Raw genomic sequence first — 137,413 nt, forward strand, 5'->3', positions numbered from 1 at the left:
TATCAGTGCTGTCAATTTCCACCATTGAATTAGTGATTAGTGTTTAGACTACTCACTACATTTAATGGAAGTATCAATATGGTCGGGTTTAAATCTACCATCTTGCTATTTTTCCCTCCTGTTCTTTGTAATCTTTTTCCTCGTTGCCTTATTTTGGATTGACCATTTTTTTATTATTCCATTTATACCTATAATTGTCTTATTAATGATTCCTCTTTATTTTTAGTGATTTTCCTAGGGTTATACCACACTACTTCACACATAATGTAAGACCCTTACAACATACATTTCCATTTCCACCTTCTACTCTTATATATACTACTGTGTTACTTTAAATATGTTACAAATAAACTCACAATACATTATTGTTATTTTTGCTTTAAAGAGTCAATTACCATTTTCGTAAATTGAGAAATAATTATATTTTCCACATTTTAAACATTTGTGTTCTTTCTTTTGCATAGATCCATATCTTTGTTTGGCATCATTTTCCTTCTGTCCCAAAGAATATCCTTGAACATTTTTCTTAATGTAGGTCTACTGCTCATAAATTCTCTCAGCTTTTATTTGTCTGAAAATATGTATTTTGCCTTCATTTTTTAAATACATTGTTTCTGGATATAGAATGATAGGGGTTTATTTTGTTTTGGTACTTTAAAAATATTATTCCATTGTCTTCTGGTATGAATTATTTATGCTAAAAATCTTAGTCATTCTTAATATTTAACTATCATTTTAGATTAGTTTCACCTGTAGTTGAACATCACATCAATAGAATCATACTTTGTACAATCTTTTGTATTTGGCGTATTATGTTCAACACAATAATGTGTCTGTGTAATTCATCCATTTTGTTTGGTGTATTAATAATTTGTTATTTTTCATTGCTGCATAGTATTCCATTGTGTGAATATGTCACAAGTTACTTATCAATTTCTGTTGATGGACATTTGGGTTATTTTGGATTTTTAACTAACATAAATACAACTACTTTGAATATTCTTGTCCAAATATTTGATGGATATATTAATGCATTCTTGTTAGGAACAGTACTGGAAATGCTGGGTCATAGGATATGCATATGTTAGCTTTAAGAAACAGCCAGGTGGGTTTCTAATTTAGCTGTGTAGTTTTACAATTCTACCTGAAGTATAAAAAAGGAGAGTTCAACAGTTGATGTCATCAGTCTTTCTAATTTTAGCCATTCTCATAGGGGTACAGAGATATATCACATTGTGGTTTAAATTTGTATTTTCCTGATGACTGAGATGGAGCATATAACCGTTGTATATATCCACTGACCATTTGGATGTCTTCTTTTGTGAAACGCACGTTTGTTTTTTGCCATGTTTTAAGTAGGTTTTTCTTTTCTTCATGATTTGTAGGCATTTTTGTCTTGTTCTGCTTTGTTTTCTGCTTGTTGAACCATATTATGGCAATAAGTTCTTTGTCAAATATATGTATTGCAAATGGCTTATCCCAGTTTGTGGCTTGCTTTTTTACTCTCTTAGTGGTGTATCTGGAGGGCAAGCACCGCAGGTATCTCATTCACTGCTGGTGTCCAGGGACCGCTACCATGCCTGGCACACAGAGCAGGTTCTCCAATAAATGTGGAAGGAATGACTGCTTGGGACTCCTAGCTCTGAGCCATGGTTATCCTTTTCCGGCTTATATCACACGATTTTGTGAGACTTGCAAGAGACGCGGAAACGGTTCTCTGCAGCGTAGGTTTTAAGGTTCTCAAGCAGCGTCAGCTTTTAGAATCAGAAAGGCGGAGCTGGATTCTTCTCCAGGAACTTGCGGAAGAAGCTCCACGTGGGCACCCCGCCCACAGCAGGCCCCGCCCACTTCTGTCACTTAACTGAGGGGCGGACTGGGAGGTTTCTCTTAGGGGGGCATGGTTAGAACCGGAACGAGGAAGTGGGTGGAGCTCCTGAGGACACTGACCAATGAGAGGGAAGAGACCTGAGAAGGAGTGGGCGGGGCCATATGGGCGCAGAGAGGGTTGTCTGAGTTTCCATTGGGCGGCCTGGCGTCGTCAGGGAAATGTGATGTCCGGAGTTAGGGGGCGGGTCTTAGTGTGAGGCGGGGCTTCCGGGAGGGCCGGCCGCCGCGGCACCGGCGGTCAGCTGACCGGCCGCCATCTTGTCCGCCATTTGCAAGCGCGGCGGAGCGTGAGGGGAGGGCAGTGCGGCCTGCCTGGCGGGTTCCGCCCGCCGCCTCTTCCTCCTCCTCCTCCTCCTCCTCCTCGTCGCGGACCGCCGCGGGCCTGGCCTGGGATCCCGTCCCGCCGCGGCGGCGAGCACTCCGCGGGCGGCAGGCGCAGCCCCCAGACCCCCGCACGGCACCCACCCGCGAGCCTCCCGGGGCTCGAGCCTGCCGGCGGCCGCCGCGATGGCCCTCAAGATGGTCAAGGGCAGCATCGACCGCATGTTCGACAAGAACCTGCAGGACCTGGTGCGCGGCATCCGCAACCACAAGGAGGACGAGGTGAGCCCGGAGCGCCGCGCGGGGCCGGCCCGGCTCTGCTCGCGACCCGACCCTCCATCCTGGCCTGCAGCCCGCCCTGCAGGTCCCGCCCGCGGCCCGGGTCCCAGTGTACCCCTGAGGGGCCCAAGGCGCCCCAGAGCAGACCCCGAAGGGCCTGCAAGCGCGCTTCTCGGGCCCCCGTGCGTCTGCGCGCCTGCGGGAGCCTGCCGCGGGGGGCTCTCGCCTGCAGTCTCAGTTTACCCCTCGGCAGTGGGGGCCGCTTCCACCTCCTTCCACCTCCCGCCGGTGACGCCGGAAGAGACCTCGCAGGTCCCCTCGAGCGGCGGCCTCGCAGCTCGGGTTTTGGGGTCACCTGTTGAAGACATAGCGTCCCCGGCCCGCCCTGAGTCCCTGGACTCCTGCTCGGGGACCTTCCCGTCCGCAGGCCGCCCCCGGAGGAACCCCTCGCGGGCTTAGTGCGCGTCCGCGTCGCTCCCTGCGGCCCCGCCCGGGACTGGTCCTCGCGTCGTGGGCACGTGTCCTGGGGAAGCTGGGGCCGCCCCTGCTAGGGAGAGGGGGCTGGGAGTGTCGCTGGCCGACGTGAGGAGGCCCCGAGCGCTCCCGCAATGGGGAAGCCGACTTTAACCCAAAAGCCGGCAGGAGGGAACGGTTTCCAGAAGCAAAATTGTAACCGTGGGCACTATTTCCTTCCTTTTTCTCCTCTCCCCAACCTGTGACCCAGATTTGGGAGGAATGGGGACAGTTAGTGGCCACCAGACCTTTGGCTTCATGCACGAGGCCCACGCCCTCCCTCACGCACTGGGACGTTCAAGAGTCTCGGCTGCACAGGCTGCACAGAGAGCGCTGCCCGGGGGAGAGCAGCTGTTGGGTGCTGTGCAGGGCCCACTGCCTGAGGCTCATGCCCTCCCCGCAGTGCAGTGGCACCCAGGGAAGTGAGCCTTACAGAATGGAAGGTGCCGAGGAAGCTGGGTTTGCTGGGAGGCATCGGCACCCTCAGCCCAGGCCCCTTTGCTGGGAGCCTGAGTTCCGGCCTCTGTAGCACTTTTTCCGAATAGGTGTGACTTCACTGAAAAGTAATTAGGTTATTTTTTCATTGCCATCACCTTTCCCTTCCCTGGGTTTTGCCTTATGTGGAAGCTCTGCCTAATGGCAAGTGTTACAATGTGCAGCTAACTCTTGTCCTGATCTTCAGTTTCTTTCTGAGATAAAAGAGTAGCTGGTTGGCCTTATTACCGAGCAGTGGCTGAGCAAACTTGGTCATACCCATAGGTTTCTTTGTTTGCACTGCTCTCCTCCCTGATTTCCCTCACCAGCAGCCTGTTCCAGGTTCTGAGGACAGGCCACTGGGTCTTTCCTGCGGAGAAACACACTCCAGTTAGGGCTCCTGGGTTTTTAGGAGGGTGTGTCCATCATCACTGGGCAGTACCCCGACTCTTGGTTTCTTCATTTGGAATTGGTGGAAATTGATAACGTCTTTCCCACAGACTTGGGGCCCATTCAACGGGTGTATTGATGGTGGAAGCATTTTTTAAATAGCACAGTGCCAGGCTGGTGCTGGAAGTCCTCAAAAGTCAGGTTTCTGCATGGACCCTGCCCTTGGCCTATTGGCGATTACCAGCAGAATGTGGCACAGACACCCCTGATCTTTTGTATTCAGGTTGTCATGGTCTCCAGGGTCATTACTGAGGTGTCACTTCTGACTTCACTTTCATCTCTGTCCCTGTGCAGTGCAGGCAAGGATTGCTGAATTGCTCTGCTAGTTCCCCCACTCTCTAAAATAGGCTCTCCCCTCCCACCCCGTCACAACCCTTTAAGAGACTTCTGACAATATCCTTTTTCTGTACCAGTACAATCCCCCCTCCCCCCCACAAAGTTTACTTTTTATGGTAGATTTTAGCTTACAACATTCGTGTGGCATCATAGAAATGAGGCTTAGCAGTACTCTGAAAGCCGTGTGGAAAGGCTGGGTGATTTAGTGGAAGTTATATTGTATGACGTTTAGGAGGCCTGAGTCCAACTTCTTGGACCTGTTTAACTGTGTGACCTTGGGAGAGCCCCTGACTGGTTTCCTCACCTATAAAGTGCGGGCGACAGCGGCCTCCCTTCCTCACAGAGTGCTTATGAGGGTGCAGTAAGTGACTGTAATGCAGGCTTCTCTTGAGTGCCAGAGCACCCCAAGAAGTTGTCTGCCTTGCTATTTCCAAATTTCATCCTCTGACCCCATAGTGGGTTATGAATTCAATTTAATGGGTTATGTGAAAAAGAAAAACGAAAATCCCAGACCGCAAGCAGCATGTAAGGTAACTTTTGTTTCTTGATAAACTTTTACTTCGGCTTAAAATACTAAGTGTACTGTATGTGTGTATTGGGTTAGCATGGAAAGCATATTTCTTGAAATGAATCTTCAAAGTTTGAAAAATAGTGGCCTAATTCACACATTTATTAATGCTTGAATTTATTGTCCTTGAGATTAATGCTTGAATTTATTGTCCTTAAGATACAGCAAGGATGATGTTGGCACGTGGGGGGAATCCACTGGGGAATGCTGTTGCTTCTAAAAGTTGGATACGACTAGGAGAAGTCCCTGTTGCGTCCCGACGAGGGTTGTGGGGAGCGAGGAGGCACAGGGTTAGGAAAAGACAGTAGCCATGAATAGAGTTTAAGTAGGGCCAAGGGACCTGCAGCCTCAAGGTCCGGCCTTCGCATAGCTTTTATTAGTTAGGTGGGGAAGTAAAGGAGATAAAGCTTGTCAATCTCAAGATCTGTGAATTCCATACACCATAATAGGAAACTGATTCAAGCCAATCACCCTTGCCTGCAGGCAGCTGGACCGTAAGTCTCAGGATGTCTATCTGTACTTCCCCAAGGGACAAAACTTATATGTATATGACTAGATGGAGAGCACATCATTGAATCACTTCCCCTGCAGCTGTGGGAAGGAATGCAGACACAGAGGCAGAGGCTCTCCTTAGCCTGGGGACGGTGGGGGCTGTGCCCACCTCTGCCAACCCCGTGGGTTCTCCTGTTGGTCCCCACTGGACTGCGCCCGGCTTGAGTTGTCCCCCCCCCCCAGGGGAATCTTACTCGTCATTGGCTGACCCGCCATCCTCTGGGGGCAAACGGAGACACAAGGTGCAAGCACAAAGGTGAAGCAAAGTCCCTGAAAGGATCCGTCTCACAGACTCTCATTTTTTGGGGGGCATGTTCGAGGGGACAGACGGGTAGGCTGCTGCGTGGCAGCAACCCCAAGTAACTCAATATTTCATTCTCACGGGTACTTTCTATATTTCAGGGGAAGCTTTTAATCTAACTATACCTGTAACTTTTTGTAATAAGCTTATTGTTCATTAAGTTGAAAAGGACAATACCTCTCCCTGTGAATCAGTTTGGTGTCTATACTTCGAGATTGTTGTCTGTTAGTAGAAATCACTGGTGATTCTGAGTGTAGGTTTAGACTGTTGGGATTTGCCATGAGTGTCGTCTCACTGCCAGCTTTGCATGTGAGCGTAGCCAGTCCCCCTCGGATGGGTATTAAGTGCTTCCTGTTGTTTGCTGTCTGGGGCCACAGTTCACTTCACTGGGCACAAACTCTGCACACACCTGTTGGTGTTGAGGTTCTGGGAAGCGTTGTAAGTGTGGGCATCTGCTGCCCCTGCCTGGTGCTCAGTACCCAGTGGCTGCACACCATCCCTTGCCTTTGCTTTCATACTCGGTTTAGACCCCGCTCCTGGAAGCTCCCTGCGCTTCCTGAGGCTGTGGAGGCCTCCCTCTGTGCCTCCAGGTGAGCCCCGAAGCTGGCGTCTCTAGGGGCCCGGCCGCAGGGCTCTGCGGTCCATCACCTTGTGCTCCAAAAGCCACGCCGCCACTGCCCACTCCCAGCTGGTGACTGCACAGAGCCACCTAGGCAGGTGACTGGCCTTGCTAACCTTTCCTTAGCCACTTCCATCCAGTGTTTCCTCCCTGGCCCTTCACTGAGGGCTAGACCCGCAGGGCTGTCTCCCAGCTCCCTCCCGTTTCCTCTTGTAGGAGTTATCCCCGACAATGTCCGGGTACATTTAACCCCATCCTGGGGTCAGCTACCACTGGGAGGCCCTGGATTGAGTTGTTAACCTCACTCCCTGTCACCAGTCTCCAAAGCCCATGCCGACACTGCATCCTCCCCTTTTGTCCCCCAGGGCTGATGTTGCCTGTTGTCCAGGGCCCCGGGTTGGGACTGCCACTTTGGACGCAGCTGGTCCTCTGGATGGGCTGCTCGTACCCTTGAGGGCAAGGGTGGGGCTCGCCTCTTTGCTATGGTCTGGGGCTGTGGCCTCCTCCCTCCTGGTCTCAGTCCCCGGCCCCTGGGTGATCTGACTGCTCAGCTAAATAATGGCACCAGGGATGTCCCCATCCTAGTCCCCGTGACCTGTGACTGTGTCACCTCATGTGGCCGAGGCACTCTGCAGGTGGGATTAAGTCAAGGTCCCCGAGATGGGGGTGACCCTGGATACCAGGGGGCCCAGTGTCATCACCGGGTCCTCATAAGAGGGAGGTGGGAGGCTCAGAGTCAGAGATGGAACACGCTGCCCTGCTGGCTGTGACGATGGAGGAGGGGCCACGAGCCAGGGACGCGGTGCCTCTAGAAGCTGGAAAAGGCCGGAAACAGTTCTCTCGGGGCCTCCGGAAGGACCAGCCCTGCCCTCACGGACCCCGAGAGGCCCATGTGGGACTCCTGACCCCAGGATTGTCAGAGAATCAATGTGTGTGGTTTTAATCTATAAAATGTGTGGTGACTTAATTACAGCAGCTGCAGGAGACTCACACTGACCAGCCTGCTGGCCTTTGGGTCTCACCTCCTTTCCCGTCAGCTCCCACAGCCACTGCTTCCCGCCCGAAGCCCCTCAGGTCACCCAGTGCAACCACACCCCTTCATCCCTCATCAGCCTGGCCCAGCTGCCTTCCTACCACCATCTCGCTTGCCATCTACCTTGCACACACGACACCAGCCCTGGGTTGGCCTACCGTGCGCCCTGTCCCCACTTGTGCTGGAAAGTCCTCAAACTACCCACCCCCTCTCACAGATGTGCTTTCCCGGTTTCCCGAGAGCATAGAAGCCACTCAGGGCCCTTCTCATTGCTGCTGTTGCCACCAAACCTGCTGGTTCCCATGTCCTTCCACTGCGTATCCTGGTTCTCTGGCAGTGGCTCTCCCTGGGCACTTCTGCCCCTGAGGACACTGGGCTATGTCAGGGACTTGGTCTTGGAATCAACTGCAGGACTTTGTAAAAACAGACTCAGGGCCTCACCCCTAGAGATCCTGCCTCCACTCATCCAGGAAATCTGCTGGGCAGCCAGGGTTGAAACGGCTGTTTTATTATAGCCTGAGGGGCACAGCTGTGAAGGGTGTTTGTAGCCCCTTCCAGACGGAATTCTGTGGCAGTGCACATGACGCTGATACGGGCTTCTGACGGCTTTGCTCTGTGGCGAAGTGTGGATGGGCCTGGGACCTTGGTCACGCTGCACCGCTAGCTTTTCCTTCTAAAAACATGCCAGTGACACGTAGCCATTCATACTTTGTACCTTAAAATATTTTCTAATTTGTGTTTGTAATATAATTTTCTCGATCTAGATCATGTCTGCATACCCTAACCATTTTTTTTCCTTCTTGTAAAAGGGGGAGTGAATATTCTACTTTCCCTTCGCAGTGTTATGTGGAAATAAAAGATTAATATCTTCCTTCCCACATTCCTCACTTTAACTTCATATAACTCTGTTTTAGATCACTGTTTAGCACTCCCAAGATTCTTTTCCATTTTTTATAACCCTTTCCTCCCTTTTCCAGTTTGGAGAAACCGTGAGCTTATGTAGCTATTTTATACCTAAAACTAAGGTTCAGGCAGGGTCTTTTTGAAGGTCAGCCATTCTCTGTGGGTCTCATTTGTCCTGCCCTGAGAGCTGTGGTGGGCAGGGATGGATGTCAGCAGGCTCTGGTTCTGCCGTCGCTCCTCAGGGATGTGTTCTTGGCTGGACAGATCTGGGCCGGCAGTGTTGTCCAGCGTCTCGTGCCGCCAGTGTTTCTGACAACACGCTGGCAGCTGTTCCAGTCCTTGCTCTTCTGTATGCGACATGTCTTTTTCCTCTGGCTGCTTTGAAGATTTTCTCTTTATTTTCAGTTTTCAGCGATTTGGCCATGATCTGTCCTGGTGTGGTTTTCTGTTTCTTATTTGGGATGCAGAGCTTCTGGAACCTGTACATTTAGGTCTTTTTCCCAATTTGGGAAAGTTTCAGCCATTGTTTTTTTCAAATATTTTTCTCTGTCCCATCCTTTTCTTCCCTGGGCCCCCAATTAAATGTGTGTTACACCTTTTGTCATTGTTGCACAGTCCCTGAGGCTCTGGTCATCTTCAAACTTCTCTCCTTCAGATGGGATGATTTCAGTGGTTCCGCCTTTAAATTTGCCCACTCTTTCTGTTTTCATCTCCAATTTGCTGTCTAGTCTGTTAGATGAATGTTTTGTTTCGGAAATTATCTTTCAGTTCTAGAGTTTCCATTTGGTTGTTTTCTGTCACTTTCTCTGCTGAGATTTCCTCTCTATTCATTATGAGCATGTTTTCTTTTTGTTCCATGAGAACATGGTTACAGTTGCTAAATTGATATGTTTGTATGTTAATTCCGACATCTGGGTTCTCTCAGGGCTAGTCCTCATTGGCTGTCCTTTTCTTGTTGAGTGTAGATTATGTTTGCCTGTTTTTCATTTTGAGTATTTTTGGATTATGCCCTAGAAACTGGATGGGATGTTTTTGGAGACTGGATTCTGTTGTGTTCTCTGGCAGGGTGTTGATTCCGTGGGAGGGGACTTGGTGGACTGTTAACTCATCTGGGCTGAGACTCCAGCTCCGCCCCTCTTGCAGGGGCACAAGGCCTGTGACATAGGTTTATTTTTTTACCTTTAACTGGGCTGTGTGGAATGTGCCTGTTCATGCATACCCTGTTTCCCCAAAAATAAGACCTAGCCAGACCATCAGCTCTAACGCGTCTTTTGGAGCAAAAATTAATATAAGACCGGTATTATATTATATTACATTATGTTATATTATATTATATAAGACTCAGTCTTATAGTGAAGATAAGACCCGGTCTTACTGTAAGACCGGGTCTTATAGTAAAATAAGACCGGGTCTTATACTAATGTTTGCTCCAAAAGACGCATTGGAGCTGATGGTCCGGCTAGGTCTTACTTTCGGGGAAACACGGTAGTTCTCGGTGGCCGGAGATTTGGGCTGAGTTTAAATGCAGCATGCCGCAGCACCCCCATGTGTCTCGTCTCTGGGATTTCCCTCCTCACTTTCCAGCGGCTCTGTTACAGCAAGCTCTGCTCTGGTTCTCGAAGCCAGTTGGACGCGAGTCTCCTCTCTGTCTCAGCTGCTCTGCACAGCGCACGAGATAAAAGCCACGATAAACAGGACACTCCACCGTGCTTTTGCTTGTCTCCAGTGGCTCCAGAGAGTTGTTAAAACAGGACTTGTGGGGGAACTTGGTCTGATGGGAGCTGCTCAGACATTCCTGAAACTGGACGCTGACACAGGGAGGGGGATGGACCACATTGTGTTTGTCCATCATCAGCCAGGGACCGTTTGGGTTGTTTCTGCTCTGGGGTTGTCACTTACTGTACATTCAGGTGCCAGTGTGTGTTTGAGCACCTGTTACCTGTTGTCAGCGGTCTCGGGGGGGCCACCTGGCAGTGGGAGCTGTGTTACCCTTTTGAAGAGCTGCAGCTGTCCTCCACAGCTGCTGCCCCGGTCACCTCCACCTGCTGTGTGTGGGGCCGTTTCTCCAGCACTTGTTATTGTCTTCTTGTTCTTTCCCTTTTAAATCATTAACAGTCTTGATCCAGGAGGCAGGCAGGGTCATTCGTGCACAGGGCCAGGAGCTGAGGTCCCCTGAGCGGGATTTAGTGATCTGAAGTCCATGGGAAGGATACGGTGACACTTGTTCCATTGTACCAGCTCTTGATCATAAAACATTCATAAAACATTCTGTGGCCGAGAGAGCACTTGAACAGCTCTTTTCCAAGGGTCTTGGGGTAGTCCAAGTGACATGCGATGGCGGGAGCCGCCGGGGCCACCCTCACAGAGCAGGAGCCTGCATCTGCACTTGCTTTGCATGCTTGCCACCCTGGTCTCTGGGAGGCAGATTGTCTGCATGGCTCATGGGCGGAAAACTGGGAATATGGAAACCTGCCACCAGCTGGACGCTGTTGTTTCTGTGGGTCACATAACTGAGAGGCTTCCTTGTGCCTCATGGAGCACCGGACGGATTCGTTCTGAATCCCGAGGCTACCGGCGCTTACCGTGCAACAGGTTTCGGTGCCCTTTGCAGCTGACATGGCACGTCCCCCCAGGAGATGATAGGAGCCTGGCACCCTGCTGCTCCCGGAGGGGGCACATCAGTCACTCTGGACCTTGTGGATTAGTACTGCTTCAGGTCAAACCTTTTTGAATGGTGTTGGGGGAGAAGTGTTGATTCAGCAAGGAAAACATGTTTACACCTGTACACAAATGTCCACAGCAGCACAAGTCACAAGAGCCAAAAAGTAGAAAAGCTCCAAGTGTCCACAGGGAAGTGGGTAGACAGCGTGGTCCGCGTCACACGGTGGAACAGGAGCCAAGGGCTGATGCTGCGGGTTGGATGAGCCTTGAGCTGCCCAGAAAGAGGTGGGGAGCCACAGACAGAGATACCTAATTAAACTTACTGCTGTTGTGGGAGAGGCTGCCCGGGTGACAGGCTCTGCGAAGGGACTGGGGAGCCAGTGGGCTGCAGGTTCAAGGAGCATGCCCATTGGGTGGTGGGCCCAGTGGACAGCCAAGCGGATATGGCTGGAGCCCTGGAAGCAACCGGATACCTGGGGGGCCAAGGACAAAAGGGACACAGCCGATCTTCCCCTGGCCCTGTCCTCGTCTGTGTCCCCACACCGGTCGCAGCCCTCAGCACCAACACGATCTGGCTTGCCTGTGCGTTGTGTGTCTTGATGCTTTTCCTGGATGGCCACAGGAAACTGGCGCTGCCTCTCCCTTCACCCAGCACTCTTTTCCATCCCCACTCCCACGGCCCTCACTGCCCTCAGGATTGTAAAGGAATCACAGAGATCTTACGGCGTTGAAATCGTTTCTTTAACAACAGTTGTATTAGATGTGCAGTTCAGTGGGCTTTTAGTATATTTGGTCGTGTGACTATCACCGCAATCAGTTTTGGAACCTTCTATCACTCCAAAAAGCAACCCCTTCCCCATTAGTGGTCATCCCCCTACCCCTCCCCAGTCCCTGGCAACCATGAATCCACTTTCTGGACTCGTCTGTTCTGGACATTTCACATAAATGGAATCTAATGCTATGTGACCTTTTGTTTTGAGTCTGGCTTCTTTCTGAAATAATTATTGTTAACTGTTTTCGTCAGGCACTCCTAATTTCTCAATTTCTTTTTCCTTTAGGCAAAGTATATCTCTCAGTGCATTGATGAAATCAAACAAGAACTGAAGCAAGACAACATCGCAGTAAAAGCGAATGCGGTCTGTAAGCTGACGTATGTAAGTGCCATGGGCTGTTTGCTCAGGCCGCGCTTCTGAGCCGTGCCCACGTCCTGCACCTCTCGTGCTGTCAGGCCGTTGTCAGCTGCAGCGCCCCTCTGTCCCTCCACCCATTGGCCCATCGATTTGTCCATCCATCCATTGGTCCATTGTTCATCTGTCCATCTGCCAAAAATTGATTAATGCCATCAGCTCTAGGAGCTGGACTTGAGGCTCACAGGGCTAATTCTTAAGAGTCAAGAGAGAGATGTGCCATGATTATCAAGTATCACTGGGCATTTGGAGCCCTTAGCAAATGGAGGCCAGCAGGAATGCCCTCAGCTCTCCTGAGGACTGCGCTGGGAAGCCTAGTGGGTGGAGCTCTGACTTGCCCTGGGTGGCTTCTCTACAGGGTTCCCTGCCTGGCTGCGGTCCTGATTGGAGTGTGAGCCTAGGCTGGGCTAGGTACCCCCTCCTGGCCTCTTTCTTGGTCAGAGAGGGGAGACTTGGGGTTTGTGGGTTGGGTATCCCATCACATTATAGGTTTTATGAGTATCATTGTAGGGACTTTTAACCAGACATGGGCCACTAGGATTTCGCGCAGACATTCATCCTCCTGTGGTGTTTGTCGCTAACCTGTCCTCATAGTCTCCAGTGTGAAAATAACTGGTCAGAGGACATGAAATGCCCAGGGCTGTGTGTTGAGTGAAGCCTGAGTGCTCAGACTGCGAATGACCTGTGTCCTTTGCGAGTCGAGACGCGCTGCTGGATGTTAGGGCTTAAGCTTTATCCAGTGAGTGAGTCACTGTGTGTCCCTTCTCAACAGTTACAGATGTTGGGATACGACATCAGCTGGGCCGCCTTCAACATCATAGAAGTGATGAGCGCCTGCAAGTTCACGTTCAAGGTGAGCTTCCCCGGGGCCTGCACCCCATGGTGATGGGACTGGGGGGGTCCCCTGGGTGCCCCTGCACGTGACCTATAGCCACAGGCTGTGCTGTGAAAAAACCAAAACCACGAGCTATTTCAGTCCAACTACAGCCACCCAAACATCACACTTTCATGATGTTGGTCAAATTATTTATTAACTGTATTTATGTAACACTTTTAATTTTAAGTAATGTCAGTGAAATTATGGGTTTGTGGGATTGGTTGTGTGTTTTTTATACAAATTAAATTCATAACTCTTCAAAAATGAAAAAAGAAAACCCAACCAAACGCTGATCATTTCACCCAGAGGCCACCATTGTTCGTCACCCTGTCCTGTAGCCTCTTGGTCATCGTCTGAGGGATGCCACTCGTGAGCAATTTGGGACACTGCTTTCTTCTCGCTTGATATTACAAGTGTGTCTCTTGTTTTAGTAAATATTCTGAAAAGCCGTTTTTGGCACCCTGGCTCATTTGTGGTTGCTCTGTCATTTTCCTGGGTGGGGTTGGTTTTCTGTGAAAAGGCACGGCGGCCAGGTGGCGGAGGCTGTTTCCAGCCCCGAGCGCCGGCCTATGGGTCCCTGCTGGTTACGCTTGAAGAAACGAATTGGCACACTTGCCAAAACCGGGGCGGTGCCTGCACGTGTGCTAAAGCATGATATATACACGTGCGAGTGTGGCCAGGTAGCCACGTCAGCTTGTCCTAGACAGCCCTGTACTCAGGCTGACTGACTTACTACGTGACGTCATAAAAGCAGTTCCTGACTGAAGGGGAAAATGCAGCATTACTAATTGGACTCCATGGTTTGGCAAATCTTAAAGGAACATGGTATTTCAAAGACCGCACACTTAGGCTCCTGGAGATTGATAGACCCCCGGCTTGGTTCTCGAATGACTTCCCTGTGCCCGCCCACCTGTGGCCTGCGGCTGCTTGGGGCCCATCTCGAGAAGGGCTGGGAGCTTCCTGGAAGGGCGCTGTTGTCCCCTAGTCTCCCCCCTGACACCTTCATTTGTTCAACTCGACAGCGCATTGGCTACCTCGCTGCTTCCCAGTGCTTTCACGAAGGCACTGATGTCATCATGCTGACAACAAACCAGATCCGCAAGGTAGGCCGGCCCTGCCGCACGCCTGTTGCCTCCTCGCCCCGGCCGGGCTCATTTGGGCCCCCGTGTGAGTGTCTGCTGCATGCTGGTTTCCCTGTCACTTACGTGTGAGTAGAAAGTGCTGCGGTCAGCAAGATCTCACTGTTAGCATTCCCTCAGCAAGCAGTCTGCCACCTGCAGCCTCGTCGTCCCCAAGACACACCCAGACATGGTGCAGCTGTGTGCCCTTCCACCCAGCGGGTGGGAGAGGTGGCAGGTCACTGGACTGCCCTCTTTTTCTTTTCACTTCTTGGTGTTGGAAGGCTGTCTCCGCGGCCGTACTCCTCCTCTTTGGTCCTCTCCCTCTGGCCTGAGTGACTGCTAAGGTTACGCACCCCCACCCTCCACCCCAAGTGTGGGGGTTTCCTGCCCAATGGCTGTACTTTAGTCACATGTTTTGAAATGGGCTTTGAATACCAGAGTAATGAATTTCCTCTTTGGTCCCAGGACATGCAGTGTCTTTTGTTTACTGCCTCATGGCTGAGTGGTCAGAGACGGTGTCAGCGAGAATCAGAGACCCACCCTTTCCCAGCCCCAGACCACAAGTCGGAGGCCATAGCCTGTAGCCGCAGGCTCTCAGCGGCCGAGGGCCAGGGACAGATTCCTGTGAGCTCTGGTCACCCCACACAGTGACCCAGAGAACCGGGAATGGGCTCCCGGGCAGATGCTGTGGGCAGGCAGGCTGGCTGTACGGGTACTGGTGCCCAGTGCTGGGGGTCATAGATGCCATGGGGCGATGAGGTGTGAGCTTGGTCTGGAGTGGCTCTGGATGGGTGGAAAGGAGGGCCGAGCAAGCGCTCTGGGTGTGAGGTGCTGGGACAGTAAATGGGAGGGTGGCAGGAGAGAGGAGGGCGGAGGGGCTCTAGCCGCCTAGGTACCCAGACGCCAGCCAGCCAGCCCGCTCGCTGAGGCCCATCTTTGGTTTTTCTGCTGCTCATCTTGGCACAGTCTTGCTCCCTGCCTGCCCCTTTGTAACAGCCTTGATTCAGACACAGATTTGTCATCACTTCACATTGAGATGTGTTAGAGGCAGGTCACCATGAGATGTCCTCATAATTGAGGAAACAATACATCCTGTTAGAGTAAGATCTGGGCAGGTGACCTTGACCCTTGCCGCTGTTCCCTCTGTCTGTCGCTGTCTCAGTCTCGCACAAAGGAGCGAGACTTTAAGCAGCCACAGCCACAGCCTGCCACTGCCATGCCACTCCATTCACGTCGCCAGTGTTGGCTGTCCCTGTGTGTACGTGCCATTGTAAATGAACCTAAGATTTCTGAGCACAGCTGCCACAGACCTGCCCGTCAGGGCTGGGCTTTCTCCCGCTTGACAATGACTGAGTCCTCGGTACAAAGCCCATTGCCAAGGAGCCCCGTGGCAGCTCCCCCTGGCATCTGCCGCTCTGCTCTGCCCGTCGTGAACCACGCACAGACGCACAGTTAGGCCCATCAGGCCGAATTCTGTACCACGGCTTCTGAGGTGCTTTCTCTCCTCAGCCTGGGCTAGAGGAGTGTGAGAAACCCGTGTTTTCAAATCCTTACCACAGTCTAAAAGCTTAACTCTTTAAACTGCGTCTCAGTGTGTTTTTACCCCACATGCGTGTGTAAGAAGTTTTGGGGAGTCCCTTAGGAAATGTCTCGGCAAGAGCAAGTGTGTGGTGAGAACACTTCCCTAGCGCTGAGACGCAGCGCTCGTGCTGTCAGTCTTAGTGAGAACTAGAAATGGAGGCCGGCTGCGGTGAGACGTCAGAGGAGGGCAGGGCAGATACGTGCTCCTCCTCCTCACCCGGAGGATAATGGGGCACAGGCCCAAGCTTCTGCTTTGGCTGTTGTAAGGGAGACACCCCAATGGAAGCAGGGCTGCCCGGGCTCCCCGCCCTATGCCCGATGGGTGGCTAGGGCCAGTGGGCCTTGCCGTCTCCTTAGCCCTGTGTTCTTAGGCAGGGAGTCTCCTCAGGAACCCAGCCCTGGTCGCACCCCTGGGACACGGGCTGTGTGGGGAGCCAGGGGCAGCCCTCTTACCCCCGTGCCGCTCTTCTCAGTGACAGTGAGGAATTGGCTGCTCCACGTTACTCCTCGGGCTGGCGGGGGCAGCGGGGAACCCAGCGGTGCTCTGTCGGCGCCCGCCCCTAACCCCTCTCCCTCCCTTTCCAGGACCTGAGCAGCCCCAGCCAGTATGACACTGGTGTGGCACTGACTGGCCTGTCCTGTTTTGTTACCCCAGATCTTGCCAGAGACTTGGCCAATGACATCATGACACTGGTGAGTTTGTCAGTGTGTTGTCACCCCTGAGCGTTTGCTCCGTGAGGAGATTGGGAACACACGGGTACCTGGAAAACCGAGGCTAAAAAGGCACACCAAAGTGCTCGCTTCGGCAGCACATACACTAAAACGTCACACCAAGAACACAGGCAGGCTCAAATGGGCTGGGGACCCCAGGATGAGAGGGGAAACTGAGTCACTGTCTTCCCCTCCAACACTTGGTGGGGCCGGCCCGGGGCCACTGTCATTGCATTATTTCATCTCCTTTGAAATAGTCTTGCTTGGGGGAGGAGTGGGTGCTGCTGGCGGGTCAGGTCTGGCCAAGGGCCGTCAGGCACGTGACCCAGTTACTCTCTCACTGAGGCCTGCGACGGTAGCAGTTGGCCCAACAGGCAGCGTGCTCAGGGAGACACTGCCTGCGCCAGATGTCCAGCTCCTTGCGGCGGGCGGGGGGCTTCTTTCCTCTGGGGGTCACGTTAAATAGAGCCTCGTGGAGGCTCTGCCCTTAGCAGTCAGCCCGTCTGCTGTGCGGTGGGCAGGCGTCGGCTCACGGTCTATCTCTCAGTGCCGCCAGCTTCTAGATCAGGGCAGCACATGGCAGCCACCTGTTAGGAATCATTTTATCCAAACACGGCCCCGCCCATTCGTTCGCACCTCCTGGCAGCTTCCACGCTCAAAGGCAGAGCCGAGTAGTTGGACAGACCTGGCCCACCAAAGCCCCAGATAGTGACCATCAGGTGATTTCAGAAAACGTGCTGACCTAGTCTAGGTGACAGTGGTTTGAACCCATAGGGGTGTTAGTGATTTGCTCACTGTGCGTGTTGGTGCTGGGGGTCTGGGGTGTCGTTCTCGGGGGAAACCTCCCTGGGGCCTTGGCAGGTAAGCTGTGTGCCCACATGGCGGCGAGAGGTCTCCCCGACCTGAGCTGGGTCCCAGCAGGACAGTCCAGGGCAGTGCAGTGTGGAGTCACCGAGCGGACTGAGGCCGGGGAGGGGGCCTGGGACGCCCCTCGGCGCCCTGCTCTGGGGACAGGCCTCGGCAGCTGGAAGAGCTGTATGCCACTGTTGATGGGCAGAGGCTCTCTAGTGTGACCTTCAATTTGCCTGCTCCCTATGCCTCAGTGGTCCCCAGGGAGTTTAGGAGGAGGGGTTCAGCCTGCGGGCAACATGCCGTGGGTCATGGACACCGGGAGGCAGGTTCACTTGTGCCCAGGACACCATTGTGTGGTCCTTGGACTTCGTGGGGCTGCAGAGCAGGTGTGTATGTGGGGCTCAGAGGCTGGAGCTGGAGAGGGCTTTCCTCCGAGGAACGGAGGTGAGACACTGGCAGGTGTAGGAGGTGAGCGGGGCAGGGTGGGAGGTGAGCACACGGGTGTGCGTGGCAGAGTGGGAGGCAAGCACATAGGAGCGGACAGGGTGGGAGGTGAGCACGCGGGTGTGCGGGGCAGGGTGGGAGGTGAGCACATAGGAGCGGACAGGGTGGGAGGTGAGCATGCGGGTGTGCGCGGCAGGGTGGGAGGTGAGCACACAGGTGAGCACGCGGGTGCACAGGGCAGTACCAGGGGAGCCTGATGGTCGTCCGCCCCTGCAGATGTCACACACCAAGCCGTACATCCGGAAGAAGGCCGTGCTAATCATGTACAAGGTGTTCCTGAAGTACCCTGAATCCCTGCGCCCTGCCTTCCCCCGCCTCAAAGAGAAGTTGGAGGACCCTGACCCGGGTTTGTTGGTTTGAGTTCAGTTGGGGATGTGAGGAAGCTGTAGGGGGCGCTGGTCCGGGACCTCTGCTCCCCACCAGACACACCGCCACGAAGTTTCTGGTGCCACAAGTGGAGGGTTGGGCCCTGGAATCCGCTGTCTCTCCATGCAGCCCTGCTCCCATTTATTGGTGTAAGTTCTAAACACCAAGATGGAGGTGCTGGGTGTGCCCATGCTGCTGCGGTGTTGCTCCTCTAGGCGCACCGGGGGTCTGCCCGGGCGGCTGTCCACACAGTGGCCGTCAGGAGCTTCCTCCAATGCCTCTGCCCCCTCGCCTCCTCCCCCAGCCCACCACGTGGGGCTCCTTGCAGCCTGCCCTCTGCTCATCCTTTTCTGTTACTCCTCCTCTGGGGAGACCCTGGGCTGAACAGCTGTAAGGTAGCTTCTCTAAAGCTGCTGTGGGTTCCCATGTGTCTCGGGGATCTGTGCCACATCACGGGGAATTATAGGTGTGGAAAGTTTTGCTGGGCATGGCAGGCTAGGGGCGAAAGTGGTGGTCGCCCCAGGTGGAGGGGAACACAGTCACTTCGAGTAGTGGGCGTCCCGCTGCTGGAGTCACTTTGGTCTTGCCAGGCCCAGCCCTGCAGCCTCGGGCACCCTTCTCTGGGGGGTGGTGGTTGTCAGGGCTCTAAGGGGTGGGGTTTGAGCTGTGCCCACAAGTGATGGGTGCAGCGCCAGGCACAGCAGGGGCCCTGCACACAGAATGGCCAGCCTGTTGAGGACCACCCTTTATTGATGGAGACGTCCCTTGCCTCACAGGGGTCCAGTCGGCGGCCGTCAATGTCATCTGCGAGCTGGCCAGGCGCAATCCCAAAAACTACCTTTCCCTGGCCCCACTGTTCTTCAAACTGATGACCTCCTCCACCAACAACTGGGTCCTCATCAAAATCATCAAACTGGCACGTGTCCCTGACCTTCCCTCTTCTCGTGTGTGGAAAGGCCATGGGGGTGTCCTGGGAGCTCAGTGTGGGAGGGTAGGGGGCGGGGTTGGTCAATGTGGTTGTGTGGAATCCCAGACGCGCAGCCCTGCTGCTGCTGCCTGTGACCCACTGGCTTCTCGCCCCCTAGTTTGGTGCTCTGACCCCTTTGGAGCCAAGGTTGGGCAAGAAGCTGATCGAGCCTCTCACCAACCTGATCCACAGGTGAGCCTGGGCCCCTCCTCAGCCTTGCCTGCCTCAGGCATGCCTAAGGGGGGTCTCAGGATTGAGAAGCAGGCACACAGGGTGACTGCTCCAGATGAGTTTTGAGGACCTGGGCCTTGGCACCCGCCGGCCCTCCTGGGACGTGGGCTGGGCTGGCTTTCCCTCTCAGTCAACTTGAAACAGCAAAAACAAGGAAGAAAGGTGCCCCGCTCGCTGGTCACAGTGGACCTCGGTGGTCTTAGGCAAGAGCCTTAGATGACTGTCGCTGGCCAGTTCTGGAATGTTCTAAGGGTTTCAACACCACCTTGGGTGCCTGTGGTTGAATTATGGGGAGCGAGCAGCAGGTGGCTCAGTAGATCTGCTTCCAGGGTCCCAATAGCAAGCAGCTGTGGGAGGCAGGAGGAACCGGGGCCATCAGTCCCCTGGGCCACATGCTCCGAGTAAGGCCCGGCCTTGGCTAAGTCTGCCATCCCCTGGGCTTCAGTCTCCTGGCTCATAAACCAATCAGATGTTAAAAGATAATTAGACGCAACAGGTATCAGGGCTTGGGACATTTGGGGTTTTAAATGAATAACCAGTCACGGAGTTCATAGCCATGGTTTTCAGAGAGGATTAACAAGAGGCCATTGGTCACGTGAACGAGGATGTGGCCTAGCTCCGACGGCCTGTGCTCTGGGACATGCTGGTGATGAGGCTCGAGAGCGTCACCCACGAGAATATCAGTGGAGTAGACCCACTGGGTGCCCGCCTCGGTCGTCGGTCTGGGCTGTGCTCCCTGTGTCGCCTAGGTGCCCTGGGGTTGTGTTGGGGCAGCACAGTGTTCTGCCTGCCTGTGTGTGGCTGTGTCCGATTGCCTCTCAGCCTCCCCCGTTGGAGTAGGGATAGGCAGTGGCGTTCTGGGCTGCTGCAATCGTCTCCATGCTGACAGAGAGTACGGGGAATTTGTCTTTTCTTCATGGGTGTCACACAGTTGGAAGGTTAGGGGAATAGGCACCTCCGGCTGCCTGTGGTGACTAGAAGGGGGATGCTTTTATCCTTTGGAGCGTTCTGATGACTCAGGTGAGAGCGGCCCCTGGGCCGTGTTGACCGGACAGAGGTGCCAAGGGCATGGACAGCAGCCAGGACCCACCACAGTCTCGCCTTGGAGAAAGGGAGAGGTGAGGGGTCTGAGCCAAAGGGCGGTGCCGTCCCCAGGGTGGCTTCCAGGCAGTAGGTGTCAGGGCCCCGTTGCCGTTATGACTGCACTTTCCCAGGCACGGTGCGGAGCGACCAGCACAGTCCTCACGTCTCTCGTTTCCCTTCTCCAGCACGTCTGCCATGTCCCTTCTCTACGAGTGTGTGAACACCGTCATTGCAGGTGAGAACTGGTACCTGGTTCTGGAATGGGTACTCAGGCAGGGAGAGGAGGGTACCGGTCCTGGTGGTGGGGCCTGTGACAGGCCCGTCCCTGATGGCCGTCCCCAGGCCCTACCAGTGTGGTGCAAGCGTACCTGGAGTCGCAGGTTCCTATCTGCCCTCAGTGCATGGTGCTTTCTGCCGATGCTGAGCTGTGCGCACCCCCATTTAGAACCCCTGGGAAGTGTCGCAGCCAGAGCCCACTGCCCTCTCCCAGTCCCCCGTGTCAAACCCTGCCACTCTTGGTCCACCTATCACACTGCCTCCACAGGCCCTTGTTTTTCTGTTGAGAGCATACCTCCGACGTCCTCTATTTCCCCTTCGGGTACTTAGGTGTCGGAGTCCACAGCAGGCAGTGAGTGAGGTGCAGTCACATGTACTTCTCAGGTCTCCTGAGAGGCCATGTGTTGCCTTCAGGACCCGGCCCAGGGCCGCACAGTGTGCTACAAACGTGTGTCCGCACCTTTGAGTTACAGGCCCCTCTACCCCGTATCTGTTGGGACCCAAGTGGTTGCTCCCGGGCCCCGCTGGCCGTCTGGGTCCCGTGTTCTGCAGCCCCGAGCCTTGTAGACCAGCAGTGGGAGCTGCTGGCTTGGGGAGCTTGGCTTCCTTACCTGCCTGTCCCTGCCAGTCCCTTCCCAAAGATGTTGGGAGGCAGCCTCACGGTCCTGTGGGCAGCCTTACATGCAGTGGTGCCTAAGAGCCTGGCCCAGGGTCTGTGCTCCGTATCTGTAGCTGCGTGGCCTGGGCTGTGAGTGTCCTTGTGGCTTGGTGACAGTAAAGGAGAGCAGGGTGGTTGTGCGGAGCGGGCAGTGGAGCCTGCAGACCCTGGAGAGTGGGCTCTGCGTCTGGAAAGTTAGTGGGGAGGACTGCGCGTGGCAGGATCAGACAGCCCTGGAGATGGGTGGAGCACTTGGGGTGCAGGGCGGGTGGTGGTGGGCCTGAGTGGGCTGTCCAGGGGCTGGTACGTCGTAGGGGCAGCGGGTCTCAGGAGATTCTGCGGAGTTTTGGCCCGAGTATGCAGCCTGAGTGCCACATAACTGCTCTGGGCAGATACAGTGCCCTTAGGGCTTTCACCCGCTCTCTTGGCCATGGACCCAATGCCCAGGGTTCTCACTGGGGGCCCAGCACATATGAGAGCCTGGACTCCAGAAGGAGAGCAGGTGCTCAGCACGAATCATGTGTTTGCACAGACTGTTTAGGGGCAGGGAGCCACTGCCATCAGTGAGGGTGGCGGGTGCCCCCAGAGTTCATTCCCAGATACTGCCTCTGAGGGCCGGCCTTGTAAGCCTGCCTTTCCAGCGCAGGCGTGCGGTCGGACTGCTGTGTTAACCCTTTCCTGCACAAACGTCAACTGGGCCATGCAGTTCCCAGTGTGTTGGTGTTTCCGTCTTGGGTCCCTCCCACTGGACACACGATGGACACGTTGAATGAGCTCCTAACCCAAGGTTGTCTGTTTCAGTCCTCATCTCCCTGTCCTCCGGCATGCCTAACCACAGTGCCAGCATCCAGGTACGTTGCGGGCCAGACACTGCACAGGGTCCCGAGGATCTGCCGTTGCTGGGCCTCTTCTCCCCTCGGTGCCCCCCCTCCCCCCGGGAAGCCCCTGCCCCTGTGGTCTGACAGAAGCCGGCCCAGCCTTGCACGCCACCAGCCTTCATGCCCAGGGCCCTGCACTGGGCCTGGCAGGGAGCGAGCCAGTGGCTGACCGCCCTGGTGACAGTTCCAGCTGAGCTATCTAGCGCCTCCTGGCTCCCCCTTCATCCACTGGCACACATGCCTGTGTCTGTCCCCTCCACCCTTGGTCTCCAGCTTCTTCGTCAGCCCTGTGAATGCTGCATCCGTCCTTGAGTGCAGAGCCCCAGGGGTTCCCTGGGTGGCCTAAGGACAATTGCAGTGGTCGCTCCGTTGTTTTTGGGGGGGTTGGAGTTTATTTCAGTTAACCTAAATTGTAAGTAGGTCCCCATGCCCAGCATTTCCCCAGAAGGCCCCACTGTGCTCGTCTTGTGTCCTCACCCACGCAGGCACCCGTGGCAGCACCAGGTTGTCCCGCGCATGTTTCTGTGGGCGCGTCCCATGTATCCGTGTCGGGACCTGCTGTCTGTCCTCTGCAGTGTCTCCTGTGTGGGGGTCTCCATCCGCAGCGAGGCCCCGATGTCGGCAGGCCTCCTCGTCCACGGGCCGGTGGGGCAGGCCCAGGGTCGCTGCACTCACCATGGCTTCAGGAGATGTGACCAGTGTTATCTCCTCATTTGCAGCTCTGTGTTCAGAAGCTGAGGATATTAATAGAAGACTCCGATCAAAACTGTAAGTCACTGCCCTGCCTCTGTAGAGCTGTGTGTGTTCCCTCTGCGAGGTGTAAGGCTGTCTTGTCATTGGGGCTCCCTGGTGGCTGTCCCAGCTGGCACACAGCAACTCTGCACATGTGTGCTTTTCGTAGACGTGTTCTCTTGAGAGGTTCCAGCCAGTGACACTGCCTGCTGCCTGACTGCACTGCCCAGGGCTTCTGAGGCCCACGTGTGTTGGCCGCTCGTTTTGAGTGCACGTCTGTTTGTTTAGGGCAGGGTCAGCTAGTAACATTGGAGTTTCGCAGCACATGGCCCTTGGTGCTGGAGCCCAGAAGCCACCGTAGTCCTTGTGTGAGTGGCAGCGGGCTGCAATTTGCCATCCCTGGTTTAGATGATCTGTATTGGGGCCACTCGGCAGTGGACTGTGGCCCCTGGTATGTGAGGTCCTCGTGAGGCCCATGGAGCCTGGGATACTTTTGTCAACTCCCCTGGCACAGACCACGCAGGAAGGTGGGTGGCATGTTCATGGCCACACTTGGAAAGCGTTGGTGACCGCTTTGAGTGACAGAAGTGACAGCTAGAGTGCAGGGTAGCCTGCCTGCCTTCTTGGTGACGTGCCCCGAGGCTGGCTCTCCCATCACACCCTCCAGAGCACACCTCGCGTCCACCAGCCATCCAGGACCCCTCGGTGCCAGCTGTGAGCCGCGCCCCAGCGCATCCAGGCTGTCAGGGCCGGGCGGGGGCCGTGCTGCACATTGTCGGCCCGAGGTGCTGCAGTCTGGCGGGGCACACACGGGTTTAACCACGCCTCGCGTCTCCTCAGTGAAGTACCTGGGGCTGTTGGCCATGTCTAAGATCCTGAGAACGCACCCCAAGTCCGTGCAGGCCCACAAGGACCTCGTCCTGCAGTGTCTGGACGACAAGGACGAGTCCATCCGGCTGCGGGCCCTCGACCTCCTGTACGGAATGGTGCGTGCCCCTCCTGGGTGGGCGCTCGCTGCTCCGTGTCCTGGCCTGCCCCGCCCTCACCATGACCCCACCCTCGCAGGTGTCCAAGAAGAACCTGATGGAGATCGTCAAGAAGCTGATGATGCACGTGGACAAGGCAGAGGGCACAACGTACCGGGACGAGCTGCTCACCAAGATCATCGACATCTGCAGCCAGTCCAACTACCAGCATATCACCAACTTCGAGTGGTGCGTGCCCGAGGCCAGAGCGGGGACCTGCCGCTAGCCAGCGCAGCTCACTGGTACCTCCCACCCACAGGTACATCAGCATCTTGGTGGAGCTGACCCGGCTGGAAGGCACCCGCCATGGCCACCTCATCGCCGCGCAGATGCTGGACGTGGCCATCCGCGTGAAGGCCATCCGCAGGTTTGCTGTGTCGCAGATGTCCACGCTGCTCGACAGTGCTCACCTGGTGGCCAGCAGCACCCAGCGCAACGGGCTCTGCGAGGTGCTGTACGCAGCCGCCTGGATCTGCGGGGAGTTCTCCGAGTGAGTGGGCGTGGGGCCCTGGGCCTGTGCCGGCACCTGCTGCGCCAAAGCCTGGTCTGCAGACCAGCTCCCCCATCAGCGCGCTGCAGCCGCTTTCTCCTTGGGAAGTAGTCTGCAAGCCGTGGGACCCAGCTTCCTTCTGCCTGCTGCTGGGTGTCCATCATATATTCATGCCAGTGAACAGGTTTCCTTTCCTTTTTCTCCTCATTCTTCTCCGTTTGGCTACTCCATGATTGTCACATCGTTGCTATAGTTTCCTGTTTCAGATCCCCTTCCTCAGCCCCTGGTAGGGCAGGGTCTGGAGCACAGCCACCCACCCCCTTTAGCAGAGCACCTGGCCCCTTCCCGGCTCCCGGGAATCCCCGTGGCGGGGGCACGTGCTCACCTGGCCTCCCTGCCCTCAGGCACCTGCAGGAGCCCCAGCAGACCCTGGAGGCCATGCTGCGGCCTAAGGTCACCACCCTGCCCGGCCACATCCAGGCTGTGTATGTGCAGAACGTGGTGAAGCTGTACGCGTCCATGCTGCAGCAGACGGAGCGGGGCTCAGACACTGAGGCGGCCCAGGAGCTCACCCGGCTCATGGTGGAGCGGCTGCCGCAGTTTGTGCAGAGCGCAGACCTGGAGGTCCAGGAGAGGGTATGCACCGCCAGCCAGGGCACCTCTGAGGGGGCGAGCGAAGCCTGCCAGGAGCGTGTGGGCAAATGGGACACGATTTCAGGGTGTGTGAGCCGGTGATTCGGCATCACTGGGCCAGACTCGGGTTGATCAGCCAAAGAGGGAAACGTCCAAGGGGATGGCAGGTTTCTGGTGGGTGCTGGGGGTAGGATGCTGTTTCTCACCACAGAGGAGCTGGTTTGGCACGAGCTGTGACCATGGGGTGACAGCTGAGGGTGGCAACGTGGGCATTGATGGCTAGACGTCCTGACGCTTTGCTGACATGGAGTTCTCAGTTTCCGAGACAACACACAGTACTTACTAGTGCTCAGTGGACCCTGCTGTTCTGTGACGTTGAGGGCAGGTGTGTGACGTTAGACGTCCATTGGCCGGAGTCCCTGATTCCTGTGTTAGGCTGAGGCCACAGCCCTGGGAGCTCGGAGTGGGAGCTTCATGACGCTGCTGGGCGCTTTCCTTGCGGTGTGGTGTGGCGCGGAGTCTTGCCGTGGGGCTGCTTCCTTGCTGGGCCAGCCCCCCCACAGCCAGGGGCCACTCATGGAGCCTCCCGGGCGGTGTCATCAGGGCTCCGGCCTTGCTGTAGCCGAGCCGCTCGGCATCTCCTTCCTCGAGCGGCGGGCGCTTCCACATGGCCTGACTGACGTCCTGCAGTTGTCAAGTGGCCTTCAGGGTCCGCTTCTCCGTGACTGACCCATGGTTCCTCTGTGGCCCCCACAGGCTTCCTGCATCTTGCAGCTGGTCAAGCACATCCAGAAGCTTCAGGCCAAGGACGTGCCAGTGGCAGAAGAAGTGAGTGCCCTCTTTGCCGGGGAGCTGAATCCAGTGGCTCCCAAGGCCCAGAAGAAGGTTCCGGTCCCTGAAGGGTGAGTGGGGAGGCCGTCAGAACATAGAGTTGGGGGCAGGGTTTGTGGCCCCAAGCGGAGTGGTGTGGACAAAAGGAAGAAGTGCAGGAGGAATGACCGCCCCCATGCCTGAGCTCCCGGTGGACTGGATGGATCCCCATCACACAGAGCATACTGGGTGTTCACCAGTTCTTGTGGGGCCCTGTTGGTCCCATCCCTGGTGCCATCCCCGGGAATTGGGTCTGCTGACAGCCCTCACCCGCAAACCTCGGGGGTAGTGTGAACCTATGTGGGAGCTCCAGGATGCGGGGAGGGGCGGGAGGGGCAGCCCAGACTCCAGGGTCCCCTGGGCGCTGCCTCATCCACCATGACCCCTGCGGTGAGTGTCCCAGGTTGGGCACAGAAGCCAGAGGCACTGTGTGATCTCGCTGTGCCCTGCAGCCTGGACCTGGACACCTGGATCAATGAGCCGCCCTCAGACAGTGAGTCTGAGGATGAGATGCCCAAGGCCATCTTCCACGACGACGAGACACGGCAGGCCAAGCAGCAGCCACCCGGGGCTGATGAGGAAGAGCTGGCCCGGGTGAGCGCAGCGCTGCGCCCGCCCTTGCAGCATCAGTCGGGTTCTGCTGAAATGAGAAGCTCCCTTTCACTTGGCCCCAGAACTCCGTAGAGACCCTCAGGGCCAGACCTAGCTCCCGTCTTAGCTCTGCCGCCATCCTTGAACCAGATAGTCATCACCTCTCCTGGGGTTATTGTCACCTGCCGCCTGTCCCCACACCTGCCCCTTCCCACCGCCGACCTCAGTCTCCCTGTCAGTCAAAGAGCCATAGTGAAAGTATCGAGGGACCCGGCCCCCCACCTGGGACATGGAGTGACGAAGTGGCCCACACTTGGGAGGGAACAAGGGTGCGAATTCCATGTGTTCACTGACCTTGAATCCTGTCTCCACAGCGTCGAGAAGCCCGGAAGCAGGAGCAGGCCAACAACCCATTCTACATCAAAAGTTCCCCGTCCCCCCAAAAGGTGAGACCAAGCCATCCTCCAGGGCTGTCCCCCTGGCCCTAAGGGCCATTCTCGGGTGGACACCAAGAGCTCCCATCAGCAATGGGGGCAGCAATGGGCTCTCCCGATAGAGCCATGTGGCAAGACTCTGAGGGGGTCCTGAGCACGGTGCCCACGTTCAGGCTGCTCTGACCACTGGACACTGAAAGGCTACAGAGGTGGTGCCTGGGAGGGCAGGGTGTCCCGCCTGGCCAAACATTCTAGATCTTGGTCTGGGGTGGCACCTGCTGCCTTCATCAGCACCTTCCACACAGTGCACCCCCATTGAGGGTGCGAAGCGCTCCCCGCAGGGAACAGCTCTATGTGGCGGGTACACGGGTGTGTCCCCTCGGGATTGCTGGGTCCCCTGGTGACCACTCAGCCTCCTGAGGGGCCTGCAGGCCCTTCTCCACCCACCGTGTACAAGGGCTGCGTTTCCACACCCGCCGGTAGCTGTGTCATCTGGCTGCTTGATCCTGCCGTCCAGGGGACATCTGCTGTCTCACCAAGATGTCGAGTCTGCTTTGCTTGTCTAACTTGGACAAAAAGGATTCAGAGTGAAAAATTGATGGATATACTTTTTCATGCTACAGACTGCTCCCCCTGGCGTCTGTGCGCCTCCCGCTGGGTGGCGACTTCCCCCTCCCACCCCCCACCTCAGGCCACCATCGACTGTCCCACCCAGTGACACCTGTGTTCCCTCTGCAGCGGTACCAGGATGCACCAGGTGTGGAGCACATACCTGTGGTGCAGATCGACCTCTCAGTGCCCCTGAAGGTGCCAGGCAAGTGTTTGTGCAGACAGTGGGGGACAGCGGGAGGCATGGGGACAGGGAGTACCCTGGCTGCAAGTGTGGCGGGACTCCTGGACACCAGTTCTCGGACGGCATTCAGAAAGCCCTGCCTACATCAAGGTGGCCCGAGGGACAGTATCCCCTTGCTCTCCAGTGCAAATGGGGGCGCTCCTCCTGAGCCCCTGGAGGCCTGCACATGGCTCCCAGCCGCGTGGGGCTGAGCACCATGCCTGCCCGCAGGGCTGCCCACGTCCGAGCAGTACGTGAAGCTGGAGGAGGAGCGGCGGCACCGGCAGAGGTTGGAGAAGGAGCGGCGGAGGAAAAAGCGGAAGGAGAAGAAGGGCAAGCCACGGCGCCACAGCTCACTGCACACAGAGAGCGATGAGGACATCGCCCCCGCACAGCAGGTGGACATTGTCACCGAAGAGATGCCCGAGGTCAGGCTCCCCCCTCTCTGTGGGGCCCAGCTGGCCCGCCCCTCGCCACTCTGTGCCCATGGCTGGGGGTGGGGCAGGCTGGGCTATGACTGGACGTCCCCCCCTGCGCTTCCACTGTGTCCTGCGGCCTGGGGGTGCTGGCCTATCCCAACCTCCCTGCCCGCTCTGAGCACCTGTCCCATGTCAGACGCCCTCATGCATGTGACCTGAGCGGCTGAGAAAGGGGGTGGGATTTCTGTTAGGCTCGAGCTTGGGGTCCGGCGGGGCTGGGTGAACTGGACTCTGAGCCTATCTCTTCCCTCAGAATGCTCTGCCCAGTGACGAGGATGACAAAGACCCCAATGACCCTTACAGGGCCCTGGACATCGACTTGGATAAGTGAGTGGGGGCTGGCTGGGCTTAGGCTTTGCCCGTGTCTGTGTGTCCTTGCTGTCCCCCCCACTCTTCTGCGGTTACACAGCACGTATGGATAGAAGGGCTGGGTGAGGGCTCCCTTTCCTCCAGGCCTCGTCACAGGCCATGCGTGTGCCACGTGGCAGGGGTTGCATGTGGGAGGATGGGCTCGGGGCCTACGGGCAGACAGCCGGCTCTTCCTGTGACTGCCCCCCACCCCCAGGCCCTTAGCTGACAGTGAGAAGCTGCCCATCCAGAAACACAGAAACGCTGAGCCCTCCAAGTCTCCTGAGAAAGAGGACGTGTCTGTCTTGGAGAAGAAGAGCAAGAAACCCAGGAAAAAGGAGAAGAAGCACAGAGAGAAAGACCGGGAGAAAAAGAAGAAGAAGGAGCGGAAGGTGAGGCCCTGAGACTTGTCGCACCGGTCACGGTCGAGGGGTGGCAAGCCCCGCCATCAGTGGAACACCGGATGTTTCCTGTGTTCACATGCGTGTTCATCCCGGGGCCCTGTGGCTGGTGGGGCCTGTCCTGCTGCTTTGGTCAAGGCCTGTCTTTCTGTGGTTTCAGAGTGAGGACTTAGATTTCTGGCTGTCCACCACGCCACCACCTGCCGCTGTCCCCGCCCTGGCCATGGTAAGAGATTAGGGTGCGGGTGCCGTGCTGACCCCACATGGTCCTCCACTGAACGCATGCGCTTTCCAGCCCCTGCATTTCTGCCTCTCCTTCTGGGTGCTGCCTGCAGCGGCCCTCCTCCTCCGTCACCCCTTGGACCTTCCCAGCCACTCAGGCCCGAGGTGGGCAGATGTGGGGGGCCTGACTGGGGCCAGCTCCCATGCCCCAGGGCTTGCCCAGGCACTGGCTGTAGCAGTATGGGGTGGTTGAGTGGCTGGCCCTTAGTGCAGTGCCCACGACCTGGGCAGTAGCCCTGAGCAGTCGCTTTGTGAAAGTAGGTAGGGCCTGGCAGTGACCCCAGTTAGTGCTCGTTTGGCCTCAGGCCAGGCCTTTCCTCTGCCAGCCACTGCATCTCCTGGTGGCCACATACCTGCCTTCTGACAAAGCACCTGACACAGGAGGAGGCCAGGCAGAGGCGGCCCAGGGCTTGTCACTCAGGTGTCCTGGCTGAGGGCGGGTCAGCACAAGGATAGAGGATACCCTCTGAGCCCCACCACTGGGTTTCCTGCAGGAAGAGCCAGGGGTGAACGCCGTTGTCACTGCCCCCGAGGAAGAGCATGAGGAACCCAAGAGACTGGAGCAGGATGACGAGGAGCAGCAGCAGGACCCTGAGAAGGTGAGGGTGCCCACCTGGCCACCTTCACTGGGAGAGCCTAGGCCCGGGGAGGAGGGTGGTCCCCTGCTGCCCAAATCCCTCCACTTGGGCCGTCGGCCTGCTGACAGTGGCCTCCTCTCGCTGTGCTTGGGACGTTTTGGTTTTCATGGCAGCTTATTGAGCTGTAACTCTTACCACAAAGCTCAGCCTTTTTTTGTTTTTAATTTATTGGGGTAACAATTGTTAATAGATTTCAGGTGTACAATTGTGTATTACATCATCTATAAATCGCATTGTGTGTTCACCACCCAGAGTCAGTTCTCCTTCCATCACCATGTGTTTGATCAAAGCTCAGCCTTTTAAAGTGAACCGTTCACTGAGTCATAGCACATTCCTAGAGTGGTGCAACCATCCCCCTAATTCCAGAACATTCCATCACCCAAAATAAAATCTGTATTAGCAGTCACCCCCACCCCCCTCCCCAGCCCCTGACAACCACGAACCCACGTCCTGTCTGTGGACGTGCCTGTTCTGGACATTTCACATAAGTGGACTCACACTGTGTGTCCAGCTTCTCATGAGCCCCGTGTGTTCAAGGTCCATCCACGTTGGTCCATCAGCACCGCCCTCCTTTTCACGGCCGAGTAGTATTCCATTGTGTGGATGGGCCACACTGTGTGTCCATTTATCCGTTTGATGGACATTTTGGTGGTTCCCACTTCTTGGGTGTTGGGACTCTGCTGCTATGGACACGTGTGCAGGTTTCTATGTGGACATAGGTTTTCATCTCTAGTGTGCTTCAAGGAGTTTGGTAGTTGCTAGGCCAGTGTGTTCTTAACCTCAGCCATCTGGGCCTCGTGCATTCCCCGTGGACCCTGGGGGGTTGTTAGCCTGTCCACCTGACATGTGTGCCCCTTACCTGAGCTCACTTGGTTCCTATATCTCGGGCCACAGGATGGGAGGGGAGGGCATTGTCGAAGAAGTTTGGGGCTTTGGACCCTGAGCTCTTCTCCGGCTTCAGAAACCTTCCAAGCATAAGAAGAAGCACAAGAAAGAGAAGGAGGAGAGACCCAAAGAAAAAAAGAAATCCAAGAAGAAGCTACCTTCATGTGACGGGGCAGCGGGGCCCGTGGAGAATGGCGCACTCGAGGAGGAGCCTCTCCCGGTGAGGGCACTTCACTCGCCTCCTGGGGCTCCTGGCCTCCATGTAGGAACCAGGCCAAGTCCAGGAGCTGGCCACGGCGGGCTGGTGGGCCTCAGAGCCTGGCTTTGGGCGTCAGGGGACATCGCTCTTGCCTGGGAGTTTTGCCCTGCTATGCTGGTTTCAGGAGCCCCTGGGCATAAACTCGTCTGGGGGATTCCTTGCCCCCTGAATCTCATGGTCCTGGTATTTCCACCCAGAGCACTTGGTAGCGCACGGCAGGCCTCATTCTGTGGGTGCGTGGGTGCACTCTGAGGCCCCAGTGATCCAAAGCTGAGCTGTTTTCCTTTGTTTCCAGCCTATGTCCAGCTATTGCCTCTTGGCTGAGAACTCATACGTTAAAATGGTGAGTGATGTGGATGGTTCCAGGGTGTGGAGTGCAGATTAGGGGCCCTTTGCACGCACGTGAGGGCAGGTAGCTGTGCCATGGGGGCAAAAGAACCCCATACCACATGTCTGACGGTGTGGGTAGAGCCAGGGGCTGATGGAATGGCAAACTGTTCTTGAAGAAAGGACAAGAACACTTGAAAGTACAGACAAAATGGAGACGTGGTTTTCAGTGAGGACTCGGGAGCATTTCTTGACAACGAGCTTTGCTCGTGCTCCCTTGGGTCCCTGTGCAGGCCTGGAAGGGGCCCCATGGGCTCCCACTGCGCCCGCTGACGTAGGCCTTGCTGTGCAGACATACGACATCCAGGGCAGCCTGCAGAAGCACAGCCAGGTCACCGTGTCCATCGTCCTGGAGAACCAGGGCCACAGCATCCTGAAGAACATGGAGCTCAACGTGTTGGACTCACTCAACACCAAGCTGGCCCGGCCCGAGGGCTCTTCCGTCCACGATGGCGTCCCCGTGCCTTTCCAGCTGCCCCCAGGTGAGCCAGCCGTGACATCCAGGGCTCGGTGGAGGCCCGGTTTACCGAGGGATTGAGCTCCTCGTCACACCGCCTTGCCTCAGTCCCAGGTACCCATTTACCTGCTGCCAGGGAGCTGGCAGCTCCTCCTGGGCCCGTGGCACAACACCTCTCAGGCCCCGCTCTCTGCCCCACCCTCGCCAGGCATCTCCAACGAAGCCCAGTTCGTGTTCACCATTCAGAGCATCGTCATGGCCCAGAAACTCAAGGGGACCCTATCCTTCATCGCCAAGGTACACAGGGCCTGAGGCCATGCGGGGCCTGCAGGACCCTTCACACCACTCCAAGTGCACCCAGTACCCAGGGACGGGTGTCCTGAGGGCACGTGAGGCCCTGGGTGGGAGACCTCCCCAGACCACCTGCATGCGCCCGAGCTCGTCCCCACTCACCCTGCGCCCCTGCTCCCAGCAGAACGAGGAAGGGTCCACCCACGAGAAGCTGGACTTCAAGTTGCACTTCAGTTGCACCTCATACTTGATCACAACGCCATGCTACAGGTGCGCGGGCCCACCCTGTTTTCATGCCGTCGGGTTTCCTGTGCAGTCACTTCAGAAAGTCGTCCGCCCTAAGATGTGAAGGGAAAGGGCACAGTTGTCGGGCGACTGGCGTGTAGTTATAGTTAGTGTAGAAAGTCCAGCTCCTCGGACGTTGGCAGCTCGGGCCGTGTAACAAACAGCACGGGCCCAGCAGCTCCAGCCGCAGACACTGCTTCTCTCCCGGTGCTGACGGCTGCAGTCCCATGCCACGGTGCTGGCAGGGCTGGTCCCTCTGAGGCCGCTCTCCTTGGCGTGTGGACGCCGTCTCCTCCCTGTGTCCCTGTCCCTCTGTGCGTGTCTGTGTCCTGATTGCCTATGAGAAGGACATCAGTCAGATTGGATCAGGGCCCCCCCAGTGACCTCATGTTACCTTGCTCTCCCCTGTAAAGACCCCGTCTCCAAACACAGTCACATCCTGAGGGCCTGGGGGTTTGGGGTTCAGCACATGACGTTTTATAAGACCCTTGGAGACCTCCCAAGTCACAGGCACACAGGAGAGGTCCCACCCCCTGGGGCTGGGGCTTGATCTCCCTTGATGCTGAGGAGCCTGCCTGTTGTCAGCATCCCTGTCCTGCCTGTGTCCTCCCACAGCGATGCCTTTGCCAAGTTGCTAGAGTCTGGGGACCTGAACATGAGTTCAATCAAAGTCGATGGTATTAGTATGTCCTTCCAGAACCTTCTGGCAAAGATCTGTTTTCACCACCATTTTTCTGGTAAGGGATTTGGTGGGGCTGCTTCCCGGCACAGCCTTTGCGCCCGTGTGGATCGGCCTGCGGGGCCGCACAGCCTCACCCCTGCCTGGTCTGTTTCAGTTGTGGAGCGAGTGGACTCCTGCGCCTCCCTGTATAGCCGCTCCATCCAGGGCCACCACGTCTGTCTCCTGGTGAAGAAGGTGAGCCTGTGTGAAGGCGGCCTTCTCGGCCCTCACGCCACATCTGCCCCTTCCTCCCTCGACTCTTCTGTGTAACATGGCTGAGTTCAGTCTGCTGGCTCTGCTGAGGGCTGTGGGCCTGTCTGTGTTTGTGGAGACGATGGGCCTTGAGTTTTCTGTCTGGTTTTGGGATCAGGGCACTTGTGACCTCATGGCAGGAGGTGGGAGCTGTTGTCCCCTCCTGCGTTTCCTAGAAGACATCATGTGTAATTCGTGTATTTCTTCCTTAACACGTTTTGCATAATTCATCAGGGAAACCATCCAGGCCTGAAGGTTTCGTTTTGAGAGGTTTTTACCTACTAGTTCACTTTCTTTAATAGTCATAGGATCCTTGATTTCTCTACTTCTCCTCGGGTGAGTGTTGGTAGGTTGTGGTCCGTTTCACCTAAGTTACAGAATGGATGTGGGCAGTCATTTGTGGTTCTCTTGTCCAAGCTGTGTCCAAGCAGTCAGTAGCTATAGCCTTCCTTCATTCCTGATGCTGGCAGTTTGTGTTCTCTCATTTTTCTTGGTTATCCTAGAGGTTTATTGATACTGACCTTTTCAAATCCTTTTAAAATCCAACTTTTTTTAAAAAAAGGTTTTTAAACAATAAATAAATTTCACTGAGTTCTCTTTGTCTCCTTCCTTCTGCCAGCCTTGAGTTTAGTTTGCTCCTTGATGAGTGTCTTCAGGTAAAAGCTTAGACCTTTCTAAGAGGCCTTTCTTTGCTTGTAAAGCTGTAAATTTCCCTCTAAGCACTGCGTTAGCTGTACCCCGTGTTTTATTTTCATCTCTGTGCACTTCAAAACATTGTCAAGACTTCCTCTTTCACACATGGCTACGAATTCTTAGTTGTTAGTTGTATGGACCACTAGGATCAGGGGTCTTTGTGGCAAAATTGATACATGATGCCCCTCTTTATCCCGGGGAATTTTCTTTGCTCTGAGGTCCATTCTGTCTGATACCAGTATAGCCACTCCCATTTTCTTTTCATTGGTCCTTGGGATGTCTTTTTACTTTGAGCCTCTGTTTATCATCACATTTGAACGAATTTGTTGGAGACGCCATATAGTTTGGGTCATGGTTTCTTATCCATTCTGCCAATCTGTCCTCTAACTGGTGTGTTTAGACTATTTGCATTTAAAGTATTGTTGTTGTGTTTGGATTTCAGTCTCCCATTTTATTTGTTTTCTGTTTGTTCCTTCTATTTTTCATTCCTCTTCTTCCCTTTTGGCTTCTGTGGCTGCTATTTAGTTTCCGGGGTTGTGGATCTGTTGTGTTTTGGACATTGTCTCTATGTTTGTTGTGTGGTGCCCTGCGGATCATACACAGCCTACACACTTAGCCCATGACGGCCACCTTGGAGCTGATATGTCACCTCTTCGGGTGCACCATGGGTACCTCACTGCCTTATCTGTCTCTTGATCCTGTCCTCCTCTGTGAGCAGTTGGCCTGTATTGGATTCGTAGACGTCAAAGCCACCATCACGTCACGTTGAACTTCTGTTTGCCACCCTCAAACAGATTTCAGAGAACTCGAGGAAAGGGGTCTATGTGTTCGCCCACATTTAGCATGTCTGTGGCTCTTTCATTCCTAATGTTCTCCATCCTCCTCCTGGCTCAGTGCCGTCTGTGTGAAGAACTTTCTTCAGCAGTTCTTTTAGGACAGGTCTGCCATCCAGGAGTTCTCTTATTTGTCCTTCACCTGGTTATTCTTCATCTCAACATTCCTCAAGTCTCCTTTCACTGCATCTGCAATTCTGGTCTTTTCTCTCGGTCAGTGCTCCTTGACTTACACTGGGTTACGTCCTGAAAAACCCATCATAAGTTGAAAATACTGTAAGTGAGAAATGTATTTAGTTGACCTAACCTGCAAAACGCCAGAGCTTAGCCCAGCCAACCTTAAAAGTGTGCCGAACACAAGATCCAGAAAACTCTGCAACACAGCTTGCGTCATTCACCCTTGTGATCGCGAGGCCAGGATCAGGCCTCCTGTCGATAGCCCGGAAGAGATCCAAGTATGGTTTCTATGGAATGCTTTCGTACGATCGTAGAGTCAACAAATCCTAAGTCAGAGACCACTTCTGTTTGGCATCCATGGTTTCTGATGGGAAGTCCACACACCTGCACCTTTATTTATTCTTTCTATAGGGAGTGCAGCTTTCTCTCTGACTGTTGTCAGGATTTTTCTTTGTTCCAGTTTTGAGCAGTTTATGATGTGTCTGGGCAGTGGCTTCTTGGGGTTTATCTGTTTGGAGTCTGCTGAAATTCATGAACCTGTGTATGTGTATCTATTGCAAAATTTGGGGAGTCCGGCTGTTACTAACTACTTATTCAGCATTCCATTCTTATCCTCCTTCGGGGGTCTTGTGACGTGAACCCACAGGTTCTGCTGCTGCTCCTCAGGTCTCCGGGCGCTGCCCCCCCACGCCCCACCCTGGTCCCCGTGCTGTCTGCTCAGACTGGATTGTCTGTTAACGGGCTAACAAGTTCACTGACTGCTTTGTCGTATCCGTTCTGTGTTGAGTCCGTCCAGTGAGTTTTTTATTTTGCTTACCACATGTGTGGGTCTAAAATTTGCATTTGGTTCTTTTGTATACTTTCCATTTCTTGGCTGAGATGCTGTTTTCTCTTTGTGTCAAAGAGTGTTGTGATTGCTTGTTGGAGACTCTTGTAACAGCTGCTTGATACCTGTCAGATCAAGCTACCATCCACCTCATCGTGCTGTGGGAGCTTACCGATTGTTTTTTCCAGCGAGCTAAGGTCCCCCTGGTCTTTGTGCTGAGTAATTTAGACTATATCTTGGACGTTTTGACTTAAAACAAGACTCCGGGCCTTGTTTAAAGCCCGTGGGAAATGTCAGTACGTAGGCTCTGCTGCAGGATGTCTCATTCCAACGTCTGTCCGTCTTCATAGGCTTTGTCCCACCCCTGCTCGGTGTTCTCAGTGTCTGGTGCGCTGGCTCGTTAGGGCAAACTCGGTTCATGAACAGCTTTGCACGTCACTTGCCCCAAGCTCCTCCCAGGACCGACCACGGGGCTTGGTCACCCCACTCTGCCAAGCTCTTCACCGCCAACACCAGGTCTGGTCATAGGTGCAGGCTGCCCAGACTACCGCTGTAGGCCTCCATTCAGGCCTCATAGTTCCTTGTGGAAGACGTGCACATGCTTTGCCATTTACCTGGGACCCCTCCTGTTTGATTAGCAAAGCCCCACGTGTAGGACAGCGTGTCGCCATGGGGCTGCAGCATTCCCGGCGGTTTCCCTTTTCAGGGTGAGAAGTCTGTGTCGGTGGATGGCAAGTGTACCGACTCGACGCTGCTCAGCAACCTGCTGGAGGAGGTGAAGGCGACACTGGCCAAGTGCTGAGTGTCATTGGTGAGACTGCGATGGAGAGACACGTTCCAAGTGCTAAGTTTCTCCTGTCGCATGTACTTATCCAGCCCCGCGTTAATCTAAAGCCGCCGTGTCGCCAGTTAGACATTGAGGTCATGTGTTCCTTGATTTCTGCTGTCATCTCTTTTACTTTGCCCCTTCCCACTCTTCGGGGAGAAACCCCTTTTCAGTCCCCAAACCAGCAGTGGCGCCTATAGCTGGGGCTGGCTGATGCCAGCCCCAGGGACTACCCAAGGAGCCAGCGTGACCGCTGGCCAGGCCAGGCCTGGCGGGCTCTGGATCCAGTCCCACAAGTCCCCAAGTCCCTGCCTGATGGCACTTGGGGAGTGAAGAACGGGCCGCCTGCTCACCACGGTGACATTGACATTACCCTTCAACCGTCAGTTGTGAGTCAGGTCCTCTCCCCCAGGACATATGGTGGGAAAAGGGTCGTGCAGGCCACTGTCCATTGCATTCTGTGTCCCACGGTGGTCGTGTGCCGGGAGGAGAATGGCGGGGGACAGCAAGCGTAGGGATCCATGTGGGACCCCTGACAGAACAGGGACTTGACCTTTTTGTCCGTTTCCTGTCAGTAGGACATGTCTCGGTTGGCCTTGTTAGGGGCAGCTGGTAGAATGCTACGATTCCAGGTCCCCTCCTCATCACTGAATGCTCCGCAGGGTTTGTCCCGTATGCCCCCAGTTGCCAGGAGGGCCTAGTCCTCGGCTCCACGGCCCCGGTGGTGAAGCACGTGTGTTCTGGGGAGGCCGGGCCCCTTTAATGCACCTCACAGGCAGGGCAAGGGGACCCTGCCCCCCCAGTAGGGTGGAACTTTCCTCGGAGACGATGGTCCTCAATGACGTTTTAACTTTCCTTTTGATGAAAACTGTCACTTTAGCATGTAATCTATTGCAGAATCCTGTGCAGTGATTCTAGAATCTCAAAATTGTATGATGTGTTATATAAGAATTTATTTGCTGTCAACATTCCCGTGTAAAGGAGAGACAGACATTATCACGCTGCTGTCATGATTTTGTGTCAAGATGATCAATAAACTTGCAAAACATACATTTACCTGTTGGGCCTCACGCCCGTCGCAGTGGGCGCCCCGGTCATCACTCCACAGTGGGGGAGGGGGTGGTTATTGCACAGCTGGCATTTCTGGACAGCCCCTGAGCTGCTTGGGGTCTGAATGGGGGCTGTGGAGCACCCAGGCGGAGGTCAGTGTGCTGGGAAGCCCTGCCCCTGTTGCCTCCTGCACCCCCATCCCCTCAGGAGATGACATGACCCCCATCAGCCATCCAGGCCCCATGGGGTCCACCGACAACACATGGTGGCCATCACCCTCCCTTTGTTTCCTGGGATCCCACTGGTGAGAGGGGGAGCAGTGGGAGCAGATGTTCGGAGGCCCTGCTGGTACTGCATTAATTTGCGTTTCCACGGGCCTTCCTGACGCTGCAGGGACAGGGGTAATTGGAGCTGAGTCAGGCTAGGTAAGTGGACAAGGACCAAAGCAGCCACAGCTTGAATCCCAGAGTGTGGGAGGTCGAGGAGCGAGCACAGAGCGGCCGCACAGTAGACCCCAGCTTGGGGTGCCCTGATGGGGAGAAAGGCCACCTTTTACCAGCGTTCACCAGGAGGTTCTTTCCAGCTGTTCTTTGGGAAAAGGTGTATCCTGCAGTGGCGCCAGCCGCACGGGCTGGAAAAGGCTAAGGCAGTAGGAACAGCAGTGACCATGATTCTGGTCATCTACCAGCCCTGCTCCCGGCACATGGCCCTCAGAAGGGCGCTTGTTCAAGACATCCTGTGACTCTGCCATTGGACAGTCTACCCGAAGTGTCACCGCTGTTTTAACCCCTGCCGAGTTTTCCTAACCTAAACACAAATGCTCCCATGAAAATGATGGCCAGCATTGTCCGTGAAACCTCAGCAGAAAGCCATGCAGGGTCCCCAAGCTCGAGACAGGCTCGCAGACACGTCCGGGCCGTGCTTGTCCGAGCCAGCCTCCCTCCCAAATAGCTGTCCAGCCCCGACCAAGCTCCTCTGGGGAAGCTTCCTTCAGAACCCACATGGAGTGTTTGCAGAAAGCAGCAGTGCAGTGGGGCTTCTTGGGCTGAGGTTCAACCCCACCTGACCTGGTGACCTGAACCCCACAGCACAGGCCAGCCCTGATTGTCATCAGTCCGCACTCTGGTTTTGAGTCTTAGGAAGAGCCCACTCGCTCCCAAACTCATTTCCAGGAGAGCCTGTCCAGATATACTTAGGCAGATCCCCTGGACCCACGGTCTGGCCCCGGCACCCAGGGTGGTTTTCCCCACTCCCACAGGGACTGCTCCACCATGAAAAGTGTCAGGGACATTTAATCATCCATCCAGTAGTTCTGATCCAGCCTGGCATCTGCTGTATACAAACCCATCTCCCTTCCCCTCCTCCCGCCTCTGCTCAGGCTCTGATAGGCTGGGGGAACCCCAGGGAGCGGCAAGCTGCTCCACAGGGTCAGGCTGGGACAGCCCAGCTGAGTCCCGGCCCCACATGGAAGCTGGGGGGCGGGGGCGGTGGGCTCGGCGGCCATCAGTGCTGCGTCAGGCACTCAGAAGCAGTTTCCAGGGTCAGGTTGGCCAGGTGTGGGGGCTCTAGACACGTGAAGCTTGGTGATACCAGGCTGTGAGGAGACAGGCAACTCAGTAGTTCCTCTCCCTTCCCCGCCTTCCCCAACTACTGGGTCTCTGCTGGGGACCTGGGTCTCTCCTCCCAGTGGGGGCATGTAACAAGCTTGCACACAGACCCTCAACGCTGAACTGGGAGGCCTTGCCTGTTTTCTGGTCCCCACCCAGTATTCCCATGACAGACAGGCTGCAAAAGTGTGTGGGTAGAGTCTGCTGTAAACTGGCCTGTGGGTTTTGATCTCTGGCTTAAGCACAACCCCTGTCCCTGGAGCCCCGCCCCGGCCCCGCAAGGTCTCTGCAGCCTCTTCCCTCTGGGTGACTCACAAGGCTGGAGTGGTACTGTGTGTCCAGGGCGAGGAGGAGGACATGTTTATTCATGAAGTGATCACTTGGGTGTTGCACAGTTGATGTCGGGCATGTCCCAGGTGCAGAGAGGCCTGCCTGGCTGTGCCCACCCTGTCCGGCACCCCCGTCCATCGGACCCCACCCCACCCAGGCCAGGGCTTTGCAGAAGACGGGCCAAGGGGGCCTTACCTCATGTTGGTGTCCTGTCTGAAAGACATGATCAGGCCCCGGTCAGCCCCGAGCTTGGGGCTGAGGCTGTGCCTGTGATCCCCAGGCCCCTCCTTAGGGCCCACACATCGTGGGGGGTCCTCCTACGTTCTGACCACAGCCCTGCCACCCCCAGACTTTATGGCGACCCTCTGACCAGGATGATCTACCCTCTTGTGCCAGTTGAGCTCAGAGACCCTTGCGGAAGGAAGGGATTAGGGCCCTGAGCAGTGGGGCCAGGTCCTGCCCCCTGGCGGCCGACCCTGCACATACTCACCCTCCTGCCTCTGATAAAATCACGTTGGGTTTGGGGCGACAGGGAACTTACTTGTGCCAATTATTTCTATAATGACAGTGGGTTTCGAGTCAGGCCTCGGTCGGGGTCCCCTCTCCGAGGGGGGCTGCCCCAACTTACATGTAAAGGAGGAGGTCCTGCACAGCTGTCTCCCATTGCGCCGATGATCTGCAGGGACATGGGGCGTGCAGGTGGTGTGGCCCCAAGGTCACAGGACCAGCCGGGTCCACCCCACCCTACCCAGATGGTGAAAGGCCAGGGAGGAGGCACAGGAGGGTCCCCTTGAGGAGAGGCTCAGACCCCGTGGACAGCATAGCTGTTACGCCTGAGCCCTACTCGCAGTTGTAGCCAAAGCAGACGACATGTGAGTCCGTGCAGTTGATGCATGCGATGGTATCATACTGGAAGATGCCTGCGACACAACGAGAGGTGGCCGCAGGCTGCCCTCATCCTCCAGGGCCCCACACTGCCGCCCTTGCACTGCACAGCCTGGACAAAGGCGCACTCACCACAGTGACGCTGACAGTCGATGCGGCCTGTGGGGGGACAAGAGCACGGTGGGTGCCTCCTAGCAGGCCCAGCCTGTCCCCCGCTCTAGCCCACCTTCTCTGGTCTGCCCAAGGCTCAGGGTTTGTCCATCAGCCCCGTGGGATAGCCCCTAGCCTGGGATGGAGCTACCACGGGGCTGGGCTGCAGCAACACTCACTGGTACCTCCAGGGACAGGCTGGGAGAGGTGGCGGGGAGGGAGGCGTGGGATTTACCCTTCAAGGGGCCTTGCTGGTTGGTGTACATGAGATGAAAGGGTCCCTCCCTAGGGGAGCTGCTCTGCTCCCCGCTTTCTGTGCTGTCCGTGCCAGCTGCAGGCTCTGAGTTCTAACACCCAGCTGCACTGATACCCTGTCCACATCACATCACTCCAGCCCCAGTCACACCCTGGCCCGGCACCCAGCCTCTGTGCGGACTCTGAAATACGCCCGTGGCCCTGAGTCCCCCAGGCCCTGAGCAGCACCCTCTCCCCCCCAGTCCTTATTGGCTCACTTTCAATGATGGCATTCTGGATGAGGTGCACCTGCTCCCGGAAAATGGCTCGAAGCTCACTGGGGAAATACCCTAATGGGAGGAGGCAGGAGGAAGAAAACCGAGCTCAGGTGACGGACAGAGGGGCGTGTCCTGGCCGCTGGTCAGCCCCTTACCCGGGAAATACATCTTCCCCTGGTACAGCTGATCCATCTTCTGGTATACGGCGTTCGCCACTTGGCCCAGCTTCTCCCGGGCTGGGGGCGGGAAGAGGAGGCGGGTGAGCTGCCCGGCCGGTGTCTGGCTGGACCGGGAGCGCTCCGGGGCGGGACAGCCCCCCGCACTCACTGATCTCCGCGGGGATGGCGAGGTGCAGCTCCTTCATCGTGTCCTGGCTCCAGTCGGTGAGCAACGAGCCCGACACGGGGATGTCGCCCACCCACCAGGACTTGAGGTTCACGTGATGGCGGTAGAAGGAGAATTTCTCCGAGAAGTTGCGGTGGCAATGAAGGCAGCCGCGGGCCAGCGCCGCGGTCAGGCCCAGACACAGCAGCAGCGCCATGGCCCGCCCCCGCCCGCCGCGCACCAACCAACGGCGCCCTCCAGATCCTGGCGGGCGCAGGCCCCGCCCCCGCAACGGACAACTGACGAGGCCGGCTCCGCCTCCGTGGCCCGCCCACGAGCCGCCCCTGCAAACCCCGCGTCTCCAACCCTCCCCCCAGCTTGGCCCCGCCCTCAGCGCGCCCCTCGCGTGCGCGCAGACCCGTGCAAACTTCTTCTGGGCGCCTTCCGGAGGCCCCGCCCTTCAGCCCAGCCGCGAGCAGCAGCCAATGGTCTTACGGCCCTCCTTTGACTGTCAGATAACGTAGAGCGCGGTCTAGACGTCCGCCCCCAGCTCCGCTTCCGGGAAAGACTCGGGCTGTGGCGGAAGTAGATCCGGCTGGGCGGGCGTGCCCGAGGCGAGCGCGGTGTTCCTGCGCGGCGGGCTACGCGGCCGGCGCTCACGGGCGGCGCTAACGGGCGGCGAGGCCATCGGCGCAGGGGGCTGAGGGCCGGGGACAGGACGGAGGGACTGCGGCACGGCCGTCGGCGTAAGGCGACAGGTGGGTCCTCGGATGAGCGAATACGGGCAGTGGGAGTTCCAGTCCCTCGGCAGAGGCGAAGGCGGGCGGGGGAGGGAGCAGTGGTGGGCTCTCGGTCCTTCTTGTGGCTACAAATGTCACTTTGGGGTCAACCGTGGGCCGCGACACTAACTATCGCCAGGACCCCGCTTCCTGGCTTGGCTCGAGTCCGCGGGATTTCAGGGCTTCCCCACCACGGGGACTAGGTTTTTACAAGTGCGCTTCTTGCTGCCTTGGCTGCAGCGCCGCTGAGCACTGGGCACGGGCTGCGCGCGAGGCGTGGGCGGCGTGTGCACTGCCCACTGAGGGGACGCGGCCTCGCTCTGCGCTGCCTGCAGCGCTGGCGTTTGTTTTAAATGACCATTTCATAAAATGTCACTGGGAGAGGAAGGGGAGTGGATGGAAAATACAGAAAGGCACCAAGCAGAAAGTGAATCATGGGTGACCTACCACCCGAGAGCCACTGGTTAACTTTGGAGTAAGAGTCTTCCTGTCTTTTTGATTATTATTTTTATAGAGGTTAATGGGCACACGATGAACTGCACATTGTGAAAGCATACTGTCGGGTATATTTTGAACATGATGCCCTTACACTTGGGCATATTTCACAGCCCAGGGGCCTGCCTGCACCATCTGGTTTTGGACCTGCTTCTGTTACACGTGGCCTCCAGGCTACTGCTCCCTCAGTCCTCAGTCCACCTAACATGTAGGGGGCTCTTATCAGCCCATTTTACAGATTCCGTGCTGAGTGATGCCAGGGTCCCGCCTCTGGCCAACGCCTGGTGGAGCGCCAGCACCCCTCCCCACAAGTTGACATCTTAAGGACGGATGTTTTTCCCTTACCTGTTCGCGCTATCCTGTCAGGGTCTGTTATCAGAGCTTATTAAACGAGTGTACTGATTATGGAGTGAGAACACAGCAAGTGGAAGACCTGGCTGCCCTGCCCCTCTGCCTGCAACCCCCAGGGGGGCCCAGCTTCCCTCCTTCCTCTGGGAAAGTCCCCTTTGTTTCTTCTCCCTGGAACCTACTCTGATGTGGTCTCCCCTCCCTGGGGTAGGAATCCAGCACCCACCTCAGACAGCACCTGTCCCATTGGTCTTCCAATAGGTGGTTTCCCCCCCTCTTTTAAAAACCTCTGGTCAGATGGGTAGTAGACTTGTTAGGGTTATCACTTTGTGAGGGGTGTAAATGTCTAATCGTTATGGTGTTTTGTACACCCGGAACTAATAATTAAAAAACAACAACAACCTCTCTGGAGCTGAACTGTCCAGGACAGCAGTCACCGGCCATGCGTGGCTAATGAGTCCTTGAAATATCGCGGGTCTAAATTAGGATATGCTGTGCCTGCCAGCTCGCGGAGGTTGGTATGTTCACAAAAGGCAAAATATCTCCTTAGTATTTGCTCTACTGAGATGGTGTCTTGCTGCTTTTGGGTTAAATGGAATATACCGTTTCCCAAAAAATAAGACCTAGCCAGACAATCAGCTCTAATGTATCTTTTGGAGCAGAAGTTAATATAAGACCCGGTCTTATTTTACTATAAGACCAGGTATAGTATTAAAATATAATAAAATATAATATAACATAATATAATATAATAAATATAATAGACTGGGTCTTAATATTAATTTTTGCTCCAAAAGGCGCATTAGAGCTGAGTGTCCAGCTAAGTCTTATTTTCGGGGAAACACAGCATTAGAATATTAATTTCAGCAGTTTCGTTTCTTACTTTGCAATGTGACTACTGGAAAATTTGAAATTCCACATGGGGCGCACGTTGTATTTCTAGTGCCTTCCATGGTGCTTATTCTTTCCACAAATGTATGTCCATCTCCTGCTTTCATAGGCTTTGTTGTTTTTTGCTTCCTGTTTGTGGCTCTACTAATTTCTTAAATGGGGTGAGCTATTCAAAGGATTTAGCCAAATGCTTGGTGTGTTGTGATGGGTGAATCGGCATTAGCTATAATTTTTTTTAATAGACTACTGTTTAGAGCAGTTTCAGGCTCCTGGCATAGTTGAGGCGAAGATACAGAGATTTTTCCAGTATCCCCTGTCCCCATTTATGCACAGCCTCCCCCACTCTCAACATCCCCCACCAGAGCGGGACGTTTGTTGAAGGATGAACCTACACTGACAAGGTTGACATCACGTTCATTCACTGTTGGTGTTGTACATTCTATGGATGGGGACAAATGTATAATGACCTGTGTCCACCATTAGTGTAATTCCTCTGTGCTCCACCCATTCATCCCTCCTCCCCACCAATCCCCATCCTTTCACTGTCTGCCTCATTCCGCCTTTTCCAGAGTGTCCTAGAGTTGCAATCACAGTGTGTTGCCCTGTCAGACTGGCTTCTTTCCCTTAGTCATCTGTATTTAGTTGTGTCTTTTCATGGCTGATAGCTTACTTTTTATTGGAACCTCCCTGAAGAAGAGACTGTGTCTGTATCATCTTTGCATCTCCCGCAAAGCCAAGTGCAGCGAGAATTCTCCCTGTGCTGCAGTCTTAAGTGGCCTGCCCCCTCTCCCCCTCTCCCCCCACCCCCTCCTTATTTCTTCCCCTCTCTCCCCTTTTCTCCCTCTCTCTTCCCCTTTCTCCCTCTCTCTCCCGCTTTCTCCCCCTTCCCCCCCCACCCCCGTCTTCCCCTCTCTTCCCCTGTCTTTCTCTCTCCCTCTCTCTCCATCTCTCCCCTTTCTCTCTCTCCTTCTCTCTGCCCTCTTCCCCCCCACCGCCCCCGCAGAAGCAAAAGAGGTCATTTCAGTCCCTGAGGGTTTCACAGAAGTGCGAGTTCAGTTCCTGAACTTTTTAGACGATTCATATTCAGACAGGTGTAGGGCGGGCTGTTTCATCTGTGGAAACGCTTTGGCTGTGCTCCTAAGTTCGCGGAAAAGTCAGCCATTAATCATCCTTCGGGAGCTGTTCTCACATCCCCAGAGCCTCAAAAATGGAGGTTTAACAAAATTCCCCAGCAGCGGCTGGGAACTTGGGTGTTTACTGTGGGAAGTTCCAGATGAGCCCCAGCTGGTGAGCCCTGTTCCTGATTTCCTGGAATCCCAAAGTTCAGATTGCTTAAGCAGAAGCGGGGAATCTGGCTTAAGAAACTGCATTCTGGAAAGGACAGGGTAACTCCTGCCTCCCGAGTCCCATGTAAGACATCTGGGCGGGGCCAGGCCATTGCCTGAGGGGCAGTGTCAGGGGCACTGTGGGGGGCTGAGCAGCCTCCCTGGCCCCGCCCACTTGATGCCAGGAGCACCCCCAGTCATGACATCTACAGATAAGCAGACATCACCCAGAGTCCCCTGGGGACATGACCCCCTGGTGAGACCCACAGTTGTAGCTGGCTTGCTGGGAGCTTACAGCACCCAGGAGAGAGTGTGACCCTTGAGTGGAAGGACCTGGCTCGTGGTGGACGGCTCAGAGCTGTGACTCCTTTACCCTTCGTCCTCCTCCTCCGAGATCAGTCAGTCCAGTCCAGGGCCCCAGGATCCTGATGGCAGAGGGAAGCATGGACAGCCAGCGAGGGCAAGTACGTGTGTGTTCAGGGGCGCCATTCCGTGTGTTCTGACACACAGGCTCTGGTCAGTTAGGATGTGGTGGCATCTCCTGAAACCTTGGGCCTTGTCCTCAGAGGTGGACACAAGGACCCATAACCACTCACCTTCTTCTCCTGTCTATTCCCCGGGCAGCATGGTCCTGTCAAACACTGTATCTGTATTTGCCCTGTGGAAAACTGAGGCAGGGGGAGGAGTTCTCTGTCAGGTGCAGTATCCTCACGCTGGTCTGTGCACGCCTCAGGGACGGTTAGGGACCCCAATTCGGGTCCCAGCCTACTTCCTTGTGCTGTGGGCTCTGGATGGGTCCCTCCTGCCTCTCCCGGCTGCTGCTGACTTCCTGGCAGCCCGTGGTGTCCCTGAGCTTGTTGACATCACCACGTCTGCCTCCGTCGTCACAGGACCGGCTTCCCTGTGTATGTGTGTCCAAATCTCCCTCCTTTAAAGATGTGTCATTGCATTAGGGCCACCCCACTCCAGTGTGACCTCACCTTAGCTAGTTATACCTGCAAAGACCTCACTTCCAAACAAGGTCCCGCTGATAGGACTTGAACGTATCTTTTTGGGGGACATGATTCAACCCGTAATGGGATGGGGAGTGACTGCTGATGGGCAGTGTCTTTTGGGATGATGGGAGTGGCCTGGGATTAGAGGGGATGGTTGCACACTCTGATTTTCCTAAAAGCCACCAGCATGTGTACTTTAAAAGGGAGGAATTTAAAGGATGTAAATTATACCTCCATTGGGCTGGAATCTAAGGAACCCCTCAGTAACACCTGGCCTGGAGCGGCCTCCACAAACCTCACTACCTGCCCTCGAACAATACAAGTTGGAGAACTTCACCCAGGAAACCAAGCTCTGAGCTGCAAAACACCAAAATGCAAACATCCTCCCCCTGCCTATGCGGGGATGGGGGGTGGGGCGTGGGGGGAAAGGCTGAGCTGCCTTCTGAGTGCCCCGCAGGGTGGGGCCTGCCCCTCCAGCCCCACCCCCACCAGGCCTGGGGCAGTGTCCTGAGGCGTTGGCAGTGTCAGCGGCCGAGGCAGGATGTGGAGGCACCGGAAGGAAGTGGCGATGGGCTGGGTCGCTATACCTCTCTGGGAGGGTCAGGAGAAGCGTTTGCTCAGAGGAACTGTGCTTTGTTTTGTTTTCAGAAAAAAAAAGGGGTGGGTGTGTGTTGGCTCAGCGGAATTTTGTCATCTTACCTGTGTCACTCCAGAAACTTCTAAGTGCCAGCACAGCTTGTCTGAGTGGAAGCCAAGGAGAGCCCTTAGCATTGAATTTCCAGACGCTGGTCCCACCCTTCCCCACGCTGGTGCCCTTGGAGCTGTTCTAAAAGGAACTGGGAGAAAGGCTCTGCAGAGACGGTAATGGGATGTGGTGGGAGCAATGGGGGTCGGCAGCCAGCCACCCCTGAGCCGCACAGAACTTGTGTGTGTGTGTGTGTGTGTGTGTGTGTGTGTGTGTGTGTGTGTGTGTGTGTTACTGATAGAAAGTTGTTGGCTTTGACGGGAATTGTCCATCCATGAAGGTTTCCAGAAAACCATTGTTTCCACTTAAAAAAAAAAACACCCTCCCACCTTTTAAGAAGAGTCAGAAAGGTGAGTAGCAGTCTTGCAAGCCCCTTCCGCTGCCCTGCCCAGTCTTACAGAACCTTCTAGAACTTTCTGGGTGACAGCCTTAGGTAGATGTGGACAAAGACATGGTGGCCGGCCTAGAGGCTGTGGGGTTCCCTGAGGCTCCTTTCTGCGCAGGTTACTTGTCCCCAGATGACCTTGTCAGAGGTTCAGCTCCCAACTGTCACCCAAGAGGCCCCATAATAAATAGAAGGCAGCAGCCGGTCAGGTGGGTACAGATTTGTCTGTGTTGGGGTTCCCATCAGGTAGCTTTGCTGCAGGGTAAACAGGAACCTGTAATAGAGGCAGTTGTGGGGCCCTATGGCACAGGGCTAGCCCCCCTCAGCCAGTAGACAGTCTAGCACCCCGCTTCATCTCGCCAAGTGGAGCTGCCCTTGCCCACGTGGGGCGGTGTTTGGAGGCTGCAATAAGACCAAGCATGGGAAACTGTGGGCTCTAGGAAGCTCCTAGCTTTTCTGAGCAGCTGTTTGCATAGCCGTCAGCTGAGCAGGTGCGAGGGCTGCTTGGGCAGTTAGCAGTGCCAGGTGGTGCCTCAGTGTCCTTACCGTCAGGTCTGGCACACACACCCATGGCATGGAGGGTCCTGGGCTGCCTCAGCCAGTCTCAGAGATGAGGGTTGGAAGGTGGCCTCTTAATTGGATCTTTCTGGAGGGTGTTGGGCTGGGCCCTGTCTGGCCCTTCCGTGGTAGGAGAGAAGCGGGCAGGTGGGTGTTTATGGCTGCATTTGCCCTTTCCCCCCTTGTGTCCCTTTCCCTTCTTGGAGGCACCACCTTCCACCCTCCAGGTCCGAGGCACCTGGGGCCATGCCCACCCACAAAACCAGAGAGGGCCACTGGTCCGAACTCTGCTGTCATTGCAGAGGTGCCCGGTATGGGAGAGCGCAGCCCAGAGGGCTCCTGGCCCTGGATTTGGGATAAAATGGGTGGAAGCCGGAATGACAGAGAGCTGGTGAGTTAGGGCAGTACGAGGCCCGACAGCAAGAACTGCGGCTCCAGCCCCAGGCCCCAGGCCCCAGGCATCCCGCTCAGTCAGGCTCCTCGTCTGCCAGCTGCACAGCCTGAATCACTGACCTACGGAATCATCGTCAGCTAGGTAGTCCTGAGTTGTTATCCTCTATCCCAGGGGCTCCCACCTAGGGCAGTGATGCCCCCATGGACACTGGGCAATTCTGTGGTTGTCAGCACAGGAGGTGCTCCTGGCATCAAGTGGTGGGGCCAGGGATGCGCTTTGACACCCCACAGTGCCCAGGACGCCCCACAGAGCGTGACCTGGCCCTGATGTCAGCAATGCCGAGGGGAGACCCTATTGGGGCCTCATTTTCCCCATCTGTAAAGTGGGAATAGTGTTTTCCTCTCAGAGTCACTATAAAGTGCCTAGCTGGGTGTTAATCAAGGTGGCAGAGAGTGACAGTGGGGGCCAGGGCCCCAGGGCTGGCTTTGGGGAAGGAAGTAAAGGTATATCTGGTCTGGTGGCCGGCACTGGGTCCTCCGTGCTCCAGAGCACAGCTTGCCTCAGGTGGTGTCACTCGCACTCTGAGCAAATTGTTCACTGTACCTTTGTTTAGTGTAGTTGGGTTGCATTTCACAGCAGACAGCCGTTTTACAGGGCTGCCTGCTTCAGTCTGAGCGAGAGGGAGCATCTTTAGTTCTTCGAGATTCCCGGGGCAGAGGCTCAGCTAACACTTGCTCTGCTTGTCCCCCTACTTTAAAAAATAACAGCTTTATTAGATATCAGTCACGTACCCTACACTCCACCCACTGAAAGTGCCCAGTGCCCTGACATCTGGTACATTCACAGTGCTGTGCAGCCACCACCCGTATCCAGTTCCAGAACAGTCCAACCTAAAGGAAGCCCCATCCCCATCAGCAGTCACCGTCACTCCCTTCCCAGCCCTGACAACTACTAACCCACTTCCTGTCTCTGTGGATTTGTCTGTTTGGGCATTTCCCTTAAATGGAATCACACACTGTGTGGCCTTGTGTGTCCGGCTTCTCTCATGAGCACCGTGTGTTCGGGTCCATCCACATGGTGGCGAATGTCAGCGCCTCCCTCTTTTTCACGGCTGAGTAATATGCCCTAATGTGGATGGGCCACGCTGTGTGTGTCCATCACCTGCTAATGGACACTCGGGCTGACCCCATCCTTCAGCGATGATTATGAATCCTGCTTCTGTGGACATCCATGTACAGGTTTTGTGTGGACACGTGTTGTCATTTCTCTAGGGTAGACGGCTAGGAGTGAGTTGCTGGGTCAGATGGTACCTGTTTGCGTTACTGCCAGACCGTTTCACACAGCACTGTCCCATTTCACATTCCCACCAGCCGGGCACAAGCGTTCTAATTTCTCCCTGTCCTCACCAGCACCACTGATTGTCCATTTTGATCATAGCCATCCTCATGTTTCAGAGGGTTCCTCCCCTTTGCACTGGCGTTTCTCCCATCCTTCTGGCCCTTTTGTCTTTTCTTGGCTCCTCTGTCCCCATGCGCAGCTTTTGGGTTTTACATGGTCCAGGCCACACAGAAGCGCAGCTCTGCCCAATTTCACCAATTGTGTGAAATGACCTAAACCAGGGTCTCTTCCCCACCACCGTTCCCTACTCTCATCCTATGGCACTGAGACACTGGGGCCGGGTCACTCTCTGGGGGCTGGTGGGTACATCCTGGGCACTGGGATGCTGGCCCCACCCTCTTGATGCCAGGAGCACCCCCAGTCTGACAACCCTAGAGGTCCCCAGATACTGCCCAGCATCCCCTGGGGGCAGGCTCACCCAGCTAAGAACCCTGAGGTAGGCGTTTTGTATTGTATATCTAGTCTCTGGGATTAAACCAAAGATTTCCAGAAGACAGAGCTTGGCCTTCCGCTGGAAAGTCTTTGTTAAGCACGCAAAGACTGTGCTGGCAGTTTGCTGTGTCCCCTCTGACCCCAACAATGGGAGAGACTCGCATTGCCTGCAGTTCTAGAGGAATTTCTGGAAGGCCAGGACCTGGGAGTCCTCCACCCTCGTAGATACCCTTCTACCTGCACCCAGCGATGGGAAGGGAACGCTGGGCTCCAGGAGGTGGCAAAGTCACCATTCAATGGCAAAGTCACCACTCAGCTCTCCCTAAACACTGGGTGAAATCATCGGTGCCCTCGGCCCATTTTGTCCTCAGAATTACTCTGCCTTTGCCCCCAGGACGCGGTGTATATGTGCTGGCTCCCTTGGAGTTAGTTGGACAGGAGCCTCTGGGCCCAGGAAGGACTGGACTTGACCTGGGTGTAGGGCCACATTGGGCCCTAGCTGAGCCCAGACAGTTGGATCACTGTCCCTGGGGGCCATCCTGGGTGCTGCGGGTTGAGCAGTGTCCCTACAGAGGTGTGAGGCCCGTTTTAGACACAAGATATCTAGAACTTTCTGAGAATTCAGCTGTTCAAAGCCCCTCAGTGGTTATTTGCTGCAGTGTGCTGGATCTGGAGGGCAGGCTGCAGGTCACAGCAATGAGCTCCCACTGTCGACAAAAGGACGTCCAAACCTGAGAAGAACCTTGTAAGAATTTATAATATAAGAGTTTACTTGAGCAAAACTGAGGGCATGCGCAGAAGCCAGGTCTCAGAGAGCTGCAGAAATAGTCTAGAGAATGGCGGTTTGCAGTTTTGCCTGCTTTTGGACTCAAAGGAGGAACAGGAAGAAATGTTACACGTTAACCTCCCAACCACTGGTGGGAGGTTAACGAGATTAAGGAGAAAACAAAGCAGGAAATTGCTAGAATTGGATAAAAAGGAAAATGCAGAGACACGGGTGGGTGCAGGATAGTTCAGGACAGTTGACATTTAGCATTTACGGCACATAGAGATGGTATGTGGGCGACAGGGTGACTATGAGGGTGTTTACACCTGCAAGGGCTCTGGCGTTTCAAGGTGTGTTATTCTAGGGACACAAGCATTTATTTGGACAGGGCTCCCTTAGGGTACAGGCTGACTTTTGCTGAGGAAGCCTTGGTCGTGGGGCGTGAGTGCCCACCACGACCTGCCCAGGAGGAATTTGTGATCAGACCACCCCGTGTGGTTACTGTCAGTCACTGAGCTTGTCAGGTTTATCCTGTTGCCCCTTCTTTGTTCACACTGAAATTTAAACACAGCAAAAGGGGTCTGGGAACTCACTAGAATGTTGTCAACGGTTATTCCTCCCGCAGGCGCACACAGCAGCTAGCCGGGAGGTGCACCGGCCCTGCTCTCACTTCCTCATTTCTGCACTTCCCCTTCTGCGGCTTCTCCCGGGTGAGCTCCCCAGAGACCCCGACATACACACTCCCAGAGAGCCGGGGGACTGTGGCCGGCCAGCACCACCGCAGCAGCAAAGTGGCTGCTGATGGGGCGGCCATGGTGACTGCCGCCTGAGTGTTTGCTTTCATCATTGGACACAGGGAAGAGCAGAAGCAACAGGAATTTCTTCCCCGCCAGCCCCACTGGAGGGTGTTGGCAGGGCTGGTCCCTTCTGAGCCTCCGGGGAGTATGTGTTCCAGGCCTCTCCCAGCTCCAGTGGTGCCGGCAATCCCTGACGTCCCTTGACCTGTGGACATATTACCCCATCTCTGCCTCCCATCTCATCACATGGCCGTCTCCCTGTGCGTCTGTCTTCTCTTATAAGGACACTTGTCACTGACCTAGAGCCACCCAGACCATCCAGGATAAGCACGGCCCGAGATCCTTAACTTAATCAATCTGCAAAGACCCTTTTTCCAAATAAGGTCCCGTTCTTACTTCCCGGGCATGTGGACATGTCTTCACAGATGCCACCGCTTAGCCCACTGCAGTTACCCTTCGTCGCCGTGCATGTTTCAGCGCTCTTTCCCACTTCACAGAAAGCCTCTGGGCCGGGGCGGAGGACCCTGGATGGTCTGGGTACCAGGGGCCCTGACTCAGCATCTCCTGCTCTGAGGAGTCGGGACACCCACGGGGCAGTTCTGTTCTGTGCCCTGTGGAGCTGGCACCCTTTTAGTGACACTCAAAAGCACAAGTCCTGGTTAGGCATTTATATAATCTATGAAGTGATCCCCCCAATAAGCCCATCTGGCACCCTACATCTTTACGTTATTGATTATGTTCTCCATACCGTATTTCATATCTCTGTGACTATTTTGTGACTAGCAGTTTGTACTTTGTAACCCCCTCACCTCCCCCATCCCCCCACCCCCCTCCCATCTACCTACCATCAGTTTTTTCTCTGTATTTCTGAGTCTACTTCTGTTTCGTTGGCTCATTTATTTTGTGCTTTAGATTCCACATATAAGTGAGATCATATATTTGTCTTTCTCAGTCTGACTTATTTCACTTAGCATTATACACTCTAGGTCCATCCAGGTTGCAGATGGTAAGATTTCATTCTTTTTTATGGCAGAGTAATGTGCTGTGCACCTAAAACTAATACCAAATAATATATATTGAATGTCAACTTAAATATATGTACATATATTATATATATGGTCACAGGATGTAAAGTACAGCATGGGGAATACAATCAATGGTATTGTAACAGCTGTGTACAGTGTCAGATGGGTAGTAGACTTGGGGGGCTGGTTATCACTTTGTGAGGGGTGTAAATGTGTATTTGTTGTTTTGTACAAACTGAAACTAAAAAAAAAAAAAAAAAACACTCAAGTCCTGGGAAACTCCCAAATCCAGCCCACTCATGCTTCCAGAACAGGGTTTCTGGGAACAGGTGACAATTCTGCCTGTTTCTTTATTTCAGATCTCAGGGAAGACCCAGGGCCCCTGAGTTTCCTGTCACCTCTGGGTTGGTGACTGGCACGAGCATCCCTCCAGCAGCACGCAGCGAGGCCGCGTCACGATGTCCAACCCCTTCCTGAAGCAGGTCTTCAACAAGGACAAGACCTTCCGCCCCAAGCGCAAGTTCGAGCCGGGCACGCAGCGGTTCGAGCTGCACAAGAGGGCACAGGCGTCGCTGAACGCGGGGCTGGACCTGAAGCTGGCCGTGCAGCTGCCAGCTGGCGAGGAGCTCAACGACTGGGTGGCCGTGCACGTGGTGGACTTCTTCAACCGCGTCAACCTCATCTACGGCACCATCAGCGACGGCTGCACCGAGCAGTCGTGCCCCATCATGTCGGGGGGCCCCAAGTACGAGTACCGCTGGCAGGATGAGCACAAGTTCCGCAAACCCACAGCGCTGTCTGCCCCGCGGTACATGGACCTGCTGATGGACTGGATCGAGGTGCAGATCAACAACGAGGACGTCTTCCCCACCAGCGTCGGTGAGTTGGGCTGGGGGGCCGGGCCCGCGATCAGCTTTCTGAGAGAAGTCCCAGGCCAGGAAGTCCTCCAGCTTACAGTGCACAGTTCAGTGGCGTTCAGAACATTCCACCCCCCAAAAGAAGCCCCGTCCCCATCAGCAGTCACCCCCTCCTACTCCCCCAGCCCCTGACAACCGTGAACCCACGTCCTGTCTGTGGACGCGCCTGTTTGGACGTTTCCCATAAGTGGAATCACACACCGTGTGGCCTGTGTGTCTGGCTTCTCTCATGAGCCCCGTGTGTTCAGGTCCGTCCTTGTGGGGGTGGCCTGTGACCTCAGTTGGTTAGAGTGTGGTGCTAATAACACCTAGGTTGCCAGTTTGATCCCTGCATGGGCCACTGTGAGCTGTGCCCTTTAAAAAAAAGAAAGAAAGGTCCATCCACGTTATGGTAAGTGTCGGCGCCTCCCTCCTTTCCACGGCCGGGTAACACTCCATGTGTGGGCGGGCCATGGTTTGCTTCAAGTAAAGGCTCTTGAGATGGGGCGATTATTCTGGATTATCCAGGTGGATCCTAAATGTCATCACAAGGATCCTTACAAAGGGGTGGCACATGGAAATGCGACAGATAGAGAAGAAGGTAATGTGACAACAGACGAAAGAAAGGGATCGTGAGCCCAGGAATGCCAGCAGCTTCCAGAAAAGGCAGGGAACAGGTACTTCTGGAACCTCCAGAAGGAAGCAGTGCTGCCCCCACCTTGACCTCAGTCCCGCGAGACCGATGTGGGAGTCGTGGCCTCCAGGACTGTGAGGGAGCAGCTGAGCCGCAGGTAATTTCTTACAGCAGCCCCTGGAGACCAACTCAGGCCCCTCTTGCTTTCACCGTCTCAACACAGCTTCATGGGAAACGGTGAACAGGTCTGGGGCGCACGTCCTTGCGGGTCTCGGGCCCCAGCTCTTGGTTGCTGGTTAAGTTTCTCACCCCTCTGGACCTCACTTGCCATCTGTACAGGAAATGGCCAGATGCTAGCAGAGGGCTTTCAGAGGCCCGTCTGAGAAAAGGCTGGCCCACGATGGACACTTTCTCAAAGGAGGGATTCCTGGGTAGCCGCCAGACAGGTCACCAAGACTGTGTTACAGCCCTGAAGCCTGGTCCGCACGTGTTCCCTGTTCTGACTCGGCCTGCTGACACGGGGCCTCCTCCCAGATCTTAGACCCTGAGCACCTCTTGTCAGCCCCTCGCCTGAGAAAGAGAATGCCAGCAATTTTATCAAAGAGAAAACTGACGAGAAATAGAAATGAACTTGGCAGACCCTACGTGGCTGCCCAGCAGCGGTTCTGAGACCACACCCTGACGTCCAGGCTCTCGTCATGAGATCCCCAGGGGCTGCCTGGCCCAGGCCTCACCTTCCCACCCTATCTGCCAATCCTGGGCCCCTCGGCCTGTTCCGACCCCAGCCAGGAAGGTGGAATGAAACGCTGTGCACATAACAGCAGTACCTGCTTCTTGTCCATGATGCTTCTGAAAACCACAGCCTGCCGTGCACCCCTTGGGGTTGATTTGTGGCAGAGCAAGGGAAGGATGGGCTCCAAGTGCTGTCGATGCCTGTCCACCCACTTAGCCGCCAAGCTACCAGCCCTTGCTCTGTAGTGTTAGACTGAGGCCAGCAGACTTTTCCCAAAGAGGACCAGACAGTAAATCTCTGGCTTTATGAGTCAGATGTTCTGTCTCAGCCTCTCAGATCTGCCATGTAGCCTGAAAGCTGCCATGGACACTATATGAACAAATGGGTAGGCCTGTGTTCCAATAAAACTTTATTTACAGAAGCAGGGGTGGGCTAGATTTTCACCCCCAGCGTGAGTACCATTGCAAGCACAGGCAGCACAGTCCTGAAGATTCCATTTCTAGACCCTTGTCCTAGGCTGGGCTGCTCGACATGGCCCCCTCCCCCAGCACCGCCCTGGAGAGCAGGGAGGGGGTGGGGTCAGCATCAGACCCGATCTCGTGTAGGTCAGGTGCCGAGCCAGGCGCTCTGTTTTGCCTTTCTCTGTTCCATGTTCTCGGATTTCTAACCACTGTTAGAGGCCCTTAGTGCATGGGGTCACCACCCCCTTGAGGGGACCATCGCTCCACGTGGCTTTCAAAGGCCTTCAACGACAGCACTTATTCCTCAGACACCCATGAACATGGGCTCCTCTCTGGAGAGTCAAGCATACCTTCTCTTCAGCCTTTTCTCCCGTCAGGTGGAGAAAACTGAGAAGTCTCACTGATGCTGAAGGAACCTTCCTCAGAGTTAGGTCCCCCACGAGCCACTGTGACACAAGACCGTTCAGACGCTGGGAGCCAAGGGAATCCAATACCATCATCAGTTCCCACACAGGGAGGCTGTCTGCTCCCAGATCCGCAGGAGGGAGCACGCGCAGAGAGCCAGTTCCTCCCCACTTCCTTTTAACTGGACACGTCTCAGACCCTCTCCCATTCTGAGAAGCGCTGTCGGCTCCCCGGTCGGGGCTCCAGGTCTCGGCTTTGCTGCGGACACCACGTCATGAGCCTTCCCACACGCGCCTCAACATCTTTGGGCTGTTACCTAGCCGACCACAGGCCCCGTGAGCACAGTGCTGTCCAGCTGCTGACATCCCGTCTCCGAGGGGCACATGTCTGGTGCACCAGGGCTTCCCCACGGTTAGCGGCCTGTGTGTGTCCCCTGGGCCCTGAGCCCTTGAGGCCCTCTCGTCGAGGATGGGCTGGTCTGTGTTTTCTAGTCCCAGGCGCCCACCGGGCAGCTCTGGTTGGATCTCATGAACACACGCCTTCCGTCTGTCCTGTGGGGCATGAAGTCTTGGTGGACAAGTGGAAAGGAGCCCATGAGGGCACACAGTGCTGTGAGCGTGCCAGGTGCAACCAGCTGTAGCGTAGAATGGTTCTGTTGGGGAATCTCATGGTGGGTATATTTTGCCAGTTTTAACAAATAAAGAAATCAAGTATTAAATTCAGTAACAGGACAAGAAATGACAGCATAGTCTGTGCATTCGGTTAAGCTGTGACGAGTCCATCAAATTTAAGTATTATAATAGTATACTAAGGAGGAGAGAGATAAAGAAAGCAAGTGGAAAATACCAAGTGAAAAATAATATGTTTTTATGGGTTGTCCAATATCTATTAAGAAAAATAAACAGTACTAGAAATACACACACACAGAAGCCCATGGCTGGACCCCGAAGTGGAAACGGCAGACCCGTTTCCACAGCTGGCAGACCTGCAGGCGGGGAACGTTCTGGTTCTGAAAGGACTCGGGGCAAAGGCAGAAGGAATGCGTGGCTCCCAGAGCGTTCCCAGCGAGGCCTCGACACCCGGGGTCTGAGCGGCTGACGTCAGGTGCCCTGAGGATGGGCTTTACCTGTCCCCATCCTGTCCCCTGGACTTGGTTAGGCAGCAGAGTGGTGCTGCACTTCAGAGGGCTCCCTGGGGCTGGCGGCGCAAAGACCAGGATTGGGGGTCCTGGACAAAGGGGCTCCTCCTGGAATGTCACCGGCCGTGGCGGGCTGTGTGACCACAGCAGGCTGTCAGCCCCTCTGAGCCCCAGGTGACCCCTCTTGTGCAGGCACGCCGTTCCCCAAGAACTTCCTGCAGGTGGTGAGGAAGATCCTGTCACGCCTGTTCCGAGTGTTCGTACACGTGTACATCCATCACTTCGACCGCATCGCGCAGATGGGCTCTGAGGCGCACGTCAACACCTGCTACAAGCACTTCTACTACTTCGTCAAGGAGTTCGGCCTCATCGACACCAAGGAGCTGGAGCCACTGGTGAGTGGGCCGGCGGGGCGGCAGGAGGGGGTCACTGCGGCCCCCGATCCTGGGGCCTCAAATGCCCAGAGTCAGCAAGTGAAGCAGACGTTGGCCCTTTAGGTTTTGGCCCACATTTGTGATGGTGACACTGGATGTGGCCACAGCCGGCACAGGTCGCTTGGTTTCCAGAGTCTAGTGCCTGGGGCCCACCCGCTGGGTTTGGTTTTGGTTCTTTCAGCTGCCACCCTGTGGGTGGGTGTCATGGACCCCATGTGACACGAGTCCCCTACAAGCAATGGGTCACCCCCTTTGCTTGGCCCAGAGCGGTCCCGGGAGCTCCTTCCTGCAGCCGCACCCCACTCGCTGTCCCGGTGGGAGAAGCTGAGTCTCCACAGACACTGAACCACATAGAACACGCGCTGAACAAACACAGCGGCCCCCGCGGCCCCATCTCCCCAACCTCTCCTCTCTGCCTGGCCGGACAACAAGGAATACGTTTTGTTTTTCATTGAAGTAAAATTTACATACCTTAACAGTAGCCATTGTGAACTGAATAATTCAGTGGCTTTTAGTGAATTCACGGGGTGTGCGACTGTCACCTCCACTCATTCCAGAGCATTCCATCACCCTGAGAACTACGAATCCACTTCCTCTGTGTGCGGATTTGCCAAATCAGTCAATGTTGACCCCACCCTAGAGAGGGGATGGTTCAGGTAGCAGGAGTGGCTCACCTGGGACCCCTTCCTCATCTCATGAGCTACAGACTTAGTACACATCACCAGGTCCAGCGCAGGGTTCCCCAAATTGCTTTGAGCAGGATCTGCGGTGTCAAAGGGCGGCAGGTGGCTGCTTGCTCAGTGCCCACCAGCCACCACCATTGTTCACAAGGGTCAGGAGCGTCCCTCAGGGGTCTTGGTGGGGCCAGTGTGAGAACGCAGGGCTGGTGCTCAACCCCCAGAGTTGTTATGGAGGTGGGAGCATCTACGTGCCCCTCTTTCAGCACCCCCCCAGCTTGGAAACACTGGGGTGACCCGGGGCTGCCCCGACATCACAACTCTACGTCCCCTTCTCAGGCCCTCGCAGGGCCCCTGGAGTCCATATGGGCGCTTTTTCTGGCATTTCCTTCATTGATTTGGGTCTTTGAAAGGCTATTCTTTTACTACTTTTAAAAATTGCGGGCCGGCCCGGTGGCGCAGGCGGTTAGAGCTCTGTGCTCCTAACTCCGAAGGCTGCGGGTTCGATTCCCACATGTGCCAGTGGGCTCTCAACAAAAAAAAAAAAAAAAAAATTGCTAAAAACATCTTCTCGTCACTTTTTCAGTTTTATATATTCCCTTGCAGGCTTTGGCTATCAGTACACATTTTTCCACAGTTAAAGTTACTAGTACACACACTTAATGGGGAAGGGGCTTTACTCTCGGGGATGGAATGTTCTGGAACAGGGAGGTGAGGCCGCGCACTATCGTGTATGTGAGTGCCGCTGAATCATTCACTTTATAATGGTTCATTTTGTTTTTTATAGTTTTATTTTATTTTATTTTTACATCCCTCACACCGTGAACCCCCCTCCCCCTATCCACCACCACCCCGACCTCACACCGAGCCATCACATTATACACATAAAATTATAGTTGGCATTCATTAATGTCCAGCCTCTGGTGTACAATGCCATGACCAGGCATCCACCGCATCCCTGAGGTGGTCTCCCAAACAGGACACATGTCCATCGGACACCCAACAAAATCCCCAAACACTATTGAATAAGTTCCCCAAAATAATTCTCAAAAAACCCTGAGGCCATCCTGTGGTCACCAGCCGCCCCCCAATCCCTTCACCCTTCCCCCCATCCCCAACCCCCTCCCCCCCGCCCATCTAACAACTCTCGGTTTTTCGTGTCCCCAAAACTGTTTCTGATTATTTCATACACATATTCTTTTCTTTAGATTCCATATATAAGTGAGATCATATGGTACTTGTCTTTCTCTTTCTGACTTATTTCACTTAACATAATGCTCTCTAGATCCATCCATGTTGCTGCAAATGATAAGATTTCTTTCTTCTTTATGGCTGCGCAATACTCCATTGTATAAATGTACCACAGCTTCTTAATGCAGTCATCTACCGATGGGCATTTTGGTTGTTTCCATATCTTGGCTATTGTGTAAAGTGCTGCAATAAACATAGGAGTGCATACAGATTTTTGAATTGGAGTTTTGGATTTCTCCGGGTAGATGCCTAGGAGTGGAATTACTGGATCATAGGGTAGTTCCATTTTCAGATTCCTGAGATACCTCCATACTGTTTTCCATAGTGGCTGCACTAATCTGCAATCCCATATAATGGTTCATTTTATGTGAATCTCTCCTCAACTTGTTATTTACCAAATACTGAACACTGGTGTGCACTTTTGTGATCTGCTTGTGGTTTTTCATAACTTAGTGGCGTAATTTCTCTTGTATAGATGCCTAGAGTTCTCTCTGGAAGCAGCTGGACAATAACTTAATAAGGTTGTGACTTTCCCCATGGTTTTCTGTGAATGACACAGACTGTACGACAATCTGGTCAGCTGTTTTGCAAGATTTTCCAGGTTTTGCGAGCTTGCGTAATGTGGCGGTGGGCGTCCTCACGCCTCCACATCTTGTTTGTCAGTCACCTGTCGAGGACAGATTTCCAAGAGTGGGTTTGCCAGGTGAAAGGTCGTTTTACAGGTATTCGTCTTTATACCCAGGCTGCTTTCCAGAAGGTTCCTTCTGGTGTCTGATGCAGTGTATGAGACAGGGGCCAGTATACTGTGTTTTGTGAATAAAACTTTATTGGCACACGCAGCCACACACTCATTGCTGTGGCTGTTTTCAGCAATAGCACAGAGTTGGGCAGCCAGATGGACAACCAGCTAGTGTCTGTAGACACCAGTAGCTTCTCTGGCTCTTCACAGAGCTTGTCATCGCAGGAGTGCTGCTGTCTGTTCCCTTTTCTGTAAGGTTTGTCTCTAAATGAAGCAATGAAGCCCGTGCTTCCCTAGAGACTGCATCCCCGCTTTTCCGTGTGTGTGAGTGTGTGTGTGTGAGTGATTTCCATTGCCTCTTATGATGATACTTGATGTCCTGCTTGTTCTTAACAGAAAGAAATGACCGCACGGATGTGCCACTGAGGCCTTCTTGGCCCCACTGTTCCCGAGGCAGTGACAGGGCCATCTCCCCGGAACATGGACCGTGTTTTCTGGCCCAGCAACTCAGTGACCTCTGCAGCCATCGGACAGCGTGCTCTGTGCTGCCCAAGCTCCACTGAACACTGGCATTGAGTTGTCTCTCTAATTCCAAGGTGGTAGCAGCCATGGGTCTACGCATGGCAGGGTCCAGCCTCCCCGAGCTCCACTGTGGGGAAGAGTGAACCTGGACTCTGATTCTGTGTGCTGTGAGCAACCGGGAAAGTCCACTTCATCTGTGAAGCACTGCCCAGGGGCAAGCGCAGCCCCCGCCCACCAGACACAGCAGGCCTGGCCCCACATGCCCCTAATGTGCTCAGAGTGGGAGGGGACTGGCTGCGGGCTCCAGGTCAGCGAGACAGGAACCCGCCTCCACCAGGCCCCCCGTAGCCCAGTGTCTGTCACAGAGGTACGATGTACCCTGCTCCCTCCCCTCCTACCTTTCTTCCTCAGTCTCCTCTGTTCCTTCAGTCCCTCCAAAACACTGGGCTCATCTGTCAGGGCTTCCCAGACCCCACACCTGCACCCCAGGTTTCCTGGGGCCTTTCACATATCATGAAAGATTGAGTTTTTATACAGTCTCCCTGACGACCACCTCGAGATATTGGGGAAGTTTTCTACCTGTAAACAGTGAGCCCACTGCCCCTCTAGACAAATGCCCCTGTGTTCTGAATAACGCGATGACGCTGCACGGAGCCGGGCTGCTTTGTGTGGAAACCTTCTGTGGCCCTTCATGGCCTTAGGAACAGAGTCCCAGCACTGTCTCCACAGGAGGTGTGGCCAGGTCTTGTGTGAAGCCGCTCGAAGTGACGGAAGGAAGCCATACATTGCCCCCAGCTCCACCCTCCCTGCCCGCTGGTACCTGCAGTGGCCTTTCCCCTGGCAGCCCTTCCCCTGACCACACTTGCCTCTGGGGACCTCTGATGTCTGGGGTGCTCGCAGAAGAGAAGGACGCTGTCACCCAACACCAAGCAAGTGTGATTATCAAGGCGTTGGCCTGGTCCTCCCAGACACCACGGTGTCCACACGGACCCCGCAGGATGCAGAAAACCGTCTTGTGGAATGTAGCTCCTCTTAAATGTAAAGCCACGCCCAAACGCCATAACCACTGTGCACCCCAGATCACCCACTCTTCCCTTCCGCCCGGTCAGGTCAGGGAAGATGGTGGGGACTGTGGGCAGGGAGGGTCCTCTCCCATGCCTGTGGGTGTTCCCACATGAGCATCCAAATAAATTGTGCCATTTTTGTACTCACGCCTGCTGGCTGTCATTTCTCTTTTCCTGCTGTCAGAAGGGCCTGGCATCCGGACATGCCACTGCCATCACCGAGTGCTCTCAGCCCCTCCAAGGGCAAGGAAATACTAGATGTCACAACAGTTTGTGGTCTGACAAAGTGCCCCAAATACATAAACAGATGCACAGAATGTGGGTGCTATTAGAATGTGATGGGGAGCAGGGTCAGGGGAGATGATAAAAGTGTCAGACACAGGCCGGGGTTCTGCTCTCCCATCATCCTGCCTGAGTTGCTTCCCGCACTTACCAAACATGGTGCTAACTCCTTGCCTTATTGCCATGTGAAAGAAGTTTCCAGAAAATGGACTGAGCACAGAAGAATAGATTGAGGGGACAGATAGAGGGGTGTTTCTATTCCAGCTGTGACTAGCTTTGCGACCTTGGGCACAGGACAAAGTCACCCGCAAAGTTCTCGTGTGTGAAAAATGGGAGTCAATTTCTTACTCGGGCCCCTTTCAAACGTAAAATTTCATGGCTCCAGAGCCAATAGCATTTGGTCTTTTGCAAGGGGGCTGCAGCCTGTGCTCCTCGGGAGGCTGGCAGGTGAGGCAGACGTGGATGCCAGGCAGACGTGGATGCCAGGCCACCGGGTTTGGGCCACCAGGAGGAGCCTGCGAGCTGCTGTGGCTTCTGGCCGCCAGAGGGCGCACTGGCTCCGTGGGAAAGCAGAGAGTTCTCTTCCAAGTGAATTAATTCCACATTATTTGGAAATACCTTGCAAAGAAGCCCTTGTCGCCTTACCCTTTGATTTGCAAGCACAGCATGGCAACTTCCAGGACCGGTTTAAGACTTTAGGAGTTATTACTGTTGTTTTGTATAACGACCCCTAGAGACGTGCCCATCCTAGTCCTGGGACCTGCGGACATGTTGCCTCTCTGTTGCAGAGACATGTCACCTCTAGAAACTGGAAAAGGCCAGAAACGGTTCTCCCCTAGAGCCTGCAGAGGGACCAGCCCTGCCCTCACCTGGGTTTTAGCCCAGTGAGGCCCATTTTGCACTTCTGGCCTTCAGAACTGTCACAGAATACATTTCTAAGAAAGGCCCTAAATCTGTGGTAATTTGACCGACACCAGGGCTGTGTCCATCTCTGCCATCTCAGTCATGTGCAGTTTTGTGCCAGGAGCTGCATTTTGCAGTTGCTGTTTGCATGGCACCTTTGCCAGGGTTTTGATGCCACCGCCCATCACCAGCTGGGGAGGGGGAGGGGCACGTTCCTAGATACTTATTTCTGGAGCCATCTGCCCTTTTTTCCAAACCAAAGACAGCAGAGGAAAAACAAAACCAGCTGTCGCGCTCCGCCCCTCCCTGCCTGGGGCCTCAGTCCCAGGGCGGGAAATCTGCTCCCAGGAATGTCGCCTACCCTGGAAAACAGCCAGAAACAGCTCTGTCCTCTGCGAACAGGAACAGACGAGGGGGACACCAGTCCCGAGCCTGCCAGGCCAGCAGGGTCCCGGTCGCTCTGTTGCCAAGCCTTGGGGATCTGAGCTTTTATCAGACGCCAAGGTTGACCTGAGTTTCACTCCAGCGACACTTGGCTCCCTCCAGCACTTCCTTGGAAAGAGGAGATGGAGTCAGGCATCCTCACTCCTGAACCCCTAGCCCAGGACCCCTGCCCTAATGGACCAAGTTGCTGGAAACTTCTCCCTCTCGCCAGGCCCTAGTCTTGACCTCACAAGGGATGGGCCCTGAGGCTGGCCAGGACCTCACAGCAAGGTCCCTGGTCTATCATGATTCGGAGGTGGCAATGAGCCCAGGGTCCCTGCAGATGCATTGCATGTGTTGGACCCCCTGTCCTTCACCTGCCATGTGGCCCATTTGTATGAGCAGATCTTCCTGCCTGTTCCTCAACTCAGTTCTGGGGGCCGCCATGAGTTCTGACCACTCCATGAGGCCAAGGGAAGAACACACATCCCACTAGGAATCCTCCAGGAAAGGCACAGAGCGGGCAAACTCATCCTACCCTCTATCAAATGACCGTCCTCATCTATCAGTCCAATCCCCCAAAGCTGCTGAGGAGCCATGCCAATCTGTCACAGCAGCAACGGAAGGTCCATGAACCCTCATCCCTTAGAGTGAGGGCATGCTGGTTCCCTGGGGCAGCCATGACAAATTGCCAAAACTTGGTGGCTTAAAACCACACACGTTTATCACCTCACAGTTCTGGAGGCCATATATCCAAAATGAACCTCACAGGACTAATACCCATGTGTGGGCTGTGCTGTTTCTTTCTGGAAATTCCAGGGAAGAATTGTTTCTGGCCATTTCCAGCTTCTAGAGGCACCAAATCTTTGTCTTGTGGCTCCTTCCTCCATCTTCACAGCCTACCCCAGTGGTATCTCCACAGAGCCCGAAGAATCTTGGACACATCGGTGAGTTTCCTAGTAGCCAGGGCCCTCAGAGAAGTGTGGAGACCACAAACAGCCCACAGCCCACCCAGACCAAAGCCAACCTTCTCCACCTGGCCTGTTGGGAAGCTGTGGGAAGCTGGATGGGAAGCTGTGGGAAGCTGGAAAGCTGCTTCTAGAACAGCTGGAGGCCTGTGGCACCTCAGGGGCATGTCCAGCTGTGTGTCCAGTTGTGTGCCTTGGAGGGCTATGCTGCACTAGTGGTGAGCTTTCTTTCTCATTTCACTTAATTTTTTATTTTTTTTTTAAGATTTCATTGGGGAAGGGGAACAGGACTTTATTGGGGAACAGTGTGTACTTCCAGGCCTTTTTTCCAAGTCAAGTTGTTGTCCTTTCAATCTTAGTTGCAGGGGGCGCAGCCCACCATCCCTTGCAGGACTCGAGGAATCAAACTGGCAGCCTTGTGGTTGAGAGCCCACTGGCCCATGTGGGAATCGGACCGGCAGCCTTGGGAGTTAGGAGCATGGAGCTCCAACCGTCTGAGCCTCTCAGTCGGCCCCATTTCACTTTATTTTTAACTAGTTTTAGAATTACAGAAAAGTTGCAAAATTTTGCAAAACAAGTTGCAAAATACTGAGAGTCCCTGGATGCCCCCTACACAGTTTCCCCTAAAACTAACATCTTACATCACCAGGCAACAAGGATCAAAGCAAGTCACCCCAGGTTACTGGTGTCTGAGGATGCTGGGGTGGGGAGTGATGGAGGGACAGGAAGGAGGGCCACCGGGGGAAGCTGAGTTCACATGCCATAGCCTGGCGAGGACCAGAGACCCTACCTAGCTAATTGCCCCCTCATCCCCAAATTTCTGGGCCCTGCCACCCCTATACCTTGAGGCCAGACTTGGCCACTTCTCACCGGCCACGCCCAGGAGGCAGCCCAGGCTTAGGACACGGAGAGTGGAGAAGAGAGCCTGTCCAGAGTGGTGGGACATTGTGATCATGGCCACTGCCCCCTGGGAGTCCACAGGGTCCAGATACTCATTACCACCCAACTTTGCTTTCCGTAGTCAGGAGATAGAGCCCCCGCAACGAGAGTTCCAGGCATTGAGACCTGAGACCTGAGAGAACCAAACTCCCCGCCCCTCCAAGTGATCCAAGGGTTCTTGCAAGGTCTGTTTCCTGGCGCGCTGGAAGAGGGGTGAGGTGGGAGTAGGGACCCAGGCCTGTGGGCAAACCCGGCCCCCCACCTGCCATATGGCTTTCTGGGGTGCGCGCTCGCCATAAAGCCACGGGGCCTGGGTGACCCCCGGAGTAGGGGCGGGCGCTGCACCGGCGCCGCGTAAATGCAGGGGCGTCGTGCAAGGAAGCAACGGGTTCTGGATGCGCCTCCCCCGCGCCCGTGATATGCGCACCTGGAGAAACTGAGGCTCAGGGACAGATGGAACCCGACCGGCGTACCCCCAAACCCAGGCCGCGCCTGGAGCCCTGAACCCTAAGGCAAGAAGAGCTCAGAAAGCTGCCTGCGTTCCCTTTAAACGGGGCACGGTCCTACTCGCGCGTCCCGACAACAACAGTCCTATTGGCTGGAGCGCAGGCTGAGGCCACGCCTCTGACACTCGGTCCCTGGAATCTTATTGGCCCAACGCCAGGGCCACGCCCCCCACCTTCTGGGAGTCCGGGCGCTGAGCCAGGTGCATTGACGCAAGCGCGTTGCCCTGGCAACCACTTGGTTCGTTGGACAGAGGGTACCCAGCGTCCAGCGCCCGATCTAGGGCGCAAGCGCCGCCACCGCGGGTCCCCTGGGCTCTTGGCCCGGATCCGGGAGATCACGGCACCCCTAACCTCCGACCCCCACTGCCCGTCACCCCAGGACAGCCGGCCAGGAGGCCCTGCTGTGTGCATGATGAGGAGGCATCCCGGGGACCGCATGCCTGGTGGGGGTAACGGCGTGAGAATTGGCTGGGCGCCGCGGGCTTTGGGCTGCAGAGGGCAGGGAGGGGTCAGAGGCTCCGGGTCACACGCCCGGCAGCAGATTGGCTCGAGCATTTAGCAGCACAAGTAAACCCAACCCTGGAGGAGTACATTCCTGGAATCTGGTTCCTGCACAGCCTGTGGTTAGAAGGAACCTGGCGCCTCCTGCCACAGCGACCTCCACGGCCCTGGCAGGTGAGCAGGAGCCAGGCCCAGTTGTCCAGGCTTCCAGGCCTCTCCTACCCCCTGGACACATCGCCCCTGTCTCCGGCTCCATCAAGGGACCCTGCCAGGAAGACTGGTTTGCCTCCTCCTGGCCTGACTGGTCTTCTTGCCTTGCTTTGCTCATCTGCAAAATGGGAACTCTGGGATGCTCAGGTATTAGTGCCTGTATGAGCCTCCTAGGGCGGCTGTAACAAATTACCACAGACTTAGGGGCTTTCTTAGAAATTTATTCTGTGAAAGTTCTGAAGGCCAGAAATCCAAAATGGGCCTCACTGGGCTAAAATCCAGGTGTGGGCAGGGCTGGTCCTTCTGGAAGCTCCAGGGAGAACCGTTTCCAGCCTCTTCCAGCTTCTAGAGGCACCGCGTCCCTGGCCCATGGCCCCTCCTCCATCGTCACAGGCAGCAGGGCAGCGTGTTCCACCTCTGACTCTGAGCCTCCCGCCTCCCTCTTATGAGGACCCAGTGATGACATTGAGGGCCCCCAGGAAATCCAGGATCATCCCCATCTCAGGGGCTCTGACTTAATCCCACCTGCAAAGTCTCTATATCTTGTGAGGTCACACATCCACAGGTCCAGGACTGGGAAGGGGATGTGTTTGAGGACCGTTATTCTGCCCACCTCAGGGTGTGACTGACTTTCTACAGCATGGAGCCAGCTCTGCCGTCTGCCTGGTCCTAGGGGAAGTGTCACTAGCACATGCAGAACTCAGTGCTACTCCAGACCTGGGGCCCAGCCAGGCAGGGAGCTGCCCCAAAGAGGTGGCCTCTGAACCAGGCCTGGAGTCAGCCAGCAGAGAGAGGCCCTCGGCTTCATGACAAGAGTTTGGGAGCAGGTGACCTGAGTGCCTGGCCAGGCACAGGGTTTCCTCCCGCATCTGCCTCCCTTTTCCTCCAAGTCCCCAATACCCGTCTAGCCACACCCCACCCCTCCTCTGGCTGTGCCCCTCCCAGGACCTACATATGCTGTGAAATCCCTCCACCCTCTTCAAAACTAGGGATCCTTGTATGTGATGCCCCAGGTCACTGTTGGGGAGCTGGTCAGCTGGGAGCAGGAGACCTGGCTCCTCCAAGAGCCACCTGGGTGTCCAATGCCTTAGACAGGGCGGAGAGGAAGTGATGACAAGCCAAATACCCTGTTCTTGGTCACTGGGGCAGGGAAATGGCCTTTGGCCACCCTTTAGCCCCACCCCCACCTCTTCCTTGGGAACTTTTAGTGACTGACCCCTGGGAAGCAGGATGTGCACAGTGCTACCCTCTGTCATAGCAGGGCAGGGCCCAAGGCTGCCCAGACACCCGAAGCCAGAGCTGGGCAGGGAGCCCGTGGCCACACCCACTCCTGCTTTCCCTTTCCCCGCCTTACCCCCACTCTCAAGGAGGACAGGGGCCCTGGCTCTGTCCCCAGGACTGCTAGAATGAGCCATGAGTCAGCCAGCAGAAAGGGACACTTACAAGCATTTGCATCAGATGTTCCTGCCTCCTGGCCCCAGGGCTGGAGGCCCAAGCCCATGACCCTCACTTATCTGGGGAACCTCTTGGGACCTGGGAGGCCAGACAGGTGGGAACATGCAGAGGGGATGCAGGCACTCCTACTCCACTTGCCTCCCATATCCACAACCATCCCAGATTCTAGTGCTGACCCTGATTCTGACACTCTTATCCTCGCTTAGAAGCTGTGCTGAGATCCAGGCTCCTTCCACATTGGCTCAGTGCTTGAGGGTGAGCCCTGTGCCCCCTTCGAGCCTCAGGTGGCTGGCTCTGAGCAGAGCAGTGAGGGGCCCAGCCTTCTCAACGGCACAGGCTTTGTGAGGATACTGCAGTGGTCCCAGCACCAGCCCGAAGGTGCCCAGCCACACTCATGGGCACCCACTGCTCTCATGTGTGCACACACCAGCAGGTGAGTGCATGGCCCCCATGCCTCCTCCACACTCCCACACAGGCTCATGGTTTGTCCTACACAGACCCAGGCTCTGTGCCTCTCTAAACGTGCACAGACACACATACACACCCAAACCTGCTCAAGCACCAAAATGGTGCCTTTTTTAAATGTTGGAGAACAAAGGTCTTTACTGTCACCCCTTGGTAAGGTTGTCAGATAAAATGCAGGACACCGGTAAAATTTGTGTTTCAGATAAACAATAATTGCTTATGATATGCTTATGCATGAGATTTATACTGAAAAGTTATTCATAGTTTATCTGAAACTCAAATTTAAGTGGCATTCTGTATTTTTTTTTACTGGGGAATATTGGGGAACAGTGTGTTTTTCCAGGACCCATTAGCTCCACATCAAGTCATTGTTTTCAATCTAGTTGTGGAGGGCGCAGCTCACTGGCCCATTTGGGAATCAAACCGGTGATCTTGGTGTTCTGAGCACCCTGCTCTAACCACGGAGCAAACTGGAAGCCCACCGCAGGCTCAGCTCCAAGCTCAAGCCATTGTTTCACAATCTAGTTGTGGAGGGTGCAGTTCACCGGCCCATGTGGGAATCGAACCAGCGACCTTTTAAGAGCTTGCGCTCTGACCGACTGAGCCATCCGGCAGTCCTGGCATCCTGTATTTTTACATGCTAAATCTGGGATCCTTACTTGCTGGTTGTGGAATCCCTGAGCTGCCCTAGGGTCCCCGGACACTGACCACGAGGTGAGCTCTGCACCAACTGAGCCCCTAGGATGCTAGGGCTTCGGCCACCTGATCAGGTCAGAGTGGACACTTACAAGCCTGGGGGCCAGCCTGCCTCCTCCTGGCTCAGCGGGGAGCAGAGTCCCAGGATGCAGTCAGGACCTGTCTGGTATCTCTTCTGGGGTTTTTGGGTGACCCCACGTACGACATAGGCTGAGAGTCACCCGGCAGAAGCTGGCTCCCTGCACCTTTGGCCCAAGACATGCAAAGCCCCCTCCATGATTGGGGCAGGAAAGGCATTGCTACCAGCCCCTCCTTTTTTCTGGCCAGTGCCTCCTAGGACCTCTCCCCGCCTTGGGAACTTCAGGCTGGTCCAGGCGCCCCCAGGGCAATCCTGAGGTCCCTCCCAGGCTGACCATCTCCCCTGGTATCCTGTGGGAGGTATCCTTGTCCTGGGCCCACCTATCCTGCCCACCAGCCCTGGCTGGATCTGTCCCTTGCTCACTGTCACTGCCCCAGTCTGGATGGAGGAAACCTGCCACCTGCAAACCAACCAGGAAGGCTTGAGAAGCAGGGTCCAGGCTTCCTGCCTCGCCTGCCTGGCAGGTCCCTTCCACCCAGCAGCAGGTCTGGTCTCCCTCCCTGAGGCAGGTGAGACCCCTGGGGGCCCCGGGAAAGCTAGGCAGAGAGGGAAGGCCCAGCTGCGCCCCCAGGTACCTTCCGGCCCTCCCTCCCTCCCTTCTCATCTCCTGGGTGCCCAGCACCTCTGGGAGCTGGACCTATAAGCAGGGCCATCCTCCAGGAAAATGGCAGGTATCGGCTGTCTGGGGCTGGCGGCTAGCCCACAGCAGAACACAGAGGCCTCAGAGCCAGCAGGCAGGGTACAGAGGTCCCTCCCCTTCCCTGGTTCCCACTAGCAACCCCCCTCACCCCCGTGCAGGCCAGGCTGGGGCTGGCCCTGGCTGCCTCAACCGGCCAGCACAGCCCAGGCACCCACCAGTGCCTGCACTCAGGCTCAGCCACTCAGTCACTCAGGCCAGTGCTCAGCCCCATGCGTCTATAGCCAAGGGACACCAAGGATTGCTGGCACCACCAGGAGCTGGAAGAAGCAGGAAGGATCCTCCCCAGAGCCTTCTGGCAAGGGTGTGGCCCTGCCGACACCCTGATTTCAGACTTCTGGCCTCCAGAATGTGAGAACATAAATTTCTGTTGTTTTAAGCCACGCTGTGTGTGTACTTTGTTACGGCAACCTCAGGAACGTATTACATTTACATAACCCTTATATGCAGCTGTGCACGTGCACACACGCACGTACACGTACGAACACTCAAACACATCCGTTCTTTTCAACAATATTCAGTGAGCACTTCCTGCGTGTGTGCCAGGCCCTGTGCTGCACGATGGACCAGCAGTGGAGAGATCTGTGCTCTCGTGGAGCTGCCCTTCCGGCAGGGGCAATGGTTCATCTGTACCCACTCGTGCCATCCACAAATGCATGAAGTCCTGCAGGTGACCACGTACACACAGGAGAGAACAGCCAAGGGGTGGAGAGGACAGGGAGGCTTCCCCTGGGTAGGCAGGTCTGGTAGCCCCGCCCCAGGCACCTGGAGCCAAAGTATGTTGTACACACACACACACACACACACACACACACACACACACACACACGATTGCACTCATGAACAGGCAGGGCACTGGCTGGGGATGGCAGGGGGCTGGTTGGGGAGGTTCCTCCAAACGTTCTGGGGCTGGCTGAGGTATGAACCGCAGCCTTGTCGGGCAGCACATAGAGGCAGCTGGCGGGAGAGAGGACAGTCCAGCTTCAGGCCAGCGGGGCCTGGCAGTTGGGGGTGGGTGGCTGGAAGGACAAGCTGGGGCTGGAAGACAGGCTTGTCCAGCCCGCAGGCCTGTGCCCCCATGTGCCCAGGACATGGGGTCTGAGGACTTTGTTCCTCCACCATGCCATGGGAACAGGGAGCTGGCCCGGTTCAGGACAGGCTGCTTCTGTCCAAGCCGGGGTTCGGGATCCCAGCCGAAATCGGATTGTTTAGCCCCCTGTCCCGGCCCCCCCAGCCCTAGGGCTTTTCCCCCATCAGTCCAGGCAAAACGTTCCTTCGCTGGACTGCGGGAGGCTCCTTCACAGATCTCGGTCCCCATTCCCTACTGTGGTCCCCTTTCCCTGAGCCACAGGAAGGAGCCACAGCAGGTTCTAGAGCAGGGGTGTCGTCAAAAGACGTCGGTGTACACTAGGCCCCCGCCAGGAAACTGAGGGAGGTACCAGAGGACCGGGACGGGCTCCGGCTCCGTACCAGGGTCCCGCGAGCCCCCCCGAGTCTGAGACATCCCCGCCCACATCCGCCGAGACCCTTCCCGGATTCCGCGCCCGGAGCCGGGCGTGACGCACAGCGCAGGCGCACGGGCTTGCCACACGGCCGGAGCGCGCAGCCGCACTCGAGCCCGCAGCGCCCTTCCAGCTCCGCCTCAGCCGCGCGCGTCTGGGCGGGGCCGGGGGGGCGAGGCCTGCGTCAGGGGCGGGGTCGGGCCTGGCCCATAAAGGCGGCGGCGGCGCTGTGCGCGCGACTCCTCACGGCGGCGGCGGCAGCGGCCCAGGCGGAGGAGTCCGCGGTGGCGGCGGCGGCGGCGGCGGCGGCGGCGCTGTTACCCGCGCGGTCGGCGCAGCCGGGTCCGGGCTGCGTGTGTCGGACGGCGGCGACGGAGGAACTGCAGCCCCGGTCCGAGCCTGACCCCGGTGAGTGAGGCCTGGCGACCCGGGCCCAGCCCGGACCTGGGCGCGGGGATCGGGCCCCGCGGAGTCTCGCCGCCCAGGCCTGGGCTCCCGGCGCGCCGGTCGCGGCCACTCACGCCTTCCTTTGTCTGCTTCCGCCCGCAGGATCCCTTCCTCAGCCGCCCCCCGCCCACGGGCCGACCCCCGGGCCCTGCGTCTTCTCCCCCGCTGGCGGGGCCCGGACGGAAGATGGTGCAGAAGAAAACAGCGGAAATTCAGGGCTTCCACCATTCGTTCAAGGTGAGGGCCGGGTCGGTTTGGGGGATGTCCGGAGCTGGACCACCCGAGGGGCCGCTGCGGGAGTGGGGGCGGCTGCCCTGGGCTTCGTGCCGACCCCCGCCGTGCGCCCGGGGCTGCCCCGCCGCGCCTCCGCGCAGCGCCCGGGGCCGGTGGGGTCTTTCCTCCGGGAACCGCAGGCGGAAGGGGCCCCTGCCTGCGTGTGCCTTTCAAACCCCCGCTGGGTGTACAGTGCTGGGGGTGCTGAGCGGCCACACTTCGGGCCCCAGTGCCGGGGGCCTGTGGGTCCTTGTTCCAGAAGCCCCAGGCGGGGTGTCAGCCCCTCCCCGACGCCTTCCTAGGAGGTCTGCGGAGTGGGGGCAGCGGATTGATGCTCCGCCAGCCCTACGCCTCCCGGACTCCTCAGGCCCCAGCACCACTGTTTCTTGTCTGAGTGGGAGGTTGCCGCGGGCGCCCAGCCGCCGCTGAGCCCTGGTCTCGGACGAACAAGTCTGGGGTGGTCGGGCAGGTGCGGGGCAGGGGCCCCCTGGGGCCCGGCTTAGGGGCCGCAGTGATGTCAGCGGCCGCCCCACCCGTCTGCAGAGTTATGTAATGGCTTCCCTGGGCCTCCTTGGGCAGGGACCTGTTGCCCTGTAGAGGAGGAGGACCTGGGGGTGTGTGCTGAGCACCAGGGTGGGAGGAGCCAGCTGACACTGTTTGGGCTAGAATTCCCAGGCCTGTCGAGCCAGTGTCCAGGCCAGTGCCCCACCCTGTCCAAACGCCTGTCATCCTTGCTTTCCCCCCAGTACAGCGACAGCCTTGGCGTGTCCTAGTGTCTGGGGCTGGGTGGGAGAGGGGTGGACGTGAGACATCACTGGCGGTGGTCTGTCACCTCCTGGGGCTGTGCCTGAGCTGAGACAGGGTCAGTGCACAGGGCCCGCTCAGCGGCCAACACAAACTCAAACTTTCTGGATGGTTCCAGCCACCTCCTGCCAAGGCCTGCTGACTGGAGGCCCACAGCCAGCCCTGGGCCTGGCCCGCCCACACTGCTCAGGTCTGAGGCTGGCCTTTGCAGGCCATCCTACAGCCCTGTGCCCTGTGCTGAAGTGTGACTGGGAGTCCCAGGGGACGGAGGAGGGACACTGGACAGGGAATGTTGGTTCTGCGGTGGCCCTCCAGGGCCCGGCTCTTCTGAGTTAGGGGCTGGGACAGGCGCGTGGAGGTGATAAGGGGACTTGTAGTCAGTCCCCTTGAGTTCTTGCGTCTTTATGCGGTCCCGTGAAATCGAGGCAGCTTCTTCACATACATCCTCCATCCTAATCACCCCCTTTTGTGGCCACCCTGGAGTCCCTCCTCCCAGGTGGAAGGACGGAGCTGCCTTCCCTGTGGGGGCCAGACTCCTCAGTGGGCAAGGGCAGGGGCTGGTGGATAAGCCCCAGCAAGGTGGGAGTGCTCCCTTTCTCTCCTCTCCTGCCCGCCTGGACCTCCTCCTAGCAACTATCCGCAGGGTGGGTGGGGAGGCTGGGAGGGCCCGCGCCTGTTTTTCAGCCGCTCCCTCTGACCTCCGCCTGCCCCCTCTGCAGCCGGCCTGGCTTCCGGGCCTCCCATCTGCAGGAATCTGACCTGGCAGAGTGGGCCCCTCGAGATCTCCCTAGGGCTCTCCTGGAGTTCCTCCTCTATTGGATGACTTTACTGCCAGAGCCCTGGCCCCAGCTGTCACAAAGCCCAGAGAGGGGCAGTGACTTGGTCCAGCTCACCCAGCGTCAGCACTGGCACCACCGTGTGTGTAGCCCCCGCCTCCCCGTCCACCAGGGACCTGGCCTCCTGGTCCACTCGGATCGGGGGAGCTGAATTAGGGCTAACTCCTGTAGGAATCTGGCCGGGCCTCAGTGTCCCAGCCTCGAAGGGCTCACCCCTTGTGCAAGGGGCTGTCAGTCCTCCGTGGGATCATATGCTCTGCAGAAATGGCATTTATGCCAGCAAGCTTCTGGTTTCGGCACGAGGTTTCTCCATCCCCCAGCTGCCTGCTTGCCCCGGGCAGGGTCTGGAGTCCTCGCCCAGGTTCTGAGGGCCGCCGGGTGGCCTTGAACAGGCCCCTCCCAGGCAGGGCTGGTTTCTTCACTGGGCACTGAGCCTGTGAGGGGCTCCCAGTTGGGGGGTGTCTGGGGGTAAACAGAACAGTGCGTGCTCTGGCCTGAGGAGAGGGTGGCCCAATGTTCATGCTGGAGCCCCTGGGCACCTCTCCTGTGAGCTTCCAGAGGGAACAGCAGAGAGAGTGATGGTGCCCCATTTCATAGAGGGGAACTGAGGCCAGTAGGCAAGGGCCTTGCACAGATAGGGGTGAGCCCATGAGGCCATGGGAAAGCAGGCCGGGCAGCTGGCTGGTAGCCGCCCCCTGAATCTGGTGACTCACCCTCCACTGACTTCGCTGTGCCTTTGATCTCCAACCAGCTGTCCCCACTCTGCAGGTGAGCAAACCGAGGTGTCCACGGTGACTCACACGCCCCCTTCCCAGAGGTCCCAAGGGCCCTGTGCTGGGGATTAATGGTCCACTTCTTCATGGTCAGTCAAAGTCAGGCTTTCTTCCCCTTGGCATGTGGGTCACTGTGGTGGGACCGCCCTGGCAGCGATGGGGCATGAGAGCTCTCTTCTCTACCCTGCAGGGGGAGAATCCTTTTGAGCTGGCCTTCTCTCTAGAACAAGCCCACCCCGGGGAGACTGACTTCAGCCTGGAGTGCCCAGCCCGTCCTGGTGAGGGCCCAGGTGGGAGGGGCAGTGGGGGAGGACTGGGTCGGTCCTAAGAGTTAAAGGGGCCAAGTGAGCCTCACCTCTGGGCCTCCTGGCACAGATATGCCCACGAGCCAGCCCATCGACATCCCGGACGCCAAGAAGAGGGGCAAGAAGAAAAAGCGGTGCCGGGCTACTGACAGCTTCTCAGGCAGGTTTGAAGGTGAGTGGGGCAGGCAGCTAGGGCGGCGGCAGGGAGATGACGGCGCCGCCTGGGACGACTCTCACTGCTGCCCTGCTCCCCAGATGTCTACCAGCTTCAGGAGGATGTGCTCGGAGAGGGCGCCCACGCCCGTGTGCAGACTTGCATCAACCTCATCACCAACCAGGAGTACGCTGTCAAGGTGAGCTCGGCACCCTCGCCTCTCCCCTCACCTCTCCCCTCGCCTCTCCCCTCGCCTCTCCCCAGCAGCCTCTGCCATCTGCCACTGGCCAGGGTGGTGGGAGGAAGGGAGCTCATATGAGCTCCTGGACTGGCAAGCGGGGAAAACCAGTGTCTAAAAATGTCCCCAGGGCTGGTGACTCAGGCTATCCCTAAGAATCCAGGTCAGCCTGGGCTGAGCCCCCGAGTCCAGGCAGAGGTGGGAAGTGGCCACAAGGGGTGGCCCCTAATGTGGGTAGCTGAGGACCTAGTGCCAGAGTGGCCTCTGAGAGCAGGAGGCTTTGGTCAGAGCTGACACTTGCCTGCTGGGTTACCTCAGACCGGTTCTCAGGGCTGACAAATGCTTCCCCATATTGGTTACAAGGATTAAAAGGCCACTTGATACCCGGGACCCAGGGGGCTTGGCATTTGGGGAGACGAAGGCAGGCTCTAGAGAGCCTCTTGTGTGCCCCTGTGCAGCCTCTGACCCAGGGTACAACCTGGCAGTTGTAGCCTTGTGACTTGTGTTATCTGGCTGGACTGTCAGACCCTGCATTCCAGGAAACCTTCCAGGCTTCCCTCATGACCCTGCATCTGGGCTGGGTGGGTCACAGGAGGCTGGCTGCCCAGGCAGGGAGGCCAGGTGCTCCCTGGCGAGTAGGACTGACCAGAAGCCTCAGGCCCTGGTGGAAGTTTCGTGACAAAGGCGGCCCTGGTCCCTAAGCCCTGGGAGCTCCCGGGTGTGGTGGGGCAGTGTTGCTGGAGAATTGGACACAGCATCGAGCGCTTTCTACAGACCCATTATCTCTGAATGTCTTCCTCCTGAGGACCCTCCTAAGTTTCGGAGGGGTTAGGTAGCCTGAATCACACTGTGTGTGACCTCCCAGAAGGCCTCTCCCTCCCCTGAGGGACTGCAGTCCTCATGAAATGGGGTGCTAGACAGATTCCAAGGGACAGGGTAAGGCTCAGTTCACTCCAGAAGGGGATGGCTGGGGTCGTTGTCTCCAGAGTCCCTGGAATCTGGTTGTTCTGCCTGTCTTTGCGACAGGTGTGTTTGTCCCAAGACAGGTGGGATAGTGCATAGGCCCAGGCCCTGGAGGCCAGTGGACTTGTGTGCCTTCCTGCTGCAGGAGCCTAACCCATGGAACACACCACCTTTCCTTCCTCCAGGCTGCTGTGATGGGCAGGGTGCCCCAGGCATGGTGGTAACTCAGCCTGCCCACTTGCCCAGTGAGGGGGCCTGAGGTTGCCCAGTGAGAGTCATCAGGCACCTTCTGACCCTAACTCTCCGTGGGTCTGAGGGCAGCCGGATGAGCCCAGAACCCTCTGGTCCTCAATGCTCCTGGTGCCAGAGGGGTTTGGGGGCAGAGGTACAGGCTGTGTCTGCTGGGCGGTGCCAATCTGGGCTGGCCTGAAACACCCAGGCTCATGGGGCTGGGGACATGTACCCAGACTGATGTGGAACTCAGGAGGCAGGACTTGGCACTGAGGCAAGCGGGCACGGCTTGGCTGGCAGCCAGGTCCCTATGGCCCTTCTAGTCCCCTGGGTGGTGTGGGAGCCAGCACAGTGGCCACCAGTCTCCTGCCCAGGGAGGGGAGTCTGCTCCGTCCAGGAAACCTGACGTTCTAAACGGGTATTTTGCAGGGGCCCCAGACCCCACATATACCCCTGAGGCCTCTCGGGGTCAGGAGAGGAGAGGGCCTGGCTCCTTCCCTGTCCCATTCATGTGAGCCTGCCTCTGGTGCTGCTTGGGAAACATTGCCCCCTGCTTGTGCTGATGCTGCAGTTCTGACTTCTGGCAAGTTCTGGATCCCCATAGGAAAGCTCTGCTTTCTAGAGCTTAAAGGTTTCAGGCGAGGTATAGGGGAAGTTTCTGGTGGGGGGGGCCTTTTGGGCTCTGGAAAGTCTGGCTGATCCAGCTGGTGTGTCTTCCCACCCCCACATATTTCAGATCATCGAGAAGCAGCCCGGCCACATTCGGAGTCGAGTTTTCCGTGAGGTGGAGATGCTGTATCAATGCCAGGGACACAGGTAACGTGACCCTCACCACAGCACTGGGCCCCAAACCACCTTTAGTGGAAGAATGGGCCTGAATGCTCCTCACCCCCAGCAAGCATTGAGGGAGCACCCACTGTGTGCCAGGCCCTGTGCAGGGTGGAAGCCAGCCGCTAGACGCAGTCCGTCTTCCTGTGGGCCGTGGGCGTGGGGAGGACAAGCTCCTGGGCTGGGTGTACACAAGGGTCAAGAAGTCTCATTCTTATCCTGCCCCCCACCCCACCCCACCCCAGGAACGTTCTAGAGCTCATTGAGTTCTTCGAGGAGGAGGATCGCTTCTACCTGGTGTTTGAGAAGATGCGGGGCGGTATGTGGGGCTTGGGAGACATGTCCGGCTGGTCCTAATGGGCTGTGGGCTCAGGGCCACCAGAGGGTCCCGCACATCGGAAGGGGCGTGTGTAGTCCGTTTCCTGTCTAAAACAGCAGCTCAGGGTCAAGGACTTTGGGCCCAGGGAGGCCAGAGTGGGGGCTTCCCTGCCAGGTGAAAATGGGTACTGTTGCTGAGCAATGGCCTGGGGACACAGAAGTGACCCTTACATATTCTCCCTTCACTGTGGCCCGGCCCCAGGTTCCATCCTGAGCCACATCCACAAGCGACGGCACTTCAACGAGCTGGAGGCCAGTGTGGTGGTGCAGGACGTGGCTAGTGCCTTGGACTTCCTGCACAATAAAGGTTGGTGCTGAGGCGTGCTGCTCAGCGTGCTGCCCACTTCTCGCCAGCCTGCCCAAAGGTCCCTGGGTTCCGCGGGTGTCCAGCCTTGCGCCCATGCTCCTGTCCAGGACTCCGGGAAGGTGGCCCCACGCCACCCACTGATCCTCCCTCGTGCTTCTCCCCTTAGGCATTGCCCACAGGGACCTAAAACCAGAGAACATCCTCTGTGAGCACCCCAACCAGGTGAGGGACGCTGGGGGTGGCCTTCCCTGTGGGATGGGGCGGATGGGTCAGGTACACGCCGGGTGGGACCCCCAGGGCTGGAATCCCATCTCACTGCCCCTTCCCAACCCCTCCCAGGTTTCCCCGGTGAAGATCTGCGACTTCGACCTGGGTAGTGGCATCAAACTCAATGGAGACTGCTCCCCCATCTCCACCCCAGAGCTGCTCACCCCGGTGAGAGGCGGCAGGGTCAGAGGGATGGGATAGGAGGGGGCGAGGAGACGGGACTGCTTCTGGTCCCACGCAGCGCTGGTGGCGAGCTCAGCTGAGCCGCCTGGGGCCTCAGAACTCGGGTTTCCGCTTAGCAACAGCTGCTGATTGGTTGTCTGGGCGTCACGGGCGGAGCTGTGGTCAGGCGGGGAGGGGCTGGCTCCAGCACCTGTTGATTGGGCGGGGGTGGGGGTGGGGCGGGGCCACAGTCAGGTGGGGGTGGGGTCGTCCTTCATCAGTAGTCTGTGGTTGGCTGAGCAGGACTGTCGGGCACAGCGGCTCGGGCTCAGGTGACTGGGCGTTCCCGCGCCTTCCGTGACCCCGGGAAGTCCCCGCCCGGGGCGCCCCTTCCCTGGCGCTTTCCCTTCCCCTCCTCCCTTTCCCTTCCCCTCCTCCCTTTCCCTTCCCCTCCTCCCGAGTTGCCCAGCCTGACACCCTTCCCCACGTCCATCCCGCAGTGCGGCTCTGCGGAGTACATGGCCCCCGAAGTGGTGGAGGCCTTCAGCGAGGAGGCCAGCATCTACGACAAGCGCTGCGACCTCTGGAGCCTGGGCGTCATCCTCTATATTCTGCTCAGCGGCTACCCGCCCTTTGTGGGCCACTGTGGCAGTGACTGCGGCTGGGACCGCGGCGAAGCCTGCCCAGCTTGCCAGGTGCAGCCCCCACGCCTTGCCCGTGCAAGCCCTAGGGCCTGGCCGGGGAACCCTGACCAGGTCTGCAGGGAATCCCCGCCTGACCTTCCTGTGTTTTCTGAGGCCTTTTGGGTGCCCTGGCCTACCGCAGAGGCAGAAAGTAGTCAGACGAGGGAGCTGAGCTAGGGTGCGGCCTATGGTGTGGGTGACCGGGTTCCAGCCTTTTGTGCAGGGCTAGAGCCAGGCTCACGATTCCCACTCTGGAGCCAGGCCCCACTTGGACAGAGCCCACTGAGGGTCTCCCCGAGGCCGGCTGTCCCACTCTGCTGCCCTCAGACCTTTGTCCTCTTGCCTTCCTCGGACCCTGAGGACTTCCCGTCCTGCCTGTGGATCCCATTACCCTGGGCCTGAGTCCCACCCCACTCTGGATGGCCAGTCCCAGGTCCCTGTACCTGGGTCACAGGTCAGGCCTTGACAGAGCCTGTCACTCTGCAGTGTGGCAGCGCCCCGGTCGTCCAGGTTTGCCCATTGGGTATGGGGGGGCTGGGCCTCAGCCCTTGGCTGTGACTGACCCTGCCTTGTGTGCTCCCCCAGAATATGCTGTTCGAGAGCATTCAGGAGGGCAAGTATGAGTTTCCCGAGAAGGACTGGGCCCACATCTCCTTCGCTGCCAAAGACCTCATCTCGAAGCTCCTGGTACGCGACGCCAAGCAGAGGCTGAGCGCTGCGCAGGTCCTGCAGCACCCCTGGGTGCAGGGGGTAAGTGCCAGCTGCACTAGGTCCAAGGGGAGGTGGGGATCAGCCACCTCCGCCCAGCCTCTGATGGGTCGGGGGTGACTCGGAGCAAGTGTTCGAGAACCCTCAGGGGAGGGGGACCAGCCTCAGGACCCCCAGATGTGGTGTGGGTGTGGGGGTCGGCTACAGACATCCTCTGGACGCCGGGGCACAGCTAGGAAGCCCCCCCACCTGCTGGCCAGGTTGGGGTGTGGGCTGCAGGAGCTGCTGCCCTTACCTTGGAGGTACTAGGGCCTCTCCCCACGTGGCACACAGCTGCCAGCTGAGGTCAGTCAGGGGCAGACAGGTGGGCAGCCAGCCTCCAGCAAGGCTCTGTCCCCACTGATCCAGGAAGAGCCTGGCGTTCTCCCGGCCGGTGGTTGTCTAAGCTGAGGCCACCAGGGAAGGGACCCCCATGGGGAGCGAGGACCGCCTGCAGGAAGCAAGCTAGTGGGGGAGGCTTTGAAATGCTGTCAGGGTGTCAGGAGATTCATCGATTGAAAAGGGAGAGGGGCTGGGCTGGGTGCGGTCAGGAAGGGGCGGTTGGGGAGCCATTGGCCCCCAATCACACGCACTGGGGCTCCTGCAACATCGCCTTTTCCCAGCCTGCCTCAGTTTCCAGGAGGGTGTACCCCTTAACCGTGGTGGTGTCACAGCCAGCTGGGGAACTGGGAGGGTTTCCTTGAGGAGGGCGGGTTGGGCTCTGCTTTCTAGCCCCTTCCCTCCTGTCTCCTTGCAGTGTGCCCCAGAGAACACCCTGCCCACACCCATGGTCCTACAGAGGTGAGGCCTGGTGGGGTCTTGGGGCCCGGAGAGGGGGGCACCTAATATGAGGGGGCGTTAAACGTTAAGTTGTCTAAATCAAACACACCCTTTTTAAGTTGTGGGGGAAACCATTCAGGCGCTGGGTGTCCTTGTACCTGGTGACAGATTGGGCCCCGAGTTCCCCCCCCCGCAAAACTTGGGGTGCCTGGGCCCAGTAGCCCTAGATCCTGGGGTCCCAAGGGAAGCAGGGATGCATCTGGTGGCCACCTCTGCTTTCTCTGTCCCCAGGAACAGCTGTGCCAAAGACCTCACGTCCTTCGCAGCCGAGGCCATTGCCATGAACCGGCAGCTGGCCCAGCGTGAAGAGGACGCTTCGGAGGAGACAGGACAGGGCCCGCCCGTAGTCATCCGAGCTACCTCACGCTGCCTGCAGCTGTCCCCGCCATCTCAGTCCAAGCTGGCCCAGCGGCGACAGCAAGCCAGCCTGTCCGCGGCCCCCGTGGTCCTCGTGGGGGACCACGCGTGACCCTTCTCTCCCTCTGTACATAGGTCTCCCCCTTCCCTATCAGAGCTAAAGATTTTTTTAAGCTATTGCCAGCCGGTGACCAGCGGGCTGCGCTCCCCCTGGCTGGGTTCCAAGGCGCTCGGCTCAGCTGGGGGGGTCTTTTTATATAAAGTTTTTGCTGTTGGGTTTTTCCTTTTTTCTTTCCCCCACCCTTTTTTTTTCTTTTTTCCTTTGAATGGTGTTAAAAGCAAACAGGCGCCCGGGGAGGAGAGTGGAAGGCGTGTGTGGCTGCGTGTGCCCCTGCCTCACCACCCCAGCTCCACACGCTCACCTGTACTGTGAAAGGCCCTGGGCCCAGAGCCCCTGCCCCATGTGACTCAGGAGAGGAGGCCGTTTGCTGTCTTCCAGAGCTGGGGCCCACGCCCCCTCCCCGGCCCTCAGTGTTTCCAAGGCTGGGCTGACCTCGCACCTCCTCTCACCCCAAAGACACCCTGGTGGCCAGTGGGGGCCTGGGTGCAGGCAGGTGGGGTGGATGGCCACCCACTGGACACTCCCTCCACCCCCGCCCCCACCCCTCGCTGACTGACAATCGGGGCTCCCTTGAACTTTGACCTTAAGCTGCAGCTGACCCGGGCGAGCACCCACTGTCCCTCCTCAGCCCTCTCCACCAGGGGCTCTGCGCACCCAGGAGTAGGGCGCTGGAGGAAGTGGGAGGGCTGGACAGGTACCCGTCAGCCAACATGGGGGTCCTGCAGACCCCCCACCCGGGCACCCGAGTGCCCCTTCTCAGGGCTCAGTCTGACCATGGCCACGTCCTGCCCCCATTGCCCCTCTGGTTGGCATGGAAGCTCTGCGAGCCCTGCCTCTGCCCCTCCCCAGAGCGAGGGCTGACCAGGGACCCGCTGAATTTCCCCCACTGCAGTGGCAGTGTTCCTGCTCTGCCCACCTTCAGGAAAACGGCCTCCCGTGGGCACACAGGAACCAGCGCTCCCTTCCCCCACCCCAGCACCCAGGTCAGACGTCGTGTGACCCGCCAGGCTCGGGGAGACTCTGACACCCCTCTTTGTCCTCGGGTGGGAAACACTATGCAATACAGCCTTCCTCTTCCTTCGTGCACACGTGCTTCTGCCAGTCAGCCCGGCTCCCACCGGGGCAGATGGCCCAGGGTCTGGCCCGGTCGTCCAGGCTGGCCGGGCCGCATGGCCCTCTGGCTTCTAGTTATCCTGTTTCGTTAGTATTTTAAGAACAGTTGAATTCCCTTCCTTGTTCTTGAAGAATACTTGAAAGTCAGGGGGGCCTCGAAGGTTTGGGGGCCCAGATGCCATGCCTGGCCCCCCAAATCTTGTATGATTGTTGCAATCTGGTGGCTGGTGGGGGCTCATGCTCCTCCCCGCCCCCACCCGCTTGGATCTGTGGACTGGCCTTTCCAAAGGTCCCTGGGAAGAGGCAGCCACCCTCCCCCTCATCATTTCTCACCCATCAGTGAGTCCACATTTTTACAACTGGGGGTTCTGCCTTTTTGTAAAAGAGAAATGGAGCCTTGCAGGCTGCAGGTGACGTGGCCATTTTACTCTGGAAAGCTGAGCTGTGAACAGCTTTTTTTTTCCCCCTCAAAGGTGGGGCATCCACTTTCTTCCCCCTCGTCACAATGACTGTGACTCGGGGCTGTCTGGTTAGAACTGTTACTGTGAATGAACGTCAGGGTCCCAGGCTGTTCCGGTGCCGGGGGAAGGGAACGGCAGTGTTTAAATGTTAAGACGTAAAAAAGACAAAAAAAAACTCAAGCATTTTTTTAAGTGGGGGAAAAACATCCAAGCACTTTAACTCCACTGTACCAGGTGAGCTGATACAGCTCAGAAGTTTTCCTGACACCAACTGTCAATGCCGGAATTTTGTATTCTGTTTTATAAGGATTTAATAAAACTCAAAAACTCAGGTGCACCTGCATCCTAGTTTTCTGTTGCTGTATAACGATGCCGCAGACCGAGTGGCTTCAGACAGTTCCTGGGTAGTGATGAGGCTGAGGCAGGAATGCGGAAGGGGCACGGGGTCGGCTTGTCTGCAGGCCCGGGGGTGCGGCCAGTGGTGGCCCTGAGAGCCTTTGTGTCCGGCTTCTCGTGAGCACTGTGTTCCAGGCCCATGCACGTGGCGAGTGTCTGCGCCCTTCTCACGGACGAGGGACACTGCTGTGTGTGGCTGGGCCACGTGCTTATCAGTTCCTCCGTCCGCAGACATCTAGCCTGTCCCCACTTCTGGCCGCTGGCAGTCATGCTGCTGTGGACATGTGCACAGGTTTTATGTGGACGTTGTTTTTGTCCTGAGTGGGCACCACAGAAGGAGTGTGAGCCTGTCAGATGGTTTTGGAAGGACCTTTCTTGCCACCATGTGGAGTGGGCTTGGGGCCTAAAGGACCCGGTGGACTGCTGTCACCCTCGCAGCCAGCCCAGTGGGAAGTTGGCTAAGAGACCACAAAACGACCAGTTCAGGGCCTGCTGAGGAGGTGACCTGCCAGCACGTGGGGACAGCCTGGACGATGGCTGGGGATGAGGGAGGGGCTCTCCAGGCCGGCAAAAGGGCAGGTGCACCTGGCAAGGAGGAAGCAACAGGACCCCTAGGACAGCAGGGGGCAGCAGGTCACCCCTCTCCCTCCAAGGAGCCTGAGCTTAGCGGGTGGCACACCCTCCTCCCACCAAGACCTTCAGGAGGAACCCTGGGCACCCTTGAGCCAGGACCCTGCCACCTGCATTTGTTCAGCTACCTCAGACCTCACAGCTACTCCGCCCTGGGCCAAGCCCCTAGCAGCCCCGGTCAGCCCCCCTCAATTCCCCCAGGTCCCGCCCTAGCATGTGTGTGTATGGGGGAGGGGTGCATGCCACATGCCAAGCCACCGCCCTCCCAGGTGGCACAGAGCCCTGCCCAGCCTTGCCAGGCCTCAGTGATGACCGCTCCCTGCCCCCTGCCGCCTGCCAAGTCCTGCAGCAGGGCACAGTCTGTTCTCTGAGCTGCGGCTGTGGATTTTATGTTTGTGGTTTCCTCTCAGCCGATCCCGCCCCTTCCACGTCTCCCTCCTCCAGGAGCAGCAGGAAAATCCTGGAGCTGGAGGAACCGAGAGCCTTTCCCAGTCCCTGACGACTGCCTCCCTGGCCCCCTGGGCCCGGGGTTCACCTGGATAAATGGAGACACCAGCTCAGGCTCCTCAGCTGCCCACAGGCACTGGCCACGCACATCCCAGTAAAGGCTGTGCAAGTGGAACCCGTCACCCCAAGATCATGTTGGAATCATCATTTCTGTGCCTTGAGGAGCTGCTCTCTGCCCCCTTGACAAAAGTGTCACACTGATGTCCCCGTTAATAGGAGAAATGGGTGAAGATAAAACACTTTGTATTGTCTTCATGGTTTTTATGAAAACCTAAAACTTTTTTGAAAATTAATTTAATTTTTTTAAAAACGAAGTGAGGGAAGCCAGACACACAAGGCCACACAGTGTGGGATTCCATGTATGTGAAATGTCCAGAACAGGCACATCCACAGACAGGAGGTGGGTTCATGCTTGTCAGGGTCTGGGGGAGGGGGGGACTGCTAATGGGGAAGGGTTTCTTTTTGGGTGATGGAATGTTCTGGAATTAGAGGTGATGGTTGCACAACATGGTAAATGTAGTAAATACCATTGAATGGTTCACTTTAAAAGGGTGAACTTTTTCTTAATAAACATTAAAAGGGCGACGGGACTGAGTCTGCTGGGTCTGGTACACAGTAATTGCTCAATAAATGCACCAAGGAGCAATTTATCACTCCAAAGGGTGGGGAGGAGGCCCCCATAGGCATCTTCTCCCCAGAGCTTAGGGACTTGTGCACATTTTTATTCCTGTCGTTGTCACTAATCACTGTGACAAGCCCTCCCCATGGATCACTGCATGTCATTGTCCTTAATTCTCCTGTCTCCAGAGGAAACCCATGGCCTGTACTGGTCTTGGACTCACTCAGAAGGAGGAGAAAATGGGTTTAGAGCAAAGCGTTCATAGGTCAGATATGGGGAGGAACCTACCTAGTTGATGGAAGCCTGGATGGAGGGAGCTGGGGTATGAGGGAGGGAGGGGGCCCAGATTCTCGGTTCCGGTTCCCCGGGACACCTGGGTAAGCGCAGGGCTCTGCCCAACCTGCCTTGTTTGCCTCTCGGGCTCTTAGCCCATCATGTGCTGCCATTGGCACTGTGTGGTCCCCAATCTGGACTGCGTTCCACTGTCAAACTCACATAGCACTCTTCCCCAAGTAGGGTTTGGGGTTTGTGGGCAACCCTGGGAAGATGCCATGGGGTTTCTGTCACATCCATCATCTCTCCTACAGAGACTCAGTTTCTCCATGTGGAATGAGAGGGCAATGCCTCCATCTCTCCCCTGCCTCAGTTTCCTGTTTGTGACCTCCTGTGAGACTGCGGAAGGCTCAGATATCAACTACAGGGGTTTTGCCCTGCACTGAATACTTGGCTCTGAGGCCAGGGAGGCCTTGGAGTCTGGGGTCCCAGGACCCACGCAGAAAGCCTTTGGGGAGAGCATCTGGTGAGAGGTTAGCAAGTCCCCAGAACAGAATGACAAACGGGGACTAATGTTCACATAAGGATTGTGGGCTGGAGCCCTGGTCACTCCTTGCCTGAGGTCATCGGCCCAGTGACTCAACCCTGGCCAGCCTGTGGTCTTTCACCACTGGTCACAGTTCCTGTGTCCCAGGACGTTTTTGCCCCCTTTCTGGGTGCGCACTCCAAATTGGGACCAGGACCAGGGAGGGCTGAGCGAGACCCTCACCTGGGTGGGCAATGTAAGGAGACACAAAAAAGCGCAGTCAACAAGATGATATTTTGTGCTGGGAAATTTTGCAGTGACTTGTAGATTCACAGGCAATTGCAAAAAATAGCATTTTGCCCAGTTTCCCTCAATGGTAACATTTTGTAAAACTCTATTACAACATCACAACCACGATATTAAAATTGCTACAATGCATCTCATTCAAAAGTGGCCACTGTCAGCTGTATCGCTATGTGTGCAATTCCTCCCACGCCCACCCCTCTGGATTCAAAGCAAACCACACATGTGTTCAACTTTACAGACCTCAGTTCTTGCCCTCTCTACTCACCTGGAGATAAAAGAATATCAGACTGGATCATCAAACCTGGCAGCTTCTTGATAGAACTTTCTGCAATGATGGATGTGTCCATCTGCACTAACACTTCAGCCATGACATGTGGCCAATGCGAATGAGGAACAGAATGCTTCAGTCACTTCATTTTCACTGATTTACATTTATGTAGCCCAGCTGGGCTGCTGAGGCCCCCATTGGGGAATGCAGGTCAATCCCTCCTTTTTCAGGTGAGGAGGCTCAGTCTCTGTGTTGTCTTGGGTTTTGACCCGAGTTCTTGGTTGGCCCCCAGCTCTCATGTCCTCCACCCATTTGTCCTGAGCCCTGGGCACACAGTTTGTGCTCAATAAATGCTTGTGGAGGGAGAGGCAAAGTGAGGTCTCTGGATGGCTGCCTAATCCCCACTCTGTTCCCTCCGCATGAAACTGGGCTTGCCCCAACCTAGGTCTCACTTTGCCCATCTCTAAAACCGGTGGGCCATCCTCCTGCCTTCCACACCTTCACCCCTCACTGGTGCTGTTCCTCGGGTTTCACATCCTGTGACGGCCACCTGGGGTAATACACTCTGCAGCAGGGCGTGGCCTCTGGGGGATCCACTGGGCCCCCCCCCTAGAGTGAAGGACCCAGTGGCAATAGAGTGCCCCTAACCCCTGCATTTGGGGCCTGGGGTGGGAAGGGCCACTCCAGGCATCCCAAACAGGGAGGAGGAGGCAGCTCAGATGGGGAAACTGAGGTACAGAGCTGTCAAGTCACTTGCTCAGAGGCACACAGCTAATGTGTCTACAGTCGGAGCCGGGCTCTCTGACTAAACACAAGTTTCTTTTTATTTCACCCTTAAGTCTCCTCTGCCTCTTTGCCTCTCTCTCTCTCTCAGTGATCGCTGTCTCCCTCTCCTCTCCCTGCCTTCCTATCATAAAAGCAATATGTATTTGCTATATACCCAGAACTGTTTTATTTCCCAGAATGAAAACATATCAAATATGTTTGTGCTGTGCGTTTTAACAAATTCCTAAGTGAATAAATGCTTTCATTTAAGGTGTCCACACGGTGCTTTTCCTGACAGCCGGTGGTGTGGAGAGGCTCCGTTGCACATGTCAAAGTCTCTGTCTGCAAGTTCTCCTCACTGCACCAGGTAAGTCAGGTGACACTGTGGTTTGTCTGCAGTTTACTCTGCCCTCTCAATTGGGCGGCTCCTGGCACCTGGGCCTGCTCTTCGCCCTTCAGTGGCCAGGTTGCAGGTGGGAGCTGGGGAGGATTGATTTTTCCATGGGAACAGCAAGAATTTGAGAGTGAGTGTTTAATGGGGACAGAATTTCAGTTTGGTAAAAAGGAAAGTTCTGGAGACGGATGGAGGGGACGGCTGCAGAATGGTGTGACTACTTAATGCCACTGAGCTGTGCACTTAAAATGATTAATACGGAAAAGTTATGTTACATATATTTCACCACAGTAAAAAAAGGTAAAGTAAAACAAACTCCACACAGGTTTATTTCTGGCTTTATTCGCAGGGTGTTGGGGCTTGTCTCCCTACTACCTACCGGGCACGCAGCCTCCATCTGCAATTGGACACAGGGGACAGGCTCCTAGAAGAACGCACCTTGGTGAGTCACGTGCCTTCCATCCATAACTCATCGGCCAGACTACTATTCACACGAGCCCATGCAGTCCCAGGGGACTTGGGGTGCAGCCCTGCAGTGGCACCGAGAGTGCCCAGAATAGTGGGGACCAGCAGCAGCAGCACCCTGTCTGGCGCTGGGCTGCTCAGCCAGGCCATAGTCTTGTCCAGCTTTCTGCTGGGACTGGCTCCATTCTGCAGCTGGGGATGGGGGCTGGTGCACAGAAGCTGTCCAGAGAAGGGGGCTTGGTGGCAGCACTGGAAGCGCAAGGGAACCCCACGGAGAGGAACAGGTGGGGGCGGGGCCACCTCCTTCACATCACCAGCTGGCCAGGGTGGAATGGACACCCACCCCGCCCTATAGACCAGGCAGGCAAGGCTCCCTGCTGCTCAGCTGCCATTTGGTTCACAAACCTGTCCTGTTTTCCTCTGAGTCCTAATGGGAGACCTGCACCCTTCAGACACCATGGAAAACAGAACGGAAACGCCAGGTCCTCATAGCCTCCGCCCCCACATGAGGACACCAGTGTCTCCACATTTTGTAGAGCTGGCCTCGTGCCAGTTCCTGGTCACACATGCCAAGAGTTTCACTCTCCCCAGGGCTGCTTCAGGGAAAGAAATATTATGAGTCTGATGCAACCTCCAGCAGGTGGGGGAAGCAGACCTCAGCATGCAGTCTGGTCGCTGAGGAAAGATTGTCCTTACACGAGGACTTGGGAGAGATCAGTGTGAGGCGTGAGGGAGGTGGGCTCCCCATCGCTTTGGCTCAGGCGCCCTCACTCATTTTCCTGAGGTTCCTGAGAGCTGCACTGTCCTTTCTGATCACAGTGCAAAGTTCTTTCAGAACATCCCAGCTTGTTACATATTCATTCCTGGTCAGCCTTCATGGACCATAGCAGTCCATCTCGAAGCGTTTAAAATAGATCATTGGGCTAATCTCTAGAGTCTCTTTGTGGGGAACAGAATTTGCTCAGCTGACTTGTAAACAAAGCAATGCATCAACCAGACACATCAGGCTGACGCTCACAGGCCCTTCTGTTCCTATGAAGAACTGCAGACCCCTAGTTCCGGTTTTTCCTCTGATGTTTCTTTTGGGTTGGTTTCCCAGAAGCGGACCTGAGACAAGGCCTCATAGAAATTCATCCTCGGACTACAGTGTTACAAGCAGCCTGGCTGTGACTCATGTGACAATCCCAGCCCAGCCAGTGGACTGGCTGTCCTTTCACAACTCACCTGTTACCTCAACACCACTCACTGAATGTCATTGCCTCAATGAGGAATTTTATGGAGGCAGCCGGATAGCTCAGCAGGTTACAGCACGGTGCTCTTAACACCAGGGTTGCCGGTTCGATCCCCACATGGGCCAGTGTGAGCTGAGCCCTCCACAACTAGATTGAAACAACTATTTGACTTGGAGCTGATGGGTCCTGGAAAACCACACTTAAATAAACATAAGTTAAAAAAAAAAGGAATTTCATGAAAAGCTGCAAACTCTTGGCTGGTCTTGCTGGTCTTTGTGAAAGGTGATGTCTTCCTTTCCCCAAACCAAGTCATACACCAGTCATACACTCAGTTCCCGACCTAACAGGGACCATGTTTTCCCCACAGGTGAAGATTCTGCTCAGTGCCCAGGCAAATTCCACAACCTGACTGGGATGGGAGACTGTAAAATGGCCCGCAGATTAAATGCAGGCAGAGTCCTCTGGCACCAGGCACCTGGACCGGGCCCCACCTATTTGGGGTCACTGACCCACTTGTAGGAGGTCCCCTCCTGGACCAAGGAGAATTCTGGGCTGGCTTGCCAGAAGCATTTCCACTTTTGACCTTGGCTAATGTAGGCCAAGTGGAACCAAGCAGCATCAACCCACAGCTGCTCTCATTGGCAAACTTCTGTTGTGTGGGAGAGATTTTCCTCTACCTTCTTAAGTTCTGTACCTGGAAGCTTGCAAATTAAACTGATGAAAGACATTTTAGCAGCCGGCATTATCAATTTTTTTTTTATCAATTTTTAATTTTGTTAATTAAATGTATTAATTTTTAATTTTATGTGCTCAGGACATTACAGAAAGAAGTGAACACCAAAAATAATGGTGAGTTTGGAGAGCTTGTATACATAGTAATAAAGAAAAGGGAGAGTGACAATGGACACATGTGGGAGAGCAAATTAATTTTAGGAAAGATAAATGGGCTCTCAGGAGAATAGACAGGAGAGATGACAGTTTGTGACAAAGTCTGTCTGGGAGTAGAGCCTACTTCTCTTTTCTGAGAAGAGAAAATCAGAGTTGACATCAGGAAAAGATTCATGATATTTTCCTTCTGAGAGGCTCTGCCTTTAGGGACATAAGGGGTTTCAGGAACTCAAATGCCTTCAGTTCAAAACTATTTTTATGCCAAAGTGGCATATTTTGGGGTGGCATATCCTGGTCCTTTTCTACGCCAACCCCCAGATTTTGCTAACCATCCATATTTTTTCTTCAATGTCAGGCATTTTTGGCGTGAATTATATCCCTGTGTGACAGCCCCAGTGTCCTAGAGTTGGGGCAGTTGGGTGGGAAATGACATCCCATCTTATTCACCAATAAGAGTTTCACAGAAATTATAGAAGCTCCAGAAATGAGTTCCTGGGATTGGCATGTAAACAGCCCCCTCTAGAGGCCACCACCAGCTTAGACAGTGTTGTGGTGATTTAAGGACCCTTGGGGGAAAGGGTCTCTCAAAGAATACTGCAAGACTGCAAAGAACTCAGGGCAGGTAGGTGTTTGATCAGCAAGCAGCTAAACATGTCAATGAGGTGAGGCAAATAGGCTTGGCAACCTTCCCTCAGTCACACCTGGCACCAGGGTGAGCTCAGCTTTCTGCAGTCACAGCTAATCTTTGTAGCTGTGACTTTGGAAAAGACATCAGACCTGAAGGTAAAAAAATGCAATATTATCATTATGCCAATTGAACTTCACTGAGGTATAGTTTAGTTACAGGGATTTTCACCTATTCTAAGTGTAGTGTGATGTGGAAGTTAGGCAGGAACATATGTCACCCATACCCCCATGAAGATCTAGAACATTCCTGCATCCCAGGAAGTTCCCTCCATTCCCCAGACAACCACTGTTCTGATTTCTGTCACCACAGAAGTTATGCCTGCTCCAGAAATTCATTTAGCTGGGGCCACACAGGGGATATCCTCAGCATCTGCTAAAGAAATGATCTTGCAAATATAAGACAAAGTGAGGTTAAAAAGTTCATGTTGAGAGAAATTTTAAACATTTTTCTCCCTTGAAACATAAACACCTTTATTGATAGATGCATTGCTGTCTTTCCTGTCTGGATATGCAAGTGTGAGATGTTTAAACAATAAATAAAGATCGTGTAAGTTATACCTTGAAAGTAATTTGACTACCTTGACCACCCATGGATCCTAACAGTGGTGGTTTGAGATAGCATGATGGTCACTAGCGTTTGTGTTTCATCCTGGTTTTGATTTGAAAAGACAGTCTTGGTAATGAGGAAGGTGTTTTCTGATCCAAATGATCTGCTCAACCTTTTCCAAGGCTCTGGCACTTCAAAGAGAGGACAATGGTAGTCCCCTTCTCTAACCACAGCTGATTTTTTAAGTGCATACTTACAAATTAAAAATCATTTCAAATTTAGGAAAGCTTTCAGTTTAAATTATAATCAAGAATAGGGCATATTGAAATTGAACATGTTTTCCTTACATTTCAGAATATTTCCTTATGTATTACTAAAAAGAATACATCTCAAAGATTTAAAAAAAATTTTTTTATTCATCTCTGTAGCAATATGGCACATACAACAAGATGCAACATTGGGGTCAAACATCATGTTTTAATTACTGCAAAGATTTGCATTTTTGTACCAAGTTGACATGGCTATAGCTTTCTGAATTCGCTCTCTCTGTTTTTTTAAACAAAAACTCTACAAGTAGGTGAACTACTAATAATCTGACTGATTGATATCTTTGCAAACATCATTTGTGAAAACCTTTTTATTGTGAAATGCAATGCATTTTCAAAAGAGTGCATGCCAGGCAAATGGATAATTTAACAAGTTATTATAAAGCCAACACATAGCACTGCTAAAACCTAAGAAGTTCCCCCTCCACCCTCTTGCAAACTTAAAACCCATCTGGACTCAGTCCTTTCTTTCCCCAGTGTAGCCTGTCACTTAAATTTTATGGTTATGACTTTCTCAGCTTGTTTATAGTTTGAAAACATGAGCATGCAATCTAAATAAATTGATTTTTGCCTCTTAAAAATGTATATAAGTGAAATTATTCTGCACGTATTCTTTTGTGTCTAGTTTATTTCAATTATTCCATGTAGCTGAATGTATTCATTTTTACAACTGTGTATATCCCATTGTATGAATATACCATCGGGTTGACTAGAGTTGTTTTCAGTTTTGGGCTATTACCAAAAACATGCTGCTATGAATGTGTCTGGCTATATATGTGTATTTATTTCATTAGGGTATAGGAGTGGAATTTGCAAGCTGTAGTTTTTGTATATGTTCAGACTCACTTAAAAATGTTAAACTCTTTCTCAAAGTTGTTGCATGAATTTACCCCCCCACCCACCATGAGGTAGCTCCCGTCGCCTTGTGTCTTTGCTTACTCGCCTGAATTTTAGTTCCCAACATGTGGGGTCTGTATTGCTATCACATTGTGGTTGTGATTTAATTTCCATTTCCCTATTTAATAAGATTGGACCACTTTTCAAAATTCATTTAGCCAAGTATAGACCAGTTTTCAACTTGGCTGCCTGACTTTCAATGATGTCTAGGAATTTTATTATTATTATTATTATTATTATTATTATTATTATTTTAAGATTTTATTGGGGAAGGGGAACAGGACTTTATTGGGGAACAATGTGTGCTTCCAGGCCTTTTTTTCTTTTTCCAAGTCAAGTTGTTGTCCTTTCAATCTTAGTTGTGAAGGGTGCCGTTCAGCTTCAAGTTGTTGTCCTTTCAGTCTTAGTTGTGGAGGGCGCAGCTCAGCTCCAGGTCCAGTTGCCGTTTCTATTTGCAGGGGGCGCTGCCCACCATCCCTTGCGGGACTTAAGGAATTGAACTGGCAACCTTGTGGTTGAGAGCCCACTGGCCCATGTGGGAATCGAACTGGCAGCTTTCGGAGTTAGGAGCACGGAGCTCCAACCGCCTGAGCCACCGGGCCAGCACCAGATAAAGGAAATATTGAAAGGAAGGTATTTTGATGACATTCAGGACATCAAGGTTAATACAACAACAGCTCTGATGGCCATTCCAGAAAAAGAGTTCCAAAATTTCTTTGAAGGGTGGACTAGGCGCTGGTGTCAGCGCATAGCTTCCCAAGGGGAGGACTTTGAAGGTGACCATAGTGACATTCAGCAGTGAGGTATGTAGCACTTTTCCTAGGATGAGTTCACAAACTTAATTGTCAGAACTTGTATTTCAGAAATCCTTACAACAAAGTTGTAAAAGTATTACCCTACATCACCTTCTACAATGCTATTGTTTCATCTTTTAAAAAAAGTTTTTATTGAGGGATATTGGGGAACACACACCTGGAGAACAAGTGTGTTTCTCCAGGGCCCATCAGCTCCAAGTCATTGTCCTTCAATCTAGTTGTGGAGGGCGCAGCTCACTGGCTCATGTGGGAATCAAACCGACAACCCTGTTGTTCAGAACTCGTGCTCTAACCAACTGAACCATCCAGCCACCCGTTTTATCTTTTGTATTTAGGTCTGCAGTCCTCCCCACATTGGTTTGTGTATGGTGTCAGGTAGGGGTGATGTTTCATATTTTTTCTTTTTTTAAAAAAATATTTTTTCTATAGTGATATCCGGTTGTCCCAGTATCATTTATTGACCAGATTGTCCTTTCTCCACTGCTCTGCACTACTTCCTCTATTGTAAATCAACCCTCTAGATGTGAATATGGTCTGTCTTGAGCTCCTGATCTATGTATTCGTCTGTCCTCTAGCCCCTTTCTAAATGACTGTAGCTGTTTGAGAAGTCCTGTTAGCAGTATTGTGTGTGAAGAGAATCCAGCACGTATGATGGTTCTGTTCCCCATCAGTGGTACATATCAGGGTCTCAACACCATCAGTAACTTTGCCTGAATCAATAATTTCATGAAGAGTTGCAAACTCTTGGGCATATCACCTGCTTTGCCAGCCTTCGAGCCCGGAAGCCCTCCAACTTCAGAATGAGTCGTGATGCAATCTGGTGGGGCCCAAGCAGGCTGTGGGCATTTTAATCTCACTTGCCACCATGAACAAATTCCACTGTGGGTGGGTGGCTTCTGGGACTGCTGGGTCTGTTCATAAAATCTTCAGATATTGAATGGCTTCCATTATTTTCCCTGGTCTCATACAGTGAACTGCTTAGAGCTGACTTCCCCGATTCCGACTTCCTTAGAGCTGACTTTTCCCTCCATTACCAGGTAAGAACTGATGGTTGAAAACTATCAAGTAAGATGTGTCAGGAGAAAGAACACCAACAGTGAACATAAACAACGGAATCAAAGGAGTAGGGTGGGTTGTGCAGTGACCACAAATTTCTCCCATTCTAATATTGGTGCCTCTTTGCAATGGGACTTTGAGGCTCCTCCCATCCAGAGGGGGAGTCTGTCTCTCCACCCCTGTGAATCTAGGCATGGCCATGTGACTTGCTTTGACTTATAGAATGTAGCAGAAGTGAGATGTGGGCGTTCTACTGCCATGATGTAAGGAAGCCAGTGTAGGTTCTTGGAGGCTGGGAAGCTCCATGGAGAACTGAGATCGCCCAGCCAACAGCCAGCATCCATTGCACAATATGCCATTGAAGCCACTGTGGACCTTCTAGCCCAGCCCACTTAACCCTCCAGGTGTCTGTGGTCTCATAGGTTACTCTAGGTTAAGAGCAAAAAAGGAAATGCCCAGCCAACCTACACATAGAATCATAAAGATGATTGTCCATACACTCTGTGGTGGGCAGGATAATGGCCCCCAAAGATGTCCACACCCTAGGCCCCAGAAGTTGTGAATATGTTACATTATATGGCAAAGAGGCTTTGCATATGGGATGAAGTTAAGGATACTGAGATGGGGGAATTATCCTGGATTCCCCAAAGGGGCCCAGTGTCATCACAAGGGTCCTTGTAAGAGGGAAGCAGGAGGGTCAGTCAGAGAAAAAGCTGTGACCATGGAAGCAGAAGTCAAACCAAGGAAAGCAGCCACCTCTAGAAGCTGGAAAAGGCAGGAGCTGGTTCTCCCTGGAGCCTCCACAAGGCACCAGCCCTGCCCACACCTGGGTTTTAGCCCAATGAGACCCATTTCAGACTCCTGACCTCCAAAACAGTGCAATAATACATCGATGCTGTTTTAAGGCTCTACTTTTGTGAAAATTTGTTACAACAGCTGTAGGAAACTAATACACACCTTCAGAAATTTCTCTCCTGTCCCTTCCCAGTCAGCCCCTCCCTGCCTGCTCTTAGAGTGAAGCGTCTAAATCTGTAGGTGGTTTTGCTCTGCGCTCGTAGATAACTGAAACTACTTACCAGGCAGCTGTTTATATCCAGAATCATACAGCCTCAGAGCTTATCATAAGGGAGGCGAGCACTAAGTCTCTTCCTTGTCTGTTGTTAGCAAGAAGTGTTCAAAGGTGGCCACCAGGGCCAATTGCATCAATGACATGCCTTTAGCCATGAGTAACAGAAAGCCTGACTCTACTTGCTTAACTCCATAAAGATGTTTATTAGCTCAGAGGACAAACAGCCCCAAGCCATGGCAGCCTCTAGGCTCAGGATGATCAAGACGATCAATGTCATTCCAGACCCAGATCCCTTCCCTTTCCCTACTCTGCCATTCAGGGGATCATTCTGCAGAAACAGTTCCTGGAATGCCCCATCATGCAGACTTGTCCTGTCACCTCATTGGCCAGGATTGGTCACATGCCTGGTCTGAACCCAGCAGCTGGCCCATCATTGATGCCACTAGAGCTGCATCTTAGATCTGATTTTCCAACTAGTAGTTATTTTAGATACTGTTGATATGACTATTGTGGTCTGGACTTAAATTTTATGTTGACAGATAAAACAAATGAGAAATTACACAAGTTGTAAGCAGGATCTTCAGAAACTTAATGTGTTTCACCAGATGATGAAAGAAAATGGTGAAATAATTTACCTTGCAAACCTTTGCTGTATAGGGCCATAGCGTTCATTTTTTGGTATTGATGGCCATATCGTCTCTGAAGCAACTACTCAGATTTGCCTCGGAAGCTGGAAAGCAGCATAGACAACATGCAAATGAATGGGTATAGCTGCATGTCAATAAAACTTTCTTTAAATCGACAGGTGGTGGGCCAGGTCAGGCATAGTTACTGAGGACACCTGTTAAAGAGTAGTGGTAGAGATGAACTGGAAACAACACTATGAACTCGCAATCTCTAAAACTTACCATTTCTATCTGACCACTGAAGTAGACTTTAATCAGTTTTCCACCAAAAATTTATGTGCAATATTATGTCCAATATCCAAAATGTAGTCATCAGTACTTTCCCCCACCCCAAGGAATGAGGGCTCTTTGGAGAATAGCCGGTTTTATGTTTCAGGGCAAAGAAGGTACAACATGGGATGGAATCTCTCATCAGCAGGCAAGGATGCTTCTCCAAGTCCCGGGGTTGTAGAAATAAGCAGAAGCGCAGCTAAAGGTATGCTTCATCAATAATGATTGCAGGGAATTAAAATGACTACAGTCTGAATGCCATGAATCCATTATCCTCAAAAGGCAAGAATCGGGATGTTCATTCTCTCTCTCTTTTTTTTTAATTGGGGAATATTGGGAGAACAGTGTGTTTTTCCAGGACCCATCAGCTCCAAGTCAAGTTGTTTGTTTTTTTTCAATCTAGTTGTGGAGGGTGCAGCTCACTGGCCCTTGTGGGAATCGAACCAGCGAACTGGGTGTTATGAGCACTGCGCTCTAGCCAACTGAGCCAACCGGCCACCCCAGGATGTTCATTCTTTATCGAGTCACTAGTATTATATCCACACATGATTTTATTCAGATGAAGCGTTTTTCAGCATCAGCAACAGAAAAAGGCTGCTATCCTTTTACCAAGTGATACATATTCAAGTGATCCCAACTATATGAAAAGACTCTGCTGTTTGTAAAACATGAAGCAAAACAAAACACTACACACACACACACACACACACACACACACACACACACAAAAGAGACAAAGAATACACTGAAGTGTTAACACTAGTTGTTTATGGATAGCAGGATAACACACGATATTAATTTGCTTTCCGTGTTTCTCTGGCATTTCCAAGTTCCTGCGTTTATTTTTCATGCACCTATTGTGTGACCACTGGAAATCGTTGAACCAGGATCCCCAGGGCTGTGTCCTGGACCCGGCCCCAAGCCCTGCCCTGTATACCTGTTGAGTCTTGGATGAAAAGAGCATCCCGTCCCATTCAGCCACAACTTCCTGGCGCCTCAGTTTGACCCCTCTGTACAGTGGGGTCTCCTCCACTGGGCAGGCAGACCATCAGGGCTGGGGGCTAAGGGCTGGGGTCCAGGATCCCAGGCGTGGGGTTTGGACCACTTGAGTCCTCCAAGGCCCAGGACTCAAGGTCTGGGGTGGGGTCTGCATTTGGGATTTGAGGACCTGGGTCAGAGATTGGGCTGTGGGGTCCAGGGAACTGGGTTCAGTGTTTGGGGTTGGGGTCTAATGTGTGAAGTCTGGAATCTGGTGTCTGGAGTTTGGAATCTGGAGCCAGGGCTCTGAGGCCTGAGGTCTGGAATGTAGGATCTGATGTCTGGGTTATGGAGGCCGGGGTGCAGACTGGGATCTGAGGTTTGGGGCCCCTGGGTCTGAGGATCTAGGATCTGGGTCTGGTGATCCGGGATCTAAGGTCCAGTGTCTAGAGCCTAGGTCTGAAGTACCGGGTCTGGGATCTGGGATCTGATGTCTGGAGCCTGCGTCTGAGGATTTAGGATCTGGGGTCCAAGGTCTGGGGTCCAGGATTCTGGATCCGAGGTTTGGAGTCTCTAAAGTCCGCGGTTTGAAGTAGGAGATCTAGCATGCTGGGTCCCAGATCTGAGGTCTGAGGTCTGTGATCTGGGGCCCGGGGTCCATGGTCTGCCCCGCGCCCTTCCCCTCGTCCCTTCTTCCATCCTCCCTCCCTCTCTCCTCTCCCGCCGCGCAGCCCCTAGTTCCGTCCGCCCCGTTCCCCTCCCCTGTCTCCCCTCGCCTGTCCTCTCGCCCCGCCCCTCCCTCGCCCCGCCCCTCCCTCGCCCCGCCCTCCTCCCTCGCCCCGCCCCTCCCCTCCCCGTCAGCCCCGCCCGCTGCGCCCGCCCCGCCCGCCCCGCGGCGCCGCACCGACAAGATGGCGGCGGGTGGGAGCGGCGGCCGCGCATCGTGCCCGCCGGCGGTCGGTGCGGGCGCGGGGGGCGGCCCGGGTCCCAGTGCCAACGCCGCCCCCGCCCCCGGCAACGCGGCTGCGGCCGCCGGCCCGGTCCCCGCCGCCCCCGGGACGTCCTCTCCGGGCTCAGGGCCCGGCGCACAGGCCGCACCGGGAGGGGAGCGGGCGGCCGAGGAGCCGGGGGCGGCGGCGCTGCTGCGCGAGCCCGTGTACAACTGGCAGGCCACCAAGCCCACGGTGCAGGAGCGCTTCGCCTTCCTCTTCAACAACGAGGTGCTGTGCGACGTGCACTTCCTGGTGGGCAAGGGGCTCGGCGCGCAGCGCATCCCGGCGCACAGGTGGGCCGCGCCCGCTCCCGGGCCCCCGGGCTCCGGGACCCCATCCCCCGGACCCGCCATCCCTGGACCCCCTCCCCGGGGACCCCTCCGTCCCGGTACCCGCCATCCCGTTATCTGCAGCCCTCGGACCCTCCAGTACCCCAGGGCACCCCCTTCCCCAGGCCCCATTATCCCCGGGCCCTGTGATCCTCCTGGAGCCCCATCCATCCCGCAGCCCCCAGATACTAGCCATTCCCTGGCCCCTCGACCCCCGTCCGTCCACCGCCATCGGACACCCTCCCCCCCGCCACTCTTGCCAGAATCTCCAGGCCCTGCGAACCACCCTGGGCCCTGCCATCCTGCCCCAATGACCTCCTGCACTAAGTAACCCATGCTCTCCAGGCGTGCATGACCCCCACATCCCCACCAGACTCCTGCCTCACAAACCCAGGACTCCCCAGACTCACGAACCACATAGCCCCCAGCCCCCTGACTCCCCAGCCCCCTGACTCCCCAGCCCCCCGAACCCGCAGTCCCCAGAACCCACAGCCCACTGACCCTCCTCCAACCTTCTCACCCTCCTGCCCCTCCCCAGTCCTTGACACTCCCCACCCTCCTAACCCCCAGGCTTCCTCTCCGAGAAAGGGGGCACTGTTGCTCCAGGCCCCGTCCCTCTGCCAGTTTCTAGGGTGCAGCCCCAGACTCCTGGGCTGGGTGAGTTATTATCACACACCAGCCTGCCCACTCCCTGACCCTGCTCCCCGTTGCACCCCAGGGACCTTGGTGGGGAAGGCTCGCTGGGGGCTCCACCCTGGAAGGGGAGGGGGCGTTCTTGGCTCTGCTTGGAGTGTCCCCCAACCTGCTGTGAGGGTCCTCCCGCCTCTCCGGCGTGAGGCCTTTAACCTGTGTCTTTGACAGTCTTTGTGGCTTTTTCTTGGTTATTTATGTACAATTGCGTCTGGCTTCCTGTCCGCAGAAGGTTCCAGGCCTGTGGTTGGTTCCCCAGGACCTCCCCTGACTCCTCCCTCCCCGGTGTGTGTGCAGCCCTGTCCCCGGTCACCCATGGGGGCCACCTTCCTAAGCTTGGAGTAGGGGGCTGGTCCGTTTGCCACCTACCAGTGCCTCCTGAACCGCTGGCCTCCCTCACCCCTCCCGTTCTTAAACGCTGCTCAGGCCAGTCTGGGCTCTCCTGCCCACAGGACCCCTGACTGGAGCCCTCTCTGGGAGGTGGATGCGACTGGAAACCCCACCCAGTGAGGGAACGTCAGGGTTTCTACTTGAGGGGTGCAGGGGAGTTGGTGGGGGCCTCCCTGGATGCCGGCTGACCTTGAGATACATACTCGATCATGCTTCAAGGTCCATGGGCTGGTGGCAAAGTGGGGATGAGAAAGGTGGATGTGAGCATCCCCGGAGAGAAGCAGAAGAGGGGCCTGGCTCCCGTGAGAGGTGGAGGTTAAGTGAGGAAGGATGGATGTGACATTTAGTGAGAATTTCTGAGTGCAGGAGGGAGATAGGGCCCGGGATAATGACAGGGCTGACCTGCTCCCGACGGACACCTCTGAGCAAGTGGCACTGAGCAGAGCAGGGGAAGGGGAGGAGAGTGCAGGGGTGTGAGGCCTGGAGAGCAGAGAGGTGGGCAGCTGGGAGCCACAGCGAGGCCAGAGCAGAGGGAGCACAGTGACCTTTTCTGCTTTGAGGGCTGGAATGGGCCACAGACGCCACGGGAGGTGATGGGCTTAGTGGGGGCCGCAGGATTGGGAAGCAGAGGGTCCAGCTTCTCTGTGATGTGGTGAGGAGGTAGCTTGGCAGGTGAGGGAAAATGGGACGAGGCGGGAGTTCCTGCACTCCTGGCTTGAGCATCCCAGGGGAGGACAGGCATGGAAGTACATGCTGTATGGCAGAGGCTGAGACACCCCAGAGATGGCTGGAAACAGTATGACCCAGGGGGTCCGTACTGATGGGGGTGTGTGGGGTAGCCTGGGGGCAGCGTGTGGACAAAAGGGCGCTTAGGAATGGCAGCAAGGAGCCACCCCAAAATGGGGCATGGGGTGCAGCCTTTTCCTGGTGTGGGGCTGCATGCCTGCACCTCAACATTCACCATCAGACTGGCCCACCTCTTGTGTTTGTAGGTCCATGAGTCCCATGTCCCCTGATGGCGCTCTGCCTGGTTCCCTTGGCACACCTCGCAGGTCCCTGCACCCATCAGTTGTCTCCCTGTGTGCTTAATGTCCAGAGGGTGTCTGGGGCCAGGCCGATGGCACTTTTCTTGTCCCATTTCCCTGGTGTTGATGCCCTACTCTGGATCCCCCAATAGAAGGTTCAAATTCTTTTTATTTTTAGCCTTTGGGTTATTATTTCATATGAATTGTGAAAAATTTACCTGCAATGGTCAGGTGGATGGCTGCCCAGTGAGTGACCCTGGGTTTGCTGTGTCTCAGTTTCCCTACCTGTGAACTGGGACGTACCACTCAGATGCCTCTGTCCTGGGGCTGCTGGGAAGATCGACTCCATGACCCAGGGCTCCTCTAGAGGACCAGGAGCTTAAAGATGGGGACATAAGCCAAGGCAGAGTTAATGTCCCAGAGGCCACGCGTGATAGAGAGTAAAGATTGAACATGTGCGAGTGGTGGAAAAGAGTGGTCTGGAGAGTTCCTGCTTCTACCGCGTTTCCCCGAAAATCAGACCTAGCCGGACAATCAGCTCTAATGTGTCTTCTGGAGCAAAAATTCATATAAGACCTGGTATCATATCATATCATATCATATCTCATCTCATCTCATCATCATCAATCATATCATCAATCATATCGTATAAGACCCGACCTTATAGTATAGTAAAATAAGACCGGGTCTTATATTAATTTTTGTACCAAAAGATGCATTAGAGCTGATTGTCTGGCTAGGTCTTATTTTCGGGGAAACACGGTATGTGTGACACCCCTACCTGGACCTTGTTCTCACCGCCTTCTGGGAGGCTGGATTTGAGGACTCCATGTAAAGAGTAGGATGGAAAGTAGCCCCCTTCTCAGCCAGGTGGTCAAGGTCAATCTCAGGGTGATGTGTATATGTCGGGGACCTCTGACGAGAAGGTATCTCACCTGGGTGTCCTCTTCCCCAAAATCTATATAGTGTATAGTGTATAGTGGTGTATAGTGGTGTATAGTGGGTTGAATGGTGTCCCCCCAAAGATACTAGACTGGTGCACAAGTAATTGCAGTTTTTGCAATTATTTTTAATCTTTTAAACCGCAATTACTTATGCACCAACCTAATATGTTTCCATCCTAATCCCCAGAACCTGTGATTGGCACTTTATTTGGGAAAAGGGACTTTGCAGCTGTGATTAAAGTTAAGGGTCTCAACATGAGATCATTCTGGATTATCCAGGTAGGCCCTAAACCCAATGACAACTGTCCTCATGAGGACAACTGTCCACACAGAGGAGAGACAGAGAAGACGGCCATGTGATGGCAGAGGCAGACATGGGGCGATGTGGTCCTCAGCCCAGGGATGCTGGAGCCGCCAGCAGCTGGAGGAGACGGGAAAGACCCTCAAGGGAGAGCGTGGCCCTACAACACCTTGAGTTTGGACGTCTGGCCTCCTGCGTGTAAGAAGATAGATTTCCGTTGTTTCAAGTCACCTGGTTTGCCAACACTTTGGATAGCAGCCCCAGGAGACCAGTTTGTCCTGTTTAATCACGAGAAAATCCCCAACAAACACGGATCGGAGACCTGCTGGACCCTGGCCAGTGCTCCTAAGACTGCCCAGGACAGGACAATCAGAGAAAGGTGGAGGAGCTGTCGCAGCCCAAGATGCCTAAGGGACGATGAGAAGCCTCGTGGGGTCCTGGATGGGGCCCTGGGGCAGAAAGAGGACATTTGGGCCAGAATGGTTACATGAGAACAACGCCTGAGGTTGATTGAAAAGCAGAGTGAGGTTGAGGCTTGTGCTGATTTCAAGGTGTGGTCTGAAGCCACAGCTCCCAGGGCCAGGCTTGGGGTGGTCACTGCTGGGGCTCAGAGTGACCCGTGAACTTGGTGCAGGATGAAGTGGGGCATGGGACCCCAGAACATAGGTTGGCATTTTTGACAGTGAAAAGGGCTGTCCCTGGCTAAGCTCCCATCCCAGCTCCTGCTACGCTTAGCTTTGCAGTCCCCACTCTTCTTTTTTCCCCACACCTTTTTCTTTCTAACTTTCTAGCGCCCAACGTTGATATTATGTTGTCATTGGCTTTGCCTATCTTGTTCTGTCCCGCACCCCAAATGCCCAGGAGAATGCCCAGCATACACGTCAGCCAGCAGGCTGGAATCTAATGTGTGTCTTCTTTCTCAGGTTCGCTGTGAGCAAACAGCGAATGTCTTTTTGGCATTTTCGTTGGTGTACAAATCGGGTGGCCCCACACAATTAACATCTCAGATGACTGTCTTCACTCTCTCTTGGAAAATGTCGCCATGCTGAGAGTCTAGAATGTGGAGTAGTCTGTGTTTGGGGTCTCTTCTGTGGCATCGACCTGTTTGTGTGGTTTTAGTCTGGTGACGTCTTTTTATGATGATGGTGGCTCTGTGGTGTGTTTTGAGAATTGCTGAGGAAGTTGCTCCCAATTTTATTCTGCTTTAAGACTATTTCAGTTGGTCTAACACATTGAGTCTTCTAGAATCACCCATCCGTCTGTGCCTCCACCCAACAGCCATTGAAACATGGTGCGAACAGAAAAACATCTCTTTCCCTGTGGAACTTACATTCTAGCACAGCAGCACCACGCATATGTAAAGAGCCACATAATAAATATTTCCTTTGTTCCAACTGCTTAATTCTGTCTTGCAGCACAAAAAACAGTGACATAAATGAACGAGTATGGCTGTGTTCTAATAAAACTTGATTTACAAAGCAAGTGGCGGACTGGATTGGGTCCCAGGGCCGAGTTTGCTACTCTGCTCGCTCTAGTGGTTCCTTATGCTCTTTGGCATCAATTTCTTACGCGGGAAAGGAATTTAGTGGGGAATTGGTCTTCCCAGAGATGCCTGGTTGAGGAGAAATGGCAATTTAGAATATATCTGGAAACATGAGATCTCTATCCACTTATGTATTCAGGGCATTTTTCAGCATCCTTACAAAAGTTTTGTAGTTTTCTTCATTGTATAGCTCTTGCACGTTTATTTCTGAGTTTTCGCTCAGGTATTTTTTTGTTTTTCTCTGTTGTATTTTTCTAGCTGGGAAGCTATAGATTTGGGGACATATTTATTTTATGTTATTTGAACAATTTCTTCCTGAACACTTAGTATTCATAATTGTTCATCTCATCTGTTTGGCCCCATGCAGTAGACTTTTCTGTGAAGATGGGAATGTTCTAGATCTATGCTGTCCTCTACTAGTCACATGTGGCTACGGAGCACTTAATAAGTGGCCATCACAACCGAGGACTTGAACCTTTTATTTACTTGAATTTTAATTTAGACTTAAATAGCCCTGTGTGGCCAGTAGCAACCATCTTGGACAGTGCAGGCTTGGAAATTTTTTTTTTTTTAAGGAGGGCACAGCTCACAGTGGCCCATGTGGGGATTGAACCCGCAACCTTGGTGTTATCAGCACCACGCTCTAGACCAACTGAGCTAACTGGCCACCCCTGGGCTTGGGATTTTAAATTAGAGAATTGTACAGGCAGATCTTTTCTCTTACTCTCTCATATTCCTGCATTATTTTTTTCTGTTCTTACTGCATTTCTGATCCCCAGGGCATTGCTCCACAACGGGTGAGAGCACGCAGCCTTGGTGCTTTTCACAGTTACGTGTGACCATTGAGATTGGTTTCCCTCAAAGTCTCTTCCACAAGGTACAGAACCTTCTGTCCATCCCTCGTTTATTCAGAATTTTCAGGAAGGGTGAGTGTGGGGATATCAAGCGCTTTCGCTGGATTTAGTCTTGTTTCATGTGATGACTGGGTGGAGAGTTTATGTAGTTGTCAACCGTCATAGCCCAGTTTTAGAGCACAACCGTCACCCCAAAAGGACCCCGCTCCCACCCCGAACCCCAGGCAACCACTGGTCTGTCTGCTTTCAGTCTCTCTAGTTTTGCTGTTTTTAGAAATTTCATGTAATTGGAATGATTTAGTACTGGTTGTCTCTGGGTTCTTTAACGTAAATTCTTAGAGGCTCATTCTCGGCATCTCAGGAGCTCGTTTCTTTTCGGTGCTGAAGTAGAAGTCCTTTTTCCTGCCAAACGCCCCTTGTAGACAGACCCCGGTTTGTCCGTTCACCAGCAATGGGGATGCGGGTCTCCAGTGTTTCACTGCAGGAATAATGCTTCCCTGGGCAGGCGGGCACACCGTGTGGCGGTGTGCTTCCTTCTCTTGGGTAAATGCCAAGGAGTGGGACAGACGCATTACAGCCTAAGTCTGTTTTGTTTCACTTCTTTTTAAATTGGGGAATATTGGGGAGCAGTGTGTTTCTCCAGGGCCCATATCAGCTCCAAGTCGTTGTCCTCTAGTTGTGGAGGGCGCAGCTCAGCTCCAAGTCCAGTCGCCGTTTTCAATCTTAGTTGCAGGGGGCTCAGCCCACCATCCCATGCGGGAATTGAACCAGCAACCTTGTTGAGAGCTCGTGCTCTAACCAACTGAGCCATCCAGCCACTGCTTCAGCAGCTCAGTAGCAGCTCGTTGTCTTCAATCTAGTTGTGGAGGGCGCAGCTCACTGGCCCATGTGGGAATCGAACCAGCAATCCTGTTGTTCAGAGCTCGTGCTCTAACCGTCCGGCTGACCCAACAGCATAAGTCTTACATGTGACATGGTGAGAAACCGTCCCCCAGGCCCCTGTGGAGCCTCAGGCCTCGTAGATGAGTTGGACTGCTCCCCTTTCTCTTATTTCCCAGAGGAATGTGGGTGCAGTGGTGTTATTTCTACTGAAATGTACGTGAGAACCCCGCTGTGGGGCCACCTAGGGCTGGGCTTCTCTTTGGCGGAAGATCTAATTGTCTTAATTTGTCGGCATGAAGTTGTCTTACGACTTTATCTTCTTTAGAGTCTGCAGTGAAGTCCCCTCTTTCCTGATCTTGCTAACTGCTGTCCTTTCTCTCTTTCTTGGTTGGTCTGGCTGAAGTTTTAGCAACTGATTGTTTTCTTTTCCCCAAAGAGTAGCAATTTTGGTTTCATTGGTTTTCTGTTTCCCCATTCCCAATTTCCTTAATTCCTGCTCCTACTTTCATTATTTCCGTCTTTCTTCGGGTTTGCTTTCCCATTCATTCTCTAGACTGTGGAGGTAGAAGCTAACCTTGCTGACTTTGGGTCTTTATTTGATAGGTACGAGGTGTTTACCCCTGAGCACTGTTGGCTGCCTTTCTCACTTTGGGATGTGTCTTATCTTCATTTTCTAATGTCCCTGTGTTCCTTCTGTGACCCTTGGGTTACTTGGAAGTGAGTCACTTCCATTTCCAAGTGTTTGGGGATTTCTCTTCACATTTTGACCTTTGGGATCCCACTGCTGGTTGTGTGTGGACGTTTGTTTTGTGGGGCAGACAGCGAGGCGTGCAGTTGCTGGGTCAGATGGCCGCTCGTGGCTGACTGTCTGCGGTACCACCTGCCTCCGCAGGGGCTCCCACAGCCGCACACGAGGGCTCTGGTTTCCATGTCCTCATCAGCTCTTGTCATTGTCCTTATTTTTAATTCTAGCCATCCTAGTGGGTGAGGTGGTGCCTCGCTGTGGTTTTGATTTGCATTTATTGTTATGTTTTTGGGGAAAGAGGGTAGGAGACACATGACGGGGAGGCCCTCAGCGTGGGGCTGGGGCCTGTGGTTGGCCGGAGGCAGGAACAAGCAAGGTGCCGAGGGAGCGGGCTTGCTGGCCAGAACATGAAGGCCCTGAGGGGCGGTGGGCAGGGCCCGCGTGGAGGAGCCTCGGGGACCGGACGTAACCGCCTCGAAGCCTGCGGTCTTTCCAGGACCTGGGATCTGTCCTCACATCTGCCCCCGAGGGCGTGTGAGGCCCCTGACCGTCCAGTGTTGGGCGTCTCTGCACAAACACAGGCCAGGCCCAGATGAGTGGGCAAACCACAAGGATTGGTGCTGTCAGCTCTGGGGCCAGAAGCCCATGCCCAAGGTGTCGTAGGGCCGCGCTCCCTCCGTAGGAACGACCTCAGGGGAGGGTCCTTCCTGCCCATTCCCGCCTCTGGGGGCTCCAGCGTTCCTGGGCTTGTGGTCTCACCATCCCAGTCTCTGCCTCCGTCGTCACATGGCCTCTCCCTGTGTGTCTGTGCCCACATTTCCCTCATAAGGTCACTAGTCATTGGATCAGGGCCACCCCACTCCAGTGTGACCTCATTCTAACTAATTATACCTACAAAGACCCGATTTCCGGATGAGGTCCCCTTCTGACCTTCCGTACATGTACATTTTAGGGCACACTGTTCATCCCACTGCACTTGGTTTCCCATCTGGCCATCTGTCTTCAGTCTGGCCCTCAGGGTGGGGTCGAGTCCTGGACTGGCTGTGGACAGAAAAAGGCCTGGCAGGGCCAGGGGACAAGCGCCTCATGACGGGGGAGGATGTGGGGACTGGGGAGAGACAGGGCTTCTCCCTGGGGCGTCGGGGGAGGCCCAGCCTGGGGTCTGCTGGGGGCTGTGGGAAGGGCGCCCCAGGCACTGGGCAGAGGCCAGGAGCTGCGGGGTGGGGCTGGCTCCGTCCCACCTGCCCCTGTCTGCTGACTCTGAAGTAGGCGGCTGTTCAGAGCTGTGATTGTCACAGAGGGGATTCCAGGAGGGGTTACAGGGGATACAGGGGCCGCGCAGACCCGCAGGCGTGCTGCGGGGCTATGGCTCCTGAGTCCTCTGCCCCCCCCCGCGGGAGGACGTCACGTCACGGGGTGGGCCTGGAGGACTGAGCCTGGACCGCACAGAGTGGGCGGCCCTGTCCTGAGTGCAGACGCCATGGAGTGCCCTACAATCCTACCGGCCCCCACGGGCAGGGCCAGCAGGAGGGTTCACAGCTGGCTGGAGGGAAGGCTGGGGGCTCCTCACCCACTGGGCCTTCCTGCCCCTAGTTGAAGGAGACACGGGCAGGTGGCCCTGAGTGGGTGAGTCATTCCTGGCGGAACCCACAGGTCTTCTCACGGCCACTGCCTCCTAATGTTCCCCTGTGCTAATGCCGTTCCCTTACCCTTGACACCCTTCCCCGCAGACTCAGCCTGGCTCAGCTGTCCCTGTCAGACCTCCCCTGCCCCTTGCTCCCCTTACAGCCCTGCGTTCTCCTTCCTACCCCACGGTCAGGCTGGCTGTGCATTTGACCTGTGTCTGCTCCCCGCCAAGAAGGTGGGGGGCCCAGTGCCCCAAGCCTGAGCACAGGGCAGGTGTTGCAGAGCCAGCACGTGAGCAAATGAATGAGTGAGTGAGTGAGTGGATGGCTGGATGGACGGACATGCTCTGGGCACGGTGTGAGGGGGCAGCTGGCAGAGAAGCTGCCTTTGCAGTGCCTCCCAGGCTTTCCGGTGGGGGAATTGACGTTGGGGACACTCACTTTACACATATTCCCCCCTTCCCCCAGCCCCAGGCTCGGTGACGGGGACAGGCAGGGCCACGCAGAAGGTAACCAGGTCTTCTCTTCCGCCAGGTTTGTGCTGGCTGTGGGCAGCGCTGTTTTCGACGCCATGTTCAATGGGGGCATGGCCACCACGTCCACCGAGATCGAGCTGCCCGATGTGGAGCCAGCCGCCTTCCTGGCACTGCTCAAGTAAGACCTTCTGGGGCCTCACCACCGAGGGGCGGGATGGACGCCTGATGGTTTAACACATCGGAAAACCGATGGGACTTGGAGAAAATAGAGACCCTGGTGACGTTGCCTCCAGAGCCCTGGCTCCCTGGAAGTTTCTAGAACTTGCTTCCACAGTGAGGGGAGTCTCTGGGAGCCCCCACCCCATTTTAATTTTTGTGGTTTTAATAGAGATGTACTTCATATACCATGCAATTTAGTCAAAGTGTACAATTTAGTGGGTTTTAGTATATTCATAGATATGTTCAACCACTGCCTCTATCTAATTCCAGAAGCTTCCATCACCCAGGAAAGGAGACCCCGTCCCCATCCCCCTCCCCAGCTTCCAACAACCACTAACCCCCTTTGTGTGTCTGTGGATGTGCCTGTTTTGGACATTTCACGTAAATGGAATCACACACCATGTGGACTTTTATGTCTGGCTTGTCTCACTGAGCGTCATTTTCAAGGTCATCCACGTTGTATGTCGTGTGTATATGAACCCCTCATTTTGATCCTTTGTAGTCGACAAAGTTAAAGAAGTAGCATAAAGGAAGGATTTTATATGCCACCTTTATTTTTTCCTTTTAAGTTTCAGAATTTTTTCTCAAGTACAATGAACGCCTGGGAATGGGGGTTGTCACACAGTTGTAGGAAATGGAGCCAACTTGGATGAGAGGGGAGGAGAGGCAAAGCTTGGGCGGCGACCACGGGCAGTGGCTTCAGGTAGAGGCCGAGGTCCTGGCTGCCCAGAGGGGTGAGCTCTCGAGAATGTCCGTACCATCTCCTTGCCCAGATGGCTCCCAGGAACACTGGGTGTAAATTGTCATAGGTAACTTTAAAGATTATTCCAAACAGTGAAAACATCTTTTTAAAAACACTTTTATTTATTTAAGTGTGTCCTGCCAGGACCCATCAGCTCCAAGTCAAGGAGTTGTTTCAATCTAGTTGTGGAGGGCGCAGCTCACAGTGGCCCATGTGGGTATTGAACCAACTGAGCTAGCCAGCCACCCCAAAAACATCTTTTTCAATGCAGTTTATTTTTTCCCTCCTGGTGATCAAAATGGCACAGGCTGTCACACACACAAAGTTGATACGAAGAAGCACAAAGAACAAAGTGGGGTAACCCTGTGCTCCCTTCTCAGACAGCCAGGACACCACCTTGCTGGCCCCTCCTGGCTCATGTTCCGTGTGTGTAATGTGTCACAGCTGCCCTTCCATCCCACTGTGTCCTCACCCCCTTTTCTCACTGGTGTCCACAGTGTGTTGTTGGGTACAATTTTGTTCTAGTTGGTTCCATCTGTGGATGCCCCGTAACCCTTGACTGTGTTGGGTCCTGTGGCTGTCCCCAGTGTCCTCCAGGTCACAACAGCACTCAGGAACAAGCTCCTTTATCCATGTCTTTGTGCCTTCTCAAATAGTTCCCTCAGCCCAGGCCCAGAGGGTGGGTGGACGCTTCTCGGCTGGGCGACTGGTGGGCTCTCTCCGTTATGGCCATTGTGACTACAGAAGCAGTCGGGATAGTTTGTAAACTATGGGTGGAGCTGTGTGCCAATACAACTTTATTTACAAAAACAGGTGATGAAACCACAAGTAGATGTCACTTTACACTTCACAGTAGAATGGCAGTTATAAAATTTTTTTAAAAAAAGAAAAATGACAAGAGTTGACAAGGACATAGAGAAATTGGGACCTTTGTGCACGGCGGGGGGGGGAAGTGAAATGGGGTGGCTGCTGTGGGATGGCGATTCCTGAAGTATTTAAACACAGAGTTGCCATATGACCCAGCAGTCCCACTGCTGTGTGTACACACGAAGCACTGAGAGCAGGAACTTGAACAGATACCTGCACACCCGTGTCCACAGCAGCACGACTCACCGCGGCCAAAAGGAGGACGGGGGCAGATGCTTGATCAACAAGGGTGGGCCGTCCACACACTGGAATATTACTCGGCCTAGGAAATAAAGGACAGTCTGATACGCTACAGCGTGGACGGACCCTGAGGACATGATGCTCAGTGACATCAGCCAGACGCAGAAGGACAAATACTGTGTGATTCCCCTTATGTGAGGCCCCCAGAGGAGTCAGATTCATAGAGACCGGAAGTAGATGGTGGTGCCAGGGGCTGGGGGAGGGCAGGGGAGTTGGTGTTTAATGGGGACAGAGTGTCAGTCTGGGAAGATGGAAAGTTCTAGAGATGGATGGTGGGGACGGCTGCACAGAAGTGTGAATGTGCTTAATGCCCCTGAGCTGTGCACTTAAAACTGGCTAAGGTGATCAAGTTCATGTTATGTGTATTTTACCATAATTAAAAAAATAAAATGATGTCAATTTAAAAAATCAAAAACAGGTGGCAGGCTGCAGTTTGCCAAACCTTGCCTTAGGTTGAACTTTGTCTCTGCCTTTTGATAAATATGCTGATGTGCCCTCCTGAGATGGTTGACACCGTCACCCTTCATGTGTGACCCCTGTCGCTCTGCGTGTAATCGGGCCTGTCCTCATTACAGGGTCCCCCCCACCCCCGCACTGCTGACGTCAGGTGGGTCATGGTGGGGTGTCCAGCAGGGTCCCAGGGTCTCCCTGGCCTCAGGGACTCCAGCTACTGGGCTGTATTTGGGCTCCTGGCCCACGCTGGGGCCTGGACTCAGGAGGGGGCACCCCTTTCCTGGCCTATTCGGTTCTGCACCCCCATCCATGCAAAAGGTCTCTGATATCTCCATGGCCTCACCATTTTCTTTTTTTATGACCCCCAACTTCTGACCCCCATTTAGAGTCCAGCGATGGCAGTGGTCAGTGCCCATGAGCGTTCCGTGATTTAGGCTGGCATTTCCAGGCCCGTGATTTGCCCAAACATCATTGAGCTTTGCCGTCAGGCCTGCTGTGCAGGTCCAGAGGTGTAGAAACGTCCCGTCTCCCCAGCAAACCCATGATGGCCTTCAGCCTTTGTGCCTGGGAAAGGAGAAGGCCTGCGCAGTAGATGTGTTTCCCGTGTTGGAAAGTGGATGGTTTAGCCTCGTGGGTTTTCACTGGTAATAGCCTTTGCTGGATCCTGTCTGCAGGTCGGAGAACAACAGGCGCTGGTTTTGGAAGGTTCCTCAGGCCGGCCCGTGGGGTGGGGACTGGTGTGAGTTCCTGCTGGGGGTCTGATGGTCCCAGTGGCGCCGCAGCAGGCTGGGTGGCCCTTGCCTCATGGCCGCTGGCCTCCCCACCGCCCCCTCCAGGTTCCTCTACTCGGATGAGGTTCAGATTGGGCCCGAGACGGTCATGACCACGCTGTACACCGCCAAGAAGTATGCGGTGCCCGCGCTTGAGGCCCACTGTGTGGAGTTCCTGAAGAAGAACCTGCGCGCAGACAATGCGTTCATGCTGCTGACACAGGTATGGGGACGGGCAAGGATGCGGGGGACCGGGTGAGGGCGCAGCATACGGTGGGGGTGGGGGACTCGGGGTGGAGGCTCTAGTGGGCAGGGCAGGTAAAGGCAGGGCTGGGCAGACAAGTGGAGACGCAGATGGGCAGGCGCTAGTGAGCGCGGGAGGCGGGAGCAGGTGCATGCGGGGAATTTTTTGGGTTTTTGACTCCCCTTAAATTTTGTGCTGGGGAGAGTGCTCCCCATCCCTGTGCCCGCCCCGCATGGTGGCCCCCCTGAGTTTTCTGGGTGAGTTTCTAGGCCTCCTTGGCACCTAGTCGCTGGCTCAGGTGTGGGGAGAAAGGTTTGTCTTTGTTTCTTTGAGACGGTCCCTTTCAGGCTCTGTGTGGTCAGCCGGGTTGTGGTGGGGCTGGTGGGGCTGTGAATACCGGGAGGCTGGGAAGATACCTGGGCACAAATAGGCATGGGGGGGCGCCCTCTCCTGGATGGGTCACAGCTACCTCCAGACGGGTTGGATTTGCAAACCCTTTGCTCGGATGAGACATGGGCCTCGGGCCCTGACCCACCTTCAGAGTTGCTCTGAAGGGCCAGAGCTGCCCCCAGCCATCTGCTGAGAGCTGTGGTCATGTGGGGTGTCCTAGCCAGGCCCTGGGCACTGTGGAGGCCAAGGGGTTATGGGTCTTGCCTGCCTCCAGCTCCTGGGCAGAATGAATGAGAATCTTCTCCCCTCCACTGGAGCCCGTCCTTCCTTCACCAGACTCCACCCCAGTCTCTGAACTTGGGGAAAAGCTCACTGGCCCCTTGGGCTGACACTTTGCAGGCCCCAAGACTTGAAATTTGTGACAGGTTTTGAACCAGGGGATGCATGTTGGGTCCTGTCTCGGGGCTCGATGATGACGCACTGTCTCTTGCAGGCCCGGCTTTTCGATGAGCCACAGCTTGCCAGCCTGTGCCTGGAGAACATCGACAAAAACACGGCCGACGCCATCACCGCAGAGGGCTTCACGGATATCGACCTGGGTAAGGCTGGCGGGGTTCCTGGAGGGGTCACCTCGTGTCCTGGGGCCCCGTCATCCTCAAGCAGGGTGGGCACCCTCCTCCTGCACAGGCAGTGATCTGTGTTTTTGGCCTTGCTGGCCACAGGGCTTCTGCCAGGTCCACCCCACTGTGCAGCCGTTGGTGACAGGATGGTGGACGGGTGTGGCCACGAGCTGGTGAACCTCACTGGCCAGCACAGGCAGAGACCGTGCACAGTGTGCCGACAGCCCCTGGCTGAGACCACAGTGTCCACGTTGACGCGGCTTCCCTGTACTCCACAGACACGCTGGTGGCTGTCCTAGAGCGGGACACGCTGGGCATCCGCGAGGTGCGCCTGTTCAATGCCGTTGTCCGCTGGTCCGAGGCCGAGTGTCAGCGGCAGCAGCTGCAGGTGACGCCTGAGAACAAGCGGAAGGTCCTGGGCAAGGCGCTGGCCCTCATCCGCTTCCCGCTGATGACCATCGAGGAGTTTGCTGCAGGTAACGGTCGGGGGGGCCGCAGGGCCTCTCTGGAGGAGTGTGACACCCGGGGACCCTGTGTGTGACTCAGTCGCGTGTCCCAGTGGGTCTGGCGCTGGCCATGTGTTGGCCTGAGAGTCCCTGCCAGGAACACAAGTATGCTCCTCTCTACTGATGACACTCGCCATGTTGACAGGAAGCTCGGACTGTGCACAAAGGTATAAAGATGGAACTGCCCACAGATGCCGTCTGTGCGTCCCGCATCTCGTTTCCTTTCCTCCGTGTGTCCCATGTCCACATGCATGTGTATGAATGTACTCGCCACTGAGGGTCCCCGTCCTGGGTTCACATCCTGGGGGCTGGGCTCCGGCTTCAGTGCCCTTGACGAGCCCGTGAAGGGGTGGGAAGGGGCTGGCATTGTGGGGACCCTGCCTGGGGTCCAGGCTATGCCTCCTGCCCCATGTGGACGCCCAAGTCCTGGGGCCATTTGGGCAGCAGTGGCCGACTTGGAACCCTTTCCCCTGGGGCTGCGCTGCCTCCTCGGCCCGGGAGTCAGATAGGCCCGGAAGGTTCTGGGTGGGGCTCTGGGCACACCCGCCGTCCTGTCTGTCCTGGGTTCACGCTGCCCTGCTCTTGCCTGGGCTCAGGGTCACCAGATTTAGCAACAACAGCAAACAAATAATTGAGCGTAAATGTCTCCCGCACACCAGCTGGGACAGACTTACCCTGTAGGTGTCCTGTTGATCTGCCAATCAGATTGGACCAGCTCAGTGTTACATCAGTGCTGAGGGCATGCTTCAGAGAATGTCTGCACCCTAGGAGTCACGGGGCTGCCTCACTCTGGGGGGGGCCGTCCTGGCCACTGTGCGGTGATGAGCCACATCAGTGCTCCCCATGCCAGGAACATGCCAGTTGTGACAACCAGAGATGTCCCCAGACATGGCCCAGGGTCCCCTGGGGGGCCAGAATCCCCGGGGGGAGACCCCTGGGTACAGCATTGGACCATCCTGTGCTAAGACAGCTGCAGGAGCCTTGTTGGGCCCTCCCTCTCCAGCCTGGCTTTCACCCCCAGAACCGTTCTCCTCACCTGGCTGCCCAGCCCCCACAGAGCCTCCGGCCCCTGTGACACAGCTCATCCGACCCACCTCTGGAAGCACCAGCCCCTCATACCCCTCCCCCCAGCTGGAAAGCTCCCGGCAAGACCGTGTGTATGTCCTGTGGGCCTGTCCCTGTGTGGTGGGTCCCGTGGGGCTTTCGTCCTTGGTCATTGCTCCAGGGCATTCCCTGACTTAGGTTTCATTTCGAAGTACAGTAGAAGTTTGGCACCCCCCCTGAACCCCCCCGCTCTGTGCATCACTGTTGAGGTCTGATGTATTTTTCTTTCTCCATTTTCTATGCAGAGATTAAAAACGACAATGGTCAACATTCTGCATTCAATTTTGTATCTTCCTTATTCACTGAATCCTTACCCGCCTTTGTCCCGTTGTGAGGGCCTCTGTTGATGTGTCGCGCTGGGGCGGCCATGAGTGACGCTGTGGCCCTCTGCGGAAATGGGTTTGCAGTTGGGGAATGAGTCGTTTTTGTGAAGTGTGAGGCCTGTGTCCTGTGTTCTGTCCCCTGGGGGTTTCCCGCTTCCACCCGTGGCCAGCAGCCCCCAGCCCTGCCGGTCCTCTCGTGTGACCTCCATTATTGCTGTCACATGTCTTCATCGGGTCCCCTTCACTGACTGTCTCGGCCTGTTCCCCCTGCTGTGTCAGTGCTGCCTGGCCAAGAGCCCCCAGGCCACTTCCAGCTGGGAGTCATGCCATGGCTGCTGATGGCCACATGCTCCGCCAAGTAGGGGTGGACCTGAGGGGTGGTCCCCAGCGCAGCCAGGAAACCTTGGGCACAATGGGGTATTTTGCCCAATGAGTCAGCGAACCAGCGTCAGCCCCGTCTGTGTGGGACTCCTCTCCAAACGGTGGGGTAGAAGGGCTGCCTGGATCCCTCGCGTTTTGCCGAAAGTCCGTTTTCATCTCAGAGACGCTGCGAACTCAAGATGCCCGCGCACTTTGGCGTCTTCCGTATCTGGGGGGCTCATCCCGCCTTCCCCAGCCCGCCCCTCAGCCTCAGGCCAGACCCCGCCCGGGCCGACCCTCCCATCCTGTGCCCGCAGGGCCCGCGCAGTCGGGCATCCTCGTGGACCGCGAGGTGGTCAGCCTCTTCCTGCACTTCACCGTGAACCCCAAGCCTCGAGTGGACTTCATCGACCGGCCGCGCTGCTGCCTCCGCGGCAAGGAGTGCAGCATCAACCGCTTCCAGCAGGTGGAGAGTCGCTGGGGCTACAGCGGCACGAGTGACCGCATCAGGTGGGCACCGGGGCAGGCCGGGCGCCAGGGCGGGGGGCGCCGGGTGATCGGAGCGAGGCGCAGGCCCGGAAGGGGGCTTCCTGCTGCGGGCTCCCCCAGACCCCAGCACCGGGAAGGGTAGAAGCCCGCGGGCCTTCCTCGCCCGGGTCCTCTCGGCCGGTTGCGGTCTTCCGGAGTACAGCACCTCGCTCCTGTCCATAAGGTTCTCGGTCAACAAACGCATCTTCGTGGTTGGCTTCGGGCTGTACGGCTCCATCCACGGGCCCACGGATTACCAAGTGAACATCCAGGTGCACTGCTACCCTCGTCCTGCCCCCGCTCCCCGCCCCCCAGGACTCAGGCGGTCCCACCCAAGCCCCGCCCCTCCTGTGTTCCGCCTCCCCACCTGCCCCTCCCCTAGGCTCCCCCTCAGATCGCGCCCTCCCCTTCTAGGATCTGCGCCGTGTCACATCCTCTAGTGGAGAGTGTTCTGGAGTCCCTGGGGAGTATGCCTCCCACCCCGCGGGCCTCCTTTGCGGCTCACGGCTGGACGGCGGCGCACTGCCGGCCCGGGGGTGGGGCTCAGCCCGGAGTCAGGCCTCGGGAGGGCCCCGCGGGTGGAGGCAGGGGGCCTGGAGGCCTCAGCTGAGCGAGCCTGGCTCCTGCCTCGCAGATCTTCCACACAGACAGCAACACAGTCCTAGGCCAGAACGACACGGGCTTCAGCTGCGACGGCTCCGCCAGCACCTTCCGGGTCATGTTCAAGGAGCCCGTGGAAGTGTTGCCCAACGTCAACTACACGGCCTGTGCCACACTCAAGGTGTGCCTGGTCCCAACCCCGACCCTCAAGTAAACTCTGATCCCCAAACCATACCCAGAACCCCAACTCTATTCAATGAACCCTACCCAGGACCCCGACCCTGACATCTGACCCTGACTGATTGCTGAACCCCAACTCTGTTCAGTGAAACCTGTGCAGGCCGCTGACTCTGATCCTTGAACCTAGGGTTTCCAGGCGGGAATTCCCGCCCGTTCTCAGGAAATTTTTTTCGTTTTCCCATTCCCAACTCCTGAGAAAAGTTGGTCGGGAAATCAGGAAAATCGACTCCTTGAACCCAGTAATACCCACAATGGGAAATAAACGAACTACACACAGTGTATCTCTTAGACATTTTTCCTATGTATCGCTATGGTTTCCGGGTGGGAATTCCCGCCCTTTCTCGGGAATTTTTTTTGCTTTTCCATTCCTGAATCCTGAGAAAAGTTGGCTGGGAAATTGGGAGAATTGGCTCCTTGAACCCAGGTGGTTGGTAGTATCGGCCGTCACTTTGTGGAGACAATTTATCATGGAGAACAGAAAACAGTTTATAGCTTGGGATTCGGGAACGGGAAAGCGAACGAAATTCCTGAGAACAGGTGGGAATTCCCACCTGAAAACCCTACCTGAACCCACCCAGGACCCGACCCTGACTCTGATGCCCTCTCCAGGACCCAGACTTGAACCCCAACCCACATTCCCTCACTTACCGGCAATGGTATGCGGCAGGGAGGGGTGGCCATCTGCTGTGGCTGTGGAGGGTCTGCCACCTGAGGTTCCCCACAGCAGACACCTTTGGCTGGGGCTCTGCTGCCCTCCACCCAGTTGGGGTCCCAGTCCCGGGGTGTCCTGACCACATTGTGGCCCCAACCCCACAGGGCCCGGACTCCCACTACGGCACCAAAGGCCTGCGCAAGGTGACCCATGAGTCGCCCACGACGGGGGCCAAGACGTGCTTCACCTTCTGCTACGCAGCAGGGAACAACAATGGGACGTCTGTGGAGGACGGCCAGATCCCGGAAGTGATCTTCTACACTTAGGCGCGCCAGCCCCAGCGTGGCCGTGAGGACAGCGGCCCAGACACCTGAGACAAATAAGGCTGCCCCACGTCTCACGCCAGCCCGCCGGGCCCCAGGCAGTGTCCACTCCCACCACGTTTCCAGGCATCTGCACCAGGGCGAGCATGGCTGCCTGTTCAGAGGAGCTGGGAAGTGGCTGGGCAGGTGGGGTTGTGTGACAATCCCTTAGGACTGGGGGCAGGGCTGGCCTGACCCTGCCTGAGCTGAGGTCGGCCAGGTCCCTGGGCCGCCTGACCAGCTGCCTGATGGTGGGTCATGTGGCCATTGTCTCATTTGTGTAACTGCACATGGCAGTGCACCTCGGCTTTCCATGTCTCTGGTAGGAGAGGGTGTGGGGGATACCCCTAGTGTGTTGGTTGGGGTCTTGTGTTCCTTTCATTCTGGTCTGTTCACTGGGGACGCTCAGGCCACCCTGACTTTGGCCCCAGGATGCAGGCCTGAGCCCTGCGTGGTAGGACTGATGGGGGGCTTGTACCCCATCGAGGTCCTGCAGGCTGGCTCCCGCCAGGCCCCACTCAGCCCCTAGACAGGACCCCCCTGGCCCACAGCTAAGGGCGTAGGCCTCAGGCCGTCCGCCTGCGAGGGGCGATGCTGTGGGCCAGCCATGGTGGCCACGTCCCCACTGGCCCATGGGTCTGGAGGGCACTGCCCACCTGTACATACTGTACCCCACCCATCCCAGAGGTGCTGGAGGGTGCAGCCCCTCCCCTGACGCCCTGGTCCTTCCCATGTGTTTCTGCCCCAGTGATTCCTTTTGGAACCTGTGTCCTCCCCGAAGCCATGAAAGGTGTACCCGCCTCACACCACACCCCAAAATGTTTTTTTTTTTTAAATAAAGGAAAACATACCTAACCTGACCTGTGTGCTTCTTCCCGTCAGAGCCGCAGGACCCTGGCGGCTCTGGGACCTGGGGCTGTCCTCTCCACTGCTGTTCCCACCACTGTAAGAGGGGAACCTGGCACTCCTACCTGCATCTGGACTTGCTGTCTCCCAACCCAGGCTCCCACTTGGAGGCATCCACAGTGCACTGGGGACTCTAGGGAGGCTGGGGACCCGCCCTGCCCCTGCAGTGCAGCAGAGGGGGACCTGGGTGGGGGGCAGCATGGCCACGGCCACCCGCAGAGGAGGCCACACTGTGGGGTTGTGCCCAGACGGGTTGTGCCCCTTGGAGCCTGCTAGCACTTTCCAGAGTGTCAGCAGGGACCCCATGCAATGAGCTGTGCAGGGACCTTGTAGGCTCCACCCTCGAGTTGGGGCTGCACGTGGTGTGTATAGGCACCCAGAAGTGCTCAGCTGGGACCCCGGGCAGCACCTGTGCAGGGGTGGGTAACCTGACCTGGGCCCTTGGCTGGTCACGGCTGGTTGTCATGAAAATGTCCAGCATCCCGTTAAAAATTACAAAGCATGCTGAGAAATAGAACTATAAAGCAAGGGAAAAAGTAGAAAACAGAAACACCCACTCATAGGTGAGACACTGGAGTTTGTATGTTCAAGGCAGTGGAGGAAATGAAGAACAGAACAGAATCGATGCATTAATGGAGAATTTCAAGAGTGGGAATGTATCTGTTTGACCTTCTACCACTAAAAAACAGTGTCTGTGATGAGGTGCTCAGTGACCAGGAGCAACAGCAGACAGGATTAGTGAACCAGGGAAGAGCAGTGAAAAATACCCAAGGGCGAGCCGAGGTAAGAAGGATGGAAAACAGAGCAAAGCACAGGAGATGGGGACAGGAAGGTCTCAGCACCTGTCAGTGGGCCCCGGAGGAGGGTGGGAGAGTGGGGCCCAGGCTGTACATGAAAAGGTAGCTACGAATGTTCCAGAATTAAGCCATCAATCCACGTGTTTACAAATCCCAGTGACCCAAAGTGGGATTATAAACAAAAACCAACAAAAGACAAATTCAAACTGCTAAAACCCAAAGGAAAAAATCTTAAAAGCAGCCAGAAAAAAAAAAAAAAAGAAAAAAGAAAAAAGCAGCCAGGAGAAAGTATAGTCATCTCCCTTATCTGTGGGGGACAGGTCCCGAGATCCCCTGCGGATGTCTGTACCAAACCCTATATACACTGTGTTTTTTTCCTAAACGTACAATCGTATGATGAAGTTTAGTCATAAATTAGGCACGGCAAGAGATTCAGAACAATTACAACAATACAGTAAAAGTCATGTGACTGGGCTCTACTAAGTGAGGGTGACGTGAACACAAGTGGTGCGACAGAGGCTGCTCCTGAGTGACGGATGGGGGAGAGGGGGGCGCGGCACGGCGGGGACATGGGACAAAGGGGTGATGCGCGTCCAGGGAAGGCGGAGCAGGACAGCGAGATTCCATCACGACACTCAGGAAGGTGTGCAAATTCAAATCGATGAATTATTTCTGGAATTTTCCATTTAGTCTTTTTGGACCACAGGTAACTGAAACCGTGGATAAGGGGGGACTACTGTACTACCAGACTAGAATCCTATGCCCTTCAAAAACGAAAGACAAGGGGCCAGTCGGTGGCTCAGGCGGTTGGAGCTCCGTGCTCCTAACTCCGAAGGCTGCCGGTTCGATTCCCACATGGGCCAGCGGGCTCTCAACCACAAGGTTGCCAGTTCAATTCCTCGAGTCCCGCAAGGGATGGTGGCCTCCGCCCCGCTGCAACTAAGATTGAACACGGCACCTTGAGCTGAGCTGCCGCTGAGCTCCCGGATGCTCGGTTGGAGTGCGTCCTCTCAACCACAAGGTTGCCAGTTCGACTCCTGCAAGGGATGGTGGGCTGCGCCCCCTGCAACTAGAAAATGGCAACTGGACCTGGAGCTGAGCTGCACCCTCCACAACTAAGACTGAAAGGACAACAACTTGATTTGGAAAAAAAAGCCTGGAAGTACACACTGTTCCCCAATAAAGTCCTGTTCCCCTTCCCCAATTAAAAAAAAAAAAACGAAAGACAAAAGATGGATAGAGTCAAAAGAAAAGGAAGAGCAAGACAGTAGACAAACAACTGTATCAGGAATCACATTAAACGTAAGCAGATTTAAACACTCCCATCAAAGGATAAACATTGTCAGACGGGATACAAAAACAAAACCAAACTATTTGCTAATGACAAGTCTCACTTTAGTTAGAAAGATGATAAAAGTTACATTGTACAAACACTAACCAAAAGAAAGCCCATGTGCCTGTATCAGAAGAAGGAGACTTTAAGGCAGTAAGTAGTTCGTAAAAGTTAAGGACATTTCATAATGACAAAAGGGGAATTTGACAGGAGGACGTAATACCGTAGCCCTCAATATTTATGCACCATAACACAGGTTCAAAATATTTCAATCAAGAGATCACAGAACAAAAAATGAGCGCTTGGCCAATCTGTAAGCAGAGTTGGAGATAATACCCGTCTCTAAGTGACTGAAGAAGCAGACAAAAATCAGGACGTGTCTTTACCATCTGCACACAAACAACAGATCTGACCTAATGGACAAACACACAGGACAGCCCAGCCAACAATGGCACAACACATGTTACTTTCAAGTGCACGTTAAACAATGGTCCGAACAGGTTATGTTCTGTATCATAATGCAATTCTAAACAAACATAATTTCTGACTACAGTGGAACCAAACCGGAAATCAACCACAGGAAGACAACGAAAACCACCAAATGTCTGGTAATCAAGAAACACTTTTACATAAACAGAGTAAAAAAGAAACTGTATGGAAATTAGGAAATACTTGGGACTGAGTGATACTGCAATTATAATTCACCAAAATTTGAGGGTCCCGCTAAAGCAGAATTGGGGGGAAATTTACACTTTATGTATAGATTGGAAAAGCAGAAAGGTTTAAAACTTTAAATAAGACCAGTGCCAGGAATGCAAAGGGGACACCAGCAAAGGTCCTACAGACATCGAAGAGATGGTAAGGGGCTGGATTTCCGGTTAGCAGTCGACTGTCATGACAGACCATGACTTCAGCTGGTTAAAAATAAACACTAGAAAAAGAACACATTCACTGCAGAAATAGGAAAACAGTGTGGAAGTTCCTCAAAAAATTTAAACTAGAACTACCACACGACTCAGCAATTGCACTGCTGGGTGTATCTCTAAGGAAATGAAATCAGTATCTCAAATATCTGTACTCCCACGTTCAATGCCGCACGATTAACAGCAGCTGGGACACAGAAACCACCTCAGTGTCCTAGATGGAGGAGAGGACACTAACAGTGATACACACGTTTTACATACAGACACATATAGTCATACATGTATATGTCTAAACAGAATGATTCAGCCTTAAAAGAGGAGGTCCGGCCATTGGTGACACCCTGGATGACCCTGGATGACACTGTGCTGAGTGGGTTAAGGACGATCTCACTTACAGGAGGATTTAAAACTGAAGTTGAGCTCATAGAACCAGAGCCGAGAATGGTGGTCGCAGGGCGGTGGTGGGGAAATGGGGGGTTTTGGCCAAAGGGCACACCCTTGGTTCTCAGTCCTGGGGATCTCACGAACAGCATGGTGTCCCTGAAAGGCACTGAGCGACTAGATCTTCGTTCTCACCACACTCACACAAAGGTAACTGAGTGGGGCACTGGAGGTGTCAGTTACCCCATGGTGGCGACCACTTCACAATGTATACGGATATTAGCTCATCACCTTGCATACCCTAAATGTAAAAATCACATACAATTGTAAATACTTCAAAGCGATGGGGTGCTAAGAAATCCAGAGGGACTGAAGTCCAGGGAGAAGAGAGCCCCTCCCGGTGAGCAGAGGCTGCGGAGCGTCCCCCCAGCAGCATATGAGCTGGGCGCGCTGGGGACAGGGCATTCTCTACGGAGAAGCTGCTGAAAGGCTGGTGCCGTGTGGGCTGGTAGAATGGGCCAGAACCTGGAGGAGCTTGAAAAGCTCGGCAGATTCTCCTCATGGGACTCTGCTTGGTGCTTGGGTGGTGAGGTGTGGGTGAAAGGTGGAGTGAAATTTTCTGCAGTCTTTCCATGCACAGAAATCAAAAGTCCTGCTAGAACGTGGCGCTGGCAAAAAAAATAAGACAGGTCAAGACACAAACTTCAAGACATCCGAACAAGGGGTGAATGAAGCTAACCCAAGTGGGAAGCCAGCCACGCCCTGATGAGAGGCCAGCCCACTCGGCCAAGCTGCCTGGTAAAGGAAGGAGTGTTTGGGGAGAAATGCACCTGGCTTATCATCCTTTCACAGTGTTCAGAATAAAATAAAAATGACGAGACATTGAGGAGGAAGACGTTACCCATAAACGAGAGGGGAAACAGCCCACAGAGGCAGACCTGCAGTGGACCCGGATGTTGAAATCAGATGTCAAGGATAGTAACGTCACTTATAAATCTGTGAGAGAATACAGAGGAAAATGGGGTGGAGCGATGGCAGATTTCAACGGAGAAATAGGAACTCCACAAAGAGAGAAACAGAAACCCTAGAACTACAAAATTTTTCAACATATTTTACTGAATAGCTGAAGGGCAGACAAAACACACAAAAGGGAAGGTACAGATGTGCCCTGACTGATTATGATGGGGCTACTTCCCCATAAACTCACTGAAAGCTGAAAATACTGTAACTGGAAAATACATTTGATGCACTAACCTACTGCGTATCACAGTGGAGCCTGCAGCCCAGCCCACGGTACGCGTGCCAGGACATCACATTCGCCTGCAGTTGGGCAAAACGATCTCGCTGTCACTGCCCAGCATTGTGAGAGTATCGTAGGGCAAATTGCTGGCCCGGGAAAAGGTCAAAACTCAAAGTACGGTTTCTACTTAATGCATATCGCTTTCGCACCATCGTGAAGGCGAACCATCATGAAGTTCGGGACTGTCTGTATATCCAGAGAGTCATTTTGATTAAAAAAAAAAAAAATAGAAAAGGGGGAAAATAGAAAAAAACAGCACAGAGTATCAGAGATCTGTGGGATCACATAAGATCGTTCTATATATTAGGTAACCGGGGTTCTGGGGGAAAAAGAGAGAAAATGGGCAAAAGAAATACTGAAAGAGATAACAGCAGAAATTTTCCAAAATTGATGAAAGATATCAACCCACAGATCTAAGAAGCTCAGTAAATGTCCAGTAGGACAATACAAAGATAATTACAAATACGTCATCAAATAACTTCAATAAAAAGATAAAGAACGTTCTTAAAAGCAGCCAGAAAAAAGGGAACATTACTTTAAAGGTAATACTGCCAACAACTCAGCTCTCATCAGAAACAGAATGATGTCTTTTAAATGGCAAAAACCCCCACAAAAACCCAAACCCAAACCACCTGCCAGCTGAGAATTCCACTCCCAGTGAAAACACCCTTCATAAATGCAGGTGGAATAAAGCCATTTCAGGCAACCTGGTTGCAGGTCCTCTGGACGCACGTTTGCATTTTAACCAGCTGACTGCCGGCTGGACCTGCAGGAAGGTCTGCTGAGCCACTGTCACCTTGCTTTGGTGTGTGAGCTTCGAAAAGTCTGGCGACAAATTCTCTTCCCTCTGTACATTGTTTTGTCTACTCTGGTGGCCACGAGGATTGTCATCTGTAAAACAGAATCCTTTTACTACGCTGTGTCTTGTCGTGATGGCTCTCAAATTCCCCCGGTCTCTTCAATACAGACGCAGGCTCTTTTCTCTGCCTGGAAGGTTTCTTTGAACCAGGTTTAAACATTAGTTGTGGATTTCTTCTTCAAGGACACGGCCAGTCCCGACTCTCCGCCGCGGCCCTGCATGGTCAGCCCGCCTTCCACCTCCTGTGCTGGGTCAGGGCCTATCCTCAGACCTTACACTGTAGTCTTCATTTCTAAGATCACGTGTTTACTCACATTTCCTTCTTGAATTCAAGCTGCTGTTTTCGGTTGTCTGTTGCCCATTTCTGTTCTTAGTTTTTCAATGTCTAATCCAAGATGGTTTTCACACCTTCAAGTGCTGTTGGGGCCAAGTCTTGCTGTCTTGCTGAGCTTGGCGGGTAGACAACAGTCTGGATTTGCCCTGGTGTCTTCCTCTGCTGACAAGGACACCAATCCCACCAATCCCACCCTATGACCTCATGGAACCCTGTCACCTCCCAAAGACCCCCCTCCTCCCACCCCCACCCCCGTCCCGGGGTTAGGGAGAACTCATTCAGTCACCGAGGGGATGGGATTTCCCGTCTGCTTTCCCTGCCACCTCACAGTTGGTGCTGTTCGGTTCGCTCAGGACACACCATCCTGACGCAGCTGGTGCCTGGTCCCTCCCAGGGGGCAAGGGGGCGAGAGGACGAGCCGTTAGCACTCCAAAGGCAGTGTCATCAGCAGGTGAACTTCTGCGCTTCAGTGTTTGTGACCTCTCCCCTTTTCATCATTAGGTTGATGGTGGTTTTTCCTACTTACCCCCCAATAACATGACCAAGCCCAGCTCTCACACTCAATATAGCTGTCACTTTGTTTCTGACCTTCCATTTCTGACTACCACTCCCCCCACCATTTATCACCACCTCCTAGCCTGTCCCTTGCCAGGGACATGGGCATCTGAGCTGCTGCCCCTCTCAGCCAAGCCTCTGGGAAAAACTGAGACACCACACTTGGAACTAATTTCATTTTCTTTTATTTTTTTAAAAAAGCCCCTAAGTTCTATGGCTTCCAAGAAGCATCAGAGAAACAGAAGTGCCATTTCTGTACACTTTGTAAAGCAAGACCTAGACACACACGCTGCCGCCGGCACCCAGCTGCTCTGCAGGCAGCACGGTGGCCTCCAGGGGACCCGGAGAACTTCCCCACCCCCGACCCCACGGACTGCAGCTGCCAGGCCTCCGCTGCAGCTGCAGGCTGGGATGGGGCTTTAAGGCGCTTGTCTCCCACTGGTCCGCAGCACTGAGTGCGGGTACGAGAAGCCCCGGACGAGTGCCCATGCGGATGGCTGCCCCTGGGCTCCAGGAGCAGATGTGGCAGAATACCTGTGGGCCACACCATCCCCCAAGCTTTGGTGCAGCATTTTGTTTGGGGCACTGCCCCCAGCCCAACCTTCCCCTTTGGTTTGGGGAGGCCCAGGGCGAGCACACCCTCGCAGCAACGCCCCACAGTGCCCCCTCGAGAAAACGGCCTTTGGATCGAGGGAGACAAGCTGGACTTTATGACACTGACGGCGCGGAAGGGGGGGGGGCAGGGCCTCCAGGTCACACTACTCACTTCAGCAGACACGGCGGGAGGGGCGCAGGGCAGGCGGCCGCTGTTTTTCTTTTCCTTGTTTTAAATAGTTAATGCTCTTGGAGGGGAGGACTAGACACAGGTGTAGAAATTTCGGCCAAAGTCTTATGTGAAAGGGGTGACCCACACGGGGCGGGCGGCCCGGCAGCTCGGAGCCCTGGTCTGAGTCCTGGCCGTGGGCCGCTGGCGCACCAGCTCCCCCAAGGGCTGCAGCGGGAGGCGCAGAGCGCCACCGCCAGGGTCATTTGTGTCTCTGCAGCGATTTCCTCTTTCTCCTCTTGAAGAAACAGCAGCACCTGGGGGGCGGGGGCAGGTAGGGCATGAAAAGGGAGCCGGATGGGTCCAAGGCATCCCCGCCCCTGGCTGTTACCCTGGCCTTACTTGGTGTCGTCGGCCACCTCCACTTCTGCGGGAGCTGTGATGGGGGCATTGGAGTGACCAGCGGTGGGGTCGTCCGCATTCAGCTCCCCGTTGGTGGAGTTCAGTGCCTGGGTGGGTGGGTGGGTGGGTGGCGAGGCAGCAGGGGAGTCACGTGGGCATTGATCTCCACCATGCCCCGCCCGGCCCGCCCCGGGTTGGTGGGGTCCTTGGCCCAGCTCCTCACCTGGTTTTTGCTGTACAACTGGGCTTTGTCCCGAGGCTGAGTTTGCGAGGGCAAGTCGGTGTGGACGGTGCCGATGGGCGTGGGCTGCAGGGCGGCAGGACGCGACGCTGAGGCAGGGAGCCAGTCCACCCCCACAAACCAAGGTCCCACCCGAATCCGCACCAAGGCTCCCAGTACCTGGGTTCCCCACCACCTCCAGGGCCCCGCCCTCCCCCCACCAGGCCCCGCCCCCACGTACCAGGGGCTTCCCGGCCCAGTCGTACTCGTAATCGAACACGAAGCCGCTGCGGTCGAAGAGGTCAGTGAAGAGCTTACGCAGGTAGTCGTAATCAGGCTTCTCGAAGAAGTCCAGGCGCCGCACGTAGCGCAGGTACGTGGCCATCTCCTCTGCAGAGAGCCGGCAGGGCGGGGGTGTGGGCATGGGCGGCGGACACGGGACGCCCGGAGCGGGGGCAAGGAGGCAGCCCGCCCTCACCTGGGAAGCTCTCGCACAGCACCTCGATGGGCGTGGCCCGCTTGGTATCCCCGATCTTCTGGTAGCGCTCCTTGAGCGTGTCCGCCTGCGGGGACAGCCGTGAGCCGGCGTCGCTGCTCGCCAGCCCGCCCACCCGCGCCGCAAGCCCCGGCCCACCTTGAGCCCCTGCCAGGGCAGGCTGCCACGCAGGAAATACATGAACATGTGGCCCAGCGCCTCCAGGTCGTCGCGGCGGCTCTGCTCTGCGGGGGGACAGCAGGTCAGCGCGGCCCGCGCGCCCCCCCGCCCGGCCCGCGCGCCGCTCACCCTTGCCCAGGTGCGTGTTGATGCTCATGTAGCGGGCCGTGCCCGTCAGGCTCTTGTGCTCGCGGTACGGGATGTGCTTCTTGGTCTCGGGGTCGATGTACTCCTTGGCCAGGCCGAAGTCGATGATGTGGATGGCGTGCTGCCGCTTGCTGCCTGGGCGCCCCACCAGGAAGTTCTCGGGTTTCACGTCGCGGTAGATGAGGCTCTTGGTGTGCACGTACTCCATGCGCGTGATCTGGGGGCGGGCCGCAGTGTGGCCACCCGCCCGGGCCCCGCCCAGCCCCGCCGCCAGCCCGGCCCCCGGCCCCGCCCCCGCCCAGGCTGCCCCTCCCTGGGGGCCCGGGCCGCACCAGCTGGATGGCGATCATGAGCACCGTCTTGAGCGTGAACGTGCGGTCACACAGGTCGAACAGGTCCTCCAGGCTGGGCCCCAGCAGCTCCAGCACCATGGCGTTGTACTTCCCGCATGGGCCAAAGTAGTAGACCTGAGGGACGCCCTCTGGGGACCGAGCACACACAGATGCGCACGGAGGCCTGCGGCCGGCACCCACGGCCCCACCGCCCCCCGGGGCCCCGCTGGGTACCTGCGGTGCTGAGCTGCTTGTAGAAGCGGTACTCCAGGTGCAGCTGCGGCGCCCGGGACTTGATGGGCTCCTGGGGGCCAAGGCGGACCCAGTGGCGAGTTAGTGGGGTGTGGCACCCCTCAGCCCGCCCCCCAGCCCAGCAGGATGGGCCTCATGGGGACAGCCTCTGCTGTCGCGTCGCGGGGCAGGGAAGGGCCCGTACTCACCAACTTGATAGCTACGTATTCATTTGTATAGAGGTTCTTCCCTGTGGAGGAGAAGGGAGTCTGCGTCAGGGCCACCGCCTCCCACTCAGCCCCCTTCAGCAGGCGGGACACCCTGAGTGACCCACTGACCCCACGGGGTACCTCCTGTTTCCCAGCAGCCCCCACTGCGCTTGGCCCTGTCTTCCCAGACCCTAGAAGTGAGGAGGATGCCCACATGGCACATGCACCCAGCTGTAGGGTCCCCGTCTGCCCTGCACCCTCACCTCCCCAGCTCTGACCCGCCTCCCTCTCTGTGCTCTAAGAACCCAGCCACAGCTCACCCAGGCACCCCCCATTCCCACCTCCGCCCACTAATGGGGACCATCCCCAACTCCTCACCTGTATAACCCACTTCAGTTCTCCCATCTAGAACAGTGAAAATGGAACAAAGGCCCTGCGACCCACAGCCCTTCTCAGAACCCGCTGCAGCAAGCCGCAGCTAGCCCGACCCCTCAGCAGCTAGGCCCTAGCAGTACGCTCAGTGCCTCCTGGTGGGACCAGCAGACAGGAGGTGGCAACCTTGTGGACCAGCCCACGGTGCCCCTCCCACGCTCGTCCAGCAGGTCCCTCGCACCCATGGACGGCCCCCCCCCCGCCTCCCATCCCCACCCCCTCCCATGGTAATCCCAGCACCTCCCTCCCTGTCCCCACCATGACTGTGAAGTAAGAAGCCCTGGCCAGAAGCCTGGGGGTTTTGTCATGGTATGCAAAGGACTCCCCCAGGGCCCTGTGTCTTCCTCCTGGAAGCCCACCCTGGTAGGTACTGCGGCTCCCATGCTGGACCCCATGGCAGCTAAGTCAAGTACGACCCTGCTTGCCCATGGCCTGTCCAGGGCCACCTTCCCCGGGCAGCAGGGCCTGGCAGGCCTCCCAAGTGAGAAAGAGCCCACCCACCAGGTCTTTTAGGTGCCCACAGAGAAAGTGAAGTGCCCAACCTCACGGAACTGCACAAACACTAGTTCCAGAACCTGATGAGGTCCAGTTTTTTACCTGTTATTCCCTAATGCTGGCGGAGCCCCAGATGGTCCAGCCACCACTGCTGGGTCACCTGCCACACAAACAAGGGGCCGCCCCAGCCCCTCGTGTGCATTTGCGAGTTCCTGTGCACAGTGCCATATACACTCGCACTACCGTCCCTGCTCCAGCGGCCTCTCCCAGCACTGTCCTGTCCTGACTCTGTTATGGGACCGCCTTTACCAGGTCCTGAGCATCACAGACCTCCAGGCCGCAGCTGGACAGCCTGGTCCTGCCCCACTCATATGGCAGGAGACACCACTATGCCTGACCCTACAGGCTGAGGCCAGGGTCCCCCACTGCACGTCTGCCCCACTGGCCCCAGTCACTGCCTCACCCCAGTGCGTGCCCAGGTGCCCAGATCACTAGGGGACCCAGAGGTCGGGGTGTCTTCTGCTGCGCCGTGGCTATTCTTGGGCCCCGGTTTCCACAGCAGTTGAGTCAGCTTGTCAATTTCCCCTGTGCTCTGCAGTGTCCTGGCGTCTGTAGCAGAACCGGAGGTGGCGACATCTCACACGGAACGGTCCCATCCAGTCCTGGGAATGAACTTCGTCCAGCCATGTGGCTCTCGGGGCAGAGGGCTTGTGCAGCCTTTGTTAGATTCTGGAGGCATGCATGGGCTTTGGCACTCTTAGATTGGCAGTTTTTACATCTTTATTGTCCAATGGTTTGTTGCTTGAGTACAGAAATACAGCCGGTCTCGGTGCTGGGATGACCAGCAGCCTTGCCAAACTCATTCTCCTCTGCTTACTTACTGAAATTACTCTGGCTTTTACATGATCGGGGACTGGTCAGTTGCATTTCTTCTTTTCCAATTTCTTTACCCTTTATTTCCATTTCTTGCCATTGTCTGAAAGGTGTGAGTGGAGGTGTCTAGTCATTATGATACCCCAGGCTTTTCAGAGACACAGTTAATAGGGAAAGAAAGCCCCCTTCTAGTCCTGGTTCCTGGGTTTTGATAAAAAATAGGTGTGCCTCTTTTAATAAATGGTGCACCCCACCATTTTATTATAGAAATTTTAAGTACACAGAAAAACAGAAGAACTGTGCAGTGAACAGGCATATTCTTACCGCCTCGATTACACAGTGAAGAATCCGATGCCTGTTCTATTGCACATCTATCACCCACGAACCTCTGACTTTAGATAAATGTCAAAGTTGCACACACGAGTCCCTGACCCCTAAATCTCCAGCATGCAGGCCAAGTTCAGTGTGTACTTATAGTTCTCGTTTGTCCCATGGGGGATGAAATGCACACGTCTGAAGTGTGCCATCTGAGGAGCTGTGTTCAGGGCGTGATCCTATGCAATCCCCATCCTTAGCAAAACCGGAGACCGTACCACACTGCTCATGCCCCTTCCTGGTCCCCTGACCTGCACCGAGGTGGGATCATCTGGCATGTTCTCTCCCCCTGGTTCCTTTCACACAGCATGATGTATGCAAGATTCCTGTATTGAGGTGTGTCCGTGGTTCCTGCTGACAGCTGAGTGGCACCCTACCCATCATGGGGACATACACAGTTACCACGGGGGATACCTGGGTGGTTTCTGTCTTCTGTTACAAGCAGAGCTATAGTGGATGTTGCCTACGGGCCTTTCTGTGGGCAGGCTGGTTGCTTCTCCAGGTTTGCTGGCTCCTCTGCAAATGTGGGGCGTGACTCGGTGGGTGCCTTCTGTGCTCCCAGCCATTTGTCTCTCTGCTCGCATCTCGTGCCCACTTTTCAGTGGGGTCTGTCCTTTCATTACTGAGTTGTCATCCTTTCACGTATCCTGGACATCAGCACTCGGTCAAAAGGTGCTCTGGAAACACTTCCGTCTCTGGCTTGCCCACTGCCACTCTTAACAAGGTTTGTGATAAGCAGACATTTTAAATGTTGATGAAGTCTAACTCATCCCCTATGGCACTTGGTCATTTTATTCTGTTACTTGTTGAGGAAACCTCATTTTTTGACTGCACGTGAGTTCTGGGAGAGGCCAAGTCCTTGGGGTCCAGGCTGAGATTAAGATGAGTATGTGTGTCTGCGCGTGTGCGCGTGTGCCACTTAGGCATCCAGAGTCAGCACGCAGACCCCCGGGGCAGTGCAGGGCTCCGGGCTCCGAGAGCCTCAGGACGCTCACAGCAGTTTCAGCCATGCACGCAGAAGGCGAGTCCACAGGCCTGGCAGAGCCCCACTCCTAAGGGGCTGTGAGCAGGAGGAAGATTCCAGGGGCCACATGGGTGGGACGACGCTGAGCTGCAGCTGTGCAGAGCAGGGAGGCCTCCTTCCTGTTCTCCCCCGATGTTAGGCTGAGAACCCAGAAAGCCCACACGTGGGGAAAGAAGCGACTCCAGCCCTTGAATAACGTCTGCTCTCAGCCTGCCCAACGAAACCAAAACCAGTCCCTGACTGAGTCAAGATAAGTCATCAGGACAAGCCTCAATCCAGACTTAAAAGTCTGTGACATGTGGTACCACAATGTCCAACACACAATAAAACATTGCTAGACACATGAACAAGGAGGAAAACAGGACTGTAACAAGGAAAAATAAAGTCAAAGGCACCACAGACGTTGGCATTTCTAACAGCTACAAGTGTGTTCAAAGATTTGAACGCAAAGGGCAAAATGAATGAATAGATGGGAAACCTCAAGAAATAGGAGAGTCAGGGTGGCGGATAGCTCAGTTGATTAGAGCGCGAGCTCTGAACGACAGGGTTGCTCGTTTGATTCCCACATGGGATGGTGGGCTGTGCCCCCTGCAACTAAAGATTGAAAATGGCAACTGGATTTGGAGCTGAGCTGCGCCCTCCACAACTAGATTAAAGGACAACGACTTGGAGCTGATGGGCCCTGGAGAAACACACTGTACCCCAGTATTCCCCAATAACATAAAAAAAAAAAAATACTGGGTATGAAACGAAAAATTCACTGGATGGCTCCAACAAAAGATTGGACACTGCAGGAAAAAAGGTGAACGTATAACAGGGTAATAAAAACTGTCCAGACAGAAGCAAAAAGAAAAAGGCTGGAAGTAAATGGAAAAGAGCTTGAGCAATCTGTGGGACAGCAATAAACATTCATAACATACGTGTAATTGGAGTCTGAGAATGAGAAGACAGTAAACTGAGGCAGAAAAAACATTTGAAGAAATGATGGCTAAGGTTTTTCCAAATTTAATAAGTGTAATACACAGATCCCAGAAGCTCAATGACCTCCAAGTAGGATAAACACCTAAACAACGGAGAATGGAAATCTGAAAGCAAAGAAAATCTTCAAAACAACCAGCGAAAAAGACTCATTACATACAGGGGAAAATGTTCAACATTAGTCATCAAGGAAATGCAGTTAAAACCCACAGCGAGACACCCTTTTACACCCACTACACGGTCAACCTGGAAAAGCCTGACAACCCCCAGGTTGGTGAACACGTGGGATGCCCAGAACACGAAGACGCTGCCCACAGGGGTTGAAAGCGTACAACTGCTCTGGAAATCAGGCTGGCGGTTCTACCAAGACTAACCTCCCCCAGGACCCAGCACTTTAATGAAAACATTCGTACATAAGACTCAGGAGAAGGATGCGCAGGGCAGCTTTATTCACAATAGCCAACACCTGGGCAGAGCCAAATGTCCTTGTGCAGAAGAGATGAACAAACCAGGGCGCAGTCACACGTGACAACATGGAGACTCTCAAAAACAGGGAGCAAAGAAGCCATTGGAAAGAAACTTGTATCTCGATTTTGTTAAGCCAAAAGCTGCTACCCAGCACGACCCCTCCACACACCCTCTGCTCTGTGCAGACCTGTACTGTTTAGGCTGCTGCCCCCAACACCGCAGAACAGGACCCATGATACCATCTGAGTCCCCAGAGCTGTACAGGCCCCCCCAGGCTGCAGGTATGACTGGGCCCGGGGGCATGTGCCTGCGTGTGGCGCACACACGGATACCCTAACAGGGCAGCAGGGTGGCTCCATCCAAGGGAAGCTGAAGATTTGGCAGCCATGCTGCTCGGGGCCTGGCTGTGGGCGCCGGGCAGGGAAGGTGCCTGTTTGTCCCACGCCCACCGATGCGATGGCTCTGCCCACCAGCAGAAAGAATTGGCCCCCAACCCGACAGTTCGTGGATTCAGAAACCCCAAACCTGGAGTTGCCCAGAGCTCCCAAAAGCTAAGTGCTGAGCAAGCGGCCGAGCTGGCAAGTGCTCCTGGACCCAGCAGCTTAGAACTGGCAGTTTCTGTGCCAGCCCTCCTTGTGTGTGTGGGCCTGGATCCCCCCAACAGAGCTGTTCCTCAGACACGCAGGAGTGAGGTGGGGGGTCCACCCGTCGTGCACAACCTCCTCCTCAGGGAGCAGCAACTCACACACTTACCTGTGTCCCAGGCCCGATAACCAGGGGGGCTGCAATCCCCTCAGCGGCCTTCCCCTCCCCACCCCCCCAAATGCAAATGAGTGGGGCTCACCTAGCCGCAGCTCCCCGAAGTTGCCACAGCCTATCTTCTTCCCGACCCGGAAGTTGGGGCCCACCATCAGGACCCCCGAGCTGGTCCCTGTGCTCCGGACGCTGTGGCTGGTCCGGCCACCGGTCTTGGACATTCTCCGGCCCTCCTCTGACTCCCCTTTCCCTCCTTTCTTGTCAAAATCCATAAGTTTGTGGTACCCTGGCCTCTCCACGGTGACTCCACTGCCGTGCAAATCCCGGGTCTATGGAGACCTGAGCTTGCGGGCGGCTCTTCGGGGCTAGTACACCATGGCGCCCGGCAGACTCCTGGCTAGTGAGACGCGGGCGCTTGTGAGGGCCAGGCCTCGGCTCTCATCTCGGTGGCCTCAGGGTCTCGCACAGGGAGAGGACACATTCTGCTGACAGGTCCCGTTGCCTCAAATCTCGTGGCTCCCAGCTGGGGGGGGGGGGGAACAAAAGTACAGCTTAGAAGGCCGAGACCCACTCAACCACCTGCCCGCCCATGACACAGCCCAGAGAAGCGAGGACAGCCGTGTAGGGTGGCATTAACTGACAGGGCTGGTGCGGCAGGACGGCATTCTAGAAAGATCTCTGAAGATGTAAGTGCGACCTGGCTTTCCATGGGACAGAGGCCACTGTGAATTCCCATGTCAAAGTGGTGTGAGATGCCCACCCACAACACAGCTCCAGGACGGTTATGCTGGAAGGGGTGATGGCCAGTCAAATGACAGAGGCCCCAGAACCAGGTGGGGAGCCCCAACCTGGGTGCAGAGAAGAGGAGGAGCCACATGTCCCACGGCCCCTTGCCCTAAGCCACAGGGGTCACTCCTCTGAAGAGGGACGAGAACAGATGGCCAAGCGGGGAGACAGGCCCCTACTGACCGAGGGCCTAGCCAGCTGCAGACGGACTTGTAGTGACTCAGACATGGTGACACCGTGAGGCCTTGGGGGGGAGGACTCAGTGGGACTCAAGCCCTGACCCAGGGCACCCCCACCCTGAGGCAAGGCAGGGCCCGGGAGATGACAAGAGGACACATGACTAGGGGTCTCTGAGAACCAGGCCAAAGACAGAGCCTGCTGTTGGACAAACCCGTGGCTCTGCTTCTGGGAACCGGCTCCGAGCCTGTCAGATGGGGCGGAGACCCCACTGAGGGAGACCCTGGCCACTTGCTCATGGAGAGTGAAACCACACGATGGCAGGGACCCAGGGGTGTGCACATGCTCTCCTGTGCGTGCACACCCACATGTATGCACACCCCTACATGTGCACATACACCCACGCGCATGCACGCACACCCGTGTCCTCACCCTCCCACTCACACTCGTCCTCACCTTCCCATGCCCACACGTGCACACACCCACACGTGTCCTCACCCACTCTCACACGCGCACACACCCACACGTGTCCTCACCCACTCTCACACGCGCACACACCCACACGTGTCCTCACCCTCCCGTGCCCAGCAATCCTCTCCAGAGGGCCCATATGTATAAACCAGGCACCAAGAGAGGTCTGACGTCCAAGTGACGCTGGAGCCGAGGCACAGCCAAACTGGAGGGGCCGTGGTCCGCGTACATCGGCACCACCTGGCCCGAGCGGGCAGCCAGGGGATGGCAGCCAGCTGGGAAACTGGAGATTCTGGTACACTTGCTGCCCCCCCACCCCGGGCCCTCAGCCCACATGTCTCCAGCACGACCCCAGTGACCCCAACTGTATGTAGTACGTGCACCCGGGCCCCCTGCAGTCCCCTTACACAGGGCAGGTGTGTGGACACCTGTGGGTCACTGCCTGCAGGGGACAGCGGGCACTGGGAAGCATATGAGAAAGCTGACCCCTCCCCAAGGACAGCAGCCCCTGCTCACCCCACAAATAAGAGCGGCCACCCAGGCCCAGCGGGAGGCACAGGCCCGCCAACACTCTGGAAGGCACTGCCCACCACCCACGCCACAAGGGGGGCGTGTGCTGGGCTCTCTCCCGACGCTGAGCCAGACAGGACCTGCAGGGGCATAGCAAGAGCAGCTCACGCACGGGCCTTGGCCTTCGGGAAGAGGGCCCCAGGCAGGGCTAAGACCATAGCCAAATGCCCACCCGGGCCAGGAGGCCAGCAGGGGCGCAGCCCAGCACACCTGGGTGAAAGCAGGTGACCCGAGGCCTCAGGGGAGCAGAAGTGTCTCCCCTCAGCCCAGGCCCAGGCGCTACAATTAATGATCATGGGGGAAGGGGCCTCCCATCCCTCACTTGGCTTCCACCCCACCACCACCACCTCCAATTCCATCCCCGCAGCCCCCCCGACGCAGGGTAGTCCCTCCAGGGGCGTGGGCTCTGCATAGACCCTCATGGCCAGGTTTCATTCCGCACTGACATGGCTCCCAGGGGTTGGCCCCTGGAAGCTGCCATCCTGCCCAGGTTCACACTTAGTGGGTCTCACAGTCTGCTTCCAGGTCGGGGCCGTGCTCCTCTGCCAGCACCCATCTCAGGTGAGTTACCTGCCCTGTTCTTTTCAGGGTCGTCCATCTTGTCAGGGCCGGGGGCCCGCTCCCCTGGTGGGGGCCCGAGGTACCCCCTCTGACCATCTCCACTCAGTGATGTCACAGTCCCCGGTGACATCACCAGCACCACCCAAGCCCAGAGCCTGGCAAGTCTGGGGCAGGTGGCCTCCCTCCCTGGGCGTGACCCCTCGCAAACCACCTGGCTCCACAGCATATGGTGACCCCATTGCAGGTGCTGCCTTGGAAGCACCTGGACTCAGGTGATCCCAGCTACAGCCCCTTCTAGTTAATTATGGATACGTGTCCCTCTCCCTCCATCCCCCCCCACGAAGCGGGAGCCCACCTCTGCCTGGGGCTCGGTGACACCCCCCCAGGATTCATCCGGGCCCAGCAACAAGGCGTCCCCAGGAGCCCCCATGTGCCACGTCCTAGCTCTGCACACTGCTCCCCAGAGGGACCTGGACCCTAGGGCCATCGCCGTGAAGTCCAAGGGCACTTGCAAGGTCATGTCATGGCAGAGAAACGGTGCCCCAGGATGACTGCACAGTAGTCCGCCTGCTCGGCACCCGGCAGAGGTCAGTGACAAAATGGATTAAGCAGAAATGGTCATAATAAACCGAGTTACAGATGAGGGAGAGGAAGTAACACCCCCGCAGCCCCCGGAAGTGGGGGGAACCTCCATCAGCGGGCACCATGGAGCCGAATGTGCCAAGGAGGTGGCCCGAGGTCACTTGTCAGTGATCTGGGGTGCGGGTACCAGCCAGCACCGCCCCAGAAGACATGCCCAGAGTTCTGACCGGGACCAGCCGGCAGGAAGGAGGCTGGTCTGTGAGATGGGACAGTTGTTACGTGCATGTCACAGAAGGTGCCGAAGGGTGGACTAGACGCGCTGAGGCTCTTGGGGGAGGGCTGGAGATTCACAGGTGACAGTCACAGGTGGCAGGTTACTCTCACAGTTCAGGAAAAGCAAGTGTGGCCACAGTTGGCAGTGAGCCCGCGAGGGTACTCAGGTACTTTCCTTGCAAGCTTTTGAGAGATTTGGAACGTTTTCAAAATGAAGACAAAAAGACGGGGTTGCTGATACAAGCTCCACAGCCTCAGACCACAGCACCCAAACTCCAAGCGACAGTCTGGGTAGTTAAAGCGCATCTTCTAAATGCTGAGGACACAGGAGTGGCCCCGGGGTGTGGCAGTGTTGCCTGCAGGCGCAGCGGTGACCTGGCCACAGAGAAGCTGCTGCCATGTTACACTGAGTCCATGGGAGGGGACTCAGCTTGTGGAACAAATGTTGGTAACTTGGCCCGGCCCACGGGAGTCACTGTACTCTCTCCACATTCGGGCACATTCGAAAATTGCTCCCTAAAGAGCTGAAAGGAAAATAAGGGAGCCTGGGGGGGCAGGGAACCCAGGCTCCTGCCCTTGGAGACAGGGCTCAATGACAGGTTCTAGTGTCACCG

General features: G+C 55.4%; 6 protein-coding genes across 14 annotated transcripts in view; 4 read left to right on the forward strand and 2 right to left on the reverse strand.

The window, feature by feature from the left end:
* Positions 1–2,151: 2,151 nt before the first annotated feature.
* AP3D1 (adaptor related protein complex 3 subunit delta 1) lies at positions 2,152–37,892 on the forward strand. 2 transcript variants are annotated; one of them, XM_081077665.1, is made up of 32 exons: positions 2,152–2,490; positions 11,956–12,051; positions 12,857–12,937; positions 13,984–14,064; positions 16,249–16,356; positions 17,947–18,076; positions 18,873–19,012; positions 19,182–19,255; positions 20,563–20,612; positions 22,113–22,162; positions 22,909–22,957; positions 23,762–23,907; positions 23,987–24,135; positions 24,206–24,436; positions 24,841–25,072; positions 25,826–25,971; positions 26,392–26,533; positions 26,905–26,976; positions 27,703–27,778; positions 28,028–28,224; positions 28,529–28,602; positions 28,841–29,015; positions 29,185–29,250; positions 29,801–29,905; positions 30,906–31,049; positions 31,384–31,431; positions 31,768–31,957; positions 32,141–32,229; positions 32,408–32,493; positions 33,124–33,245; positions 33,345–33,424; positions 36,717–37,892. In XM_081077665.1, exons 1-32 carry the CDS (start codon positions 2,395–2,397, stop codon positions 36,810–36,812), a joined length of 3,621 nt encoding a protein of 1,206 aa, XP_080933791.1. In that variant the 5' UTR covers positions 2,152–2,394; the 3' UTR covers positions 36,813–37,892. The 2 variants fall into 2 exon arrangements, with proteins under 2 accessions (XP_080933791.1, XP_080933792.1); XM_081077666.1 differs by having other exon boundaries at positions 2,159–2,490; positions 11,956–12,047.
* A 1,267-nt stretch (positions 37,893–39,159) lies between these two features.
* IZUMO4 (IZUMO family member 4) lies at positions 39,160–42,265 on the reverse strand. Of its 6 annotated transcripts, XM_081076603.1 has the most exons (9): positions 41,698–41,942; positions 41,526–41,606; positions 41,371–41,442; positions 40,841–40,867; positions 40,668–40,743; positions 40,452–40,499; positions 40,019–40,036; positions 39,809–39,823; positions 39,167–39,480 (listed from the first exon to the last, which is right to left on the reverse strand). In XM_081076603.1, exons 1-9 carry the CDS (start codon positions 41,909–41,911, stop codon positions 39,390–39,392), a joined length of 642 nt encoding a protein of 213 aa, XP_080932729.1. In that variant the 5' UTR covers positions 41,912–41,942; the 3' UTR covers positions 39,167–39,389. The 6 variants fall into 6 exon arrangements, 5 of the variants coding, with proteins under 5 accessions (XP_080932728.1, XP_080932729.1, XP_080932730.1 ...); XM_081076602.1 differs by lacking the exons at positions 39,809–39,823; positions 40,019–40,036 and having other exon boundaries at positions 39,160–39,511; positions 40,439–40,499; positions 41,698–42,265; XM_081076604.1 differs by lacking the exons at positions 39,809–39,823; positions 40,019–40,036 and having other exon boundaries at positions 39,167–39,533; positions 40,454–40,499; positions 41,698–42,005.
* Positions 42,205–62,129, forward strand: MOB3A (MOB kinase activator 3A). 2 transcript variants are annotated; one of them, XM_081076598.1, is made up of 5 exons: positions 42,298–42,452; positions 47,241–47,388; positions 53,387–53,906; positions 57,487–57,689; positions 60,792–62,129. In XM_081076598.1, exons 3-5 carry the CDS (start codon positions 53,486–53,488, stop codon positions 60,819–60,821), a joined length of 654 nt encoding a protein of 217 aa, XP_080932724.1. In that variant the 5' UTR covers positions 42,298–42,452; positions 47,241–47,388; positions 53,387–53,485; the 3' UTR covers positions 60,822–62,129. The 2 variants fall into 2 exon arrangements, with proteins under 2 accessions (XP_080932725.1, XP_080932724.1); XM_081076599.1 differs by lacking the exon at positions 47,241–47,388 and having other exon boundaries at positions 42,205–42,452.
* Positions 62,130–71,910: 9,781 nt separating this feature from the next.
* Positions 71,911–83,297, forward strand: MKNK2 (MAPK interacting serine/threonine kinase 2). Of its 2 annotated transcripts, none has more exons than XM_081076429.1 (14): positions 71,911–72,075; positions 72,217–72,351; positions 74,991–75,090; positions 75,176–75,277; positions 75,361–75,458; positions 77,428–77,507; positions 77,765–77,838; positions 78,100–78,204; positions 78,371–78,426; positions 78,544–78,639; positions 79,134–79,328; positions 79,902–80,066; positions 80,821–80,864; positions 81,135–83,297. In XM_081076429.1, the coding sequence occupies exons 2-14, from the start codon at positions 72,301–72,303 to the stop codon at positions 81,370–81,372; spliced, it is 1,404 nt and encodes a 467-aa protein (XP_080932555.1). In that variant the 5' UTR covers positions 71,911–72,075; positions 72,217–72,300; the 3' UTR covers positions 81,373–83,297. The 2 variants fall into 2 exon arrangements, with proteins under 2 accessions (XP_080932555.1, XP_080932556.1); XM_081076430.1 differs by having other exon boundaries at positions 74,991–75,078.
* Positions 83,298–98,448: 15,151 nt separating this feature from the next.
* BTBD2 (BTB domain containing 2) lies at positions 98,449–118,485 on the forward strand. The gene is made up of 9 exons (XM_081076520.1): positions 98,449–98,840; positions 108,410–108,529; positions 111,769–111,925; positions 112,830–112,935; positions 113,235–113,432; positions 115,567–115,759; positions 115,962–116,049; positions 116,412–116,558; positions 117,434–118,485. Exons 1-9 carry the CDS (start codon positions 98,467–98,469, stop codon positions 117,593–117,595), a joined length of 1,545 nt encoding a protein of 514 aa, XP_080932646.1. The 5' UTR covers positions 98,449–98,466; the 3' UTR covers positions 117,596–118,485.
* Positions 118,486–125,186: 6,701 nt separating this feature from the next.
* CSNK1G2 (casein kinase 1 gamma 2) overlaps positions 125,187–137,413 on the reverse strand; it is a 19,951-nt gene continuing 7,724 nt past the window's right edge. Inside the window, exons 2-12 of the mRNA XM_081077717.1 lie at positions 133,468–133,902; positions 127,979–128,019; positions 127,773–127,842; positions 127,539–127,687; positions 127,189–127,423; positions 127,039–127,124; positions 126,883–126,967; positions 126,646–126,794; positions 126,408–126,491; positions 126,185–126,291; positions 125,187–126,099 (exon numbers count right to left, since the gene is read on the reverse strand). Coding sequence (XP_080933843.1) covers positions 126,045–126,099; positions 126,185–126,291; positions 126,408–126,491; positions 126,646–126,794; positions 126,883–126,967; positions 127,039–127,124; positions 127,189–127,423; positions 127,539–127,687; positions 127,773–127,842; positions 127,979–128,019; positions 133,468–133,651 — 1,245 coding nt within the window. The 5' untranslated portion in view covers positions 133,652–133,902 and the 3' untranslated portion in view covers positions 125,187–126,044. The remainder of the gene's footprint in view (positions 126,100–126,184; positions 126,292–126,407; positions 126,492–126,645; positions 126,795–126,882; positions 126,968–127,038; positions 127,125–127,188; positions 127,424–127,538; positions 127,688–127,772; positions 127,843–127,978; positions 128,020–133,467; positions 133,903–137,413) is intronic.

The sequence above is a fragment of the Rhinolophus hipposideros genome (genome assembly GCF_964194185.1).
Source record: "Rhinolophus hipposideros genome assembly, chromosome: 16".
Taxonomy (NCBI): Eukaryota; Metazoa; Chordata; class Mammalia; order Chiroptera; family Rhinolophidae; genus Rhinolophus; species Rhinolophus hipposideros.

Excerpts from the sequence above, each read along its gene's own strand:
- BTBD2 (XM_081076520.1), top strand. The coding sequence starts at position 98,467 with ATGGCGGCGGGTGGGAGCGGCGGCCGCGCATCGTGCCCGCCGGCGGTC. Across the intron at positions 111,926-112,829 it reads CGTTCATGCTGCTGACACAG|GCCCGGCTTTTCGATGAGCC; the intron begins GTATGGGGACGG and ends TGTCTCTTGCAG. Across the intron at positions 113,433-115,566 it reads CATCGAGGAGTTTGCTGCAG|GGCCCGCGCAGTCGGGCATC; the intron begins GTAACGGTCGGG and ends CTGTGCCCGCAG.
- MOB3A (XM_081076599.1), top strand. The coding sequence starts at position 53,486 with ATGTCCAACCCCTTCCTGAAGCAGGTCTTCAACAAGGACAAGACCTTC. Across the intron at positions 53,907-57,486 it reads CGTCTTCCCCACCAGCGTCG|GCACGCCGTTCCCCAAGAAC; the intron begins GTGAGTTGGGCT and ends CCTCTTGTGCAG. Across the intron at positions 57,690-60,791 it reads CCAAGGAGCTGGAGCCACTG|AAAGAAATGACCGCACGGAT; the intron begins GTGAGTGGGCCG and ends TGTTCTTAACAG.
- MKNK2 (XM_081076429.1), top strand. The coding sequence starts at position 72,301 with ATGGTGCAGAAGAAAACAGCGGAAATTCAGGGCTTCCACCATTCGTTC. Across the intron at positions 72,352-74,990 it reads GCTTCCACCATTCGTTCAAG|GGGGAGAATCCTTTTGAGCT; the intron begins GTGAGGGCCGGG and ends TCTACCCTGCAG. Across the intron at positions 78,427-78,543 it reads TCTGTGAGCACCCCAACCAG|GTTTCCCCGGTGAAGATCTG; the intron begins GTGAGGGACGCT and ends AACCCCTCCCAG.
- IZUMO4 (XM_081076604.1), bottom strand. The coding sequence starts at position 41,911 with ATGGCGCTGCTGCTGTGTCTGGGCCTGACCGCGGCGCTGGCCCGCGGC. Across the intron at positions 41,607-41,697 it reads CGCCATCCCCGCGGAGATCA|CCCGGGAGAAGCTGGGCCAA; the intron begins GTGAGTGCGGGG and ends TCCCGCCCCCAG. Across the intron at positions 40,868-41,370 it reads CCAGAATGCCATCATTGAAA|GCCGCATCGACTGTCAGCGT; the intron begins GTGAGCCAATAA and ends GTCCCCCCACAG.
- AP3D1 (XM_081077665.1), top strand. The coding sequence starts at position 2,395 with ATGGCCCTCAAGATGGTCAAGGGCAGCATCGACCGCATGTTCGACAAG. Across the intron at positions 2,491-11,955 it reads GCAACCACAAGGAGGACGAG|GCAAAGTATATCTCTCAGTG; the intron begins GTGAGCCCGGAG and ends TTTTTCCTTTAG. Across the intron at positions 29,906-30,905 it reads AGCAGCAGGACCCTGAGAAG|AAACCTTCCAAGCATAAGAA; the intron begins GTGAGGGTGCCC and ends CTCCGGCTTCAG.